The sequence below is a fragment of the Protopterus annectens genome, chromosome 9.part0 (genome assembly GCF_019279795.1).
Source record: "Protopterus annectens isolate FY-2018-M chromosome 9.part0, PAN1.0, whole genome shotgun sequence".
NCBI lineage: Eukaryota > Metazoa > Chordata > Ceratodontiformes > Protopteridae > Protopterus > Protopterus annectens.
In genome coordinates this window covers 935,345,519-935,489,697 of record NC_056743.1, presented here as the reverse complement: position 1 = coordinate 935,489,697, position 144,179 = coordinate 935,345,519, and the positions used below count along the sequence as shown (strand labels likewise).

Sequence of the window (144,179 nt, the reverse complement as noted above, 5' to 3'; positions counted from 1 at the left end):
GATGCAGGGTAGACAGTGGCCCTGAGAGCTGGAATGTTTGTTGTTACAGTATCACCACTTTGCCAGAGCATGCAAAGGTCTAACAGCAGATTGTACAATGAACCATTGTGAGGAATGTCACATGCCTCTATGCTTAACATCCTCACAGGCTCCCACCTCACACAGATATCACAGTGATCTCCAATCTGTACATGAGATTCTACCAGGATAAAAACTCTAAACATATGTACTCCATCCCTTCTCCCCTGAAAATAGTGAGCAGACAAAATTTGTAAATTCTTGTCTCACCCTTGCCTGCTCCTCCAGTACCTACTCTGTTAATCAGCTCAAGATGCCAGTGTTAAAAGGCTTTCCAAGATGACTGTACTTTGATCAACAGCTTACCTTTAGCTGCCCCAGTGTGAAAAAAGAAACTGATAGATAAGGGTTGGTAATTCTGCCTGTTTAAGAAAAAATTAGTTACTAGCTAGAAAGAACACTGCCTGGATGCCAGCAAAGAAGAAACATAGATATCCTGAAGGAAAATCAGCTAGAAAAGGTGAAGAGAAAACACTGACTGGGAAGAATCCTGCAGCTGTTCAGCAAAAAGCAGTTTAAGCTCCAGCTTTAGTATAAGAGATGGCTTCCAGGAAGAATAAGTCAAATGTGATCATAGTTGATTAAAATAAATGAAACAGTGAAGGAGTACATCAACTCAAATATCAAAAGTCTATAAAAAATGGAAGAAACTTTACACAGCTATTTAGATGAAATGATAAAACTGCAAAAATCAGAGGCTGAAATTAAAAAAAAAGGCTGGTTGGGTATGAAACTGCTCAAGGAGAGCTTTTTTCAAAAAAACAGTGGAGTTAGAGGACAGAGCACACAGAGAAAACATGAGCTTTTCTGGTGTATCAGACACTGGAACGACCAGAATACATTCATTTTATGAACAAATGAGAAACTGGACTGGTACTCCACAGCAGGATTTGTTAATTGAAAGGGACATTGTATGTATGCTTCAAACATGGGCATGAGAAAGCAGCCAAGACCTCTATTAGTAAATGTGAAATCATACCAGCAGAAAGAGTTGATTCTGACAAAACTGTGGAAGAAAGGCAAACTATTAAAAAAATGGAGATAGTGGTAGAGTGTTTGTGGCAAACAATTCACTGTACACCAGGCAGAAGAGAAACACATTTATCCCAGCAATCAGGGAATATCAAGAGTAAGGTGTGAGAGTCAAGTTGCTGTATCCATCTGTCTTCAGAATATTTTTTCCAGGAGGATCAAAATTATACTTTGATACAGCACAGGGTAAGGGGGAAATACAAAAGTTTTTCAAACAAGGGGTGAGCCATCAAACAGAAGGGCTCTCTGCTTCTCATTCTTTTGATGTTAAGGCTCATAGAAAGACTTTGCAAGTGAAACATTTTCCAATGTTCCAAAGAAAAATACTTAAGAGAAAAAATACAGGAGTTGATTAGAAGAATTAGGTGTATCTTGGACTTGAATTGGAGTCTAGGGTTTGGAGATGGAGATGAACAGGAAGAAGACCAGCTACACTGAAATTAGTGAATAAATGTGAGACTATAAAACATGAATCATATTTGTGAAATATGGCTTTACAAGAAAAGTGGCTGAGAAAGACTGGATTTTGGTTTACTTTGTTAAACTTGTTGAGAGACTGACAGGCATATGCTCCACTTTCATGTCAATAACGTTTGGAAGGACACTAAAAGGAAAAAAAGAGTGAGGAAAAAGGCAAAAAGTAACTAAGTAAAACACTTTTTGATCTTAACAGTATTTGTATAAAACATTTTATGATACAAATTGCATATTGCACAGTAAAGTATTTTCAGCGATTGTTGTATGTAATAAAGATACTAAACAGGTGCTTTTTTCTCTCTCTCTCGGTTTTAAGAAATGTAGGTATTACAATGCAAAAAGTTAAGTCAATAGGTTGTAATCTTGGACTGTTTGGGTGGGTGAAGGGGTGTACAAGTTTGAAATTATTGGAAGTGAATAAGAGATAACAGCTTTTTTGGTAACTACATACTTAAATGCATTTACTAGAACTGTATATAATTTAGTTTTATATAAAGATAGCTAGTGCACTTTTTAAGGCTAAAAATTAATTTTCCGAAACATACCAGTTGATTTTCACATCTGTGAGGGAAATAAAGTAAAGACAAGAACAGACAGCAATTCATGTAAGTAGGAGCACAGACTGCAACATGGGTCTTGGCATGGATAACCTTAATGTTAGGTAAATTGATGCCTGTGAATGCAGCTGTCAATTTGGGACAATTATTCCTATCAGTAATATTAAACTTCATAGTTTTGTGTGTTTGCTTTAAGTTAAAAGATTATGGGAGCAAGTCTGTTTTTTTATATGAGGCTTTTCATTAAAACAAGAAGTCTTGTAAAAAGTGACAGTCTCAAATGGAGATGACAAGAAACAACCATACAAAGGATCAACCTAATAAACATCAGTTGTTGCATGTGACACAAAAGCTAGAAACAGATATTTAAAAAAGCTGTCACATATAATAGCGGATTGGCATAATGGTTAGTGTTTACCTCACAGAAACAAGGTACAAGGTTCGATTCTTATCTTTGGTCACTGTCTGGATATTGGCTATGCATGTAATAGTCTGCAGACTGATTACCTAGTATGAACTATGAATTCTTTGTTCTATGTGTTTGGAGTGGGAGGTTGTCATATTGATTAGGGTGTTTATCTTACAGACACAAGGTGCAATGTTTGATTCTCACATGGGGTAATTGGCTAGGCTTAAAATGAATCACAAGGGAAGTTAGCCTAGATGTAATTATGAATTTATGAATAGTTGGGAATAATAACTTATGATAATGGCTATATTAAGCATATTATTTTGGAACATGAATGGCCTTACAGGTACAGACAAAAAGGTACGCTTATTAAATTATATTAAAAAGTGCAAAATAGAAATAGCAATGCTCCAGCAGACATATTTGGAAAGAAGTGAGCATGTGAATTTGATAAAGAAAGGATTTCAAGATGGATATTCAACAGAATATCAGGGATAAAGGAAAAGGGGAGTACTTATACTAATTGCAAGAGGAGCTCCAATAGTGATAGAAGAGGAAAAAGAGATAGTAATGGTAGATTTGTGGTGGTAAGGGGCTACTGATAAGGAAGGAGGATTACACTGACATATTATTTATATTCCACCTAAAACTTCTATTATGGAACTTAAGAACATTTTGGAAGAAGTAATCAGCTTTCAGCAAGGAATATTACTTATAGATGGGGTCTGGAACTTGATTTGCAGCTGTGAGAATATATATGGGGTTCCTAGAAGGGAAAATATAATAAAAGAGGGTAGATTTTTGAAGACATTTATGAAAATATTTGATATAGAAGACATGAATCCAGTAGCAGGAACTCAGAGAGATAATTTATATATTATTACCCAAGGTAAAACAATTGGGCTAAACTAGACAGAAATTATGTTTCACATGAACATGTGCATTCAATTGAAAGCTTCAACACACATCCAATAACTATTTCAGATCCAATAATTATTGTGATGACAAATTAACCGCTCCATAACACAGATGAATAAAACCTTGACAAGTTTGAGTAGTGGCTCAGGTGCCTGCAAGAGTTGGCAGGGGAGGATAGGAATGAGCAGCAGGGTAATATAGTACAAATGAAACACTGGCACTTCCCCACCTACCTGTTAAAAAGGAGAAATTCAAGAAATGGATAGTGGAAATTATTTTAGAGTTATTATGGATGATAGAAACTTCCTCAGAAAAAGCCACAAGACATTCTTTAGTTGTCTGAAACCTCAAAGAAATACACAATTGTGTGCAGAGCTCATTGTAAATGGAACCACCTATACTGAGCCAGAAGATATAGCAAACCTACTGGGCAACAAATTCAGCTCCCACTTTATCCATCTTTCCTCCCTCAACCTTCCCTCAGGAAATACCATCAAATATAACTCCCCTTGCTATCACTAATGAACAGGTCCTTAATGCTCTAAGGCCAAGAATACTGCATCAATGGGCCCAGACAATATCCCAGGATGCCTTCTAAATAGCATGAAACATAACCTATCAGGCCCTCTGGAGCTGTTAATTAATTGTAGCCTCCAAACAGGCTTCCTGCCTCATGAATGGAGAACAGCAACAGTCATCCCTCTGCACAAACGTAGGCCATCTACAGATACTGGAAACTATAGACCCATACGTCTCACAACTCTCATATACACAGCCATGGAAATAATTATCTTGGAAATGATCAGTAATGACATAGTAAACCTCCAGACACTGGACCCAACCTAATTTGGTTTCATCAAGAGCAGGTCATGCTTACTCAACCTGGTGGACTTCTTTGAGAAGGTCATCAAAACAATGGATGAGGGCAAAATGGTTCATTATGCCTAGTTTGACCTGGCCAAGGCATCTGACACAATACCCTACTTAGGCACTGTTGACAAACTTAGGAGGATAGGTACAAACCCTTATGCAATCCAGTGGATAGCCAACTGGCTCAGAGACAGGACCCAGGAAATTAGAACTAGGGAGGCCACCTCTACAAAGAGGCCATTCACAAGTTGTATCCCTCAGAGATCAGTCCTGGGACCACTCCTGTTTGGCATTTACTTATCTGAAGTCAAGGCCAATACCAATGGCCTCTAGCTGACTGAATTTGCAGATGATTGCAAATTAGGGGCTGTCACTGAATCCCACACCAACTAAAATGTTCTCCAGGAAGGGCTGACACAAACAACTGGTGTCAGAACCATGGACTAAAACTAAATTCCAAGAAATGCATAATATTATCTTTCGGGAAGTTATCCACTCCTGGTAGCTATCATACTGACAACACACTCCTTAGGACTGACCCAGTAGTCAGGTACTTAGGGATACACATAGATAGTAATCTAGCCTTTGATCATCACATCTACAGTAGTGAGGAAACCATTTTATGCTGTGCAACTTATAAACAAAGGTATTGCATCTAGGTCCAAAGAAGTCATTGTTCCACTGTATTCGGCATTCATCAGACCTATCATTGAATACAATGCCCTCTCTGGTATGTACCTAACCAGGCATATTCAACAATTGGAAAGTCCACAGAGGTTCCTCACTAAAAGACTACAGGGTGTAAGTAACATGTCCTATCCAGACTACCTCAAGGCCCTATCCCTTTATTCCATTTCCTACAGGCTGTTGGGGAGATCTATGCCTAGCATACAGGACACTGTCGCACCCCACTTTGATGGATCTCCTGCATATCTGCAAAACAAACACCAGAATTACCTGTTCAAAACTTAAACCTTGCCTGTGATATAAATAGGACCTGCTGGACAGACAGGTATGTATCCCAGAGACTACCCCATCTCTGGAACAGGCTCCCCATCCATGTGAAGCAGAATTCCTCCCTAACCCAATTCAAATGTAACTTGGACAATTGGACGGGGAACAGGAAATTCATTCCTGGTTTGGCACCTATGTCTCTAATTGATACAGGCAGCCTGTAAATGGTTCATCTCCCAGGCCCCTGCTTGTAAATGCTTCATCTATCAAGCCTCTGCTTACAATTATCAAGGGTACAAGAACGTGTCAATTTGGGAAGCATGGCTAGGCTTAAAAAGGCCCTTGTGGTTGTTAGCCTAGTAAACACCTGTAAACCTATGAACCTATAAAAAAGTTACAGCTTGTGAGAGGAATAAAATGAAAATGGAGTTTAAAAATAAGGTAGAAATAAAAGAAAAGAGATATAGTTAGGAAGTACCAAGGACTGTTTAGAGGGGCTGATAAAGTTTAATGTATTGCGAATAAGGGGGGGGGGGTCTCACAGAACAAGAAGAGGTGTAAATGCAGATTGCTAAAGAGAAAATAAGGGATTATCTGGGTAATATGTTTGATTTTAGAAAGACTACTGCTTGGCAACTGTTTCTTGATAATTCCAGAGCACAAAAATGTTTAGCACAACAACTTAAGCAACAGAAAGGGTTGATGCTAAACTTAGGGATCCTATAAAAGAAAATAACCAGAGATCTCGTAGAGGTACACTATTAAATTATATTTTGGAAATTTTATGAAAATTTGTATAAAACAGAGGAATGTGAAAATCAAGAAAAAGCACAAATAGCAATATTTATGGAAGACTGAGATATGCCAAGGTTTGAGGTAGATGAGGCTCAACAATTAACAGTTTAGATAGGAGGAGATGAGAGTAAAACAGTGATATATAATCAATCTGCTGCAAAGTTTCCAGAAATATATGGTATTCCTATGGAAGTTTGGAAGCTAGTATTGAAGAAAAAAGTGATAAAGATCTGGAAGGTTTTGTTTAACAGTATTTAAAAAGAAGGGGGAAGTACCAATATCATAGAAGAAAGCTGTGGTGGCTGCAAAAGCTAAAGACAGTAAAGACCCATCACACCAGCTTCATATAGGCTCGTTTCAATTTTGAATCATAATTATAAAGTGTTTATATCTATAATAGCTAAAAGAATGGCAAAGGTGTTGTAAAAATTGAGAGATATGGATCAGTGTGGTTTTGTGGAAGGAAGGCAAACATTTGATAATATTAAGAGAACAATGATGAACTAGAGGGAATCAGAATGGAAAAAATACCACTGTTTGTGGGTCTTGATGAAAAAAAAAAGCATTTGACAGAGTAAGCTGGGATTTTATGAGTAGGACAATGGAATCATTTACATTATTTAATACAATAATAAGGTTAATTAGGAAGACATATAAGGAATTAGAAGCAAAAAATAAAGTTGGAGGGCTCCTCACTGATAAGTTGGGTCTTAACAGAGGAACCAAGCAGGGGTGTACTCTCCTCTTTGTTATTTGCATTATATTTAAAGCCACTGGCAAACAAAATCAGGGACCCAGAAATTCAAAGCTATAATTGCTATGGTATAATTCAAAGTCGGAAGGGCTGATGATGAAACAGGGGAGAGCTCAATAAACAAGGAGAGACTGGGATTTTGGATGCAGATCTTTAAAGAGAATAACAACAATCACACAGAATACTACATTCATAAAATATCAGAAAGTATTCTAAGAACTAAGCCAACAAGAGAATAGAGAAAGGAGATAATCATTGCAATTAAGGGTATAGAGAACTGGCAAGAAAGGACAGGAATTTATTGTAGAAAACCAGCAAAGGAACCAAGCTATTGGGAACACATAAGTAGGGATTGAGAGGTAATACAGTGGGAAGAGGCCAAGACATCTGAACTGCAGGCTTGAGACTGCATTCCCTATCAGTGACTGTTATTATCAGAGTATAAGCAAAGAGAAAGGGATCTGTGAATCCTAAGTCAACGACCTACTCTAGTAGAGTTTTTAGTTGAATCTAAAAAGATGCTGCTGATAAAAAAAAGGGATAATTATTACAGCATATAAAATAGCGCATGATAACTATAGGAATCAATCAGAGGAGGTTAGATAAGATTTGGAAGCAATTCACAAGGAAACAATGGCAGTAAATACATATGGCTCCTAAACATGGAAGTTTGAATGATTTAGGATCTTTGCTTGGAAGTATTTGCATAGGTATGTTTATATCCCAAGTAGACTCCAAAGAATTTTTCCTCGGGTAGACGGCAAATGTTGGAGGTGTGATGGGGAAGAAAGAGGTAACTGGGATCATATATTTTGGAGTGTAATACTTTGGCAGACCTTAAAATTCCCTACTGAGTACTCTGTCAGAAATATTGGGTGAGCAGCTGGGTGTAACTAAGAAAATTATTTTTTTTGAGCTGGGATATAGAATCTGAATTCCCTAGATATGGTAAGGCACTGTCAAGGTTAATGCTGGTGGTTGCCAAAAACAGCTATTACTAGTAAATGGAAATCCAAGTCTAAACCAACTGCATTTGAAGCATTGAATAATGTAACAGAGATAAAACAACTAAAATTGGGATCTTTAGAAAAGAGTATAAGCAAAGTATGTAGAACAAAAAGAAACCGTGGGAACAATATATACAGAATAATGTTTTGGAGAAGCCTAATATTTAGGGGAAGGCAGGAACAGATCTATATATATATATATATATATATATAAAATGTTGGATTGCTGATAACTGTATAAAAGAATATGTGATGTGAAATGTTTGTAACTGTGAATATGTTAACATGGTTTGTTTTTTATTATAAAATAGTATGTTTGCTTACGTCTTAAGTGATAATTCAATAAAGGTATTAAAAATGATGGCTGGGTCAGGGTTTTATCCCTCTATACCATATAGCTGGCATATAAACAAGGTAAACTGTTGCACACTTAAGGCAATAATAGGTTCATAGGCTCATAGGTAGGTACTAGGCTATCTGCACAAAGGCATTTATAAGCCTAGCCGGAATGTGTTGGCTTTAGCCACCCCCTTAGACTAGTTCCCTGTGCCTCTGTCCAGCAGAGTCATTGAAGTGATCCCTGGGGTAAACTTTCTGTTTCCCATCCACTCATCAAGGTTCCTCTTGAAGAGGGTTAGCGAGGAGCTCTGCCTAATGTAGATTGGAATCTTGTTCCTGAACATGGGAAGTCTCTGGGACAGGAATCTATCCCTCCAGCACGTCCTATTTATTGTTGTGTTGAGGTTTAGATCCCTAGAGCGTGTAGCTCAAGGGGATATGTTTTTCTTTAGGTGGAGCATGTCCATCAATTCTGGGTTGGACATGGCCTTATATGTCAGGCAGAGATCACCTCTGAGTAGGCGGTATGCAACCAAGTACAGCTGGAGTTTCTTCAGTCAAGCTGCATTGGGCATCTGCCTGAGGCCAGTGATCCTCTTGGTGAGGTACTTCTGTGGTCTTTCCAGTTGTTGCAGGTGTCTTGTAAGGTACATCCCAAATGGGGCATTGTACTCTATGATGGGTCTGATGAGTGATGTGTAGAGGGGCCCAATGACCTCTTTCGATCTGGATGCAAACCCTTTTGTGATTAGGTGGGCCACATAGAAGGATTTTCTAACCACTATGGCAATGTGATTATCAAAGGAGAGGTTACTATCCACTTGGGTTCCCAGATCCCTTATTACGTCTTCCGTATTTAGGGGGCTACCACCTACGTGATAGTTTGTGGGTACTTTGTTTTTTCCAAAGGGGATGACTATGTACTTTTTGGCATTTAGCTTGAGGCCATGGTTTTGACACCAGGTATCTGTCTCAGTGAGACCCTTTTGGAGGATGCCTTTGTCAGACGGAGAGTCAATTATAGCCCCTAGTTTGCAGTCATCTGCGAACTTGGTCAGCCATAGTCCTCCTGTGTTTGCCTGTACATCTGAGAAGTATATGCCGAACAGGAGGAATCCTAGGACTAAGCCCTGGGGAACGCCACTTGTAACCGGCTCCCACAACTCTTACCATGTGGGTTCTGTCCGTGAGCCAGTTGGCAACCCATCTCATGATGTAGGGGGTTTATGTTCAGGCTGGTGAGCTTGTCTATAATTCCTGAGTGGGGAATGGTGTCGAAGGCCTTTTGCGAGGTCTAGGTAGGCTGTGTGGACCACCTTTCCCTCGTCCATAGCCTTGGTAACTGTCTCAAAGAAGTCCACCAGGTTTAGGAAGCATGATCTGCCCTTAACAAAGCCAAAATGGGTAGGGTCCAATGTTTGGAGGTTCCCAATGTCTCTGTTAATGAGATCCATGATGATGCGCTCCATAGCTTTGCAGACCAAGCTAGTCAGGCTTATAGGGCAATAGTTCCCGTGGTCCATTGTGGCTACACCTTTGTGGAGTGGAATAACCATTGCTGTGCACCACTCTGTGGGCACATAGCCTGTGGAGAGGCTGAGTTTAAACAGTGTGTTTAGGTGAGAGGTTAGTTCATTTTTGAGCTCGTGTAGGATGCCGCCTGGGACACCGTCCGGTCCCATTGATGCTGTGTTTTTGGCTTTGGAGAGGGCTGTTTTAACCTGAGTGTCTGTGATTTCAGAGGCACTACATTCTTCTGGTATAGTTATGGGCTCTTTTGGGGATGAGAGGGGGGTGAAGTTTGCACTGAACCTGTCTGCCAGGATGTTGGCTATATCAGTCAGTTCAGTGTATTTTGTGCCATTCTGCACCAACTCTGAGCAAATCTGAGAATTGCCACTTAGATTCTTGACATAGCTAAAGAATGCCTTGTGGTTATCTTTGGAGTCCATGGCAATTTTTCTTTCGAAGCTAGCCTTGGATGCTTTTATGAGGGAACATAGTTTCTTGCTGATACTGATCAGGGATGTCTTCCCTTCTTGGGATTTTACTCTTTTCTGTACTAGTTTCCTCCTTCTATTGTATAGCTTGTTTATGACAGGGGTCTACCAGACTGGTTTCCTTTTCTTGGAGGAGTGAGTCTTGGTTTTGTTTGGGATAGCACAATCCATGCATTCTTGTAGGTTCCCATAGAGTGCATTAGTACAGGATTTTGCAGCTTGGACAGCGTTATCATTTAGCATGGGGGCTTTGAATCTTCCCACCTCGGTCTTAAGTAACGTGAAGTTTGCTTTTGAAAAGTTTTTCACTGTGGTTTCTTTGACCGGGGGTGGTGGCAGAATGTGGATATCCAGAGTGATTAGTTTACGGTCAGATCTAACCAACGAGGGGTTGACGTCTGGTGTGGAACACCGGTCGCCCATGTTGGTGATGACCAGGTCCAATATGTTGTCACCTCTGGTGGGGGTGATGACCAGTTGATCCAGGGCATTTGAGTTTATAAATTGTAGGAAATGTTGGGCAAGGGAGTTTGTACTCGAGTAGTTCTCCCAGTTAATGTTTGAGTAATTGAAATCACTCAATATTAGGGTGTTTGGTAGGACCTTTATGTTTCCCAGTGTATCAAGAAATGAGTGGGAATCCTGGGGCATGGTGGGGGATCTGTAGCAAGCTACAATTTGGATTGCGGTCTTGCCCAGAGTTAGTTGCACGTGGATGATCTCTGAAGTATCGTGCTGTACCACTAACCTGGAGGTGTGGGTATCCTTCATGAATATGGATACTCTCCCGCCTTTTGTATTTCGGTCCGGGTTTTGTGGGCAAAATGTGTGGTATGAGTTGTAGTCTGGTAGTGGTGGGGTGCTCTCTGAAGCCTTAAACCAGGTTTCTGTTACTGCACATATAGCGATTTTCCCCATACTGAGGAGTGCCTTGAGTGCATGCATTTTGAGGTTTAGACTTCTGGCATTGAGTAGCATTATCCTCAGTTTTTTGCTACTTGTGCTATTTACGGTGGTGGGTTTGTCTTTTGAGCCTTGCCTAAAAAAGGCACTATGAGAGTGGCAAGAGCCTTGGCCAGTATTGAAAAACCTAAGGGTGACAGGTGCAAGCCATCTCTAGCGAAGCAACATGGCTTGTCGAGCATGTCACCCCAGGCTGACAGACACTGGATCCCCTTTGAATGACACCAGAAGCTTAGCCAATTATTGAAATTGATAATTTTTCCTCTATACTGTGGTATCATTCTTGGTGAGGGCAGGATGATACTCAGGGTCAGGGTCATACCGGCCTGGGCTACATGGTCAGAGAGCTCCTCCATGTCTCTTTTCATGTAGTCCAGGGAGGTATGGCTCGGGTCATTCACACCAACATGGACAATGACAGAGTCATATTTGTACTTGTTCTGAAGTGACCTGAGTGCTTGTGTTATGTGACAGATCCTGGCACCCAACAGGCAGCTAGCAGTAACCTTCTCCTTGTTCAGCCTAGTGAGTGGGACGTCTGTGTGCCTGACTATAGAGTCACCTATTACTAGTGTGTTGAGTATGTTATTTTGCCTTAAGGGCTGTGATTACATGGCACCCTGGTTTTGTGAAGTATGTGTCATGGTTTGTGTTTGGGGGGTGGAGGTTGCTTGGATGTCTGCTTTGGAGGTCTCTGTTTCTTTTGCAGATTTTTATTTAGAGCCTCCGAGTATGCTTTTGTGTATTTATGTGTGTTTTTTGCCGGTGCTGGTTTCATAGGTCTATGTGAGACTGGTGGTATGATGCAAGTAATTCCCTTCTCCTCCTGAATGCCTGGTCCAGTCTTAGGTTGAGAGAGCTTAGCCTCCAGTTTGGCTGTAGAATTGCATCTCTCGCATGTATTAGTGTTTGGTGGAAGGAGGAGAGGGTTGTCTGTGTACATGAGGCAATTGTAACAGTGCCTCAAAATGCCCAGATTCACCAGTTGGATCAGAGTGTACACCTGAAACTGCCCTCTGGACATGCCTGGATAGGTATAGTGAACTGTTTTACTGACTGGCTGGTAAGGTCGAATAGAGAGCCTTGTCCTTCTCTAAAGTATAGGGGGGGGGGTCTAGTGCTAAGGTTTATTAGTGCTTGCTATGAGTTTTGAGCAAGTGCCGGGATGAGAAGTGAATGGTTTGAGTGCTTAAGTTGAAAGTTTGTCTAGTTCGAAGGGAAAAATTGAAGAGTAGAGTTGTGGAGCCGGGAATAGTTATACTCTAGATAACTGGCATTGCCCGGTGCGCAAAACCACGCAAATGCAGGTTTTATAGCAGGGAAATGAACGAGATAGAAATTAGCCCAAAATGGCCAATAAACTACTAATGTCTGGGCTGAATCCACTCCTCCAGGGACAGATATTCTGCTCAAAGCTCCCTCTCTCACAGTGAACAGAGAAACTTCCTTCTATCCAAGAAAGGTAAGGGCAAACACAGAAACTTGTAACACAGCCCTGAATTCAGCACTAACCTGAAAAGCAGACTATACTAGCTTAGAAAGGCAGGAAAACAAATATAAATATATATATATATATATCCCATTCCGGGCTCCGTTTTGGTTGTCCATCGTGTCGGTCTCGTCTTCTGCATTGTTCTTGTTCTGCAACCCAGCGAGCGGCGTCGGTCTCTCTCTTCTTCATCTTTCTGAGCTCTGATTCGTGTCGGTCTTCTCAGCTGTCCTGTCAAAGTCAGGTAGAACCATATATATATATATATATATATATATATATATATATATATATATTGTTTTTTTTTTCAGAAAATAAAGCAGATACAATCAAAAAACACTTTAAATGCACAGAAATGGCTACCACATGAGTGTGTACCCTACAACAGTTAAACAGGTAATTTAAACACAAAAACAACTTTGTTAAAGTACAGGCAGTAAAATAAGTACAATATGTAGCTGAAACAAGCTTTTTAAATCACAGAAACTCTAGAAAATCAGCATTTTAGGCGGAATTAGCTAAAGGCAGCAAGAAAATGCAGAAAAATGATACTTAATAGGTTCATAGGTTCATACTAGACTATCTGTCCTAGGGCATTTATAAGCCTAGCCAGAGTGTGTTTGGCTTTCGCCACCCATTTTAAATTAATTTTGCTATGCCCCTTTTCGAGGTTAGTATACTGTGCCTCTGTCTAACAGTGACACAGAAGTGATACCCGGGGTAAACCTACGATCTCCCATCCACTCATCAAGATTCCTCTTGAAGAGAGTCAATGAGGGACTCTGCCTAACCTGGACTGGGATTTTATTCCAGAGTGAAGGGAGCTTCTGGGTTATGAATCTGTCTCTCCAGCATGTCCTATTTATTTCAGTGCTGAGGTTCAAGTCTCTCGAGCGCGTAGCTCGATGGGATTTGGATTTTCTGAGGTGCAGCATGTCCATTAATTCCGGGTTGGACATGGCTTTATACGTCAGACACAGATCGCCTCTGAGCAGGCGTAAAGTCTCTCTTTTGTCTCTCTGCTACTGTGGAACTCTGCAGGGCAGCAGGCAGGAGCTTGCTGAGCTGTATACTAGCCCAAAAACCTTGCAAATGCGGGTTTTATAGCAGAGAAATGAAAGAGATAGGAAATTAGCCCAAAATGGCCAATAAACTACTAATTTCTGGGCTGAAACCACTCCTTCAGGGACAGATAGGCTGCTTAAAGCTCCCTCTCTCACAGTGAACAGAGAAACTTCCTTCTAACCAAGTAAGTTATGGGCAAACACAGAAACTTGTAACACAGCCCTGAATTCAGCGCTAACCTGAAAACTGGACTATACTAGCTTAGAAAGGCGGGAAAACAAGTATTTTTTTTGTTTTTTTTTCAGAAAATAAAGCAGATACAATCAAATAATTGTGTACATTTGTAAAATTATAGGAATTTGAACATACTACATCAAATCTAAGATATCTGCTAATCAGATCCTACCTGCAAGTGTAAAATGAATGCATGCCATAGAAAAATTCAGAAGGTCTGTGGATTATTTTATAATTGCCTGTATCAGCTGAAAAGCCAGAAAAGCTAAGAATCTGCACAAGATAGGACAGATAAATGCAATTGTTAGAAAATGTTGTCATGAATAGTTAGCCATATAATGTAGCCAGTATGTCTAGACTTTTGAATATACTTCTCATACAGCGATGAGCTTTTATGTGTACAAGGCTTAATTTCAAAGGTGATGAGACTATCATTCCTACTGAGTTCTGGGGTGCCACATTATCCAATATACATGAGTTACACTTATGTATAACAAAGTGCAAATAAAGAGCATGGGATGTTCTTTATTGGCCTAAGACAAAAAAAACACACTGAAGATTCACAGATGTGAAATCTATAACACTTTCTGAACTTAGAATCACATAGAGGAAATGCTGCAACATGAAAGACTAGGTCCTTCTTGAATAAAAGTGGGAATACATTTGATTCAGTATAAAGATTCTCATTACCTTCTCTGCGCTAATATTCAAAATACACAGAAACAATACAGTTGTGTGGCTCTATTGATCAAAATGTCAATATGGAATTGAAATCTTTGGTAGACGTGACACACCAGATGCTAAAATATTAGATAACGGTCAGCAATTGTAATTTATAAGCCAATAATTGTGTATGTTTGTAAAATGATAGGAATTTAAACATACTATGTCAAATCTAAGATATCTGCTATGCAATGGGCCAGTAGAAAGAACAGTTCATACTATAAAGAATCCCAGGAGAAAGTGTGTGGCACTTTTCAAAACTCAAATTGCTATCTTTCTGATTCATGGTTTAGAACTCCACTTTGCAGTCTGTGGAACTTTCTAAAACATAACTGCTGAAGGGAGGGTTTGTACAATTAAACTTCATGTCTCATATCCTTTGTTAATTTCTGAAAATCAAAGTTATACCATATATATTTGTTGAAAGAAATGAAGTACAATCAGAAATTTTATGATAGATTACCAAATAAATTTTCTGAACAGTAAAAAGAAGAAAGAGTGAGGATAAATATGGATTTTGGAATTAATGTGGAGTAAAGTAATGGAGACACCACAGTGATTTGTTAAGCAGAGTGACCAATCTCATACCATGTTCAAGATTCTGATCTTCAGAGATGCAAGAGGTGAAAAAAACAATGCATTAAACAGAATGGCATCAAACTACAGAGTCAGAGAAAAGTCTACCAACTTTTCAACATTAACGTGTTTCCTGGAGAGCCTCTGACACCCAATGGAAGATCTGGAAAGAAAGGAAGTTTTTCAAAATGATCCTGTCACTACCATGAATACACAACAACCTGCTACTCAGGACTGTATCAAGAGAACAGATCAATTTACTTTGAATGAGCACCCCAAGTTTGGAAGATTGAGCAAAACACCAGTCTGTTTCAGTGACTGTGCATTATGTAAATGGGTTCTACAACTATTAAAGTGACATTTTTATTGACAGTATCAAAAGCTGAATTTCACTATATTGTCATATAATATGCAACACAAACAATGTAGTGGTGATGTTAAATATGTGAGCACTTTGCTGTTAACACTGCAGCTGTATATTTAAATGGGAGTTACCTGTAACTGGGTCTATGTGCTATGTGACTTTTCTCTTAAGAGTGCAGTTCAGTAAAGTTGTTGCTCATACCAGTTATGTGTGTGCTTAACTGCATATATGTACTATAGAGAATGGATGAGTGATGATTTGAATGAACAGGCTTGGTAGGAAGAGTAAGAGATGGGCTATGTCTAGAGAACATCCTAAGAAAGTTGGCAAAATTAACTGCTTGAATGGGGTATTATTACATCTAATGTGATCTCAAATGTCAGTGATCAGAACAATAACCTTAACTTCACCATATTTTCTATCATGAAAGCTATTAGGAGATGGTTGTTTAAGTAAAGAAAATCCTTATGTCCAGAGTCCTCTGGTGTACGACTATAGCCACTATGTATCAGATGAACACTCTTGGGGTAGAAGAAAATCCAAAGTGGATTGTTCATTCCTGAAGTGACTGATTATATTTGCATGTGCAAGAACCTGATCTGCTTCATGATCTCTGTATGTAATGCAGGCATAGTTTGCAAAACATGAGCAAGCACATCTAAATTCCTAGCTGTAGAATGGGTATAATAGACTGAAGGGAAGTCATGTCAAACAACTTTTTTGCAACCAAGATAGTTATCTTCCTGAGATTAAAAAAAGTCTGTGTCACTGACTTTTTTAGTATTGAGACAGAGTAACTCCCCTCCCCATACACACACACCTTTTCTTATGTTCCCTGGAGGCAACTCATTAGTTCTTTATGCAGTGATATTGCATTTCCTATAAGAAACTAATGGAAAATCTAGGATGGGGGGTAGGGAGAACAGGAACCTCGAGGAGCTTCTGTATGTCAAAAATTCTCACAGCCATCATTTCAACGTAATAGCAAAATGAAAATGATGTGCTCACTATAGTGATAGATTTGTGTTGTCCTATTTTTGTCTGGTTCAATGAATGGGACTCTGATTTGGCCTCAGACCCGGGGCTCTGACTCCTTCCATTACCCATAGCTCCCTTACCACCCCCAAATTACCTCAGATTGAGTTTGCCTAATATAAGTATATATGTATCTTGTAATAAAGCTGCAGTTAAACAAGGCATGATCCACACAGGAAAAAGGGAGCTAGAAGGTTCTGTAAAACAACTGAGCAAAAGCTGAGGTTTGCTTTAGAAAGACTCCCCCAGATGTTGATCAAGATGAAAATAGAGCAACATGGATCTGCAGTTATGGTGAGTACATAACTTTCATATCAGATATTGTCCATTTTCATCTATTTCAATGAATGGGACAGATTCCATACCAACATAATTGCCCAGATGAAATTACGGAATAATTTTCCTGAGAACAGCAGAGCTGGAGGAGGAACGAGGTCTGGACTGCACATCCAGTTTACAGTGAGACACAAAAGTATGAATGGTAGATCAAGAAGCAGCTGCACAAATCTTATCAATTGGGAACGGATGTTAAAAAAACTGTGGAAGCTGCCATTGCCGTTGTCAAATGAGCTGTCTTTTTTCAGATAAGGATAACCCCAACTTGTCATAAACAAATGTAATACAGTATGATAGCTATCATGAGAGAGTGACCTTAGAGACACCCCATCCCAGTTTTGACTTAAGACAAAGGAGTAAGTAACTATTATGATTTCCTAAAGTCTTCGGTTCTATGCAAATAAAACTTAAGCTGTCTTTGAACATCAAGTGCAATGCATATTCTCATTTGCTGGAAACATTTGGAAAGAAAACAGGTAGGTTAATAATAATTAATGCTGGAGTCAGATGCCACCTTCAGAATAATGTAAGGGGGGGGGGTTGGTTTTAGGAAAAGTGCTGTCTTTGTGAAAAATCAAACACCGCTGAAATTCTCTTCACAGAAGTAACAGCTATCAAAAAGATTGCCTTTCATGTCAAGAAATTTAAATCTGCAGAAGCTGTGGGTTCGAAGGGAGGTTGTGTGACAGCTTAAAGCATCACTGTAATATCCATGGAGGAGCAGGTTCTGTTATAGGAGGATGAGCAAGGAAGGATGCATTAAGAAAGGCCTTGCATACCTTTAACGATGCTATGGGAGTCTAGTTATGGCCTATGTTAAAATCAGAAATGGCTATAAGTTGAACTTTGATCATGGAAAAACTAGAACCTATCTGGAACAATTCCGAAAGAAACTCTAGAATGGAAGGAAGAGGTGCAGAAAAGGGGTCTAAACCTCTCTCTATAGCCCAAAAAGAAAATATTTTCCATTCACTTCAGCATACTCTCCTGGTGCTATACTTTTGAGAGGCTGCAAGGATATGAACTACATTTTCTGAAAACCTGGCATCCCTGGCCATCTCTAAAACTGCAGTAACTGAGTGGTTAATTCCAGGGACTCTAGATCTGGGAGAGGATGCCTGGATGAATAGGAGAGGAGGTTTGGGCTGTAAACCAGTGCCCTGGGTGGATGTTGGAGGTGAGACCAGAGGTATGGAAACCAGACTCATCGAAGCCAATATGCAGCAATGAGGATCACGTTTGCCTTGAACCTTCTGGCTTTAGGAATGAACTTTCTGATTAAGCGAAAGGGGATAAAGGCATAAAGCAGACCTGGGGACCAAATGTAGACTAGAGCATCCCTCAGAGACTGAACCTGAGGAGGGATTAGGGAAAATAACTGCTGCATTTGTTGCTCAGGTAGGATGCAAACAGGTTGTAGTAATGGACTAAACCACGACCATCTGTAATTTTTTTCTGGTTCACATATTGGTTTAGATGACTTGGGTCCAGAATGGGCCTCTGGTCCCATCTTCTTTAGAACTAAAAAGAACCTAAGTAAATGCTGGATTATATCTGGTCTGGTGGGACCTGTTGGATGGCTCTTTTTTCCAATAGCTTTTTGACCTCTGATGCTGCAGATTCCAACTGATAGGGTGGTACTAAGGGAATCTTTTTTTTTTTTGTGTGAGGCAGGAAGAGAAATGGAATTCTGTATCCTCTGGATATTATCTTCAACATCCAGGAGACTAAAGTGATGGTCCACCGAGTTTGAGGGTGAGGGGACAAATGCCCCTCAACTCCATCCAGAGTGTGGCAGTTGGGCAACCCTTAAGGAGTGCTGAAATGATTTCTCGGAAAAGGGACTGCAAAATCCTAGGTTTTGCAGACCACCTCTGCCCCAAGGATGAAGCCCATCAACGTTACTCACTCCTCTGCCATGGAAGGGGAGGAGCCCAAAGAAGCATCCTGGTTAAAACCCTGCAATTATCTGAACCACATCTTCTTTCCTCCTTGCTGATTCCTAGAAAAAGTTTTCTGACGAATAGGAAAGCGGATTCCAATGGCAGAGAGTTTTACTGTCCTGTTCGCTTCTGAGAAGTGTTTCTTTAACCTTTGGTCCAAACAAGGTGGGACCATCAAAGGGGCTATTAATGAAGAACTTCTTAAAGCCTTCCACAAAATCACACAATCACATCCAGGCATGGCAGGGTACAGCTGCACCAGTACCTGCTACCCTAGCTGCTCCATCAGCTGTGATGGAAACCAGATATATGGAAACATTAGAGATGGAAGATAAGGTGGATAAGCTGGGATTACATGTTTTTTTTGGATATCCATTGGTAAATTAGCTGAAAGAGAATTGCTGATCTACTTCGTCAATCCTCTTTGGAAACAGGTAATATGGGCAAAATAGTTCAATGCTCTCAGGGAAAAAGATGATGAAACAGAAGTCTATTTAACAAATCTGTCCAGAGCCCTAAATTCCCTGTTAGGGTGATGGACAAATGAGCTCTCTTCCTCTATGACCATGGCATCTATGGGGGGGGGGGGGGGGGCTTTACTCCAATGAATTCTATTCTTTGATGCACCCAAAATCTTGTCTGATTTTTTGGGTATTGGTTTTGCTATATCATGCTCCTTTGAAACCCACTGCCCCACCAAATCTAGAAGGCCATCATTGGGTTGGGATCCACCCAGGATGTAGAACAGACAGCTCTAAAAGCTTCCAGCAACATGGATTCTTCTAGGGAAGATGTATCGGTGGACCATCCCTCTTTCTATTTCATCAATTCTAAAATTTCACCAAAAGAGATATCTCTGAAGGGGATCTGGGGAACCTGCCTCTTCATCCAAATCCTTTTCTTCAGTGACCAATTTTGGGGCTGAATCCAAATGCTTCTGTTTTGTTTTCTATGGATCTGTAGTTGAGGAACCTCTAACAATGGGTCTGAATTAGACTGGGAGCTCAATGACAGAACTTCCCCCAAGGCTTTTGGAAGCAGACTGTCTCGTCAATGAGAAGGGGTAGAATCTGGACTAGAATAAATAGGAGGCTGAGTCAGATCCAAATAAGATGGAGACACTTCTTCTCTCAGTCTGGAGAAAACCTAGTGGAAGGCCTCAAAAACCACAGTGGTAATCAAAACTGAGGAAGTCTCTCTAATGGGGGAACAGGGAGATATCCTGACATCCTGACCTGCCCCCAGCTCTGAGGCCAACAAAGGAGCCAAGCTATTGACAGTCAATACCCTGAGCGGAAGGAAGAGCTCTGATAGTTTTGCAGTCCATCTATCCCCCCTGAGCACCATCTCCAAAGCTTCAGCTCAGCTTTTGTCTCAATCCGATAAGGTTGGAGTTGAGAGATACTGGATAAAAGTAAGGTACAAAGTAGAAGGTACTACTGGAGTCGATGTAGGTGCTCCAGTGATATTTGGATCTAAGGGCTTCAGTTCTAAAGGTCAGACCTGCGACAGAGTCATCAGTGGGAGAGTCAATGGCATTGTTCCTGACTCGTCCAAAGGGGATGGAGCTGACAGTTCCCCCAACTGTATCTGTATCCAAAGTTTTAAAACTGTGAATCTCCACAGCATTCTGTCAATGTCAGCTTTGCTGAGACTCCTCGAAGAACAGGCAGATCTGCAAGAAGCAGTAATCAAGGATGCCCAGGATCGATGCTGTACTATCAGCAAGTGGAGCAGAGGACTAACTGGCTCAGAGAAAAATGTTTCTGTGGATAAGGTGAACAGATCCAAGGCTTCAGATATGAAGACTTTGGAACCTTTGGTGCTGGACCCGTGCAGACTGTAGGGGAACATTTCCTGGGTCTCTCAAGATCCTTCTCAAGAGTTTTACTTTCTGAAGTAGAATTCTCTAATTTTGAAGCTTCTTTGTCTTTCACTCATCTATTTCTTTACAAGCAGGAGGAGAAGAGACAGATTTGCTTGACTGAACAGGAAAAAGACAAGAGGCCAAAAGAAGCACAAACTTCACAGTCTATAACCAATCAGTACACACACAGGGAGTGGAGGTCTTGCATGGGGTATTTTATTTGATACATATTTTAAAACTTTTGTCAGCCATGTTATCTGGAATGAAAAAAAAATTATTAAACACATTAGAAGATACTAAATATTTGGAAAAATACTTCTACAACTACAGACTAGTGCAATATTACAAAAACATAAACTAGCTACTAACCCTAATAAAGCCTACAAGAATGATCCTATCTATGATTTTTTTTGGAGCAACACAAAGTAGGATAGGGGAGGAAGAAGTATATAACAGCACAAGCTGAGCAGGAAAAAAATATATATAAATAGATCTATTTATATAAAAGTAGTCAAAACACTTATCGTAGATGTGGAGATCAGAGCCTCTGCAACTGTTTGGTTTAGGCAGGAAATGAGATCAGAGGTAATTTGAGGATGGTAAGGGAATTACGGGTAGGGAAGGAGTCAGCCCTGGATCCAAAGGTTTGAATGTGCTGAGGCCGGATCCAAGTCCCATTCATTGCATAAGACAAAAATGGACATCAGATCCACTAGTAAATATGCACTGCCTCTATGGCAGCACATAACACCCTGAGGGTCAAGAAGGGAGTCAGTATATGGGAGTCCTGAAAGGAATATCCTGTGCTATATGGATGGTAGCAGGGACTTCTGCATCTAGGCTTTATTATTTGTACACATCACAATATTTTATGCACTTTTTATGCACACATTTAACTCACTTTTACATATTTATAAAAAATCTTTCTGGATCATGGTGCATTAACTACACTTCTACATATATTGTTATATACACTTTCACATTTTTATATATCATACAAATATTATTTTTATATTGGTTCCTTCTTGGCTTGAAAAAGGCAACTGTTTAAGAAAGAGTCTTCAATTATTACATGTCTTACCAATGTTACAAATAGTCAAAACAACGAACAAGGCAGGACCACCAGGCTCATAAAATCCAACTTGATTTATTAAACATAAAACGGGATGAGCACTTTCACGTGTATAACACGCTTCTTCAGATCTCAGAAAACAAACCATCCATCCAAATTTAAATAGCAGTATATGTCCCACCCTTTTAATTAAATCCAATGAAGTAGATATGCATCATGAAGTAAAGCAATTAAGATGCAATAATAAAGCAAACCAAGAGCTTAAAGCTACAAACACTTGTACAAATAAAAACTGAAAATACCTAAGATACAAAATGTCAAAGGCAACAGTTGATGTAAAAATCAAACAACATCACAAAAAACACATAAAAATCATAAATAATGCAATGAAACTATATATCCAATGACACAGTCTAGTATAATATAATATAAAAAAAAAAAATATCACACTCAACATTCCAAAGCACCATCACATAGAAATGTAGATGGAGAATGTATTTAAAGCGTATCATCATAAGATTATAAAAATATGTTATAATTCTATGTAGATTATAAGTTTAAAAGTATATACATGTTTATTTCAAAGGTTGGGCCTCCAGTGCTGGTTTTAAACTTAGGTAATTATTCAGTCTAGGAAAAATGTACGCATGTAACCTAAGGATCCATTTCAGTTCCACCATCTCAAGCTGGTTATTCAAATTCCCCCCTCTCTCATTCAGCGCTACTATCTGTAAAACCATAAAGTTGAAAGTATGTGTAACTAAACTGTGCTACATGTTTGGCTAAGGCATTCTGCTGGTTCAAATTTCTAATATCATAGAGGTGATTATATACCCTATCCATTAGCCTCCTAGAGGTCTTGCTAACATAGAAACATTCGCAGCAATCACAGTATGCAAGATATACTAGATTAGCACTGTTACAAGTGGCAGTAAACCTAGGAGTAAACTTGTAGTCTAAACGGGGATGTTGAAATGACTGGATAGTTGTAATAGCTGGACACATACTACAGTGTCCACATGAAAAGGTCCCAAAATTCAAACCTCTAGGCATAGTATTTAGATTATTATGAACACCTCGAACTGTATTTTTACATAGAAGCCATTTCAGGTTCAAGCTGTTCCTAAAAACAAAAAGGGGTATCTTCCCAACCAACTCAACAGTGGCAGATCTATCGTGAGTATGTGCCAATTTTGTTTCATGATTTCCCTTATGCAAGCAAAATCATTTGCATATGTTGTCATAAAACAAACCTTATCACCCTTATTATAAAATCCTTTTCCTTTCCTCAAGGCTGTATCTTAGCCCAACACATCATTTCTAACCTCAGTTAGTATGGATTCATTATATCACCTATCCAGGAACAGCGGATCTAAGTTATCAAACTGTGCCAACAAATCACTTGGTCTCTTACAAATCCTTCTTAACCTACAGTATTTTCCTTTCACTATATTAGGAAAAATACCTCTAGGATGCATGTTGCCAAAATCCAACAGGGCATTTTTCTAACAAGGTTTACGATATAAGCCCATGATTAAAGCACCATAAGGATCCTGGTGAATCGTAATATTGAGAAAATCAACACTAAAGTTAGACAAAGTCATAGTAAACTCCAAAAAAAACTTGTAATGGAATTTAGGTAGGTAATAAAACCTTGCAAGTCAGGAAGGGTGCCAGTCCATATAAATAAAATGTCGTCCGCAAAACACCTATAAAGGCAAACATGTGGAAAATCAATGCAATTAAATAGATGCTTCTTCTCCCAATAATACACGACAAGGTTAGCATACGAATTTGCACATGGGGTGCCCGTGGCGACACCCCATTGCTGTAAATACAAATGGCCATCAAACAGAAAGATGTTGTTAGTAAGCACTATATCTAGAAGTATAGTAACCAACATGACATTGTCATTCACCAATACCTTTAACTCATTTAGGATCTCCCTGATGGCTTCTAGCCCAAATTCATTCAGTATTGAAGTGAAAAAAATTTTCACATCAAGCGTCACTAAAATGCAGCCAGGGAGTAATGATTCTGTATTATAAGCATCAATATCATTCAACAATTGAATAGTATCCTTCAGTACTGTAGGTATACCTTTCACTATAGGACCTAGCGTACGTTCAATAAATGTAGATATGGTTTCAGTTACCCATCCCCCTCCAGACACAATAGGCCTCATTGGAGGTATAGATTTGTGCACTTTAGGTAAACCTTTTATGGACGGGACAAAGGGTGTTCAACACACAGGTAGCAATACAAATCATGATTAATCTGTCTACACATTAAGGGATCATGCAGGTTGTCCCAGACGCCTCTAATGGTTCTCGTTAAATACAAAGTATCAACCACTCTAAAAGTATCGGCATCTTGCAACATGTCAGACATAGCATTCACATACTCTGCACGATTCAAAAGAACAATATCCCCACCCTTATCCGCGGGTCAATGTTACAAATAGATGAGGGCTTGGTTACTTTTTCTTTGGTTCTGATGGAGTCCGTCTATTATGTACATGGACAAAAATGCTTGACCACAGTTTTGACTATTATAAAATAAAATGTTATTTCTTTTTACTATCCACTGCTTATGCAAGTTTATCTTTTGTGAGTGTACCTTTTCGTATGGGGCAGCAGTGTGTTCTGCCTTGTGAACTGAAAACTTCAGCTGGATAGCTGTTACTGATGCTAATGTTGAATGATCTGCTGCTTCATCCTTTGATAGGACTGCTGGGATGGCTGAAAGAGCAGCCTCTAACTAACAGGTTTTGTCCCATCTGTGTCTACCTCATAATGCTGTCAGAGGTATGCTGACCAGACAACAGAGGTTCTATAATATATACATCAATGAAAAATGACAATGTTGCTCTGTGAAAGAGGTCAGGTAAAGCCAGGAGTGCTGGCAAATAACAATGCCAGCCCTTTGTGTCCCATGTGCCACATCAATAAAGCCATAGATAACTGAGATGAGGTGGAAAGCTAGGTTGGCATTTCCTATAGTTACCACTTGTCTGCTGAGTGCTTTTGTCTATTCACTAACAGGCAACTGCCCCAGATACTCTAGCAGCTTGTTCAGCATGGATTTTTACTAACCTTCTTGCAAGCTCAGAGGAAGTGAATGCCCACTTCCCAAATTAGACCACAATTCTAAATCTAAACATTTATCATTAGTAATGGAAAATGTCCTCTAAAACACAGAGGAGGGATGGGAACTGACTTTGGATTTTCTATACCTCTTCAGGGATCAAAATGCAACAACATTTTTTTTATCTGGGACTGGAGAAGAAAAGGCAGGCTTTTGACCAAGAGATTGATTGTTTAAATGGTCCATGAACAAGTTCTACATATCCAAGTCTTGTTATTAGGGACTTAGTTTGATCCTGGTACTATAGTCCTTATTCAACCATGGCTGTCACTATGTCCACAAAAAGAATGGACATCTGGGATGGATGATACATTTCCATATTTCCCTCCATCATCAATACCCATGAAATCATTCCACTGTGGGGAAATCACCCACAGTACTTGTCAGACTCAGGAGAGGGGGGGGCGGGGGGAGTCAACTATACAATGAAAATAAATACTTTTTTTTCCATTTCAGGAATCTACTAAGAGGAAAAAGAAGGCTGATCCAGATGGAGGTCTCCTTGGCCAGGTAGTTGATGTTCAAATTTATCTTGAGTTGAATAGAAGGGGATAGATATGAAAAGAACCAGCACAAGCAAGATTAACACTTTTGAAGCTGGTGTTAATGAAAGCCCAAGCAAATGGACAAAACCTAGCAAGACCACTAATGTCAAACAGCATGTAAAATGAAAAAGGCTTGAAAAAAGAGTAAGAAGAATGAGAAGGGCATTCACCTACTGTAAGGTCACTGCCAGGAGACCATGGTTAGTAGACTAATAGATACACCCAAAACAGAGGGTGGGAAGCAGTACTCTTTAATGAAGAGGGATATTCTGTAGTTGGCAACAGGATATACAATGGATAATCCAGCAATGTCCTTACAGATGCTGTGTAAACAAAAAGAGCAGGAGAACACAGTTCTACCACGGTAATTACTTGTCCTAGATCAATAACTAAAGTCATGCTACAAGTCTTGTTGAGCTTAGGTTTAGCTGAGTTTGGCCCTGTTGAACACCGGAGGCACTAAAGAACAAGCCCCCATTTTGTACTGGGTTCCCTATAATGCATTTGTCAATGATCTGATGACAAGGTACTCTGTGCTTTCTTATGTGAGTTTGATAACTTGATCAAAAATGCTGATGGTTTTAGTCTTGTTATGGAAGGTTATTAGGTCCAATGTTTATTCTTCACAAAATGCATATTAACTTGTATTTTTCCCAAATGAGTCAAATAAAATGTTTATAATAGGTTTATGTTAAAAGCAAAATGAGAAATAGATGCATGATTACCAAGATATAGTTTCATATAAGTAGTAGCTTTATATTTCAAGTGTCTTACAATTGTATCCACTCTCTACTGACAGATAGTTAAAGGCAAAGTTAGTGCTAAAGGACTTAAGGGATATTTTGTTTAAAAGCGTCAGATATCCATGGAAACCAGATCAATCAACAGTATGCTCTGGCCTTCTCAGGCTGGGGAATGAATCTTTGCAAGGATGTCTGTGATAGAGTATGTACTGGTACCAAACGTTAAAAAGGTGCAAGCCAATAAATCTTAAGCACAGGCGGTTTATGGTTTAAAAGGCATATTTGTCAAGTGTTCAAGTGAAGCTTTAACCGAGGATCACAAGCACATAAAATATTTAATAAGATGTTTAATATCATAGCTTATCAGGTCAGTTACTACATGTAATGATTTATGTTTAACATTTACTTTTGTTCATTTAAAGCATCTACAATGAATTCCACCTTTCTGATATATTTGACTTTTTAAAACTGTGACATTTCTAAGATTTCTTTTATCTGCTTACATTAAAGAACCATAATTACCACTGTTTCATTTACACATGAGTATTACAAGCCACTGAGAAATGCACAGCACATTATTTCATACTGGAACATTCTCTTTTTATAAGTTCCCCCAAATGCTTAGGGTTTATAACACTGACATAAATGAGCCCCATTCCTTTGTCAGGATATAGTTAAAGTTCATGAAATCAGTATTGCTTCAGTCTCTGTCTGCTGTTTCTCAGCACCCACAGTGTACACAAAACTGTCTTTTATATTTCATACGAAGTTACTGTACTGTTAGCATATTTAAGCATGACTGGAGAAACCTTTTTAATAGCCCAGTTGCTTCGCTTAGACTGGATCTAGCTGGGTGTCCTTTATAACTTTATGAGCCCCTTTTTTCTAACTTCTTCAAATGTTTTTTAGGTCTCTGATGTTTGAGTGTGTCCAGGTGTCTCTTGAAATCTGAAGCTGATGGACTACAGGTTCCTCCACAGGAAGTTTGTTTCACAGTCTTGGCAGAAATTAAGTGGATAAATGATCCTTCCATATATAATATGTAGGACAGTTATAATTCTGTGTTCCTACCGCTAATGGTTCACTTAACAGATGCTATGTTATGTACGATAACTGGAAGTTAAGCATAGGAATAAGACTATGACCTGTTAATAAGCTTCATAGATTCACAAATTAGCACTAGGCAAGCTGCCCTTGTGGGCCATTTTAAGCCAAGCCAATTATCTCATGTGAGAATCAAACTCTGCACTTTGTCGGTAAGTACCAAAAACCAACAGCGTACTTTGTAACCCTTTACATCGTGTTGTAACTTGTTGCTTTACTTTATGTCTGTACGGTAAACACCTTAACCATTATACCAGCCTCCCAACCTGATAACTTTGGTTTGATTCTTTCAACCCCTATTTTTTGTGACTCAGAGCAAGCCATTTTACCAGACAGTGAGCTGGACTGTTCTGTAAACAGGCAGCTGTGCCTAGTGGATTTACCTAATTAAAAAAAAAGTAAGGCTAGCATCTGCCTCACTAAGTGGAGGGATAAAGTCCTGACTATGGCCTAGGCTACCTGTGTTCAGTTAATGCTTGGATATCTGAGGCACTGGCATGGGGGGGGGGTGAGTTTGTCTACCCTGGGGTAAGGTTGTAAACGTGGGGCTCCCCTTGTGACAAATCCCCAGCAGAGGTTAGGGATTCATGTGGGGGGGGGGCATTGCCTAATAGAGGCACGGGAAATGGCTGAGTCACCATAGAGGTGGAAGAATATGCCAGCATATCCCACTGCATGTCCGTTCCAAGGATGTATGGGTGCACATGAGGATTAGGGCAAATTATGACATAAAAAAAAAAAAAAATCTGCTAGCAGCAGTATGATATTGCACCAGGAACCTTGATCTCCACACTGGCCTCAGACGTAGGGGTCAAGGTTAGCTCAGGGGAGGCTAAAGTGGATTCAGTAGAGGACCTTGAGGCAAGCCAATGTCAGCTGTGTGAGCAAACAAGAGACAAGAATAAAATAAATAATACTAAGTCCTTCAACATTTTTTAATATGGTATGACTACTCTTATATACCCACAGCTTACTTAAAATCTTATATAACTTTTCAGGTAATTCTAGAGGAAAATCAGAGAAACAATCAAAATCGGTGTCTGGACAGAAGAACTGCAGAATCTGACAGACCCTGCATTGATATGAAAGGCTGGAATGTCTGTACCCATCTGTGGTAATGCCAGAGTGACCATGAGATGGGGCCTACTAATCAGAAAATGATGGCAGCTACAGATCTTCAACTGCAAGACCAGGAAGATGATGGTGAGAATAAAAACATTATATTTATTTTCTGCCCATTTACCTGTTTTTGCATTTATGATGATGATGATGATGACTATGATTTTCTGAATGATAGCTTTGAGTCTCATTCAGGATTTGCCTTGAGAAGAACAAATGCCTGATATGGAAGTCTCCCTGCCTTATGTGTCTTGGTGGACTCCAAATAAGCTAATATTTAGCATATTACAGCTCTGAACAGCCTTCTTACACCTCAGGCATGTAACCTCATTAGAAATCTGACTGTAGGAGTGCCAGGTGAAGTTGCACTTTGATCCTAAGCACAACAGACAGAGGAAATGTCCATCTAACTTTAAGATCTACTTTCCACAAAGATGCTTAGAAGATTTTGCAGGTTGAAGAAAAATCTAAAAAGGCAGACTTTTTAAAGCTAACAAAAGAACATGTGTATTTTAGCTTGGGTAAACAGTCTGTGAGAAAGAACTGAAATGGAAATAATTGGACTGCCTATTTACACAGATACATGGCACTGGTATCAGTATCCAATGATTCCAATATTGCTCTGTTGGGATACATTTGCAGAGATAGTCTATTTAATAATCAACTACTGCATGAGAATCTCAAAATAAGAAGTGAGTAGTCAGAAAGAAACAGAATATGGTGGCCAGTGGGACATATTTGATGAGTTATTAGTAATTAGTTGGGTCCTGTAATGAACAATGAATAGCAGTGTGTTCCTTAAAGGGAAACTAGTGCTACAAACAAAAGTAGCTTCAGATACAGAATCACACTCCACAAATTTATCAGAAAGAAATGTAAATCATTTTGTAGGTACTACATCAGAGAACGTCAGTTTCTAAAGACTGTTCAAGTACCTTAGAAAATGGAGAAACACAGTAAAGGAACATGTCTGTCTGCCTGGGATGACATGCTGGACAAGCCACGCTGCTTCGCAAGGGACGGCTTGCACCTGTCACCCCTAGGCTTCCGGATATTGGCAAAGGCTCTTGCCACCCCCATAGTGCCTTTTTTAGGCATGGCTCAAATTCTAAACCTACCACCCTAGAACACAAAAAAGTAAAAAAACTAAAGGTAATGCTGCTCAATGCCAGAAGTCTCAATCTCAAGATGCACGCACTCGAGGCCCTTCTCAGTATGGAGAACATCGATGTCTGTGCTGTGACAGAAACCTGGTTCAAGGCTCCTGAGAGCACCCCAGCACTAGCAGGTTTCACCTTATATCATGCGTTCTGGCCCCAAAATCCGGACAACACCAAGAAAGGAGGGGGGGTGTCCATATTCATAAAGGACACCCACACCTCAAGGTTGGTGGCAACGCACGATGCATCGGAGACCATCCAGGTGCAATTAACCATAGGCAAGACTGCTCTGCAATTTGTAGCATGTTACAGGCCACCCTCTCAAACTCAGGAACCTCACATGGCCTTCCTGAAAACAATGGAGGGATAAATGTATCTCCAAACACCATCATACTAGGTGACTTCAACTACCCTAATATAGACTGGGAACACTACTCAAGCCCAAACACTCTAGCCCAAAGGTTCCTGGAGTTCATAAACTCAAATGCCATGGAACAACTAGTCACCATCCCCACAAGAGGAGAAAACATACTTGATCTCATCATCACGAACATGGGATCACAATGTTCAACACCGAAGTATACCCCTCACTGGTGAGAACAGATCATAAACTAATCTCGCTGGAGGTCCACAGCCCGCCCCCACCTGAAATAAAAAGACCACAGTGAAAAACTTCTCAAAAGCCGACTTCACACTTCTAAAAACTAGTGTGGTCTCCTTTAAGGCCCCTGAGCCAGTGGTAAACATTACTCAAACCGCTGTATCACTTACAAATGCCTTCTACCAGCACCTACAGGACTGCATGGATCAGGCAATCCCAAACAAAACTAAGACTCTTTGTACCAAAGGCAAGCGTCCAGTCTGGTGGACCCCAGCCATAAACAAGCTCTACAACAAAAGGAGGAAGCTACTACAAGATAGAGCAAAATCCTTGAAAGGTAAGACACCTTTGATCATTATAAGTAAAAACTAAGAGCTCTCATAAAATCATCCAAGGCAAATTTTGAGAGAAAAATCGCCAAGGACTCAAAAGACAATCATAAGGCCTTCTTTAGCTATGTTAGAAACCTAGGAGGAAACTCCCAGATATGCTCAGAATTAGTTCAAAATGATGTGAAGATTACTGAACCTACACACATTGCCAACATACTGGCTGACAGGTTCAGTGCAAACTTCTCCCCTCCCCCAAAAGGAGAGATATCTATACCAGAGGATTGTAGCCCCCAAACATCTCCAACGCCCAGGTGAGAACTGCTCTCTCCAAAGCAAAAACACAGCATCCATGGGACCGGATGGTGTCCCCGGCTGTGTGCTCCACGAACTCAATGAGGAATTAAACCCGCAGTTAGGACAGCTGTTTAATCTTAGCCTCACCTCAGGATACGTACCCAAGGAGTGGCGCACGGCGACTGTGGTCCCACTTCACAAGGGCGGTGCCTCCACCGACCCTGGAAATTACCGTCCCATTAGCTTGACAAGCCTTATCTGCAAAGCCATGGAGAGGATCATAATGGAACTCATAAATAAAGACATAGGGAACTTGCAGACTTTGGATCCAACCCAGTTTGGCTTTGTCAAAGGCAGATCATGCCTTTTAAACTTGGTTGACTTTTTCGAGACAGTCACCAAGGCCATTGATGAGGGAAAGGCAGTCCATACAGCTTACCTTGACCTGGCAAAGGCCTTCGACACAATACCCCACTCAGGTATCATCGAAAAACTCATCAGCTTGAATGTAAACCCATACATCACAAGATGGGTTGCAAACTGGCTTAGTGACAGAACCCACAGGGTCAGAGTTGCTGGAGCTATGTCAGACTCAAAGCCTGTCACAAGTGGTGTCCCACAGGGCTCAGTCCTGGGTCCACTCTTGTTCGGCATCTACTTTTCTGAAGTACAAGCAAACACAGGAGGGTTATGGCTGACAAAGTTTGCAGAGGAATGCAAACTGGGCGCCATAGTCGAAAACACATCTGACACAGATATCCTTCAGAAGGGCCTCACAGAAACGGATAACTGGTGCCAGAGCCATGGCCTAAAGTTAAATGCCAAGAAATGCATAGTCATACCCTTCGGGAAAAACAAGGTTACCCATAGCTACCATATAGGTGGCAATCCACTGAGCACAGAAGAAGTCATCAGGGATCTGGGGACCCAGGTTGACAGTAGCCTTTCGTTTGACACTCATGTTGCTAAAGTGGTTAGGAAAACCTTCTACATTGCCCACCTGATCATGAAGGGATTCACATCTAGATCAAGGGAGGTCATCGTCCCCCTGTACTCATCACTCATTAGACCTATGATTGAGTACAATGCCCCATTCGAATGTATCTGACCCGACACCTGCAGCAGCTGGAAAGGCCCCAAAAGTTCCTCACCAAAAGGATAAAGGGTCTCAAAAATATGTCTTATGCTGCCCGACTGAAAGAACTCCAGCTCTATTCAGTCTCATACCGCTTGCTCAGAGGTGACCTGTGCCTGACATATAAGGCCATGTCAAACCCTGATTTGATGAATATGCTTCACCTCAAAAATCTAGATCCCTCAGAACCACAAGGGCGGAGACTTAAACCTTGACACGGTTATTAATAGAACGTGCTGGAGGGACAGATTCATCACCCAGAGACTCCCTATGCTGTGGAACAAAATCCCGGTACATGTGAGGCAGAGCACCTCGCTGGCCTTGTTCAAGAGGAATCTTGACCAATGGATGGGGGATCGCAGATATACCCCAGGGATTACTTCAGTGTCACTGCTTGACAGAGGCACAGCAAAATAATAGGCATAGTTTTATTCAAACTAAAGGGGTGGCGAAAGCCAAATAACTATGGGCTAGGCTTATAAATGCCCTTGGGCAGATAGCCTAGTATGAACCTATGAACCTATGAACCTAGAGAGCAAACGTAGAGTCATACTATGGAGCTGGATTTTGTTATTTAGCATTTTCAAAAATGGAGGCAGTTTTGCTTTTAGCTTTGGACTTTGATTTCACAGTGCTAGAAGGCTTGGTTGCTTTCCCATGGGCTCAGTCTTTTTATTAACGTAGATTTTTAAAACATTTGATGTCCACACATTTGTTTCTAGTATTTGTCCATTTTCTAATTAAGCAGTAAATGTCACTAGTGTGTGTGTGTGTGTGTGTGTGTGTGTGTGTGTGTGTGTGTGTGTGTGTGTGTGTGTGGGGGGGGGCATAATTTATGTCAGTCATGCTAGTGTGACTTGTCCACAAGTATGAAGTTAAAGGGGCTAGCCCATGCTAGCACATGTAAAATATAGGACAACCACTAGTCAGAAATACTGACTGCTGTAATACAACTCATTTATCTGAAAAGTTTAAAATAATTTTCAAAATAAATTGCATGGAGCTCATTTTTTTGTTGGTGGTGTTTTATGCTGGATGATCTTAAATCAATGTCAGCATATCAATGCAGTTGTGATATCCATGTACTTAGGACAAAGTACACTTGGTGTCGGTTATACCTTGGAGAGTTTAGCTGACTTTTTAATTCATGCTTTCCGTTATCTGCTATGCTGGGTACGAGAGTCAACAGATCAAGAACACTCATTAGTCTCTGGATCCATTTTAAAACTGGTGATTTCTTTTTAATTTCATGCTGTTTTTTCATTCTGCTGTAGAAGGTGTAACAGCACTAGATTTGGAGAGTATAAAAAACCACAACATCCTTTAATTAACAGCATTTTAACTAATGTACTTGGCACATGTGGTTACAGACTTGGCTCAAGATGACTCAAGCTGGGGGGGAGGGATGAGACTGAGTGGCTAACATTAGTTCACCCAGCTAATGAGGAGGATGTTGGTTTCCTCCTGCTGCAGGAGTACCTTCTGCTAGAAGGCCCATAAGTGCACTCTATGTCAACAGAATCTGCTAAAAGTACAAGCACTCTGGCTGAGCACTGGTCGGGGGGGTTCAAAGCATGCACCTACAATGGGCTTGGCATAGTCAGCACTGAGCTGCACTTAGCAATCACTGAGTTGGCAGCTAAAAAACTCCTACCCCCTGCAGGATAATGGCAGCATTCCATAATCTTGCCTCTTCCTCATCAATATCCTCTAGGCTGGAGACCGGAAGAGCGAGAACGAGCCTGTCAGTGAAGCAAGACCTGATGGCCAGCAAGGATGATGGGGCTAAACCAGAGAAAAGTCAAACAAAAAGTACTAATGTGTGTGTGTGTGTGTTTGGCGCAATTCTCTTGATGTTGCATTCTGGAGAATCTTTGGTGCTGCTAAAGGTAGGTAAATTATATACCTTGTACCTCTTAAGAAGCACATAACAGTCAATCATACTGCAGGACTGAGATAATTCTTAACTCATTGTATAATCATTGCTTTACTCCCCTCAAATTCAGATTAATATGTACTGTATTATAGTGCTTGTAATCAGGCATCATACAGTATTCAATTAAGCACACAGCACTCAAAGCAAAATGACAGTTTTATAAGTTGTAAAAGCAAGAAGAAATACAAGATATGGTGAATGGGTACTCTGGTCTAAAATACTAAATTCGATGGAAGTCTGTATTTTTTCAGTACTCAGACATATCAAATTACACAAATTTCTAGAATTTTCTCATAAAATAGGGGCTAAGATTAATGTTCCTGCAGACAGCATTTTTGCACCGTGCAGTCTACCTACTATTGAGGCCATGGAATATATTAAACTCACTTCCACCCAGAGCTACAACAATTTATTTCAATTTAGTTTTAATCACAGTTCTATTTTTCATACATCTACATTTTCCTTAAAACTAATAACAAAATAACGTCAGAATATCATTAGACTTTTCTGACAAAGAAGAACAAGGAGTATTAGTACAGAGCCCTTATAATTCTGCTGATTTCTTCAGCTTCTTTAGCATTTTGTAGGCTGTTTGGATTTCAATGAATCGCTTCTCTGCCTCCTCTGAATGGTCTGGGTTATGATCTGGATGCCACAATTTCACCAGTTCCTTGTACATTTTGCTGATTTCCTCCATTGTTGCACCATCTTCTAACCCAAGGGTCTACAAATGAGAATAATTGGTTTATTTAGTTGCTGTACTATAGATTCAAAATACAGTTTTCATTATCTGCCAATTATACTGTATAGTTTTCAACTGACAAACAATCAAAAGAAGAGTAAGCATATAAGACAGATGCATTCATCCATGGGTAATCACTGATGAATAAAAATGCATCCATAGGTAATCACAGATTAATAAATGTGACTGGATCAAGGAGTAAGATGCAGTTATGAAAGAGTGGAGTTACAGAGATGAAACTATCACTATGGGATCAGCCTTATTAAGTATTATCCTACAGCTCAAATCAATAACAGAAGAAAGCAACTCCATAAGGTAATAAGTGAGGGTGAGCAGGTGTCTGCCATGGAGGAAACAGGATGTGAAATGAAAAAAAGAAGGTTGTATAGGAAAAGCAAAATGTGACAGGGACAGCGCAGCCATTCCTGAATTCTTATAGTAAGGTGAAACACTAATCAAGGTTTCCAGTGTCAGTGCAGGACAAAGCAACAATGCAGAGAAATGTGATAGGTCTTAAAGAAACTGCCAAGGTAAAATAATACAAGGCATACAAAATGCCCAAACACATTAGTGTGTGTGTGTGTGTGTGTGTGTTATATACTATACTATATTAATATTATATATATACCAGCACAGTGATGTTCAATTTTCACTGTTAAGGATACCCAAGAGTTTGTGCCACAAGGGCATACCTTATACAAGCCATTCCCAAACCAACTATAAAAATGATCCTTAAATTTAGGCAATGTTGACTTGTCTTACTGTTAGCAGGAGTCAGTTTCAAATCTTACATGACCTACATTTGAAACTTTTACTGTTACATCAGAGACTTGGCAACAGGTACACCAACAAAGAGGTTGTTGTTCCTTGTGTTTTTCACATATGATGAAAAATAAATAACAGCACTATTTGCCAATATCTCATTTTTATGACATTTATTAATCAAGATGACACCACCCCTTAATAACCTACACCAAATACAGTACAACTGTAAAGCTTTTAACTTTTCTCAGTACTGTAATATATCTTGGATATCTGACAGGTGTTAATTGCATTTTTTCTAAACTTTTTCAGACAATTTGAATTACAACTGCAGACTTGACCACAGTTCTCAATGTATATTCTAATCAGTGCTTTGTACAAGGGGATCGAAACCTTTTCCTCTGTGCTACTAACGGAATGAAGATTGTCCCTCCGGATTAACTGCATAGAGATGACAGTTATTACCATAAACAAAATGAAGCACTATATATTTGGTCATGTACTGAGCTGTCATTAGACCAACAGTGGAGTCTATCCAATGATGGGACAGTAGCTGTTTTTGTCACTGTGTGCCCACAGCACTTTGCTGCCTGCTGAACATAAGGTTCTATGCACCGCTGGGTGCAGGCTGATTCTAGAAACTATGACCATGGCAGTCATCAGAATCTTTCTGATTATGTCCCAAACCTCCCCGCACATGCTCATTTATGTGGCCACACAAAGGGCATCAGTCCTAGGCTATCCATTATTTTTGTAAATGATGTACGCTAAAGCCAGAATGACAAGCACAGCCCATCTACTGGGAAGCACCACAAGCAGTTTGTCTGCTCTTCACCACAGAAACTGTGCCTTGTACATATTCCTCTGAGCATGCGACTCTCACCCCCTGCCCCCTGAGAGAAACATGACTGAACACCACCCCTTCATTCCTCTCTCACCATGTCTGGAGTGTTGGGGCTACTATTTGAACCCTGGTCACCTGTATCATAGTCAGGGCTCCACCCCTGCTATGCCATGGTGCTGTACACCCACAACATTGTTGGGGAGAGAGGATCAATGATAGAGATGTCTGTAAATATTAGGAGCCTATCACAAAACTGAGTCTGTTGGAACGAGTACAAAATTTGCCAGTAACTTGCTGCTCCAGTTTACCAGAAATGGTGAAAGTGGGAACAAGACAAAGTAGACACCCACTGTAACGGTAAATACAAGGCATATTCATGATTTTCTTGCTTAAACGACCCAAGCAGCACACAGCACTGACTGATATTTAATCTTTCATGTAGGATTCCTGTTATCTTGAAGCATCTAATTGATTTCTTAATAGTTATACATTGACTCAGCCAACATTTCCTTGTTGGTCTCAAAGTTTTTGACACAAATGATGACTGAATAGATCAAGTTTGATACTGCAAGCCTGTGAGTTCACCTTGCTGGCTTACACATTATGTATGGATTGGAGTTTACAATACAGAGAACTCGGTGTTATGATTGCCTTCATTATATACTATGAAGCTATAATATCAAGAAAATGTTAGTCAGGAAATCTGACAGTAAAACAAACAAAAAGGAATTGAAGTATTTGACCAGAGGTTTTTTTAGGCAGATATTGCTGTGTGGTTGAGTTTTGTAATGGCCAGTATTGGAGAATGCTTAGAAGTCCCTGTTAAAGTGGTAGATGAGTGGCTTCAAAGGGGTCGGTACCAGAATGCAGTAAGATCTCTGCATCTGAATGAACCACAGTGAGTACAACTTGCCAAAACTGGATCTGGCAACAGCATAGCACTGTATGCAGTATGGCTATAATTAATCCATTTTAGAAGTTGAAAATAGAAGGGATTCTAACATTGGTCCATGGAGAACTTTGTGTATGGAAAGAATAGGAGCTTTCATCAGTGCAATCATGGAATACTTTGGAACTTTCCATAACCATACATGATAATTCCATCCAAAGACAGCCCCATACCTTACAGTTTCTCCACTAAGTAAGATAATCTTCAGCCATGCTGACTGCAATGGTAATGCTGAAAATCCTCCTGTCAGCTTTAGCATAATATAATTTATAAACCTAAAATAGGAGACAATTACTAGTGTGATGTTCTGAAGCTGAGTTATTGAAGATGAAGAATGGATTATCATGTAAAATGCATTATAAAAGGGCCAGATGGTTGCAAAGATTACTTAGGAAAACATAAGAAATGTGGTTACAGTAGCTGCAAAAGACAGACAGAGGTGTTACAGTATTTGGGATACTGACTGTTAAAAGCAGAATCTCAAAAACAACTTTTGTATTCACTGTGGAAATTCTACCTTCTGATCACAGACTGATCATACATTGAACACGTCAAAACACCATTAAAAAGTGTACTTTTAATACAACAGAACTTGCATGCTGTCAGGATATCAGATTGCTCAGTTATCACCCAGGAATGTGTACACCTGCAGATGAGTAATTTAAAATGTTAGAATACCTATTGGGTATATCCCTCTGCCAAACATATACAGCCCTTACATTACTTCCATCTAATTTGCTCAATAAAGTACTTTAAATGTAGGCTGTATAAAAGGTGCTTAAAACATTGTATGCCACTTTAAAAGTTACAGAAATGGGAACACTCACTGGATCAGCTTTCTGCTATGCTTAGATCAATGGCTTATTATTCATACACACGCCGCTGCCCTTTGCCCACCCTTCTCGATATATTTGTTAGCTGGAATATTGAAAATCTAATTTGCCCCACCAACTCACACCTGTTATGAGTGACAGATTAATTTTTCAGTCACACTTGGGCAATTTGTTAACATGTCTAGGGATGACTCATTTTGTTTAAATGAAGAGGTTCTCCAGGCAATTGCAGTGAAGTGGTTTACCTGTCAGAAATCTATGAACGTAAAGTAATGAAATCTGCAGTTTTTTTTTTTTTTTTTTTTTAAAGAGAAGGCAAAAATATGCAGGTTAACAACAGAGATTTCAGAAAATGCTGTGCCCTAATTTTCAAGGTAAGTTGCATTACTGCAAGCTGTGAGCCAATTCATGTAATCACAGGCAAAAGTGTCCTTAATCATAATTATTTTTAAACGTTTCTTAACTGTCCCTTTCGCACAGTAGAAAGGATATCACAGGAATGTGGAAAGTCAGTTAGTGAACAAACTACTCAGTTTTTGAGCACTAGTTATGAACAATACGTGAAACAAATCAGTGAGGACAACAAATAAATGGTGAAAAAAAAAGGAAACTAAGCAATATACAGCCCTGCTATATAGTAGCACAAATTTATTATCTAGCATTGTTGTAGTGAAGTAGAGGAAGAAACAATTTGGTGAACCCTGCTTCTTCTACAGGGTTATAAGATGTTATATCTTGTAGTGACATTACACTGAGCAAGGCAAAAGTCAAAATTCCAAAACAAAGAACAATGCATGATCCCAACACTAGACACATTCTTACTAAGTGAGCTGCTGACACAGAGAACAAGCAGAGACCTTTACTTCTAGCAGTACCAAGTCAGAAAGCCATAAAAATTATCAGAGCACTGGTTATGGAGAACAGTGTAGCTAAACAAGTTACATGTCTGAAAATAGGGTTGCCACCTTTTCAAATACCCAAAGCAGGACATTTTCTGTAAATAGATGAGATTTTGCAGGACAAAACATACCCACGGCTAGTGCAAAGGACAGAACTTTACTTTTTTGTCAAAATAAAAGCTTATTCTTGTAGTATTTGAATTGCTTATGCTATTTCATATAACACTTGGGTGTTTCAGGTACAAAATAAATATTTTATGCAGATAATAAAGATAAGTTATGAAATATTTCTGTCCTAAAAATCTCACGACAATTGGCATTTTTTAGTTTTTCTTGCAGGACACAACTATCCAAAGAGGGATTTGTCCCTTGCAAAGATGGACAGGTGGTAACCCTATCTGAAAAGTGTGGAAAAACAGTTCTGCTCCCTGATCAGAAAAAAGCCAAACAAAGAATTTAAAAAAGAGAAGAAAATAGATTATTACCTTATAAGCAATTTCTGCTGTTTCACCTTGTAAGCTGTTGAACAATTTAATTATCTTCTCCCATTCTTGAAAAAAGCCATAGCCTGATGTAAATGTTTTCCAAACAGTGTAGGGAAAGAAAAGAAATGATGTAAATAGGTCTAAAATAACAGAAGCAATGTCCTTTATATAAGCAGCTGTGAGTACTGTGTTATGTATTGCCAGGTAGGCAAGAGGCATATAGAATGCCAGATAAGCCAGCCCTAACCTGTAGGCTCTGACACTGAAGTTATCATGGACACTTGGTGTTTTGATCCGCCGATTTTTCTGCGATATTATACTGGCAACAATACTGACTGGCAATATAGCTATGGGCCGCTCATAGAATATAAGTGATGTTATACCAGCTGCAGTCAAAGTCTTCCTTAAATCAGAGGTCTCTTCACTGATGCTTGCCACAAGATGGATTCCAAGACCAACAGCCAAAGGCAACATGATGAAGTAAAAGGTGTTCAATGATGACAGTCCAATGATAGCTACTATTCCAAAATAAATGCCAACAATAATTTGTGCAAAAAAGCTTATTATGCTCATTGATGGTTTCTGACGGTGGCTTTGGCTCAAATCTTCTTGTTTCCTGTTGGCTTTCATCACATAGCTTGGAATTTTCCAGAATTCTAAAACCCAGCCCATCCCAAATCCACCTAGTGTTACCATCCAGAGAAGGGCATGACTGTCACGGCCCAGATAGATGTGATGAAATCCAAAGAGTCCTCCAAAACCCCAGAGGACATATGTTACTACATAGCTTTTGCCCATTATATCCAATATTTACTCTGTGATAGCTAGCTTTTTCTGGAATGCTTTTAAGCCACAGGCTTACAGCACTCAGACTGGAACTAAAAGCAATATACAAGTAATGTTGTAAAGAAAACTTGTTCTTGAGACCTTCAAATAGCCATGCTCCATCATCTGGAAAGACATAAGAAAACAGTGATGTCACTACACATTTTATTACGTTCTTGTAGTTGTGTTTAATGCTAGCAAGGTAAGCAGTGTAGTTCTCCAATAGACACATACATGAATAACATTAGCAAGGTACACTAGGAGCTACCAGATGTGTACTACATTCATAAGGTGTGCACTACCTAATGAAAAGGAGTTCTTGGCAACAACATAGTTGCCAGAAAACTGAGTGTTAGCAAAGCTTAAGTTCATCTTCCAGATGTAAGTGATACCAGCTAACAAGGTGTGTTGGCTGAATGCAGTGTGTGTGTGCGCATGTCTAAGTGTGGAAAACAGCGAGGTGTACACATACATACAGTTTTCACGTGTATTTCACATGCATATCACTAAACCATATGGTGCAGTTACATGATACCACGTAAAATGATGTAAACAATAATACACTGTGCAGGAGCCTAGTTGTCATATATGTAATATTAACAAGGTGCACAATGCCACCTGTTTGTGTGGTAAAGATATGTAACAATTATAAGGAAAAACTGTTAGCAAGGCCGCAGTATAGTTGAGAAGTACGCATGATGCTAGGTAGGAAGATATAACTGTTACATTTGCAAGTTAGTAATATATGCAACAACCCATATATGACTATTTTAACAAGTCTGCAGTATAACAGCTACTGGTATACAATGGTGGAAGGGGTATTCATCTGATTTATTATGTATGGTTTGCAGACAGCTGCTGTCATTCTCACATACCAAATGACAGTCACTTCACCACTGGTGCATCTGAGAACTCACTTGCATTTACTCAAATTATCTGTGACCTGAAGTTAATAATATAATTAGAAATATGAAACAGACAAGATGTAGGAGCAAAGTCTGCCACAAGATCCTGTATCTCATATTACTTTGTGTTGGCAAACTTGCTGTTTTGTGCATGTTAAAAAAATGTGTAGCAGCCAGATATGACCACCGTTAGTTTGGCAGCAACCCAGATGTTACACATGGATGCAGTGAGTGCAGGGCAGTTGCTGACTCATTTTGTATGAAGACGGGCTGCAGTATTTAATGGCTTGCTCATGCTTTACTCTTGTTGCACCTTACTCCTCAAGGACACTACAAGACTATTACCTGCTGGACTTCATCACAACATCTAAGCCACAGTTTTCAGTGTCTTTTGCTTCTAACTGATCCCAGCTAAGAAATTTCCCTATTAGCTGTTACCAAGATGTGCAATAATCTAGTGAGCTCGGGTTATTTGTAAAAGGTGAATGTATTATTAACATGCAGATATGTAACATTTTTCTTTGTGGTTTCATCTCTTCCTACCCGTGTCCTTCTGGACATTTAATCTGGGTCTTGGGTGCATGAATAAATGCAACAGTCTGCACTCTTGAAAGCATTCCACTACCTAGCCAACATCAAAAATGTTAAATTCCTAATTTACATTAGAAACTGCATAAAGGTAGTGTAGCCTTCATTTCCCAGTCATTCATCCTTCATGCCATCTTAAGACTAGTGCTGTAAATCCTGCTGAACAGGACGAGAAACTGACAGGTGTTCAGTGCTACATCTTACAGCTATGGGGTAGTGTGTGTTTCCTTTTAAGGAAATAAATAACGTCTGTGTATTTGTTAACCGGGAATAAAACCACTAGGCACAAATATTTATTTTTAGGGGGCAATCTGAGCCTCCTGGCTGGTTTCAGAATCACAAGGTAAGCAAATGGAGGTTTAGAGAATCAAACTGAGGACTACAAGATAAAGCACATAAGAAAGTCACAGTGTTAACCCACTGTACTAAATTGCCAGTCACACTTTTAATTATATTTTGAAGTGAGCCTTTCAATGAATTTATTTAGACAATAACTTCTTTCACACACAGAGACAGTTTTGACCTCCCTAATGATTCTGTAAAGTATAAGTCTGTGGAAGCATTCATATTCATCTGAACTGCAGTCAGGGCATGTTATGTTAAATACATACCAGAGGGAAAATCCCACAGTAAGTGGTGAGGTTGAATATAACAAATGGTACAGACAGAATTTGGAGAGAATGGTACAAGAAGGCTGAATGAAGCAGCAAACAGAATGTAAAAGAAAATAATTCTTCCCCTGCTTCATCTCATGGAAAACTGAATCAGCAGTCAATAGCTTCAAACTCCGGCTAGTAAAAGGTGTCATTTCATAGCAGGCTTGGGCGGGGGCAGAGGGATAAAGCTCTGGCAATGGATCAGAGTGTAATTTGCAGCTTGGGTGCTGCAGAAGCTGGTTAGGGAGGCAGGAGTGAATGGCCTTTCTTGGGAAGAGGGATTATGAAAGCCCACTTTGGAATTTTCACCTAGCAATGTTTTGGAGTTAATTCTCAAGCCAAGAGTTCTGGTAGCAATATGTGAAGGAGTCCTGTTTTAATGGTGTGAAAGGAGGTGTGCATACCTGAACCATACATCTTTGGGATGGATTCTGCACACCTACACATTGTATGCTACAGGACAGGAAGAAAACAAGCCTACATCCTACATGAATCCCTGGCAGGGAGAGCAAACACCTACCACCTATATGGCTCATTGGTGGAAATGTGCACACCTATATGCTGTATCCATAGGACAGATTGCATACACCTATGTCCTGCCTGACTCCATGAGAACACAGGAAGAAATGCATGCACCTACAACCTGTACGACTTCACAGGACGGAATGCATACATCTACACACTGTACAGCTCCACAAGATGGACTGCATACATCTACACACACTGCATGGTCCACTGGTAGGGACAGTGTACACTTATATTCTGTACAACTCTGTATCAGAGACTGTGCACAGCTACATCCTGTATGGTTTCACTGCAGACACTGTTTACACCTATATTCTCTATCCACACCAGCAAGGAGAATATAACTGTTAGTCTTATCTGAAGCCAGGATCTGTCAAATCATTACGTCACAGGTACCAGTATGACTCCATCATAGTCCATGTAAGTGTAAATGACTTCAGATGTACTTCCACGGACTATATGAAAAGAAACATTATGTATTTCAGGCTGTTATGAGCCTAGCATTCAGCAGCATATTACCATCACAGAGGATGATGACACAAAATGAGCAAAAAATGATTGATTTCAACAACTGGCTGCCTCTCGTGTCACTAAGAGGATCCAATATTTGTCAGCTTGGAAGAACATGGTTAACAGACCACATTGCTTTGTACTTTTTCCCTCTAGGCTTTCAAATACTGGCTAAAACTTTATCCACCCCCCCTTTGAGCCTTTTTTAGGTAATGACAAATTGACAAACTTACTGACATAAAAATCAACTCAACTGAACCTCAAGGTGTTACTGCTCAATGTCAGAAGCCTAAATTAAAAACTATACTTCCTCCAAGCCCTTCTCAGTCAGGAATACAGACATCTGTGCAGTTAATGAGACATGGTTTAAAGTGCAGAAAGTTTCCTGGCAGTGCAAGGTTTCAGTGTCTTCCACACTTTTAGACCAGTAGCTACACAGAAGAGCTAAAAGCAGAAGTCTCTCAAAATACACCAGTAACAAGCATACCTCTAGGATGGTCAAACATGATGATGTGCTGGAGTTCATCTACTTACAGATCACCATAGACAAAATCTTGTACCACATCCTAGCCGGCTACAGATCACCCTGCATGTCCCAAGAAGCTCATAAAAGATACTTGGCCCTGCTGGAGACACCTACCATCCAACCTAACACCCTTCTCATGGGAGACTTTAATTACCCCTCTATAGACTGGGAATCCTACACAGCCTAAAATCTACAGGTGCTTAGACTCCTAGACTATGTTGTTTGTCTTTTCGGCTTTTCCCAGTTAGGGGTCGCCACAGCGGAACTCCGGTCTGCTAATGATTGGCAGTAGATTTTTATGGTGCCGAGTTGCCAGCCCGACGCCCAACCTTTAGAGAAGGCACACCCATTCACGCATGCCTTTCAGAGGCCACTCGACCATGAGAAGGACATGCAGACTCCACACAGAAGGCACTCCAACCGAGAATCAAACAGGAGAACCTCTTGCTGTGAGGCAACAATGCTACCGCTGTACCACCGTGGTTTACTACTAAATATATATTCACAGTAACGGATCAAAACCAAAGAAAATATTTAAAACATTACAGGACAGCCACAAATAAATAAAAATATCTAAACTAAGCATCACTATATTCCTGACTGAATCTAAGAATTATACTGCAACCTAAGAGCTTACTAATAGAGCAAGGCAGATATGTGGTGAATGGGTCTTCTTCTGGACTACGTAAATACAACAATCCTTGACCAAATAGTGAATACACCCACTAGAAGTTACAACATACTGGACCTCATGCTCACAAACATGGGAGAAAACTGTACCTCCCCCTCAGTGTCTCGTCCTTCTCTGGTAAGGTTCAATCATAAATATCTCCTTCAAAATCAGCTCCTAAATACCATTAAAACCAGTAACAGGAACTATTCCAAAACAAATTACCTTTTATTATATGATAGTTTGTCAAAATTCAATCCCTCACCAAACACTGAGAATATAGCAGCCTATGTTGAATTGCTCTCAGAAACACTGTACAACCATGTCAATGGCTGCATACAGGCTGCTGTAACCTGTCAAAAGTAAGCTCAGTACTAGCTCCAGAAACTAACTGCCCTGGTGGCATCCCAAATTAAACAGGATACACAACAAAAGGAAAAAAAAATTAAGGCAATAATCAGGAAGGGTAATTCCCATAAAGATAAAAACTTTCTCATCAGATTAAATAGGCAGCTAAGAGGGCTAATTACATCAAGCAAAGCTAACTTTGAGGTTAAGATAGACCCTGTTTTGATCAACCTTTTGCACATCCACAAAACAAACAGCATCAGAACTACCAGATTAAAAGAACTAAATTTTGCTTGCAACATAAATAAGACACTTTGGAAAGACAGATATATTTCTCAGAGACTTCCCACTGGAATAGACTCCCCATCCATGTGAAGCAGAGTTCCTCCCTATCCCTATTTAAAAACAACTTGGACCAATGGATATATTTTTGTATTTACGAAGTCCAGGAATCAATGTGCCTGTAGATTTTACACTGTGTAATTGGAAATTCAACCCTGCTCTAGCACCTATGTCTCGGATGGACAGTAGTAGTCAGTTAAATCATTCCCCCCATATAAATCAAATTTGTGGGTTACATTTGGGTTGCACGGCTAGGCTTATAACAGCCCTAGTAGTCATTAACACAGTATATGCCTATGAACCTATGAATGTGCACATCTATACCTTGCATGACTACATATGAAGGAATAAACACACCTCCATACTGCATGGCTCCAAAGGATGGACATCTACACCCTATATAGATAGCTCCATGGGAGGGAGAGCATATACCTATAACCTGTATTGTTCCATGGGAGGAAATTCATACATTTGTAGCCTATATGGCTTCACTGGAGGAAGTGCACACATCAACATCATGTACAGCTCCTTGGGAGGAAGTGCCCAGACCTATACCTTGTAGAGTTGCACAAGAGGAAGTGAGCATACCTACACCTTGTACAGCTCTACTGCACACACCTACACCCACCCAATATGGCTCAATGGGACACAGTATGCATCCCTACACCACATATGGCTCAGTGGGAGGGAGTGCACACACCTTCCTCCACCCTATATAGCTGCACAAGACACAGGTCACACACCTACACCAACTATGACTCCATGTGAGGGACTGCACACATCTAAACCCAACCTGGCTTCATGGGATGGAGTGAGCACACCTACACACAGTAAGGGAGTGCGCACAAGGATAAGCAGTACACACATGTACACCTCCTATGGCTCCATGGGAGGGAAAAATCACACCTACAGTCAATATGTTTCCATGTGAGTATGCAGACTTACACCTTGTATGGCTCCAAGGGAGGCAGTGCAAATACCTATAACCTTTATGGCGTCATGAGAAAGTGTGTGCTTACTTAACATCTATATATATATATATATATATATATATATATATATATATATATATAAAATGAGAGAGGGGGGGAGAGAGTAGATACCTACACCCTCTATGGCTTCATTAGAAGAAGTGTACTCACCTACAACATGTATGGCTCCATGGACATGAATGTGCTCACCTAAATCCTGTATTACTTTATGAGAAGGCATACACACACTTACATTCTATCTATGAGAGGCAGTGTGCACATCTACATGCAGTAGAACTGCATGGGAGGAAATGCAAGCATCTATACCCCGTATGTCTCCATTTGAGGCATTGTGCACATCTGCACACACACACACACACACACACACACACACACACACACACACACACACACACACACACACACACACACACACACACAAGGGAGGGAGTGTCTTCATGTGCACCTACGCCCTGTATGGCACTATGGCAGCAGGTGCTCACACTCTCACCTTGTTTGGCACTAATGAAGACAGTGCACCCCTGCACCCTGTATGGCTCCATCGGCAGGAGTGTGCATAGTGACAGACTATATGCTTCCATGTCAGGCAGTGAGACTCCTACAGCCTGTATGGCTCCAGTGGCAGGAGTGTGTACAGTGGCAGACTATGGTTTCATGACAGGGAGTATGCACAACTACACCCTGTATGGTTAAACGATTCATAGTGCATATTTCAGGATTACTGTATAATGGCCAAAAAGCCAATTAAAATGCAGACTCAACAGTTTCTAAATAGACTAAACAACTAATCCAATTATCAAGAGTGTTTTTACAATAAATGACAGACTCTCTTTTATGTACATCTAAATGGAGCCTGTTCCATAAGCTAACCACTGACTGGGAATCCTACTTTTTTCATTAATGTTGTTTTGTACATATGATTTTAAAAATATAATCTCCACCCCCTGAGGCCCATTTTAACAATTCAACGGCCAAAAGTAAATGAAATTCTTCATCAAGGAAAGCCCTATATGCCAAAAGTACAGTTGTGTAAGTAAACTTACCATAACAGTAGATGTTTGAATGATCACTGCTACAATAGCCTTAGCTATATGGGTTATATCCCGACATGAATGTAACAGCTAGCCAGCTTCCAAAGCTTCAGGGCACCTTCCATACACACCCAAACCATTAGACAACTCAAGCTGAGCTGCCTAAAAAGACTGGTTTGGGCGCCAAGCCCTTCAGAGCTTTCATTCTAGCTGAGAGACAGAGGCTGAGCCCTGACAGGACACAGCTAGCAGTGAAAAAAAATATGTATATATATATATATATATATATATATATATATATATATATATATATATATATATATATATATATATATATATATATATATATATATATATATATATATATATATATATATATATATATATATATATATATATATATATATATATATATATATATATATATATATATATATATATATGTATATGTATATGTATATGTATATATATATATATATATGTATATATATATATATATATATATATATATATATATATATATATATATATATATATATATATATATATATATATATATATACATATACATATATATATGTCTATATATATATATATATATATATATATATATATATGTATATATATATATATATGTATATGTATATATATATATATATATATATATATATATATACTTATGTATATATATATGTATATATATACATATATATATATATATATATATATATATATATATACATATATATATATATATATATATATATATATATATATATATATATATATATATATATATATATATATATATATATATATATATATATATATATATATATATATATATATATATATATATATATATATATATATATATATATATATATATATACATATATATATATATATATATATATATATATATATATATATATATATATATATATATATATATCTATACACATACATACATACACATATACATATACACACACACACACACACACACACACACACACACACACACACACACACACACACACACACACACACACACACACACACACACACACACACGAAAAACAACATACTCAAAAAAACTAAGGGGGGATGGAGGGAAGAAGCTGCTACTGCAGCAGTGATCATGTGAACATCAACTGTTATCGTAAATTTACTTACAGAGCTGTACTATGTTCATCATATTGATCACTGCTGCAGTAACCTTAACTATATGGGTAGATTACCCTAGCTTACAACATCTGGGGGTTGGAAGGGCCCAGGAGCCCATGAAGAATAGTCCTAACAAACCCTGATCTAGACCTAGAGAAGGAATCAAACTTAAAATGCTTTCTAAAGGTATGTACAGAGGACAAAGTTGTTGCTGCTTTTAGAATACTTCTAGAATCCAACCCTTTCCAAAAAGCCATAGAAGAAGATAAGACCCTTGCAGAGTAAGCCTTGACCTGCCTGGAATAGTTTTGTTGTAGTAAAAATAGCAAAAGATGAGACAACTATTTAGAGATAGTCTGTTTAGACCCAGGTTGTCCCTTCTTCATATCCTTCACAAGAAATGAACTAATCCAAAGTTCTGAAAGATTTTGCTCTGTCAAGATACCCAAGTTGTCTGTGGACATCCAAGGTATGGAGCATATTTTCTCCCTCATTTTTGTGTTTAGGAAAGAAAACAGGGAGATGGATTGTTGAGACAGGGTTGACTCACCATAAGAGCGTGCAACTCAGATACTCTTCTTGCAGAGGCCAGAGTAATCAGTAAAACAGTTTTCCATGTTAAGAACTTCAAGTCAGCCTGATGAGCTGCATCAAATGGAGCATTAGCTTCTCCAACAGATGAAGGCAAGGTGGTTCATGCAACCTACCTTGATCTGGCCAAGGCCTTTGATACCATTTCCCCACTCAGGAATCATAGAAAAACTCACTAAGCTAGGCATTAACCCCTATATCACTAGGTGGGTTGCAAACTGGCTAACAGATAGAACCCACAGTGTGAAAGTAGCTGACTCCAACTCAGACTGCCATCCAGTCATGAGTGGAGACCCACAGAGTTTGGTCCTGGGTCCTCTCCTGTTTGGGGTGTACTTCTCTGAAGTCCAGGCCAACACGAAGGGACTCTGGCTGACAAAGTTCTTAGACAATTGCAAGTTGGGATCTATTATTAACTCCCCAAGTGATTTTGACATCCTACAGAAATGTCTCACTGAGACCAACGACTGGTGTCAGAACCATGACCTTAAGCTCAATGCCAAAAAATGTGTAGTCATCCCCTTTGGGAAAAACATGGCTCCCATGAATTACCACATTGATGGTAGTCCACTGAACACAGAAGGCATTATAACAGATCTGGGAACACAGGTTGACAGCAACCTCTCTTTTGACCACCACATTGCCACTGTGGTCAGAAAGTCCTTCTATGTGGCACATCACATTACTAAGGGTTTTGCATCCAGGAAGAAAGAGGTCATTGTCTCCTTCTACTCTTCCCTCATTAGGCCAATCGAGTACAATGCCCCATTTGGCATGTATCTCACTAGACACCTGCAACAACTGGAGAGGCCAGAAAAGTACCTCACAAAAAGGATCCTAGGCCTTAAACACTTGTCCTATATGGACAGACTCAGAAAACTATTCTGTCTCATATCACCTACTTAGAGGCAATCTCTGCTTAACTTACAAAGCAATGTCTGACCCAGCTCTGTTAGAAATGCTACATCTAAAGAAATCCCAATCCCTCCACACCACATGCTCCAGAGACCTCAGCCTCATTACCACAATCAACAGAACGTGCTGGAGGGACAGGTTCATAACCCAGAGACTGCCCATGCTATGGAACAGACTTCCCATACATGTCAAACAGAGCACCTCACTGGCCCTCTTCAAGAGAAATCTTGATGAGAGGATGGGAAATAGAAAATTCACCCCAGGGATCACTCCAGTAGCTGTACTCAACAGAGGCACTGGGAACTAAGGTTGGGTGGCACGATGCCAGTGTAATCCTATGGGCTAGGCTTGTAAAGGCTCCAGGGCCATTAGCCTAGTACACACCTATGAACCTAAGATAATTAAGATCCCAAGGAGAAGCCACCAGTTTTCTTGGAGGTCTCTTACACAAACCCCCTTTCAAAAACATTTTCACATGAGAATGTATTGAAAGAGGGGTTCCAGGGGCAGACAAGCTGAAATGGCTGACAAATTAACTTTGATCGAGGAGAAAGAAAGATCATAGGATACAGTGGCGGCTTAAAATCAAAGTTGGGGGGGGGCTGCAGAAGACACCTGAATGGGGTGGTGCCAACTAGAAAGGGGTGGAGTTAACTTCATAGGGTGGAGCTATGATACAGTGGGATTAACACTGATTGTGCTTACTATTTTACATAAACTAACTGCTTATTCACTGTTGCACATGCTGAATAGTCTAACAAACACTAGACTAAATTGCATTTCAAAGCTAATGAGGTGTTAAGGTTATGCTATAACAACATAAAACCTACAAATCTCTAAACAGTAAAAAAGTAGGTGTTCTTGACTGCATGAAACTATTATGAGTACACATGATGTAGTAAACATACACTGTACTGGATCAGGTAATCTGCATTTTGTACAATGCCAAGTGAAAAGTAAGGAGATTTGGAAATGCCATTGTACTATCTTAATTTATTATTCACAATGCAAGGTCACTCCAATGTCTAATGTGCCAGTGGTTCTGAGAGACACTGACATAGGCTTGTATGACAGTTGACTTTGCCAAAATACAAATTAATCTTGCAAAGCCAGAACAACAGTAAAAAGCAGGGCCAGTCAACTCATTTCATTCACAAAACAACCCCCCTTCCCTATTACTGAACAAAAGTGTCTGCTTTGACCCTGCCAGGATTAAAGTAGAAGTAACAGTAACAGGTGAGTTACATACTTGATGTGTGGGATTCCTATTACGTAGTTGAACTTTTACAAGTTCGAACCTCATATGGTAGAGACCATAAGTTCGAATTTGTAAAGGTTTGAGCGTTTCAATGGAAACCTCCATAAGTGGAGGTTTCCATTTTGTTCAATGGGGTGCGATCTCGGAGTGGTATATTTAAGTAGCGTGGGTTGTGGGGGTGGAGGGGGGCTTGCCCCCCTGCTTAAAACAGTTTGCTTTCCATTGTTTTTTGTTTTTTTTTATCCATAGTCGAAGTTTTGCAACTTTGATCATAATGGTTTGAACATTACGTGTGCAAAGTTATAAGACTTTGACTATGTGATATAGATCCGATGTGTGCATTGTTTGTCTCGGAATAAAGTGGCCTGAAGAGGTGTTTTATTGACTACTTCCAGGGTTCTGTGGCATTTTCTTCTATTGCCAAGTGTAGAAGTTATTTGTGGTTTATTTTGGATGTGTGCATTGTTTGTCTTGGAATAAAGTGGCATAAAGAGGTGCTTTATTGACTACTTCTAAATCTCTGTGGCTTTTACTTCTTTTGCCAATTGTACAAGTTAATTATGGGTTATATACTTTCATTTAGTTGACAGAAACATTAATCACAACTTGTATGTCAGCTTGCCTTACTCAAATACACATTTAATTTTATTTATTTTATTTTTGTTTCCCCAGGTTTATCCAAATGTCTTTTGTCAAAAAACCCTCATCAGCATATCTCCAGGGAGAAAAGCTCTTAACATATTACAAACATTTTTAAACAGGCATTCAGTATATACATGAACAGATATGAAATAAAAAGAAGTTATGTCCTTACCATAACGTTCCATGTAGAGTGTTCATCTCGCCTTTGTTCTTACACACGGGTTCGGAGCCGATCCTTGGCTCCGAGTCGGCCGAATTGCAAAGCTCTGAATCTCAGAGAAGCTCGAGACCAACCCATACCCCACAATCCTCCCTGCCATTACTCAGATCTAGTTTGCAAACAAACCAGACCAAAGGATCCAACACCTGCGGTGCTAGAAGCATACACTCTCTTCAGCCATTCAGATACTCTCTCTCACCATAGCAATAACTAATGGTCTAAGCATATATCCCATGACACACGGGACCATATACCTCGCAAAGGGTTGAGACACGTCGATCAGACTCTAATCCTACCAGTTCTTCCAAACACACGGGGGGGAAAGGGAAGGAATGTAAGAACAAAGGCGAGATGAACACTCTACATGGAACGTTATGGTAAGGACATAACTTCTTTATGTAAGAGTGTTTAATCTCGCCGTTTGTTCTTACACACGGGTAGCGTCCCTAGCTCCGTGACCCCGAGTGACTCATGGAAGAACGTTCCTAAGCACAGTGGAACCAAATGATGTCCTATCCTTGGAGACCTTGTCCACTCTATAATGAGTGATGAAAGTATGTGGTTTAGACCACGTGGCTGCTGCACAAATAGTGTCCAAAGGCAAGCGAGCCGAATGAGCTAAGGAAGTGGAAACGGACCTGGTAGAATGGGCCTTAGGTTTGTTTGGTAAGGATTGGTTTGATTTAGAGTAAACAAATGTTATACAGTCAGCAAGCCATTTAGATAGTGTACGTTTAGTAATTGCCATGCCCTTTTTATTGTCTGCAAAAGCGACGAACAGTTGATCCGTTTTTCTGAAAGCTTTGGTCCTGTCTAAATAAAATCTTAACTGCCTGTGAACATCCAACTTGTGCAACATATACTCCAGTTTGTTAGTGAGGTTTTTGAAAAAGGTAGGGAGTTCTATAGACTGGTTAATATTCGTAACTGAACATACTTTTGGAAGGAAAGATGGATTTGTATGCAAAGAGACCCTGTCTGGATGGAATATCACGTAAGGTGGTCTGACCGATAATGCCTGCAGCTCTGAGACTTTACGAGCTGAGGTCACGGCGACGAGAAACAGCGTCTTCCACGACAAGAACTTTAGGAGGCATGACAAAGCAGGTTCAAAAGGTGGCAACATGAGTTGCGACAGCAGCAAATTCAGGCTCCATGGAAAGAAAGGTTTTCTGACAGGCGGTCTAAGATGGAAGGTTCCTTTCAAAAAGGCTTTACAAAGTCTGTGAGACATAATGGGAGTACCTCCCTCACCAATATGGAAGTCTGATATGGCCACCAACTGTACTCTTAGAGTGGAAGTAGAAGCTCCTTCGTGAAAAAGGATGGATAAGAATTCTAAAATTCTATGTAGAGGAGCTACCAAGGGATCTAAGTTTTGACTAGATGCCCAATATACAAAGCGTTTCCACTTACTCATATAGAGCTTAGTAGTAGAAGCTTTATGAGAAGCAACTAGGATGTGTTGAACTGTCGGAAGGAGTAGATGAGACCTGGCTAGGCAGGGAAGTGGAGCAGCCAAGCTGCTAGTTTGAGGGACTGTAGAGATGGGTGAGGAACTCCCGACGAATGTGTCAGCAGATCTGGCACTGGGTCCAGAATCCACGGTTCCTCTATTTGATGATCTCGAAGAAAAGGAAAACCATATTTGATGAGGCCAGAATGGGGCTATGAGTATTATAGTCCTTTCCAGGCTCCTGGCTTTCTGTAGAAATCTGGGAATCAATGGAGTCGGTGGGAATGCATATAGGAGTCTCGGGGGCCAATCGTGTATCAGTGCGTCCCTGGGGTCATCCCCCGGAGGGGGTAGAAGGGCAAAGTAGCTTCTGCATTTTGCATTCAATGGGGAAGCAAACAGATCACAGCAAGGCTGGCCCCATTTGCGGAAGATCTTTTCCGCCATCTGTGAATTGAGGGATCACTCGTGACGTAACAGGATGGCTCTGCTCAACCTGTCCGCAATGACATTGGATGACCCCGGGATGTGCGTTGCTATCAGAAAGCGACCCATGGACTCTGCCCATTGCCAAATTCTCATGGCCTTTCTGCATAACGGGTAAGACCTGGTTCCCCCTTGCTTGTTTATGTACCAGACTACAGACATGTTGTCTGTCTGAAGTGCTACTGTTCCTAGAGGTAAGAGGGCTTGGAAGTGTTGCAACACCAGGAACACCGCCCTCAACTCCAGAACATTTATATGTAGAGTGTACTCCATGCTGGACCATTCTCCTTGGACTGTTCTTCCCTGAGAAAGGCCCCCCCACCCTATCAGGGAAGCGTCCGTGGTTATTGTGGCTGTTGGAATGGGTAGAACGAATGGACGACCCACAGTGAGGTTCTGATCGCGCACCCACTATGAGAGGTCCCGTCTGCAAGATTCTGTTATCCTGATCTCGTGCGCTAGGGGTAGGTGTTGGAATGACCACTGCGCAAAGAGCAGCCATTGAAGAATCGTCATGTGTAACCTTCCCATAGGGACTGCAATTAGTGCGGCTGCCATCAGTCCCAACACTTTTAACACCAGTTTGGCTGGGGCTTTCTTGCTGACTAGAAGAAGTAGGACCTGCTGTTTGAGCATTGAAGCTCTTACTGGGGGGAGTTTCAGTAGTGTCGATCGTGTATTTAGATCTGCTCCGATGAAGGAAATACACTGTGAGGGCGATAAGCAAGACTTTTCGAAGTTTATGGATATCCCTAAGTGGGAACAAAGGCCGATTGTATAGTCTCTGGCTTGCAATAGTCGATGCTCGGTGGTGGCGGTGAGGAGCCAGTCATCCAGATAGGGAAACACCCGGAATCCTTGTCATCTCAAGTGAGCCGCAACTACTGCCATGCATTTGGTGAATACCCTGGGGGCTGAGGTGAGTCCAAAGGGCAGAGCTCGAAACTGAAAGTGACTGGCCCCCAGCCGGAAGCGCAGGTGATCTCTGGATGGTCTGGCCATTTTGATGTGGTAGTATGCGTCTTTGAGATCTATAGAGCACATCCAATCGTCCTTCTGTAAGAATGGAAGGATCGATTGAAGCGTGACCATCCGGAACTTTTCCTTCTTCACAAAGTTGTTGAGATCTAAGATCGGTCTCCAGTCCCCTGTCTTTTTTGGAACTAAAAAGAACCTTGAGTAAGTTCCGAATTCTCTTTGGTCCGCCGGGACTGGTTGGATGACTCTGTTTTCGAGCAGCTTTGAAATTTCTACAGCTGCTAGCTTTCGCAGACGGGGTGGCACGTCTGGAAATTTTCTTTGTAGAGGTGGTGTTGAAATGAAGGGGATTTTGTATCCTCTGGTTATAATGCTTTTTACCCAAGAATCTAAAGTAATGTTTAGCCAGGCCAGTGGGTATAAAGCTAAGTGACCCCCGACTGCCTGCAGAGCAGGACAGCCGGGTCTCCGTTCAGGAGTGCTGGAAAGGCTTCCCAAGGACGGAATCCCTGTCGCCTTGGTTATGCGGACCCCCTCTGCCGCCGGGGCGGCGTCTTCCATTTCTACCCCCTCCTCTGTCTCTGGAGGGGGTATCACTCTGTGTGGTCTGGAAAGATCCCTGATTCTTACGGAACCACATTTTTCCACCTCATTGCCCTTTGGGGTACGGTCTAGTAGGAGCAGAAAAACGGACCCCGACAGCAGACAGGGTCTTTCCCTCTTGCTTGCACCGAGGGAGAGTCTCCTTAACCTCGGGTCCAAAAAGTGTGGCACCATCAAAAGGGGCATTGGCAAAGGAAGACTTGAAGGCTTCCGCAAAGGAGCACAGCCGCATCCATGATGGTCTTTGAAGAGCAATCGCTGAAGCTGCAGCTCTACTCGATCCCTCGGCTGCATACGAGATGAGCCTCATGGATGAGTTTACTATGGAGGTAAGGGTGTTAAGTTGTGCTGTTACCTTTTCTGAAACAGCAGCATCTGTGTTACCCTGGAGGGTATCTGTCAGCTCCTTGATGAGATCCCTCTGCAAACGTGTGAAATGGGTTAGGTAGTTTAGCGAACTCATGGAAAAAGTCGCTGAACTAAAAATGCGCTTCCCATATTGTCCATAGTCCTAGAATCCTTATTAGGAGGATGAACAGATGAGGAAGACTCAGACATCTCCTTTTTTGTGGCTGCCGCCACCACCATAGCGTCAACAGGGACTCCCTTGGTGAGATGAGATTTATCTTGGGGGGCAGTGATGAACTTGTTTGGTTTCCTAGGTACTGGTTCCACTGTGTCAGGTGTCTCCCACACCCTTCGAGCAATCAAATCCATTAATTCATCGAAGGGTGGGGTCACCCAGGAGGTAGAAGGTTGAGCCCCAAAAGCTTTCAGCAGCACCGACTCGTCCTCAGAGGGGGCTAGGGACTGCCAATCACCCCTCTGTTTCAAGATCTCCAGGATGTCTGCAAATGACACATCCTCCGAGGGTGATTTGGGGGACCCCTCTGCCTCATCCAAGTCGGTGTCAGACGTTAGAGATTCCTGTGGGGAATCTATGTGCCTCCTCTTGCACAACCATTTCCTTGGGACCTCATCAGAGGGGGCTTCTGGTGAGGCCTCCAAGGAACAGGGGGAACCCTCTGGGGGTGGCTGAGGCAATTGGGCTCGACGCTTGGGATGGATCATGGGAGCAGAAAAAGAAAGTGGCCCTTTTGGGGAAGGAGAAGATTCCCCTGATGATGTGGTTGTCTGTGCAGACAATACCTTTCTCATAAGGTCAAAGGCCCCCGAACCCCTGGCCGAGGGCTCCCCCGGTTCCGAAGAACATGGAAGCATCCCAGAACCAGGTGCCGTGGGCTCCGACCCCGAGGACGGAGCCGAACCAGTCTGTGCTGAGGCCCCGAGAGGGACAGTCGGCACCGACAGGTCGGTACGACTCTCGGTCCCAGAACCGAGCAAAGACCGTCAGCTCCGCAACTCCCCTAACAGTTCCGAAGGAGTCGAAGTCAAAGGTGTCGATCGTGCAATGGACGGTTTCGGCACCGAGGGCTCCACTATCATCAGGTCATCTTCTCCCGGCTCCGAGATCTGGATGGGTCTCGAAGGAGGACCCGTTGGAGATATGGGGAGGCCTTCTAGTTTCGACACCAACTGGGAGGAAACTGTAATTAACTTGGAAAGGGCTGTGTTCTCCATGAGTTTCTGCACGACACGATCCACATCTGTGTCAGACAAGGGTCTGGAAGAACTGGTCGAAGGAGCCGAAGATGGCACCGACCGAAGAATGGATGGTGGTGGCAGTTCCGACACCGGTTCCAAGATCTGGGGCACAGGAAAAGATAAATGTTCGACGCTCGGCCCCGAGATCTGTGGAACCGGCGAACGAACCCGAGAAGATGAACTCGGAGCCGATGACATGGGCTCCAACATCTTCGACCCCTTCGAGGATTTAGAAGCCTGATCCAACTTGTCCAAAGCCTCTTGAAAGGCCGGCTTCAACAATCCTCTGTCAATAAGCTTCCTGCGTCTATCTGTCATGACCCTCCCGCTAAAGGAATGGCAAATAGAGCAATCCTCTTGGAGATGGAGAGGGCCAAGACAGTAGACACAGGAAGCATGATTGTCAGTAATGGACATTTTCTGCCCACACTGACATCTTTTAAAGCCAGATTTGGCTTTTTTCTGACATAGTATAGTAATAATGACAATAACTATGATAATAGAAAAAAATGACTAATCCTATAGCAATATATGTATATGAAACAGGTTATATACAGAAAACACTCCACACCCAAGAAAAAGGGTTAGGCCACAAGGGTGCCTGAAGACGAAAAATGGGTGCACTTCTACAATAACTACTAACTATAAGGAAGTATCAGCAAGAAAAAATTAGAATTCTTATCTGAAAATATTAACAGCAACTCAAGTTTCTATCTGGTCCGAGCTCTCCTCGATCCGATCTGTTGCAGCGCCAAACTAGATCTGAGTAATGGCAAGGAGGATTGTGGGATATGGGCTGGTCTCGAGCTTCTCTGAGATTCAGAGCTTTGCAATTTGGCCGACTCGGAGCCGAGGATCGGCTCTGAACCCATGTGTAAGAACAAACGGCAAGATTGAACACTCTTACATCATACATTAAGAATGACCCATACATTTGATAATTAGATTACAATCATGTGAAAGTACAACTATTACAGTCTTGCAAAGCTGGAATTACAACAACAGTAAACAGCAGGGACAGTTGCTTCATTCATACATAAACCAAATCCCTATTGCCCAACCCACCCACAGTATCAGATTTGATCTCGAGAGGTTAAAAGACAAAAAAGAATAAAAGACAACACTATTTAATATATTTATTTTTCACATACAAAATAGTCACAGTTCAGAGATTGTGATCGATCTTACTTCACTAAAATGGATGTTATTTTTGCAAAGTAAGTCAAAAGTACAACAGTAAGGCCAGTCATTTCATTCACACATACTAGGCATAGCTCCCAGCCCGATTGCCTACCCACAATATCTGCTTTGAGCCTGACTTTCGGCTTTTCCCAGTTAGGGGTTGCCACAGCGGAACTCTGGTCCGCTCATGATTGGCAGTGGATTTTTTACGGTGCCGAGTTGCCAGCCCAACGTTCAACCTTCAACCAAGGCACACCCATTCACACTCGCACCTACCTGCATGTCTTTAACGTCACTGGACCGCGGGGAGGACATGCAGACTCCACACAGAAGGCGCTCCAGACGAGAATCGAACGGAAGAACCTCTTGCTGTGAGTTGACAATGCTAACCGCTGCACCACCGTGATAACATATACAAGGTTTAAAATAATGAAGAGAGAGAACAATGGTTACATTACTGCATTTCTTTCACATCACATAGTCAAGAGCTTGCAGGTGATTTTACTTCAGTTCACTCATACACACTTTAGTCATTGTTTTACTTTTCCTTTTTTACTCTCCAAAAGTGTGTGTGTGTTTGGGGGAGGTGCTGCAACCCAGCAGTCCAATACCACTAGCCGCTCCTGATTGGTTTTAGAATATTTGTGTGAGTTATTATCCTAACACATCCACACACCATCCTACTCTATCTTGACTGACACTGCGAAAAGATTAAGTTAAAAAGCCAAACATTTCATCCAGTAGCCACCCCCAAAACACACTGCATACCTAGTATCTGTTTGATCCCTTTCAGGATATTTTATTAGGAAAAAGACATCCACAATCAAGGAACTTACAAAGTACACTGCCTCCTTGGTATGTGGTTAACCCTGCCAAGATATCATATAAAAAAAAAATCAACAGCTCCTAAAACACATTGCTTCCTAGTCCCTAGTATCTAGTTAACCCTGCCAGGATAGTATATTAAAAAAATATCCACAAACAGTCTCCAAACCACACTGCCTCCTTAGTATCTGATTCACCCTGCCAGTATATTATATTAAAAAATCAACAGCCACCAAAAAACACTGCCTCCTTAGCATCTGATTAACCTCGCCAGAATATTATATTAAAAAAAGTAACCATCAACAGCCCCCGAAACACTGCCAACCTACTAGTGTCTGGTTGACCCTGCCAGGAAAAAAATGCATAAAGTCAAGTGTATCTGGTTGACCCTGCCAAGAAAAAAAAAATAAGTTTCAACTGACTGACTGATAATTATCATCAAGTCAATCAGTTCACAATTAAGTGGAAGCATTTTTTCACTCACCTTATCCAAAAAGTAAATTTCCCTCTCGGTCCAATTATGACTCAATTCTAACTGCACAGTGCACTTAAAGCACAGGAAGGGAACTTCAACGGTTTCCCTTCTTTTTGCACTTACGTCAGCAGCCGTGTCACGTATGCAGATTACATGACAAGCTGCTGAGCTTAGTAGTCCATTTTCCAGCAATATTCCTGGGGTTAAAACCACAATGACTTTGGGGCACCTTCTTTGATGCCCACCTACAGTCCAGCCTGGCCATAAGACTTTACTTTTCATCTTTTTTTTTTTTAATCTGAACTCAGGCAAGCATGCTCACAGCTCCGTGTTCTGCATGTGGTTGCACTCACAGTTTCACACTAGGGATCTATTGCTAGTGCTATATACAAGTAAAATCTTTTTTTTTTTTTACTCTCCAAAAGTGTGTGTATGTTTTGGGGGCATGCTGCAACCCAGCAGTCCAATACCAGTAGCGCGCCTGATTGGTTTTAGAATATTTATGTGAGTTATTATCCTAATACTAGCCCTGAAAGTATCCTAGTTATGTTGCTGGTACCAACTAGAAAACCGTTTTCATTTGTTAACATATGATTTTCTAGCATCAGGCTTTCTTGCCTCCATTAGTACCCACTGCCCATTCTCAGTAAACAGGTGCTTAAAGGGAATTAAGACCCGCTCATTCAGGCAATCAGTTGAAGATGACTGAGGTCTGGATGTATCCAACACAACTGTTCTTGTTTGAGTAGATCCATTCTGTGTGGAAGCCTGTGGTAATTGCCCCTTGCCATTTCTAAAAGAACTGAGAATCACTGGTGCTTGGGTGAGACGGGAGTTATCACAATGATCTTGGCAGATTCCTTTTGAATCTTCAGAAGTATAGTGGAAACTGTAGAAGAGCATACAGGAACATTCCTGTCCAAGGAAAAGAAAGGCATCTGTCTACCAAGCCTTCTTGCATGGAGTCCTAAAGCAGAATTTTGCCAGATGATTGTTCAGAAAGCAGGCAAAGAGGTCTACTTGAGGAACTTCCCAAACATGGATCAAATCTTGGAAGACCCCATGATCTAGTTTCTATTTGGGAGGGTCTGCCTTGGTCCTGCTCAGCTTGTCTGCCACACAGTTTTGCTCTGACTGGATGTAGGATGTCTGTAGACTTATACTGTACTGTAAAGCTATATTCCAAGCTAGCATGGCTAGTCTGCAAAGGGGGTAAGACCCAGTTCCCCACAACGTGTTGCTGTATGACATGACTATGGTATTGTCTGTAATGACTTAAAGAGATCCAGGGGATCAAAGATGATTCAGAGAGAGCCTTGATTAGAGCAAGCATAAACATAAATATAAAATATATATGTTTGCATCTGTCCTTGGTGTCCAAACAATTTGTATTTTCATTTCTCCTGATACTGCTCCCCAAGAAAAGTCTAAAATGTCTGTGATGACTGACTACTCTGGAGCAGAGAAGAGAAAAGGAGACATGGATTTGACAATATTTGCTGTCTCCACCAGATGATTTCTCTTCTGACAAATCCCAGAACTTGGATTTTAAAAGGTAATGGGTGTTTGTGCTTGGACCAGTGAAACTTCTGATACCATTGTATCTTTCTCATGTGGAGTCTTGCTAGGGGTACCATAAAAATTACAGATGCTATGAGACCCAAAATCCTGATACTTTCCCTTGCATAGTCTGAAGTCTGAGTGAAATAGATCTAGACAGATCTAATTTTTTTTCCTCTGAAAGATAAGCTATTTGAACTGAGGTGTCTAGCAGAAACCCCAGGTAAACAATCATGTGTAAGGGACTCAAAAAAAAAAAAGACTTTTGAATGTTCTTTTGGAGTCCCAGATTATGTAAGAGATCTCTCACCTAACAAAAAGACCCCTGACACTTTGAAAAAAAGACTCTGCAAAGATAAGCAAATTATCTAAATGTGGAAAAATGTGGATATGCTGTATCCTATAATGAGCTATAACTGGAGCTAGACACTTTGTGAACACTCATGCTGCAGTGGACAGTCCAAAGGGTAAGTCAGAGAACTGATAATGTAATCCAGACACACAAAACCTTAAGAAACGCCTGAAATCTATATGAATATGGATGTGATGATAAGCATCTTTTAAATCTAGTATTACTAGAATACTTTAATGAGGAAGAAGAGGTAGCAGGTTATGAAGTGACAGCATTTGGAACTTGGGCACTATCACAATTTAAGACAGACAGATCCAGAACTGGTCTCCAGACCACTTCTTTCTTTGCCACCAAAAACTTCCTTGAATGAAAGAATTTTCCAAACTGGAAAGAAGACATTGGCTCTATTACTCACTGAAAAAAACATATGTTGAAGGACAGGTGGAAATAGAGGAGTCCAATCTGGTGGATGAGAAATTACTCCCTAAAAGGGAGGAATTTCATCCTACTGCCATCTCTAACCTTGATGAAAAACCCATTATGTGAAATACTCAATCTCCGCAACTCTGTAAGACAACACTTTTATTCTGTATATCTTTTACTATGTATAACTTCAATATTATGTATGTAATTGCTTATGAGTTTTCTACAATAATTTTAAAATCATCAGTATAAAGGTCATTTAATTATATCTGTAAGAAATTATGCAGTGGCACCCAGATCATGGCTGAAGAGTCCATGAACAAAATCAACTACCAGGTCAACAAAGAAAGAATAAATAAATAAAAAATAAATACCAACATCCCATATGGCTTCAAGAGTGGGGACTGCACTCACTTACATCCTGTATGGTTCAATAGGATGGACGGCGCACACACCTATGCCCTGTATGTATGGGTGAAAGTGTGCACACCCATATCTTGCATGGCTTCATGGGATGGAATATACACCCTTGACCCAGTATGGCTCCTTGGAAGTCAGTACAGACCCCTAATTCATGTATTCAGGAAGTTTGTACTCCTACACCCTGCAGGTCTCCACTGGAGAGAGTGCACACACCTATGTCTTATACAACTACATGGGAAAAAATGTGCACACTTGTGTCATGTATTAGTCTAAGGAGGGAAGGAGAGAGTATGCACACCTACACCCTTTATGACTCTCTGCACACAATCCTTGTATGTTTCATGGGAGGTGGTGCTTACATCTAAACCCTGTACCCATGGGAGGCAAAGGGCACATCTTGCATATCTAATTGGAAAGGAGTGCATACACCTACTCCTTGTATGATTCCAAGAGAGGGAGTGTGCACACCTATACCCTGTACACCTTTAATGCATGCCGTGCACATTCTCCTCAATAAAACAAGTGAGAGTAGCAGAAAAAAATACAGTAAAAAGCCAAACCACCTATGGTGATGGGGCAGTATTACTTGATTTCTGGCATAGACTACAACTAACCAGGATGGGGGAATGAACGAGTCAGTCGGGAAATGAGAGGAAATGGGTGGTCAGGTGGAAAGTTCCCAACAAAGATGCAGAAAAATATACATTGTTTCTTACTTTTTTCTCTTCCCAAAATTTACCACTGTCTTACCTTGCCTTGAACAAACAGGCTAACTCTTCCAACTGTCTGTCGTCTTGTTTACTAACTGACTAATCTTTAAACTCCTTAATTATATCTGCTTTGCCTCTCTTGCTCATGTCTTCAATATGGAAAACAGATGAGAACAGCAAGAAGCTTACATTCCCATGCTCTCTTCCCAAAAATCTCTTGCTGCACTTTTCTGCTGATCACTTCAAAGTTTTTACCTTTCTGGGGCTTATCAGTGCCATTGCCGACCTCCTTATATTGGTGCCTGTCCTGAATTTTCTCTCTTCCTTTTCTTTCCAAAATTAAAGAACATACCTTATAAAGACCTAGCCTTCTTTTTTCACATCTACTTAAACAAAATCCACATTACTGAACTTGTGGTATTCAGCAAAATAGAGTCATGCCTTTACTGGTGTTTGATCATATTCTGAACTTATGTTGCTACTATTTTTTGTGCCTGTATTTTCAGCTTCTCTGTTTCTGTAGTCCTGGCTGAAAGGGTCTATTCTAGACCAGTTCACTTAACTGGTAAATGAATAAAAAAAGGAAATAAAGATAAATGAAAACAATATATTTTGAGTTAGTTCCAGAAGGCTAGTAACCTCTTTTCAAGGGAGACCCGAGGTGCTATTTATACCAGTAAGGGAAAGGGCACCAGGAAGCATTCCCTCTACTCTTTGATAGGTACCATACGATTTTTTACATCCACCAGAGCTACCAACAATTCAACAACTCAAGCAGATGGAACCTTGGCTTAATGTATCATATGAAGGATGACACACACAGGAGTGCAGCACTCCCCATATGCTGCATTGCAATGTCAGCAATCCATCTACCTGGTGTGGAAATAGAACCCACAGCTTTTTGCACCAAACCCGAGTGTGCTAAATGTTGCACCAGTGACACTGCACACTGCATTAGAGTCATGTTAATGTATTTCGGGATAAAAAAGAATTAAAAAAATAATTATTTAATATAGGAGATGTATTCTAAAAGTGTCAATAAAGGCATTAAAAACTGGTAGCCTCTCATCTACTGGGTTGATAAATCATTCTAAACTTCTGAAGAATGAAAGAAGCTTACTTCCAGTTAAGGTAATGTAGAAGGAAAACCACCGATACCCAACCGAGTCACATTAGTGAGGTGTCACTGTCTACTACACAGACAGATTCAGAAGTAAGCCAAGATATAAAGGTACCTGAAGGCAAGAAGGACAAAAAGGCTCAACACTTCTTCCCTATTTCTGGAAAGCTATAGTCAAATCACTCTCTGTCATCCCTCATTATACCACGTCTATAAACAGTATAAAAACTGGGAAGGTAAACGAATGACATAGTTCTTGATGTGCAGTGTTATGCATAATTAACATCGTCAAACTGCACCATCCATAAAGGTGACTGCCTCAGTCAGGTATCCCTTCTCCCTCATGTTTCATAGGGTTTATATTTAATTTTTTACGGTTTTTAATCACAATAGTCATACCAGTCTCTGTATCATGCTCATTACTTTTCTCTCTACTACTCCATACCTGCTTCTAAGATGCAGGGTCCATAACATATACTTCTCTCCAGCTCTGGACAAAACAGGTATTTTATGGTAATAGCACCTTCTCTCTGTCAAGTCTCATGAGACAGATTTTACAGTACAACACACTAAATCACTGTTAAAAACATACACCTTTCTTCTATCACACACACAGTCACCACGTACACAATGAAATCCTTGTGTCATTCCTTACTGAGCTTTTGATGCAGACCATAAAGAAGAAGCTCCTTTGAAAAGTTTTCAGTGTATGCCCATTATGATCCATGATGGGGTCTATATCACCACATCGAATGGTGATAAGTTCAAACGGCCTTTGTTCGAACCGAAAAGTCCGAAAGCCTTAAACTGTGAAGTTACAGAACATCGATTTTTTTTTCCCAGGGAAAAGAATCGGTGGGACATCTTTGGGGCTTTGCTATTTCCTCCATTGTAGTGTGATCTCGGAGTTGGTATATTTAAGTGGGGGGGAGGGGGAGGTACATTCCCCCACTTCAGTGTGTTTTAAAGTTATGATTTTTTTTTTTCACGGAGCAGGTATTTTTTTTTCCCTGGGGAAAAAAAATCACTGTTTCGTGAGTTTGCTGTTTAGGGGTTTTGGACTTTTAGGTTCGAACAAAGGGTGTTTGAACTTATCACCATTCAATGTGGTGATATAGTCCCTCTATGATGTTCTGAATTGGCGCAACACATAAACAGAGATTTATTGATTATATACACAACCTTTTCCTTCTACTCTACTTCTTTACATATACAATTACATTCTTCTAGTCTTTCTGTTTGTCACACTACCTTGTTATTATAAGAATTAATACCTCTATGTCCTACTTCAGCTTTGTCACATCACTTTACTAATGTTTCACCTTGCTTCTAGCTCTCTATGGTTTCAAGTGTATCAGCTTGAACTACATACATGAAAACCAAAGGGCTATACCTTTAATACTCCCTTCCCAGTTGTTCTCATACTTAGCTCATTTCTCTTGAGTACATGGACTGTCAACTGTGTTGCAAAGTCTGGTGTCATTTAAACCCAAATCTGTCTTATGTCTTCAATATAGTTCTTACAAAAGTACTGCCAGAGTCTGAAACAGTAAACCTCAATCTTCTTCAACAAAATGTTTATTAAAAACACTATATCACATTGCAATTGCATGAGATTGGTTTGATCAGTGATGCATGAGGTGTGCCCTATTTTCCCTTTCTCTGCTAAGATTTTATTTAAAAGCATCATCTAGCCAATGTTTCTTACCTAGAGTTCTGCCTTTCATACCATTACTCCTCAACCTGCATATTAGTTTTCACTGTGGAATGGTTATTAGCCACCTTGATACGATGCAGATAAGTCATGCTTATTCTCTTGATACATCTCCTTGGTTACCCATTTAAAATTCAATTTGCTATATTAGTTTGTTATGACCTCTCCCACACAAAGCTATGCTGCTTCACTTAGCATAATTTTCTGAATAGGCAAATATGAAAAATATATTCTGGTTCCATTTTTCAGACAACTGTCATACTGACAGCTTTGTACTACTTGCTTCTTTCTATATGTTGTGGTGTAAGACTACCCTTACTTATAAATCACTGTCTAGGACCACCCTAGTCTTAGGTTGTTAAAAAGACATGTGAGACTCGGGTACCATCTTGACAGAACTAACTTTTTCCGATCTTTGGATATATTGTTTATTTCTCATAAAGGTAAGAAGAAAGAACAGCCAGTGTCAAAACAGACCATTTCTCAATGGTTGTCTAAGGCTTTTGTAATACTCACCATAACAAATCTATTTTAGGCAGGGTCAAGGCCCTTCTCTCTACCAGGGCCTTGGCTTCATCTATGGCCTTTTGGAAAGGGTTGGATTCCAAAAATATTCTAGAAGCTGCTACTTGGTCCTTTGTACATGCTTGTACAAAGCACTATAAGCTTCAATCCTTCTCTAGTTCCAGATGAAGCTTCGCTAGGACCATTCTCCAGGGATTCCTGGACTCTTCTCCTTCCACCTCCCAAATGTAGTTAGCTATGGTGCTCTACCCATATAGTTAAGGCTACTGCAACAGTGATCAATATGATGAACTTAGTACAGTTGTGTACGTTGAACATACCATAACAGTAGATGTTTGAATGATCACTGCTGCAGTAGCCACTCCCTCCCTCTACCCCCCCCTTTTTGGTGCTTTTTTATGTCAGGGTGTGGACATTTATTTATTTGTTGTTCCTAGCATTGTCCTTAAAGGGCTCAGCCTTACACTCTCTGTTGGCAAGAAAGCTCTGGAGGACTTTGTGCTCAGATTTGGTTTTTAGTCAGCTCAGATGGAGTTGCTTGACAGTTTGGGTGTGTGGAAGGTGCCCTGAAGCTTTGGAAGCTGGATGGCTGTTATACCCTTGGCAGTGCTCTGAGCTGTTTGGAAACACACTAAGGCTGGAGTTATAGTTAACCTACTGACCGATAAATTCTGTTCTAACTTTACCCCTCTCTCATCTCTGTCCATCCCTCACAATACACCTGAAACTGGCTCACCTCTAGCTATCACACAAGACCAAGTCCTAACAGTGCTTTGAAATGCTAAAAATACTACACTGATGGGTTCTGACAATATCTCCGGATGAATCTTAAATAGCATGAAACACAATTTAGCCACACCCCTAACACTGTTCAATCTCAGTTTGCATACAGGTTTTGTACCAAGCAAATGGAGAAAAGCTACAGTCATTCCCAAGCATAAGGGAGGACCTTCAAAGATCCAGGAAATTACAGACCTATAAGTCTGACCAGCTTCATATGCAAATCCATGGATAGACTTATGAAATCAGTCAGGACATAGGGAACCTTCAAAGCCTGGACCCATCTCAGTTTGGCTCATCAATAGCAGGTTATGCTTGCACATCCTGATGATTTATTTTAAAAAAGGTAATCAGAGCAATGGGTGAAGGCAGAGTGGTACACACCTCATACGTCAACCTGGACAGAGCTTTTGACACAATTCCCCACTCAGGCATAGTAAAAAAAAGCTATATGAACTGATAATAACCCCCCCCATGTCACCCACTGGATCATCTACTGTCTCAGATAGGACGCAGATAATCAAAATAGGGGAAGTTACTTCCACAAAGAAACCAGTCACCAGTGCAGTCACCCAGGGTTCTGAGCTGGGACCTCTCATGTTTGGCATCTTCTTTTCTGAAGTAAAAGCCAATACCAAAGAGCTCTGGCTGACTAAATTTGCAGATGACAGCAAGCTAGAAGCAGTCCTGGAATACCCAATTGAGTTGGTCATCTTGCAGGAAGGCTTGTCTTAAGTAAATAACTGGTGCAAAATCATGAACTGAAAGTAAATGCTAAAAAAAATGTATTATTGTATCCTTTGGGATGTTATGTATCCCAGGGAACTACCAAACTGGCAATACACCCATAAGAGTTGATCCAGTTTGTTTGGGATTTGGAAAGTTATGTGGACAGTGACCTAACTTTTGACCATTAGCAAGTCAAATGGCATCAAAAATTCTTGGTGTAAGGATCTAAACCTCTTCTAGAACACCAACAGGATGGTTTGGAGGGTCAGGTACATTTCACAGAGGATACTGCTGCTATTGAACAGAATCCACAACAACATCAAAAAGGTTCATCCCTGTTCATTTTCAAGTGCAACATAGATCTATGTACAGGAAACAGAAAATTTACCCCAGGACTGCCCACTGTACTACTAATGGACAGCTGCAGTTCCTAAACTCTTTATCCCATGCATGGGTCTCCTCAAAGTATCTGTGGTATGATCACAGCTGTTCTCATTAGGAGGAATATATAATTATCAACCATGGGATGGGTAAGGCCAATCTATAACCAAACGGGATAGGTTATTTTGAGAACATGAAGGGAAATTGGGTAGTCTTAAAATGACCTACAATGGCAGCTAGCCTAGTACTTACCTATGAACTTATGAACCAGTTAATGCTTGCAGTAAAACAATAACATCCCAGGGAACTGGATCTCTAAAGCAGGGGATGTAAAAGAAAAGTTCCTCTAAGGAAAGCCTTGGATAATTTAAGCGATGCTGTGGGTGTGTGATTTTCATCACCATTGAAAGAAGATGCAACAGATAACTGTACTTTGACGGTAGAGTACCTTGCTCCACATTGAAAAAGATTGGTGACAAAAGTCCATAATTGCTGGGAGAGTAGCCAAGAAGGCATTAATATTATTTGTATCACCCAAATAGACATCCTTTTCCATTTAGTTTTGTAGATCTTCCTAGAAGAAGGTTTTTGGGAGGAGGACAAAGTGTGATCAACTTAAGATGAAAACCTGGACTGTCAAACCGTCATTTGAATTGGAGAAAACATGTAGTCAACGTGAGGGACTGAATATTTTGGTGAGGTGACCCTGATGGGTGAGAAAATAGATCTGGGTCTGAGCCAGCATCCAGGGAGGGTGGACTAGATGAGAACAGAGGAGGTGAAGCACACTTGTTGAAGCCAGTAAGGGGTTATGAGGATGACTGTGACCTTCATTAAAGATGCTTTCTGTAGAAACGTTGGAATCAGGGGTGTTGGAGGAAAGACATAAAGGAGTTCCAGGTGCCAACAGTGCATTAGAGCATTCCTGGGCAACTCCCCCCAGGGAATTAGTGCAAAGAACTTGCTGCATTTGGTGTCATGGGTAAAGATGAAGAGATCATAGCAAGGTTAGCCCGATTGTCTGAAAATCCACTCTGTTACTAATGGATTGAGGGACCACTTGTAAGGGAGTGGAATCGACCTGCTCAACCTGTCCACAAGGATACTGGATTTCCCCAGGATGTGTTGCAATTAGAAAGTGTGCCCATTGCCTCAGTCTTATGGCCTCTCAACACAGCGGGTAAGATCTAGCTCTTCCATGTTTGTTGATGTACCAAACAACTGCCATGTTGTCTGTCTGGATAGGGGTTCCCTTCATATGATCAAACTTTCAAAAGTTCAACTTTCATATGGCAGAGACCATATGATCAAATTTTTAAAAGTTTGAATGTTTTTAACGGAGATCTCCATACAGCATGGAACGGGAAGACTTCCCTTTTCTGCACTGTAGTGCAAGCTCAGAGTTGGTATATTTAAATAGCAGGGGGTATGGGGGGCTTGCCTCCTACTAAAAGCAGTGAGTTAAAAAAAATTAAAACAAACAAAAAAATTAAGATGTTCAAACTTTTAAATGTTTGATCATATGGTCTTGGCAATATGAAAGCTCGATCGTCTGAAGTAGACCCCTGGATATATATCACACCCAAGGGAGAGTTTTCTAAAAAAGCCTGGAGTGCTAGAACTGCTCTCACCTTCATTACATTAGATGTCTACACTGGCCTCTATTTGGGACCATGTGCTTTGGACTGTCTTTCCCAGATAATGCCCCACTCCCACATCAGCTGGGAAGCATCTGTGATCACCATGGTTTGAGGAGGAAAAAGAAAGAATGAAAGGACACCCTTGTAGAAGATGTGGAGATTCCAGCCACCACTGTATGGTGTTCTGCACACCTTCATTAGTAACACTTGAAAAGACACGGATTGTTTTCTGATTGACCAGCAAACTGCCACAATCCACATGAAGTACCCACGTATAGAATCTGGCTAAGGGAACTAATGTGATGAAGGCTGCAACAGAACCCAGAAGGTTAAGAATTATTTTTGTTTGGGGCTTCTGGTGGGATAAAACATCCTAAGCTGGTTGGTGAAGTGATGTAATACTTGTCAAGGTGAGCCTTGCTATCTGAAGTTTTGTGTCTAAGTATTCCAATAAACTCTAGTGACTGAACGGGTTGTGGCTTGGATTTTGTCAAGTCAACTTTGTCAAGTTGTAATTCCCAAGTTTGTGCACAATTGGAGCAAAGAGTCGCTGGATTGAATGAAAAGATTCCTGGTAGGGGTCGTGATGAGCCAGTCATCCAAATATGAGAATACCCAGAAAACCTGCAATCATAGATGAGCTGCCATCACTGCCTTACTCTTGATAAACACCCAGGGGGGCTTAGGTGAGACCAAAAGGCAGAGGTCTGAATTGGGAATGACTGGCTCCCAGCAGGAAGCTAAGATACTTCCTGGAATATCTGTCCATTTTTATGTGGTAGTACGCATTCTGAATATCTATCAAGGACATCCAGTCATTCTTCCTCAGTAGGGGAAGAATAGTCTGAACTGTGACCATCTGGATTTTCTTGCTTCACAAACCTGTTCAAGTGTCTTAGGTCCAGAACTGACCCTAGGTCCTCATTTTTCTTTGGCACTAAAAAGAACTTTGAGTAAATTCCATATCCTCTATGCTCTGGGGGGGACCTTTTGGATGACTCAATTTCATAAAAGCTTCCTTATTTCTGAAGCAGCTTCTTTCATTTGTAAGGGTGGAACATTGGGAATTCTTTTGGGGAATTAAATAGCATTTGGTTACGATACTTGGCACCCATTGCGCTTGCATGATGGATGTACAGGACTTTGGGTGCAGGGATAAAGCACCCCTAACTGCCTCCAGAGTTTCACAGTTGGGCAACCATTCAAGAGTGCTGGAAAGGCTGCTCTGAGAAAGGATCTCTAAAGCCTTGATTTTGCAGGCCACCTCAGCCCCTTGGGTGATGTCCATTATAACAGTTTCCCACTTTTGCATCGGGAGACTCCTTCTCTGGAAATATCAGGTATAAATCTCTGAGACTTATGAAACCAAATTCTCTTGCCTCCCTTCTTGTTTTTTTTTGAGAATGCCCTTCAAGGGGTAGAGAATTTTTATCCCTACGTCAGATAGAGATTTAAAATCTTTCTCACTCTTGAGATAGTCTCTTTAACTTTGTGCCCAAAAAGGGGTGATCTATTGTAGGGGGCACAGATGATGGATGTCTTGAAATTTCTGCAAAGTCGCATAGCAGCATCCAGGCATACCTGCATATGGAAATGCCTGCATATGGAAATGCCTTTGCCAGCTAATCTAGACACACCCTCAGTGGCATTGGAGATAAGGTGCATACAGGCACTGAATAAGGACTGTAGAGCAGCAGACTCTGAATCAATAGATTTTTTTTTTATCCACACACAAGATCCATGGGAGAGATTTGGCAATCTCCTTTGTGAAATCTCGCTGGATTTGTATGACATTTGCCAAGTAATTAAACACTTTCACAGACAAAGTAGATGAGGCATAAACACGCTTCCCAAATTTGTACAGTGCATGCAATTCCCTGTTTTGTGGATGAACGGAGGAGCTCTCTTTTGCAAGTTCTTTCTTAGTGGCTACAGTCACTACCGTGGAATCTACCACAGGCCCCTTACTCCAATGGGGGTGATTTGGAAGCAATAAAGTATTTGTCATTTTTTGGGGGGAATGGGATTGGCTGTGCCTGGCATGTACAGATCAGGTGTATCATTTCATCAGCCGGGGGGACTACCCAAGTAGTAGCTGGGTCAGAACCAAAAGCCTCAAGGCAAACAGACTCTTCTGGAAAAGGCACTTGAGAAGACCAATCCCCTTTCTGCCTGAGAACTTCGAGTATCTCTCTGAATGAGACATCCTCACAGGGAAATCTGGAAGAACCCTCTCCTTAATCAAAGTCATTATCAGGTGTAGGGGATTCCTCAAGGGAATCCAAATGTCTGTGCAACTCTTTTGTGGGTTTTCAGGGGAGGACTTAGGCACTGACATTATCTCTCCTAGGACGACCGGCTTAAGGCTTCTGGAAACTATCCCAACACGACAAGAAGAGTATGCTGCAGATCCAGGGAAATTATATGGGGAGATGGTTGGACCCGATTCTGAAAGGGGTAATTTTCTGTCTGGGTTGAGAAGCAATCTCTTAAAAGCCTCAAACTCTGAGCTCAGCAAGGATCTGGGGAGCTTTGCTATACTAGTTGAAACTCCTGAAGGTGGCTCAGTCCTAGATGCTGATCGGCTGGGCTCTGAGGCTGATGCTGGAGTCAACCTATCAAGCTCCAAGACTCCGAGAGGGAGGAAGGTGATGGTTTGGCTCCAAGATTCAGATGATTCTGATTTCAGAAAATTCAGAGTCAATGATGTATGGACCTTTCATTTCTGACAGATCTGCACTGGGTGAAAATCATATCCAAGGGCTCTGATCCAAGAGGCCAAATTGGAGAAGGAACCACTAAAGACTGAGGGGAAGAAGTAATTCCTCTGGTTCTGATGGTGGCCAGAGACAGGAGGACCCCCAATTGGATTGGAGTCTGAAGAAATCTCATTATCATTCAGTCCATGTGAGCTTCAGTAAGGCCTAAGAGAAGAGGTAGAGGTGGGAGGCCTGAAATGGCAATGTGGTCTGTCATGCAAAATTAGAGATTGAAGCTTGGATGAGATAGGCTCCAGACAGAACCTCAGAGTTGTAGGGGTCCTATGATTATAGGATCTGAAGAGAAAGAGTTGGCTTCAAAGGTATGGATATTTTAAGTGCTGGAGGTGACAAGGATGTCTGGTCCTGGTACCTTTTCTTTAAATTTTTAGATTTTCCTTTGTTAGAATCTTATTTCTCTTTAGATTTGTCAGAAATCTTTTTTTTTTTTTGCTGAAGAAAGACAAGAGGAAGAAGCAGTAGACTTCCCTCGACCCAGAAGGAGGTTTGAATCCCATTGAAGGTTGAAGGAGTCCCTTCAAAATAAGTTTATTTCTCCTTTCAGTAAAGGCCCACTAGCTAAAAGCTTCACAAGCAGAGCAGGTGTCATCCAGGTGTGATGGGCCTAAACAATACATGCTCTTATTGCGTGCATCTGAGTTTGGGAGCTCGTGACAGCAAGTTACGCATTTTTAAAATCTTAAGGCTTTTATGCCATCGTTCTGAAGACAAAGGAAAACTAAAATCATAGGTAAAATACTTTTTAAAACTAAACTATGAAGGTATCTTTATTAAAAAAAAGGTAAAGGAAAAAAGGGGAGGAGAGCAATATGCACAAAGTGCTAAAAAAGGGTAGGATTGATGATAAAACTTATTTGTATAATTTTATTCTGAGCACCTAAAGATCCATTATTTATGGCACCAAAGGAGATGTAAGGTAGCTCGCTCTTTACACAGGGATTATGGGTAAGTGGAGAAGCCTGAGCACTAGATCCAAAGCTTAGAAGTGGCTGAAGTCAGATCTGAAACCCATATGTTGAGGAATTGGTGGAAAAGACAGCATCAGGATCCTTAGATCTCATAATGATTTAGGGTCTCTCTTGCAACGATCTAAAACCAGATTTCAGTGATCTAAACACTTGCTTTCCATCCTTGGACTTAAGCTCTGTAGAGATTTTCCCTCAAACCTTAAAGACCTCTCTAACTGTTTGCCCTTTCAAGCACCACTTAAGGAACATCTTACAGCACAATTTGCTTGTAAATGCTCTGCTTCAGGTCACATAACTTATTCTCCCTAATCTCTGACTCGTACTGCCAATCGTTTTCACTATAGTATCTTGTCTCTAATTCCAAATATGTCACTACTTCAAATGATGTAAATATGGTACATAGTGTTTTTTGCTACCTTCTTAAATATTTTTTCCATTGTATATTGACTATTCCTTTGTTTTTATTGAGCTCTTATATTGTAGAAATCATTTTTATTTTTTCCACTTCATGTGTGTTTACATTTTGAGTTGAGACTGAAATTTGTCCAAAGGAATCAGTGCTCTATCCTGGTTAACAAATTGTATAAATAAATAATACCCTTTTGGTAGCCATCTTGCAGTTGTTTGCAGAAGTTGAAGCTAAATCCCATGGGCATTTTTAATTAAGTACATTCACTTCCAGATAACAGTACTCCTCCTTGCCTACACACATACAAACTTAGTATTTGTGTTTTATCTTGGAATACCACTGAGATGCTCTGCGGTATTATGGTGTCGCTAGATACAGTCTTATTCAAAATATGTCTTTTTAATGCTTTTTGCAAAATAGGTTCTCAAAGTTAAACACAGAAATAATGGCTGTTACTAATCTAGTATCCAGTTCATATCAAACTGTTCTTCAGTTGCCACTGAAGTAACTCACGTCTCTGGGATGTTTTGCTGTGGAGTTACTTGTTTCCAGTAGTGGCGAATGACATTAAGGCAGTGGTGGTGAGGCGCTGTAGAAAGCAAATGAATGGGTTGGGCTAACTAAAACGGTGGTGGTGGTGGGACTATAAGAAGGCAGGCCTGTGATCAAGCAACATATGGAACTAATCGCTATCATCCACAGACTGACTCAGTGCCCCCTCATTCTAACAATTTTGTTGACTATATATACCTCAGAAGTCTAACTGTGATCAAATTAAAAATAATAGTCATAGAAATGCACTTTAGTCCTCCCAAGCCAGATCAATGACCATTTAACTATGATGAAATGTCAGCAGGGACAGTGAGTTTCATCCACAGACTGCCTCTTTATGCACCATTGCATACACTTATGTGTGCACCTCAGATATCTGATTGTGATCAAATGAATGCATAAATACACCAATGGCAATCATAATTCATTTTAGCTCACTTGTTGTCAGACACATGCAGAGCAAACCACTGCAATGCCTGCAACAAATGTACCCAGCAATTATAGTCACTTTATTGACCATGTATACCTCAGATTTCAAACCATGATTAGCATAATGAATACATTCATAAATAATGGCCACAGTAATGTATTTTAGCACACTGCTGTCATAAACACACAATAAAAACACTTCTTCCCCCTATATAGACACACAGATGAGCCAAGCAACTGCCGCCTCTTTACTGACTGCTTGTACAGCATACCAAACAAATGAATAAATATATAAATAATGGCCACAGAAAAGAATTTCAGCTCATTGCTGTCAGATGCATAGTGCAACCTACTGCTATCTCCTGTGTACACATACACACACACACACACACACACACACACACACACACACACACACACACACACACACACACACACAGGCATACCTACACATGTGAACACACTTACATACACACACTGCAGATCATCATCTTCTTTTGGCTGTTCCCGTTAGGGGCCGCCACAGCGGATCACCTGTTTCCATTTCTTCCTGTCCTCTGCATCTTGCTCTGTCACACCAACCACCTGCATGTCCTCTCTCACCACATCCATAAACCTTATCTTAGGCCTTCCTCTTTTCCTGTTACCTGGTAGCTTCATCCTTAGCATCTTTTCCCAATATACTCAGCATCCCTCCTCAGCACATGTCCAAACCAACGTAATCTTGCCTCTCTGGCTTTGTCTCCAAACTTTCCAGCCTGGGCTGACCCTCTAATATACTTATTCCTAATCCTGTCCACCCTCGTCACACCCAGTGCAAATCTTAACATCTTTAACTCTGCCACATCCAGCTGAAACTCCTGCCTTCTTGTCAATGCCACTGTCTCCAACCAATATAACATAGCTGGTCTCACTACCGTCTTGTAGACCTTCCCTTTCACTCTTACAGGTACTCGTCTCTCACAAATCACTCCTGACACTCTTCTCCGCCCACTTCATCCTGCCTGTACTCTCTTCTTCGCCTCTCTTCCACACTCACCGTTACTCTGAACTATTGACCCCAAGTATTTAAACTCATCCACCTTCGCCACCTCTACTCCTTGCATCCTCACCATTCTTCTATCTTCCCTCTCATTCACACACATATATTCTGTCTTAGTTCTGCTGACCTTCATTCCTCATCTCTCCAGAGTCTCCTCCACCTGTTCCCTAATCTCACTACAGATCACAATGTCATCTGCAAACATCATAGTCCATGGGAACTCCTGTCTGATCTCATCTGTCAACCTGTCCATCACCATTGCAAATAAGAACGGGCTCAGAGCTGATTCTTGATGTAACCCCACCTCCACCTTAAACACATCTGTCACTCCCACCGCAGACCTCACAGCTGTCACACTACCCTTGTATATATCCTGTACCACTCTTACATACTTCTCCGACACTCCTGACTTCCTCATACAATACCACAACTCCTCTCTAGGCACCCTGTCATATGCTTTCTCTAAGTCCACAAAAACACAATGCAACTCCTTCTGACATTCTCTGTACTTCTCCATCAACACTCTTAGAGCAAACATCGCATCTGCAGTGCTCTTTCCCAGCATGAAACCATACTGCTGTTCACTAATCATCGCATCCCTTCTTAACCTAGCTTCCACTACTCTTTTCCATAACTTCATGCTGTGACTGATCAATTTAATCCCTCTATTAGAAAAATGTGTAATAGTAATATGCATGCTTAGTGCATTCGAAGTTTATAAGGGTTAATACATTTATTCTGTTCACACTGCATGAATCTGCACAGCTATTAGAAACTTAACAAGAAGCATTTCATTTCTGCTAATGTCATGAAAATAATAAGAAGCATTTCATTTCTGCTAATGCCATGAAAATAAGAGACATTTCATTTCTGCTAATGTCATGAAACTTAAAGGGGTATTCATTTCTGCTTATGTCATGAGAAAACATGCAGCTGCTAGAAGCTATTGATAAAGAAAACAATAGATGCTTGAAAGTTTAAACCGTAGTCAGCATTACTTGTACTAAAGCTAGAAATGTACCTTGAATCTAGACAAAATGCAACACATGTATTAGAACAGTACAATTGAAGAATTGAAAAGTTGAAATGGACTAAAATATGCCCAAAGGCCAGGTTGTTTTTCTCAAAATGATTTGCAGAACAGCAGATAATTTAACTTGGTCAGCAATAAGTCTAGCAACATTTTCTGTAGAACATACAGAAAGCTGTGTCTAACTACGTCAGCAATAGAATAGTAACATTTGCTGTGTGACAGGAAGAGAACTGTATAAGAATAACATACTAATCACCAATAATTCAGACAAACCTTGTGCCTACACGCTTTGTCTCCTTGCTGCAAGTAATAAAGGGTGCCTTGCTTGAACCTAATGTGAATTGGTCTTTGAAGTTTTTTTCTTTGACAGATTGGTCCTTCGGACCAGAACCCTCTCTTCACCTCGAATCAGACAGGCCAGGTGGTTGAAACCGTACGGGGAAGAAACCAAATCGGTTCTTCTTATCTGAAAAGCCCTCAGACTGAATTGCCGTTCAAAAGAGGCCAGACACTTTCTGATCTGCGACTGAAGGACGGGTCTCCGCGAATTGGTGATCAATTGCGTGGGCTCAGGTAAGGTGAATTTACTTTTTTCTGTTTTCTGTTTTAGATCAGGGACTAGATATGTATTGTTTTTGTTAGACTGTATTTTTCTTACAAGTCAGGGACAAAAAAGGATTACTGTCTTGTCATAGATCAGGAGAAACAGAATAAGTAGGCAGTCATTCTGAAGAGACTATAACAAAATCCGTGGTACCACGTTAAAAAATTAAGAAAATTTACATAACGATCAAAGGGTAGAACAAAATGGGTAATAATTGCACAAAAAGATCCCAAAATCCGCCGTTAACAGAAGATGCAAAATACATGCAGTCGCAGTGCACCGACAATATTAAATATTATTCAAAATGGGTTAATAAGTACGAATTCCACGGAAAATTAGAAAAACCCTCGCTTATCAAACAGCTCAAAACCGATTCCAAAGGTCGGGTAAAAAAGCAATGTAAATTAGGAATTCCTCAGGCACACAGGTGGATTGAGGAAGTAAACCGTAGGGAACAAAAGAACAAAAATTCAAAAGCAATGTTTTTAGATAAGGAAGATAATAACTTAGTAATAGCATCAGCACCTCCGCCTCCCTTACCAGAATATGAAGCAAGTGAACAGGTTAGTCCACCCCCACGATATCCTGTGGTCACTGAAGACAGAGATATTATGAAAATAAAACTGACTAAAATTAGAGATCCCATCGGGACCAGGTCCCGAACAAAGGTAGGTAACTCAGATGAAGGCATCGAGTTATGGCAAATGGTTAAGAATTCACGATCTATAAGTGAAGAAGAAGAAATATGCCCACTTATAGAAGTACCCAACCCTCAGGTAGGTCAGGACAATCAGGACCCAACTATTTTAGTGTACAGACCTTGGACTCTGGAAGACATCCGGAAAGCCACTGAGGGAATTCCCTATCCAAAGGTTAATTTTAGAAAATTCTCAGAAGATTTACAAGGAATGAGGCTGAGTTATAATTTAAATGGAGAAGAGGTAGAAAAGGTAGTTAGACAAATTGTAGGGCCAGATTGGTACATGATTAGTGGGAACTGGAATCCCCGTGATGCTGCACTAAGACCCCTCCCACATAGCAGCACAGAATTAGACACCAGAGTAAAAGGTCTTACAGACCGCATCTCTGAAAAATGGAAACCTAAGGCAGACTGGACTTGCATTAATCAATGCATTCAATAAGAAGGTGAAACTATTGACCGGTATTATGCCAGACTATTAGAGTGTTTTAATAACCACTGTGGAATGCAGGTTCCTGAAGATCAAACACAAGATTCCCCATATGAACAGCAGTTAAAAAATGCATTTTTAAAGGGCAGTATTGCACCTATAAGCAGCTTCATTACAAAACACCTGGTAGATCATCGTACAAGCAGGTTACAATCATTACTTGAATATGCTAGGCATGCCGAAAGGCATTTTAATAGCAAAAAGAAAAAGAAAGCTCAAGTATTTTCTGTAGAAGATGGAGCAGAAGTTTATGTAGTACAGTCCGGAAAAAAGGGCAAGAAAAATGCACAGGGAAACAAACAATCTGATCAACGATCAGAGGACTTTGAAGGGCGAAAGAAAAGGGGAGAATGTTTTAAATGCGGTAAAAAGGGACATTTGGCAAGGGATTGCAAGAAAAACTAGAAGGCAACAACAGAAGACAAGGAGGGTGAGGACTGACTATATGATATAGTCAGGAATCACTAGAAGGGGCTAGCGAAGAAGGGACAAATCAGAATGGGATAGAGGGAGTAGAGGAAGTGCAGGAAGTTAGTGACAATGAAGAAAATGAAATATTAGACTTGGAGCTTTATTTAGCAGACACGAAACCAGAAGTTACACTCTTGGTGGAAGGGAGGGAAGTCAAATTCTTGTGTGACTCAGGGGGATCACAAACCCTGATACATCCCTCCAAACTGCCAGAAAACACAGAGTCACCTGATTACATACTAGTCAAAGCAGCTAATGGACAGCTGTATCGGGAGCCTCTCTCCCGTAACATTGCAATAACTGATCCAGTTTCAGGATTGACACAAAAAAGCAAAATTGTTGTTTCTGCAAAATGCCTGGTAAATCTCTTGGGCAGAGACCTCATGCAGCTATTTGGTATAGCAGTAGTCCCAACCATGCAGGGCATGGAAGTACAGTGGCAAATTGATACCTTTGCAGTGCAATCGGAGGGTGAAATGTTTTATTGGTACAGCCAGGACTTGGTTACGACTGGTCCAGGGACTGTAACCGAAGAGCTAAGGAATGTAGCCATCAGCAAGTTCCCCTCCCTTGACATTGATAAGCAACACCTGTTGCACTGTACCCTGTATTATTGTAATACACCAGGACCTGATAAGGAATACGAGCAAGAATTGTTTAAGAATCATGCAAATAGATTGATATTGCGTAACCTGTACTGGGACACAGAAGGGAACAATGTAGCCAGCTGTTCATTGCCCCAGGAGTTCTTTGCACTTTATAAATCTAATCAATTATCACATGTTAGCTTAACCAAAAACAGAAATATAGAATGGGCAGACCTAGGAGAAAAAGTCACAAGATGGGAGAAACAGACAGAACTAGAACTGTCAGAACAGGGAATACAAATACAAAAGTTAAATTGGATAACTCAGACCAACCCAGCTGTGCACTTGCAGTTTGGTGAAGACAGCTGATTGACACTCCTGTTAAAGGAGGAAGAAAAGGCCTTACGAAATATACCAGAGACCCTCTGGTCAACAGGAAAATCAGATGTAGGACTCATTCGTACAGCAGGACCAGTTACTATCACGCCAAAGTCAGCATTCAGACCACAAAAAAGACAGTATCCCTTAAGAAAAGATGCAGAGGCAGGGATAAAGCCTATTATAGCAGCTTTACTTAAAGGAGGGATACTAGTAGAATCTCCTGATTCACCATGTAACACACCCTTATTTCCAGTCAAAAAGGCAAATGGAGAATGGCGTATGGTCCAAGACTTACATGCAGTAAATGATGCAGTAATACCAAGGGCACCCACGGTGCCAAACCCACACACCCTGTTGAATGATTTAAAACCTCAACAGAAGTATTTTTCTGTGGTAGACATCAGCAATGCGTTCTTTTCAATACCAATACACCCTGATAGCCAGTATTGGTTTGCATTCACATTTCAGGGGAAAAGGTATACATATACTCGACTACCACAGGGATATTGTGAAAGTTCAACAATATTCTCACAAGAAATGGCAAGCAACTTAGCGGGATTCACCCCACCGAGAGGCAGTCAGATTTTACTTTATGTTGATGACATCTTGCTGGCAGCCCCCACTCAGCAGGATTGTAGAGAAGATAACATAGCACTTCAGCGGCTAAAAATCATAGAAGGACATAAGGTAAATAAAAGTAAACTGCAGCTTTGGAAAAAACAAGTCAAATACCTGGGATATGTAATATCCAACAAAGGTAGAACATTAGATGAGGACAGAAAAATAGCAGTTTTGCAAGCACCAAAACCCACTACCAAGAAGGAAATGATGTCCTTCCTGGGTATAACTAATTTTTGCCGGAGCTGGATTCCAAACTATGCTTTGGAATCTGCACCTCTGACTGACCTTATATATAAGAAGCCTATGGCAGTGCAGGATTTGTTACAATGGACACCAGAGGCAGAATCTGCTTTCTGCAAACTGAAGCAGTTAATAGCGTCCTCATTAGTTCTGGGATTGCCAAACTACCATAAACGTTTTTTCCAAACTGTAGATTGTAAGCAGGGTTACATGACATCAGTACTAATACAACAGCATGGGGATAAGAAACGCCCCATCACTTACTATTCATCACAACTAGACCCAGTGGCACGATCCTTACCCCACTGTGTACAAGCAGTAGTTGCAGCTGCAATGGCAGTACAGGCTTCAGCCTCAGTAGTCTTATTCCACCCTCTCACTTTGAGAGTACCTCATGCAGTCGCGATTATTTTACTACAAGAAAAGATGGAATATCTTTCCCCTGCAAGGCATCTTTCCTGTATGACTATATTGTTGAGCCAACCTCATATGACAATTGAGCGATGCACGACTTTAAACCTTTCTACTCTGCTCCCGACCCCTGCAGACGGCACACTGCACTGCTGCCTGCAGGTTATTGAGCAAAAGACACTACCTAGAAAAGATCTCACGGATGTCCCCTTGGATGATGCCGAGGTGACATACTACTTGGATGGCTCATGCAAAAGGGGTCCTGCAGGACAGAACCTAGTAGGATATGCAGTAGCTTCTGATACTGGGATTATAGAAGCAAAACCTTTACCACACAACATATCTGCACAGGCAGCAGAATTGATTGCCCTGACATGGGCATGTACCTTAACAAAGGGTAAATGTGTAAACATTTTTACCGACAGCCAGTACGCTTTTTCTACTGTACATGTTTTTGCGCAACAGTGGAAAAACCGGGGAATGATAACATCTACTGGCAAACCTATAAATCATGCACAGTTTATTTTAGATCTTTTAGAATCTATTCAGTTACCTCAGAAAGTAGCCATTTGTAAATGCACAGCTCACACCAAGCAACAAGATAGGATTTCAAAAGGTAATGCAAGAGCTGATACAGCTGCAAAACAAGCAGCTACAGAAGTATTTCTTTTAAATGAGGAATTACAACCCTCTGAGATTTTAGACTTAGAAATGTTAAAAACAATGCAGACACTCACTACACAAGCTGAAAAACAATGATGGATAAAACGAGGAGCAATTCTCGAAAAGGGGCTGTACATCTCTAGAGAAGGGAAACCAATACTACTCTCTAACTTGTTTCGATATGCAGCTTTGTTGAGCCATGGGCAGTGCCATGTCTCAACAGGGGGGATGGTACAGCTGGTGAACCAGGTGTTCACAACGTACAGATTTACAAACTACTCTAAAGAATTTTGTTTGACGTGTCAGATTTGTAACAAACATCATGCACAGGGGGTGATAAAGCCCAAGCAAGGGAGTTTCCCTACACCATCATATCCATTTCACACTATCTGTATGGATTTCATAGAATTGAACAAATGTGAAAATAAGAAGTATTGTCTTGTCATTGTAGATATGTTTTCCAGGTGGGTGGAAGCCTTTCCAACCAAAAATTCAGATGCAGCTACAGTGGCAAAAGTACTCGTCAAGGAAATCATTCCTAGATTTGGTATTCCGGAAAGGATCTACAGTGACAATGGTACACACTTTGTAAATCAAACCATACAGCAGTTGAGTAAGCATTTTGGTATTTTTTTAAAAAATCATTGTGCATACTATCCACAATCTGCAGGGCTAGTTGAAAGGCATAATGGTATATTAAAAAACAAATTGAGAAAATTAATAGCGGAGACAGGAAAAAAATGGTTATACTGTTTGCCCCTGGCACTGATGAGCACGAGAACTGTCCCTACAGCAAAAGGATTGACTCCTTTTGAAAAATTATTTGGAAGGGCTCATTATATACCCCAGTGGAAACTTATCATGTAATCAGACCAGGAAGCTCATTTCACACTAGCTGAATATATGAAAAAAATGTTGAATTCTAAACATCTGTTGCAGTCAAATTCTGTTTCAGATAGAAAACAAACTGAGACATCAGAAGTGGCAATGACGCCTGGAGAGTGGGTGTGGATCAAAAATATCAAGAAGAAGAATTGGTTGTCGTCAAGGTGGGAAGGTCCCTACCAGGTGCTTCTTTCGACACCCACTGCAGTCAAGATAGCAAAGTGAGCTTCGTGGATACATCTGACGCACTGCAAACTAGTTAAGAACTTTGAACTGGACAAAAATCTTACCTCTCCATCGGGGCCCTCAGCACAAAGTCTGGCTACAAAGGGGGGTCAGATCAATAGGACTGATCCGTCTCAACCCCAGTGAAGAAACCATCGGTGCTGGAGGTCCTATTAGGGCAGAGAGTAAGAACACGTGTCTGAAATAAAGATGACAGAATCCAGTAAGATCTAAATGCACCTATTCGGAAGAGTCGGAGAAAACAGAAATGCAGAACAACTGTTTCCTCAGAAGTATTGTATAACCATCCTGTTGACTGTACTAGTCACAATAATCTTTTTGTTGTGGTCTTTCCTTTTCCCAGCCACACAAACTGGACTGAACAAGCATGCAGAGTGGCACCCAAACTTTAACACTTACCAGGCAATCAAATATGTGTATGCTGAGACCTTCAATGTTTCAAATTGCTGGATTTGCACAGCTTGGCCAACAGCATATTGGGGGTTACTGTTAACTTCAGTTCCCCTAGGAGCCAACAAGACCTGGGAAAACTTAGTCTATGATACATCAGATGTCACATCACAAGATAAAGTAGAATTGTACTTGTCTGTACGACAGAAGGGGACTGTGTGTTTTTACAAAAATGATACAGTTCAGGTGGGTTGGAACAATTGCAATGTGACTGTTCCCTATAGATGCTACAATAAACCTGATAACATAGGATCCTATTGCAACACAAGCTATGATTCATTTGTTGAACTGATGCATAGGACAACTGGTGAAGTAAAACATAATGCTGACCTTTATAGACAACTGTCTATAATAGACAAAAAAATGTTTCATCCTGAGCCAGGACATAGTAAAGTTACTACCAAAGTAGAAGATTGTTACTTTGTATGTGGTAGGAAAGCATATAAGTGGTTACCTGAGAATTGGTCCGGCAGTTGCTATTTGGGGTACCTGGTTCCGGCCATATGACACACAGCAGTTTTACCTCAAGGGAAAATTCGGAATGTTCGACGAGAAATCAAGAAACCTGTCAATCCAGTGGGGCAAATCAATGCGGGCTGGAAAAACCATCATGCTGTGGGCTTAGGGAAAAATGGACTGTCACATATGGACTTGAGTGATACTGTTATCTCGTGGGCAGGTGTACTGCCAGCATATGGAGCAACAAAATCAATCTGGGAACTGAGAAAATTGTCTAAACTTCTCGACATAATGAGCAATGCAACCTTTTCTGCCCTAGAATTGGTGACGGATGAACTGACTGCCATGAGAACAGTAGTGCTTCAAAACCTCATGGCTCTTGACTTCACCCTAGCGGCAAGAGGAGGTACATGTGCTTTAATCCAGGAGAAGTGCTGTTCGTATATTCCTGACCACAAACACGAGATAGACAACCATCTTGAGGTAATTCAGCAGGTGTCAGCCATGACCAAACCAGGACCAAATCCACTGATGGACTTTTTCCAGAAATTGTTTGGGCGGGTGGGGCAGTATCCTGATGAACATCCTGATTGCCATCTGCGTAGGAATGATCCTACTGGTGGGTATGTGTTTGCTGCTGCATCCCCTGCATGAAAAGACTGATTAAAGACTTTATAGACATGTCAGTTTTAGAAACCTTATACCAAGGTGCTGAACTCGAAGAATTGCTAAAAAATTGAAAATGCTTTCATAAGTTTAAACTGAATGACTCTCTTAACTGCAAATCCTCAGTAGGAAGAGGTTACTGGAAGAAAAAATTGTTTATGCTTATCTTGAAAGTAGAATAAAAGTATTAAAAGGGGGGAAATATTAGAAAAATGTGTAATAGTAATATGCATGCTTAGTGCATTCGAAGTTTAAAAGGGTTAATACATTTATTCTGTTCACACTGCATGAATCTGCACAGCTATTAGAAACTTAACAAGAAGCATTTCATTTCCGCTAATGTCATGAAAATAATAAGAAGCATTTCATTTCTGCTAATGTCATGAAAATAACAAGAGACATTTCATTTCTGCTAATGTCATGAAACTTAAAGGGATGCCATGAGAAAACATGCAGCTGCTAGAAGCTATTGATAAAGAAAACAATAGATGCTTGAAAGTTTAAACCGTAGTCAGCATTACTTGTACTAAAGCTAGAAATGTACCTTGAATCTAGACAAAATGTAACACATGTGTTAGAACAGTACAATTGAAGAATTGAAAAGTTGAAATGGAATAAAATATGCCCAAGGCCAGGTTGTTTTTCTCAAAATGTTTTGCAGAACAGCAGATAATTTAACTTGGTCAGCGATAAGTCTAGCAACATTTTCTGTAGAACATACAGAAAGCTGTGTCTAACTACGTCAGCAATAGAATAGTAACATTTGCTGTGTGACAGGAAGAGAACTGTATAAGAATAACATACTAATCACCAATAATTCAGACAAACCTTGCGCCTATACGCTTTGTCTCCTTGCTGCAAGTAATAAAGGGTGCCTTGCTTAAACCTAACGTGAATTGGTCTTTGAAGTTTTTTCCTTTGACACCCTCTTTAGTTACTACAGCTCTGCACATCACCCTTATTCTTAAAAATTGGTACCAAAACACTTTTTCTCTATTCCTGAGGCATCCTCTCACTTTCTACGATTTCATTAAACAATCTGGTTAAAAACTCCACTGCCATTTCACCTAAACACCTCCACGCTTCCACAGGTATGTCATCTGGGCCAACAGCCTTTCTATTCTTCATTCTCTTCATAGCTATCCTTACTTCCTCCTAGCTAATCCATTGTACGTTATGATTCACTATCCCTACATCATCCAACCTTCTCTTCCTCTCATTCTCTTCATTCATCAACCCCTCAAAGTTCTCTTTCCATCTTCTCAACACACTCTTCTCGCTTGTGAGTATGTTTCCCTCATTATCCTTGATCACCTTTACCTGCTGCACATCTTTCCTAGCTCGGTTCCTCTGTCTAGCCAGTTGGTACAGGCCCTTTTCTCCCTCCTTAGTGTCCAACCTTTTCATACAACTCTTTATATGCCTTATCCTTAGCCTTCGCCACCTCTCTCTTTGCCATGCACCTCATCTCCTTATACTCCTGTCTACTTTCTTCATCTCTGACAATCCCACTTCTTCTTTGCCAACATCTTTGCCTGTATACTCTTCTGTACTTCCTCATTCCACCACCATGTCTCCCTGTCGTCCTTCCTCTGTCCCGATGTGATACCAAGCACCTTTCTAGCCGTCTCCATTACTAGCTCTGCTGTAGTTACCCAGCTATTTGTAACTCTTCACTGCCATCAGTGCCTGTCTTAACTCATCCCTGAACTTCACCTCACAATTACCCTTTTTCAATTTCCACCATTTGACCCTTGGTGCTGCCCTCACACTACTCCTCCTCTTCTTGATCATCAACATCATCCTACAAACCACCATCCTTTGCTGTCTAACTACACTTTCTCCGGTCACCACTTTACAGTCTCCAATCTCCTTCAAACTGGCCCTTCTACATAAGATATAATCCACCTGTCAAACTAAAACTGCCAAACAAACTAGTGAAACCGAAAACCCCGGAGGAAGCAGTCTGCAGATTGTAGTCCAATAATCCAATAAGTGAATGTAGTCACTGTAGTAAATATGTTGTAAGCACTTTTATTTCACAAGAACTTTCGGAAGGCTTAATATCCGACCTTCTTCAGACAAAACAGTAAATGACAAGGAAAAGTTCATTTAAATACTTATTAACCTTGTTAATGACCTCATAATTGAGGACCCACCTTCAATTAAAAACTTTCTATGCTTTTAAATACATTTCAAAACATTCAAAATGTTCCTAAAAAAACGAATAAAAACATGTTTTTTTAAAAATATATTATATGATAATATAAACACTTGATTGTCTAATAATATCCCATTAAAAACCAACATTTAAACCACTACTGTTGCACATGGTACTGGTTATGTGCACAAATGTGCCAATCTTAAAATAGTATAAATCCTCAGTCCTTGTGGAAAGTGCAAGGTTACCTACCATGAATCATGTAAAGCAACCTTCCCACCCTGGGGCTAAGCAAAGGTCTAATGTGATCCCGTGGTGTAACAGCCTACCCCAAAAAATATGTCCTCCATCTATCTAAAAAAGCGGAAAACAAATGTCATGGAACCCTAAAACCCGAGAGCTGGCAAGATGTCATAAACCTATACTCTATTGGATGAGGTCCAATAATCCTGAAATAAACCAGGCTATAACATGAGCCTGTGTGTGCATGTGTAGATGTATATGTCCCCCCCACCCCCCCCACCCCACAAAAAATGTGAAAATATGAAAATTCCAAACTGTGTGGATACTTTTCAAAAGATGCCTAAAAATTATATAATCCACCTGTGTGCATCTTCCTCCACTCTTGTATGTCACCCTATGCTCCTCCCTCTTGTTAAAGTACACTGCAGATATGCTCACCAATTACTACCACTTTATTGACTGTATATATCTCAGTCATCTGACTGTGATCAAATTATTGAATAAATTATGGCCACATTAACTTTTTCAGCTCATTACTATCAGACACATACAGTGCATGCAACCCATGGCAGCTCATTACACACACTAGGTATTAACCACTAAAACACCATCCTTCATACTGGCTAGCAGTGGAGATTGCAGATTTTAACTAAAAAATTAATTAAAAAGAAAAAATAAATTTTTCTCTGTACTTGCAGTCACATCCGCAAGTAATTCTGAATTCTTTCAGTTATGATTCAAGCAACACCAGGAACCGGGCACCTAAGGCAACCTGAGCCAGTGAGAAAAGCTGTTTACAGCTTTACCCAGCAACCCAATAGCTCCTACTGAAGCAATGCTTGTATGCCCCCCAAATGGCAGATGAACATGTAATAAGCCATGACTGCTTTATTCTCTATGCAGCGTATACATAAATACTGGGCTGATTTTAAAAACAGCCCAGCTGAAACAGCTGACTTTTTTAAGCACAAAGTAGAAATCCACACATGAGCAGCAGCCCTGAAATGGGAAAGTTGAGTGTTTAAAAAACACATGCAGATGTAACATCCTAGTTGTCTAGGACCACAAGCTGTCCTTGCTTATTTTTAGATTTTGAATTCCTTGCATGCTTTAATTGCCATAAGTTACAGGTTATAACACAGACATGTTGTCCAAGCTGTCTGTGTATTGTTTAACATTTTATAGTTGTCAACCTGCCATTAACACAGTCTGCTAATGCAGCCCTTCTTGGACTTTGTTCAGAAGTTTTATCTGAGCCAACAGCTATTAACATGGTGTGAAACTTTTTAACAGTAAAATATGATGGCCTTTGAACCAGCTTAGTCATTAGTTTGTTAATAATACATTCAATCTTCTTGTGTGGCAGCTCCGTGGAACAGATACTACATCTATGGTTAAATCTCATGGAGGCTGTGATTCCTTACAGCTGTACTGTTTCTGAGTGAGCAGTCTAAATCTTACGTTTTTCTATGCACACATGATCATGCTTGCATTCTAATTTTTACCAAGATAATCAGAACTTTTTCCACCTAGCTATGTTACTTCATAGCGGCCTAGTCCCAAAATACTGTCATCAGTTAACAAATGTACAGGGGTATTAATTTTCCCATATTGTCCAGATGTATACATCAGCTTTATTTTTTTGAAGTAGTCCCTTATTTCCATGTATGATACCTTTCAGGAAGATCATTGTTAATGTTTTCAGGTAGGCTTTCTTTTACTCACTGCACTCTACTCTGTGCCACATAATCTTAGCAGTAGTAGTAATCTGTGTTGTCATTATCAGCAGGTCTTATGGGGCAGCCTACCCTCTCCTCTAGTGCTGCACCCCTCTTCCACATTGGTGGATCTCCAAGCTCTAGTGTGTGCATCAAAGTTCTTTAATTATGCCTTTTATTCTCCCTCTTTCTTAATACTTAATGTTAGATCATCTTAGTATTCCTGTAAACTATATGCTGATGATTTAACCCAACTCTGATGCAGTAGTGACCTCTTTGATATTTCACTTTATTTAGACTTTAATCAAACAGTAAACTTTTCACCGTTTGCAGAAGACTCAAAAATGCTGTAAAGCAGAATTTTTTTTACACAAATGCTAGATGAAAGTTTTCCCTGTAACATTATGGCTGGTCCTTTAGTTTCATTGCATAGCTCTATATGAAATTCCGTAAAAAACAAACAGGAATACTGCACATGTTAACTATACATGAGTGACTGAAAAAAAACGTAGAAAGCAAATTAGAAAAAAACTATCTTAATAAAAATAAGCGATTCTTTAAATACAAACAGAATTTCTTCAGATCATTTATTATTTGTATTTTTTTTAAATAGAAGCAGAACTTTTTCAGATCATATTAGTTTTTTTCAAGTGGTTTTCCTACTTTGGTTCTGTGTTTTTTTTCATGGCTCCAGATAAACAAAGTCGGTCTTGATCCTACTGTAAATGGGGTTCATAAAGACTCCAGCATAATCCATGCCATGCAGTGCATCCTCCATAGATTTTTCTAAGGATCAGCACAATCTACAATGACCATAAAGTTTAGCAGTGGCTGTGCTGTGTAAATGTCTTTAGTGGGATAGCAGTGACCACTGCTACCCACAAGTGTTCCAGATCTCCTGGATCACAGTTAAAGCACCATCCCTCTGTACCACAAAGCTATCTATTTATTCCTTCTTTCTAGCATCTTTTGAAGTAACTGCATCATAACTAGTGGTTCCCCCATGTAAATATAGACTTGGTTCAATCCACCTGGCCCCCAACTGCCCTCCCTTAGTTTGTATTAATGCGTACACATACGTGCACACATCACAGAATCATCTTTGATGGCCATTCTGCATAGTGACAGCCTCATTGTGTAGTACACTGTACAAACCAGCTGTCTCTATCAGTTCATGTAACACACACACACACACACACACACACACACACACACACACACACACCCACATTGACCTTTCAGTGCAGCAGTAACCTCACTATACAGTGAGGTTACTGCTGCACTGAAAGGTCAATGCGTGTGTGTCACTATATAGTAAGCCGCGGTGGTGCAGCGGTAGCATTGTTGACTCACAGCAAGAGGTTCTCCCATTTGATTCTCGGCTGGATCACCTTCTGTGTGGAGTCTGCATGTCCTCCCCGCAGTTGAGTGGCGTTCGAAAGACATGCATAGAAGGGGCGTGCTTTCGTTGAAGGTTGGGTGTCGAGCTGGCACCTCGGCACCGTAAAAAATCTACTGGCAATCATTAGCGGACTGGAGTTCCGCTGTGGCGACCCCTAACTGGGAAAAGCCGAAAGAAGAAGAACAAAAAGTAACTTCACTATACAGTACACTTACACACTGACGACCTCCTCAGTTTATATAAGCACACTAAACACACACACACACACACACACACACACACACACACACACACACACACACACACACACACACACACACACACACACACACATACTTGTTCACACAGATTCGCTTTTTTTAATTTCTCCAAGACTTTCGGGTTTCTAATTCCATGATGGGAATAGACCCCATTCCTAAGTCAAAGTATGATTAAAGTTCATTAAATCAGTATTGTTTCAGTCTTTGATATTAGCCACAAGGTCTCTTCACAGCACCCACAATTACCCAGAAATGACTCCTCATGCAATTCATATGGAGCTACATGCATCAGTAATGTATCTAAACTTGACTGTAAATTCTTTTTTGAGACCCATTGCTCATCTTGCATCTATTTTTTGAACTGTTGGTAATGGGTGATCCCATGTGATATAAACTTCATTTTTTATAATGCTTTGTGGCTCATGTTTCCAATTCTTCCCTGTGCTGACAATTCCATGTACTGACAGCTTTCATTTTACAGTATACTTTACTACCCTGTCACCCTCAGTTTGTATTAAAGCACACATACCAGTTCTGCAAAAGTACAGTTGTGTACCTACCATAAATGTAGATGTTCGAGTGCATTCACTGTTGCAGTCATTACACTTGGGTTATCCTGCTGGCAGGCGACCCGCAGTCGGCCTGAGTTCCAAAGTCTTGGTCTGGTGTTGGTTGCTGTCGCCTCTTCCCTGAAGTCAGTACGCCAGAGGTATAAAAGTTGCAATCGACGCCATTTTCTTCAGTTTTTCTTGCCCCAGATGTCAAGTGCCCCCAGATAGGAAGGCTGGAAAGATAAAATTATGCCAAAAAACATGCATATATTACTATAAACATTTCCTTCATCTACAAGCAAATACACCACATAGGTAGTATAGAGATGAGAAGTACAGAAAAGTCCCAGCAATGAAAAAAGGGGGATGGTGGGTGGGTAACCTGGACTGCAACAGTGAATACACTCGAACATCTACATTTATGGTAGGTACACAAATGTACTATGTTCATCGTGTTTCACTGTTGCAGTCATTACACTTGGTTAGAATCCCAAAGCTGAGGTTGGGTGGCTGGGTCTAAATTGGATTTGGAGAGGCTACCAAGCCCTGCAGAACTGCAGTGGCAAAGCCTGCTCTGGATTTAGAGTAGAGAGGTAAGTGGTAGTGCTTGGTGAAAGTGTACACTGAGCTCCAGGTTGCAGCTTCTAAAATGTCTTTGGTTGGTACTCCTCTGAGGAAAGCTGCTGAAGTGGCTGCTGCTCTGGTAGAATGAGGCCTAATGCCCTTAGGCACTGATTTTCCATGTTGTGCATAACAGAAGCGGATGCAGTGTCCTATCCATTTCGAGACTGTCCGCTTTGTAATAGGCTTTCCTTGTGATCCTGCAGTATATGCTACAAACAGTTGCTCAGTTTTTCTGAAAGCTTTTGTTTTGTCCAAGTAAAATCGTAGCTGTCTGTGTATATCCAAAGCGTGCAGAAGTCTCTCCCCTTTATTTTGGGGATTTGGGTAAAAAGTAGGTAAATGAATGGTTTGGTTTAAGGCCACATTGGAGACCACTTTTGGCATGAATGTCGGGTTTGTCCTAAGAGAAACCCTGTCCTGATGAAAAATGAGGAAAGGTTCCACAGCCATTAATGCCTGTAACTCTGAGACTCTTCTTGCTGAAGTTATTGCTAGGAGCAGAGCAGTTTTCCATGACAAGAACTTTAGATCAGCTGTGCTGGCTGGTTCAAAAGGAGGCAGTGTGAGTTTTTGTAAAACAAAATTGAGGTCCCAAGTAGGTACTGGTGCTCTCCTTGGGGGTCTTATATTTTTTTGCCCCTCTGAGGTACTGTCGTAGTAGCGGATGTGAAAAAATAGGAGGTTCCGTATTGTAGTGAGCTGAAATGGCAGAGGCATGGATTTTAATTGATGAGAAAGATAAGCTTTTGTCCAGCATCTCAGTTAGGTATTGTAAAATCTGAGGTATATTAGGGACAAGTGGTTCGAGCCCTTGTGCCTGGTTCCAAGCACAGAATCTCTTCCATTTTTCTGCATAAGATTTCCTAGTGCTGGGCCTCCTGGCTTCTAAAATGACATCCATAACAGCTTTAGAGAGAGGTGCAGTCTGAGTGGCTACATTATCTGCCATGCTGCCAGGTTTTAGGTTCTGAGTTGACTGTGCAGAATCTGATTGTTTTGTTGTGTCAGAAGATGAGGAATTTGAGGTAGAACCCAAGCTGGGCCTTGAGACAAACTCTTTAGGATTGGGTACCAGTGCTGGCGTGGCCAGTCTGGGGCAATCAGGATAATTTTTGGCCTTTCTTGTCTGACTTTTAGTAGCACCTTGGTGAGAAGAGGCATTGGAGGGAAGGCATAGACTGTCAGGCATTTCCAGCTGAATGATAGAGCATCCACTTTCCATGCTTGGGAGTGATAAATTCTTGTGCAAAATTTCTGTATTTGGTAATTGTGAGGGGAGGCAAAAAGATCCATGTCTGGGCGTCCCCATTTCCTCGTTATCATGCTGAACACTTGTGGATTTAGCTTCCATTCATGAGGATCCATGAGATTTCTGCTTAGTTCGTCTGCCAGTGTATTTTTTGTTCCTGGCAGGAATTGTGCCTGCAGATGTACTTGATAGGTCAATGCTGTGTTCCTCAAAGTCATGGCTTGTCTGCATAAGGGGTAGGAATGTGTGCCCCCTTGCTGGTTTATGTACTACAAAACTGTGGTATTGTCTGTCTTTATTAATAGTTGTCCTAGATGTATTAGGTCCTTGAAAGCAGTCAGGGCATTCTGTACAGCTAGTATCTCTTTTTGATTGATGTGAAGATGCATTTGTTCCTTGGGCCACGTGCCCTGAATACATTTTCCTGCCATATGTGCCCCCCAGGCATAATCTGATGCATCCATTGTTATTGTCTGCCTGGCTGTGGGTAAGGTGAAAGGCTGTCCCTTGTTGTGGTGACAGGCCTGGGACCACCATCGAAACTCCTGTTGTAGGCAGGGAATTAAAGTTATGATTGTCTCCAGGCTGTGACAATGCTGAGTCCAAACACTTTTTAGATACCATTGTAGTTTCCTCATATGCAGTTTTGCATATGGAATTAGTAGAATGCAGGATGCCATGAAGCCCAGGGCCTGCAGAATTATTCTTGCTGGGAGCTGGGTTTTTGTTGCCATCATTTGAAAGTAATGAGTCAGTTGCCTTTGTTTGTCTGGCGTTAGATAAGCCATCTGGGCAGTTGTATTTAAGCTTGCACCCAGGAATATTATCTCTTGAGAGGGCACTAGTTTTGATTTCTTTTTGTTTACTGTGTGCCCTAGGCAAATTAGCAATTTTTTTACAAACACCAGATGCTTTAGAAGAATGTCCTTGCTCTCTGCTTGAATAAGGCAGGCGTCCAAGTAGGGATATATTTGAATTCCTTTTTGTCTGCAAAATGCAATTACTGGTGCCAGGCATTTTGTGAAGACCCTGGGTGCAGTAGATAAGCCAAAGGGCAGTGCAGAGAATTGGTAATGCATTGAGCCTGCTATGAATCTGAGGTATCTTCTGCAAGATTGTCCGATTGGGACATGCAGGTATGCCTCCTTGAGGTCCAAAGTAACTAGCCAAGCCTTCTTGCCCAGCATGGGCAGAAGTTGCTGTAGTGTTAACATTTTGAATTTTGGAACATCCAGGAAAGTATTTAGGATTGACAGGTCCAGTATTGGTCTCCAGGCTTTGTCCTTTCTGGGTACTAAGAAAAGTCTTGAGTAAAATCCTTGTACCTGTTCTTGTTGTGGAACTTTTTGAATAGCTCCCATGTCCATAAGAGCAGCAATCTGTTTTTGTGCCTCTGCCCATTGGTTTTGTGGCAGGTCTGGCATACCTTTTGGTTTTGGAAGCGTGTGGAAGTGGAACCTGTAACCCTGAGAAACAATATTCAGCACCCACTGGTCCTGGGTGATCATGTGCCAATTTTTTGAGAAAAGTGCTAGCTTTCCCCCTAGGGCTGTTGTCAAAAGGTACGTGCTTGGTATTTGCAGACGGAAGTCATTGGGACTGTTTCCTATAAGGTTGTGATTTGTCTTCCCCTCCTTTGGGGGCTGAAGCACCCCATTGTTTAGGTCTGTAGGAGCCTTGGTGCTGAGATCTGCCTCTTGGGTGTCTGTATCTGCCTTTTTGTGGCCTGTCTGACACTGGAAAGGACCAATTTTTTGAAGGCCAGTTTCTGCTAAATCTAGGTGGTTGAACCTGTAAGAAATCTTTCACTGTCTGCATTGACTTTGCTTTATCCTCCATTTTCTTTAACACCTATTCTGCCTTAACACCAAATAAAGTATCATGCTGTAATGGAGCATCCAATAATTTTACTTTAACATGGTCAGGTAAACTTTGTTCTTTCAACCAAGCACACCTTTGAATAACAAAGCCTGTAATTGCGGCTCTACAAGAAGCCTCTAATGAATCAAAACCACATTGCAAAGTATGCTTTCCCATTTGTTCAACTGCATGCAATAAATCCTGCATTTCCTTTCTGTCAGGACTTTCTGTATTTGAAACCATTTTCTGTTTTAACAATGACATGAGGTACTGTTGATATTTAAGCATGTGAAACTGGCAGTTTAAAGCTGTTACAGCTAAAGTAGCAGAAGTGTAAACATTTTCCCCCATCTGTCCAGAGCTCTGGAATCCCTATCTGAGGGGACAGGATTTTTAGCAGTGGAAGCCTTAACCCCTTTAGGACCCTGAGAAATTGTTTCTGGGTCTGTAGCGGGGTTTTTGTAAAGAAATTTATGAGAGTCAGGGACCCTGTAGTACCTGTCTGGCTTGACTGGTGCAGGGGGTAAAGAATCAGGAGACAGACTGGATTCAGAAAAAACATAGTCAACAATAACAAGCACAGGGGGGATAGCCAGGGGCCTGTGCCGAGGCAATAAAAGGAAGTCTCTTAGCCTTTTCTTGGATTCTAAATAATCCTGGCTCTCCCAATGAAATGCTCCCTCATGGTGTGCAGGGTTTCCTCAAAAGAATAATCCTTAGGCGGAGAGGCTGAAGGTATGGACTCTTCTGCATCAGAGTTCTCATAGGGAGGGAGAGAATATCCCTGATCAGAAGAGGAATCAGAGGAAATGGAAACCTGGTCAGAGGAATCATAATCAGTGTCTTGCCTAGGCCTTTTGTCAGGAGGGGGTCGGGAACCCCTGATTAAAGTAATTAGGTCTTCGGCCATTTTAAGCATCTGTTTCTTTGGCATGGATGACTGTTCTGGAGAATGCTGTACTTGTTTCCTTGTCTTTAATGGTGTTTTTGACTTTGCCTTTGCTGCTGTAGTGGACTTAATTGTAAGCTGTGAAGGTCTGAAAACACTCTCAGAAGCCGATGCCTGCTCAGCAGCTCCAGACCCATCTGAGGGCATGGTTTCCGTAGGCCCAATACCTTGAGTTTCCACAGGCCTCGGTGCCTCCACGTGGCTGTTGGTTACGGCCTGTGGCTCTGAGGTAGCAGTTGTCAAGGGCTGCGAAAGCGCCTCACTGATAACCTGTGAACAGGCGACTGGCCTAGAAGAGGCTTTGTCGTCGGTTTTGGACCTCGGATGCCTGTCCTTTTCTTTGTCTTTGCATTTTTTATAAATTCCAGTCACCGGTTGTTTCGACGGCATTATGTAATTAAACCTTCGGCCAAAATAATGTAAAGCAAAATCAAACCGACGTTTAATAGTGCATTTATTGAATCTAGCACAAAACCGACAACTAGTAACGCCGTGGTCAGGGCCTAGGCAAGGAATACAGTAAGAGTGAAAGTCCTTATGAGGTATTTGCTTCCCACAAGAAATACAATTATTAACTTTTACTGACATCGGTCTGGAGTAAGAAAAAGTTTCCCTAATGGGGTACTTAGCTTTATTGAAGACTTCGGTTCTGAAACTCAATTTTGAAAATCTCAGGAGTCTGCCGATCGGCACTTGCGAACTTGCTTTTGCTTCGGGCACCGCGCAGCAAGAAAGACTGAAGAAAATGGCATTGGTTGCAACTTTTATACCCCTGGCGCACTGACGTCAGGGAAGAGGCGACAGCAACAGACGCTGGACCAAGTCTTTGGAACTCGGGCCGACTGCGGGTCACCTGCCAGCAGGATAACCCAAGTGTAATGACTGCAACAGTGAAACACGATGAACATCTAGCAATGACTGATGGAATTATGAACTCTCTCTCCTCTCCCTAACAGGCACTCATCATCAGCAATACTCATTTATTTATTTTTTGAATAAATACAACATCTCCACTATACATCTGTGGCCTGTAGACCCTGGCCCCTACTTATTATACACCCATCAACAGTAGTGTCCATTTTCATTCAAGAAATAAAGACCTCTTTTCCTGAGATGCACATATGCGCGTGCACGCACACACACACCCTCAGCACTGTTCCTTTCATAGCAGATAAATCCCACCCTACAATAGAATATTTGACATTTATATGAAGGTGGCTTGAAATAGTGTGAGTGCACTATCTCTAATCCTGTGAGGCAACAAATCCAGTAAAGCAATACAAACTACAACACAATTCCCAAAGGTTATAGAGCCTCCTGCATCTCCTCATATAAAGGGCTGTGTCTTCTGTGCCTATGCTATACAACAAACTCTGTGACTTTAAGCTCTTAATGAAAAAACATTTGTTTTATGTAAAAAACATTTTAATAGCTTGGATGACATGGAAATGCACTTGGTGAAATCATGTTTTATCGTCTGTTGTACTACAACTGCACACATTTCAGTAAGCATTCAATTTATGTTGCCTCCTGCTCACAGCCATCCTGTTCAGTGTCCATTTTCTTACGAAAGAACTCTATCTGCCCCCACATATCCATCAGTGCCTATTTTAATAAAATAAAACTATTCTTCTTATCATATACCATCCCTGTTAGTGTCCATTCTATGTTTAATAACCAGAACCGCCCTCCCTCATCCAGCAAAAATTGCTTGGTTGCACAGCACAACACCTTCTGTGAACAAATGATTCAAAGACTTAAATGCTTATGTTCCTAACTGGCACACTATTAGGTTAGTATAAGGGGAACTAAACTGACTAGAAATATTTACTTTGATTTATATTGTTCTTTTACCTTCAATTCTCACTGTTGGTTGTTAGAAAAGGAGAGGTTTTAGACAGGCAAACTCTAGCCATCCCAACGGGCCTAGTCAGCTTTTTTGTCACTGTTTGTAGGGAGAAAGGGATAGCTTATAGACTAGACAAGAAGATTTACTTTGATTTATAATTTGTTGTTTTACCTTTAAGTTTCAACGTTGGTTGTTAGAAAGGGATAGGTTTTAGACAGACAAGCTCTAGCCATCTCAAGGGGCCCAGTCAGCTATAAATTCACAGAGACTGCAGAAAGGACAATCCAGAGCTTATCTAAACCATCTTATCTTGGTTTGTGATTTACTGTGGAGTTGACTAGTAATAGAAGTTTTGTTTCAATTTATATTTTATTTTTGCCACTGTTTTTCACTGTTTGTAGGGAGGAAGGGATAGCTTATAGACAAGAAGATTTACTTTGATTTATATTGTTGTTTTACCTTTAATTTTCAATGTTGGTTATTAGAAAGGTGTAGGTTTTAGACAGGCACAATCTAGCCATCCCAAGGAGACTAGTCAGCTATAAATTCACACAGACTGCAGAGAGAACAATCCAGAGGTTATCTAAACAATCCTATCTTGGTTTGTGATTTACTGATCTTTACTGTTAAAACTGCACACATTCATGTGTGATGTAAAGAATTACAGTTTTTGTCCGATTTTCGAAACTTGTAGTCAGAACAACAACTTTGCTGCACTTACTTTAGTAATTACTTGTATATTGCTTCCGTGATCTTTCTCAGAAGTTAATTTAAGTTTTCTTTGAATTCTGTGGTTACTGGATTTTGACTATTCTTTTCTTTTATAATTTTTTATTCGTTTGAAGCTGAATATGGATTCCTTACATGCGTATGCTATTAATGATTTGCTAAAGCACAAATATCTTGTACAGTGTAATAAATGCTATGCATATTTAAAGGTAACATTTGATAGCACTAGTGATCTGTGTTCCTCATGTCAAACGTTGGATGATTTGCTTACCAGACTGCGGTGGTGGTGCTGCGGTAGCGTTGTCACCTCACAGTTAGACGTTGCATGTTTGATTCTCAGTTAGAGAGTCTTCTGTGTGTCGACATGCGTGAATGGGCATTCCTTCACTGCAGGTTGTGCGTTAGGCCCGGCAAGCCAGCACGTAAAAATCTACTGCCAATCATTAGCGGACAGGAGTTTCACTGTGGCAACCCCTAACCGGGAAAAGCCGAAAGACAGTATTAGAAGTAAATCTAGACATACTGATGAGGACTGCACTTGTGCAACTGGCATGGCTTGGAAAACTGTTGTTACATATATTAAAGACTGGACTGGAGAGATGAGCAAATGGAACACATTTAGGATTATGTGTCTATTGTCTGTAAAGATCATTCAACCCCTATGAAACAAGACGATGCCCCTGGCAACTTTGGAATTCTGGATGCAAGTATTCAGCAATCTGAGGATTCAGAGTGCTTAGAAGGAAACAAAAAAGGACAAAAGGAAGAATTTCACAGGAAATAACAAGGAAGAAAAAGAAACTGATAAATATCTGTAAAGTAAAGAGAATCTGTACTAAAAAGGATACTGCTTTGTTATGTAACAGATTACAAGGAGTAACATGTTTCTATCAGAAAACCTTCAGTCTACAGAAAAAGGCATCATTTTCCTAAAAGAGAAGGTAGAAAAAAAGAGGCAAGGGGCAGGTGAAAAGGAAGAAATCAAAACTGAATGTGGAAGGACTGAAGAACATTACTGTAAGAAAACAGAAGAGAAAGACAGGTGTTGACTATATGGCTCAAGCTGTGGATGTACAAAACCAGTTGGATGAGAAATGCATACTTGCAAATTTAATACGCAATGAAAACAGTGGGATTAATAAAACTAATGGTGATGAAGATCATTCCTTTGTAACAACTGACAGAGCAAATATTACTGTATTAGAAGTTGAAGATTCTTCAGATCTGGTCAGAAAAGGTATTCTTGTAATTGGAGATTCAGTTAGAGAAACTGACACATATTTGCAGAGAAGATAATGAACATCTTATAGTGTTATGTTTGTCAGGAGCAAAAATAGAAGATGTGAGACAAGCCTTGGAACGCCTTAATGTAAGGAAACACGGATCTGTTTTTATTCATGTCGGTACAAATGATCTCATCCACAAGGATTCTCTGACTGTTAGTAGGGAACTTACAGCCCTCTTAGATAGTATAGCTTGTACTGGTGTGAGGAAGCATTTTTCACAAATCACACATAGAAAGGACAGTCAGGTCACCATGAATGAAAAGATTCTTTGGGTAAAAATTTGCATGGAAAAAATGTCCCATTTAAAAAAAAAATATGGAAATGTGTACAGCATGCAAACCTAGTTTTGGACACACGTGTGTAAAGACAGGATGGTATGCATTTGTCAAGATCAGGGAAGAATTTTCTTTCTGCAGACATTTTGCAATATTTGACTAATACTAGGCAGAATTTTTGCCAGGTCAAAAATTTAACAGTTCAGAGATAGCAACACCTGATGTACCTGTGATGGCTGTTAATGCTAGGGACGTTAATAATAAAGTTTTTTACTGGAAAATTTGCTATGTTTGCCAAGATTGACGCTGTTATTGTTTGTAAAACATCGTTAAAGAACAATGACTGGAAACCAGTTCTATTTGGGTATAAATGTTTTTACTGTAACATACATTCTTACAAAAAATCACGTGGAGGTGTTATGATAGGGATTAAAGATAGTTATGAGACCTGTGATTATTACACGTTCAATGATAACACCAATATTACGGACGGTGTAATTCTGACAATAAAAAGACAACCCTGGAGCACATAATTATTGGAGTGTATAGACCACCAAAGTCAAGTGCTGATGACCTACAGGAATTCATGCATTTCTTGCATGAAACACAGGAGGGAAGAGTAATATTAGCTGGGGACCTAAATTTACCAGAAGCAGATTGGAATAATATTGATCCAACAATGTTAGTAAGGGAATTATTCCCAATGTATGCTCTGGAACAACAGCTGCTTCAGATTGTAAAAAACCTACCAGGGAACAGAACATACTACACATTGTTTGTGTTCCTAAAAAAAAATTACTGTTACTTCAAGTCAAGTTTTACCACCACTGACGTGCAGTGATCATGGGGTTATATAGGTTAATTTGTTGCTAGATGATTCTACCAAACTGAAATTTAAACCAATGCACAGAAGATTAATTAAAGATTATATGGAAGCAAAACAATCACAATGTAAAACTAAATAGATTGATATGTTCAGTGGAAAAACTGCAGAAGGAATATGGAAAGTTTTGAAAGAGGAATTGTTTGTGTGCAAGAAATCAAAAACAGTGTTTAACATCAGGATCTAGGCATACAATGTCAGGGGGATATATTTCCATAAGAACAAGATACCCGATTAAGGTGAGAGACAAGAAATATAAGAAATGGAAGAGAGGTTGAAAGACGACTTTAAAAACTGAAATAAACAAGTTGGACAAACAAATTTAGCATAGTGTGAGATGATCAAGAAAAAAATTGAAGAAAATTTATATAAAGATATTGAGCATAATAAGAAACTTTTTATAGATACACAAGATATGGAAGGAGTAAAAAAACATACAAATTGATAAACTGTGTATAGTTTCTAAAATGTATTCCTAGACACAACAGATTAAAGATTTATTTAAAAAATCTTATGCAAAACTGTTTCACTCCACAAAGGTGGTGGTACGTTGTCTTAGTGATATCCAGGTGACCTCAGATACTGGATTCAAATTAGATTATATTGAAAAAGAACTGTGTCAACTGGATCCAAACAAAGCATGAGGAGGAGATGGAATTAGTAATAATGACCTTAGAACACTTAAGGAAAAACTGACATTATATCTATTATTTACCAGGTCATAAAAATATGGGGAGATTCCTCAAGATTGGAGACATGTGCTTATTAAAGTTGTCTTTAAGGGAAAGGGAAATAGAACAAACCCAGAGTCATACAGATGGCTGGTTGATGACTTCATTAGCTGATACCTGAACAATGTTAAGAGCTCAAATTATGATATTGGTGAGCAAGATCTTAAAAAGTGAAAGAATAAATGACAATGATCTCTATGCCCAACCTAATTATCTCTCTAACCATCAGCTGAAATTATATTGCACACTGCTTGCAAGGAAACTGGGTCAAGGACATGAAGTATGCTTATCTGAATACTGTGTTCAGATGCTAACAACATTTTTACTTGTAGAATCATGATAGAATTACTTATTGACCATACCTGCAGTGCATGTTTGCCATATGGAAATGCTGAAAGATTTACAAAGGTCAAGGTTCCATCTCTGTGCATTACATTAAGGGCCGGATTCACAAAATCTCCGTGTAAGAGCTAATATGTCTTACACGGAGGCTGCAGTCTAACGGTATGACATCAGCATGCCATGCATATTCATGAGGGCATGCTGAATCATACCCTAGGCTAACACGGTCCGTGTAGGAATGTAGGGGGCGTGTCCGAATGCCGAGTTCTGCAAAGGGACACGCCCCCAGAAGAGTCAGAGTCCTGAAAGTAAACACCCACGAGTGAGTCCGCGGAAATGTCAAGGAACACAACACCACATGCCCTCACAGACTATAAACCCAACTGTAATGTAAAACGTAAAAATATTAGTTTAATTCTTTTTTTATAATGTCCAAAATGTTTGCCCATAGTTGCGCTCGTTTGCACGGGTATGCCCTCCGCTCAGCCACAGTTAGCAGACATTGAAAAGCATATAATATCTAAATATGTAAATTACGCCAAGTAGCAATAGTGTAGTGGTAGAGACGTTGGCCAAAGAGGAGGTAGTCACGGTTCAAGCCCCCACAACATCATATTCCATTTTTATTTAAATAAGCATGAAACAATCCCCTGACACACACACACATATATATATATATATATATATATATATATATATATATATATATAAACTATAATTTAAGTAAAATGCAATGAAATTGGCCATGCATTTTTGAAGAAATCTGACATAATAAAATATAAAAAAAGGATCAGAATTGCCCATAGCTTAGCAAGGCTTCAGCAAGCTGAATATGAGTGCCCGTAGGTGAGCAGCACTTTAACAAGCGTAATATGAGTGCCCGCAGGTGAACAGCGCTTTAACAGGTATAATATGAGTGCCCGGAGTTGAGCAGCACTTTACCATGCTTAAAATGAGTGTTCGTAGTTCAGCAGCGCTGCATCCAGCGTAATATGAGTGCTCATAGCTAAATAACGCGTTACCCAGCGTAAGCCATTTGCGCGAAGCTGCGCAGCGCGCCAACCTGCTTACCATCGGGCAACATTGGGCAAGCTGTATCAAAACAGCCTTTACACAGACACACCTCCTAGCCTGTCTAGACAGTAGTAAAATAAAAAAAGCAATGCCCAGGGTCGAACCTGGGATACTGTGCACCATAGTCAAAGTACTTTACCACTAAGCCACGACAGTTGTACTGAGAAATGCAGTATTAGCATATATAAAGGAATGAATGGAAATAGAAGCATGACGAAGCAGATTTTTTCAAGTTGATAAATATCCAAAACGGCCAATCACAGATATGTGCGGGAAAACCGGCACATATAAGCCCCATAGGCGGGAATTCACAGCATAACTGATTGTGGTACCCATTTTCAGTCAGGATGGCAGGTGCAGGAGAGGGAAGTCACTTTAGAGCACAAAGGTGGGGTGTTGAGGAGTCAAAATATATGGTTTGGCTCCTAGTCTATGATCATGAAGCACAACTCATGCAGGGCCAGGTTCACTGGGGTGCGTACAAGGCAGAGGCGTGGAACCGGTTGGCACATGATCTCACCAGTGCCATAGGCATTCCAAGGACCGGTGAACAGGTCCGTCACCACCATGTGGACCTGAAGCGACGGAAGGAGGATCAAATGAACAGTTGGATCCAGGAGGCCCGCCAAATGCCCAACGCCCCACTACTGAGTAAGTATCCATGTAATTAAGTATGTAAGAAATGCTATCCTAGCCTATAGTATGGAGACGTATGTTCCAATATTACTTTCTTTATATTACAGCTGCAGGTGTTCGTTCCGCGAATCAGCGAGCCTATCCTGATAGGCTGCTGAGGTTGTGCCACCAGGCAGGTTAGTAATTATTTAGCTGGTATTGTCATAGAATATAAGTGAGACAGATTGTAAAAGAGTTCAGTGTTGTAACCCACTAATAAAGGTCAAATAAGCCTAGAAGAAAGATTCTGCTAGTATTGTAAGATTAGATAAGTGATGCAGCCTGGAAAATAGTGTCATGCAATCCAGTAATAAAGATTAAACAAGTCCCAAATAGAAGTGTCCACCTGTACTGTAATATCAGATAACTGTTGCAGCCAGAAAATGAGTGGTAATCAATCAACAAAGGATAGACAAGTGTCAAATACGTCCTTGTAAATTCTGCCATATGACACAAGTGAATCAGCTGGAAAGGATTGTTGTAAACCAGTAATAAATGTTAATAAAGCCTAGAATTAAGTACCAGTCTGAAATGTAAATATAAAATAATTGAGAGAGTGTGAGAAAGACAGTTTGAAGCCACCAAGAAAGCTGTAATAAGTCTGGAATAAAGGTATACTGCAGTCACTACATTATGAAATGAATGAGACAGCCACAACCAAAGAGTGTAATGTGTTAAATAAAATACAGAAGATGGACTGTGTCCGTCCCACAAATTGGATATGTTGCTGTACCCTTGCATTATGGAAATAGTATGGTTGTATGAAATGCTGAACATCCACAGTTGTCTAGACCCATATAAATCAAATGTAGCAGGATGCTGTACCTGAACACAGCCAGATATGAACATATATGAATAAAAATGGAATGTATGTAGCAGTAACATCCCCAACACCACATTCCTAAGGTTACATACAGGAAACTGTACTAATACATGTAGGGGATATACATCTCCATCTACTAGGAATGTACAGTATATGTATAGGTAGTTTAAGTTGTTAATGTAATATTTCTCCACCCTACCCTATTTTCACAAATTATGCCATTCCACACCAAACTGGGTATGTGTATTCACAATTAATTCCCATGGACATTTGTCCTGTTGGTTTATACATATCTGCATGTACGTTGATGCATGTGCCCTGATCACATATCCAAACCTGATGGCCTGTTGCCACCAATCAACCCTGCATGCTGTTGGAATGTGCACTGTTGTTCTAAATATGCATGTATTATGCTTGCTGCTCAATGTTCGTAATTCATGGGTGTTTGGTTAATGGGAGTACTGATGCATGCTGTTAAAACTAATTTTGAATGGTGTTGTTTGTTACTAACCCAAAATGCCATAAAATACTGCTAAACATAGGACAACGGGGAAGGCGGGTTCCAGCGAACCTACCTCTCCCACCTCAGCTGGCGAGTGCACCTGGCACCAGTGCCCAGGCCGGGACCTCTGGTAGCCCTGTGCCACCTTTGGGTGGAAGCACTGCAGGGGATGGGGGTCATCCCCCCTCTGCAAGCGTGGCCGGAGGAGAGCCTCCACTCACCCTCCATACGGTCTGGTCTGTGGTGCGTAGTGAGATCAGGCATTCTGTGACTGATCCCCTACGCCAGCTTGAGGCGAGGGTGGCGCAACTCACGGGTGTGCCTGCCCATCCTATCCAGCCCCCAGCACAGCCCCGGCCTGGGCTGTGAAGGCGCAGTGGTAACTGCCTATGGGTGGGGATTTCAGTTCCACTGTTGCCATCTGCGGGCTCATGGGCTTACGATATCCAAACATCCGTCCCAGTCATTTGTGTTTACCCCCCCATGTCATACTCCGCCCCTGTATGCATCTTGTTTGTCTTGTCTGTTAACCTCCCCAACCTACCTCCCCAAATATACCTACTTCCTGTACCTCACATTCCACTCTCACCTAAAAAAAAAATAAAAAAGGGCACTCTGTTCCCACAAAAAAATTATGCCCCATACATAGCTGCCCAATTCGCACACATGTCCACTGGACATGTAAACTGATAATTCTAATTGGCAGTACAACATATTTTGTTGTCCTCACCCCTCTCTCAGAGGTGGAAGGTTTCAAATTTCACACCAAATTTCACACATATGCACAGCTGTTGCTAATAAAGAAATGGGCAGCTATGGGCCTTCCCTACATCCATCCTGCACATCCTGCGCTTGTTTTCCTACTGTCCTACCCTCTTTGTGCCCCCTTTTTCACCACTTTCCTATCTCCCCATTTTCTTTTCTTTAAAAGAAATTAGCGCGGGTGTTAGCGGGAGTAAGCACTTTTAAGCATGAGGCAGCGGGTGTGCGCTTGTGTGCACTTAGCTAAGCGAGTGTGCGCTCAGCTAAGCAAGTGTGCGCATGTGTAAGCACCGCGCAAACCAGCGCAAACCCGCTTACAACTGCTTAAAAGTACCATAGTCACTCTGTAGGACAAGGCCTGTAGTCTGCTTATCAGCAAAATAAAATACCCCTGTCAGTCTCAAACCCCAGACCTTGGAAACACTAGTCTGCATGAATTACCACTGAGCCACGGCAGATATACAAGAACTTGGTGCTGAAAGAAATATATCATGAAATACAAGGAGTGAATGTAAAGGGAATATAGGAAGGCCATTACACAAAGCTTGTTCCCTGAATCCTTACTGGCAATTCTTGTGGAATTGCATTACATTAGTGTGATAAGAGAAACAGCCATGCTAGGAGGTAATAATGTTACAGTAGCACCTTACAAACCCCACACAGTATCAGAGCAGGATAAACACTGCCATATTTGAATAGGTATGAGGCCAGACTTCCCAACTGTGACTGATTTACAGGGATGTCCCTGATTTGCAAAAAATGTTGCCTGTGCCCCACTGACTCCCTGTGAAATGTACTAACAGTAGGCAGAAAGGTGGGGTATCCCACATAATGGAGACTGTCAATAAGTTAAAGTAGACACTACTTGCATGTCAGAAATGGTGTAGTAATACATATGCTCAAAATACCCCACAGTCACAACTGCAGAATATCTGAAATATATCACGGGTGTATCCCACTGATATGTACCTTTCCCTGAGGCTGGTCAAATATATACCTGAGAGTATCTGAGGCCTGCAAGTGTCAGAAATACACAGGCATATCAGCCTGTCTGCTGTTACACACACTGCGAATAGCTGTAGAATTATTCCCCCAAGCACACCCTCATGTAGGAGTACAACACAAAAATATCAAAGGATGTGGCCATCTAACAAAGTAACGACAGTATAGCAGTTTACAAGCACTGCATGTGCCTGATATTCATAATTGTTAGTACAAAATACAAGGCCCTAGTACTGCTCAGCAGCAAAATAAAATACCCTTGTAAGTGTCAAACCCCAGACCTTGGGCTCACCAGACTGCATGCAGTGCCACCATGCCACAGCAAACATACAAGAACTTACTGCTGAAAGAAATATATCATGCATTACAAGGAGTGAATGTAAATGGAAAATAGGAAAGCCATAGCAGCACATACCAGTAAAGACAAATATCAGGCCTTCAAGGAGTGAATGTAAAGGAAAAATAGTGAAGCCATAGCAACACATTGCAAGAACTACTGTTGTATACCAGTTAATCCACAACTCCCACAGGAAAGTACATACTCCCATGTAAACAGTGTTAGCATTAGCAAGTGTGAGCTAACATACACACTTAAAAGAATGAAATGGAAAAAGCAACAGTCAGGTTTCAATACAACATGCATTTCAGTGGCTACAACACAGCCTTAGATATGAGAGATATACCAACCTTCTGACTGACACAACAGTTTCCACAGCAAACCAGCATGCAAAAACACCTTGCAAAACTGAAAGGTCTACGCCTACCAAACCTAACATTTTATAGCAGTGTCCTGAAATCACAGTGAGAACTGCAATTACCACACAGCAGGCTGCATGCAATTAGTAAATGCTGGCCAGCAATTGGTGCAAAGGCCATCACATGCACATGTGCAGATTCCTACAAAAGCAACCTGTACTGCCAGTCCACACATGCAATAATATCATTGCAGCAACTGGAGAGAGAGAGAGAGAGAGAGAGAGAGAGACACATACAGACAGAGAGTCAGACCAAAATAAAATAAAATAAAAAAAAAAAACAAGCCAGCTAGCATCCAGGGAGCCAGCCACCCAGGCAGGCAGCCAGCAAGCCAGCAATCCAAAAAAAAAAATCTGTCAGAGGCAAAGGTAATGTAAACTAAATAATCTAATAATCTACATACTGTGAACCATTCATATGTGTTAGCAGTCTGTATCTATATGTATATGAAGATGTGCATAGGGCAAGGGACATGCTGCAACAGTTAGTGAAGGCTGGACATACATATGTAGTTGAAGATTGCTATGTGCACATATCAATGTAGGTTGTAGTGTGTGGCATTGAAAACAGCATGCAGTGCAAGTATATGTCATGTGGTGGTGAACTTCTGTGGGACTGAGCCAGTGAGGCCTGCTACAGCTATATGGCTTGAGGACAGCATAATGCATTATGCACAACAGTGTGCAATATCATTACAGAATGGTATGTCTCACGACTGCTGCAGAAGTGATATTCCCACCATGAAAGGTGGGCAGTCCATGTACCTACATGTGCATGTATATGTACAGCAATGGATGTTAAGAAGTGTGTGTGTGTGTATATATATATATATATATATATATATATATATATATATATATACATACATACATATATCGATATACATATATATATATATATATATATATATACATACATAGACAGAGAGGTCTGTATAGATACATAGAGATATATGGACAGATAGAGAATATGTATATACATATAGATATAATAGACAAATACATATATAGATATAAATTTAGATACATACATGTATACAGATAGATATGAATGTCTATAGATATGTATATAGTTCAGTTACAGATTTGCTGTTCTGAACTGTTTGGAAGTTTCTAGAAGGCCAATGCTTGCTTGGGCTAAAGGGAAGTCTCTGTGTTCACCAGTGGGAGTGGTTAACACTGAACAGCCTGCCTGTCCCTGGAGGGGTGGTTACTACCTAGAAGCTGTAGTTTTATTGGCTATTTTGGGTCAATTCTAAACTCCTTGATCTCTCTCTCTTAAAACCCTACAACTCTCTTTTCTTGGTTTTGCACTGAGCAGCGTCGGGCAGCCTAAACAGGTTTAAATTATTCCAGGCTCCACAAAGTCTGCTCTTCACTTTTTCCCTTAGAACTGTTCAAACTCTGAAAGTAATCACTCTATTCTCTTTCTAAAGCCCTGCACTTGCTCAGCTCTTATAAGAAAACACTAACTAAAGCACTACGCCCTCCTTGACTTCTCATAAGTATTAGACTCCCGACTGGTCCTTCCTGATCAAGTGAAAAATCAGTTCCCTTCCCTAATCTGATCAGTAAAAAAAAAAAAAAACAGTTCCCTATACTAATCTGGTATGTCCAAGGGTCAGTTTCAAGGTTACAGTCCAGTCCAGCTGGTGAATCTGGGAATTTTGAGGCAATGTTACAATTGCCTTATGTACACAGACAACTCTCTCCTCCTTCCAACAAACTCTAATACATGTGAGAGATGCAGTTACACAGCCAAACTGGAGGCAGAGCTCTCTCAACCCAAGACTGGCACAGTCAGTCAGGAGGAAAAGGTAACCACCCACACCACAAATCCAGTCTCACACAGACCTATTGCATCTGCATACCCAACACATAAACACACAAAAACATACTCGGAGGCTCTAAATAAAAATCTGCCTAAACAGCAAAGACCTCCTAAGCAGATATCCAAGCAACAGCTACCCCTCAACGATACCCACAAATCACATATCTCACAAAATCAGTGTGCCTCACAGTCACAGCCCATAAGGCCAAACAACACACCAAATACACTTGTTATAGGGGACTCTATTGTCCGGCACACTGACGTCCCACTCACCAGACTGAACAAGGAAAAGGTCACTGTAAGCTGCCTGTCAGGTGCCAGGACCCGCCACATAATGCAAGCACTCAGGTCACTCCAAAGCAAGTACAAGTATGACTCCGTCATTGTCCATGCTGGTGTGAATGACCTGAGACGTACCTCCCTGGACTACATGAAAAGAGACAGAGGAGCTCTCTGATCTTGCCCTCACCAACAATGATGCCACAGTATAAAGACAAAATTATCAGTTTCAACAACTGGCTAAAGTATTGGTGTCATTCAAAGGGGATCCAGTGTCTGTCAGCCTGGGATGACATGCTCGACAAGCCACGTTGCTTCGCTAGGGACAGCATGCACCTGTCACCCTTAGGCTTTCGTATACTGGCCAAGGCACTTGCCACCCCCATAGTGCCTTTTTTAGGCAAGGCTCAAAGGACAAACCCACCTCCATAGACAACCCAAAGATAAAAAAACTAAAGGTATTGCTACTCAATGCCAGAAGTTTAAACCTCAAGATGCACGCACTCGAGACTCTCCTCAGTATGGAGAAAATCGATGTCTGTGCAGTAACAGAAACCTGGTTCAAGGCTCCTGAGAGCACCCCAGCACTACCAGGTTACAACTCATACCATGCGTTTTGGCCCCAAAACTCAGACCGAAGCACAAAAGGAGGGGGAGTATCTATATTCATCAAAGATACCTACACCTCCAGGTTAGTGGCACTGCATGAAGCATCGGAAACCATCCATGTGCAACTAACAGCGGGCAAAACTGCCTTTCCGTTTGTAGCCTGCTACAGAACACCCTCCCTATTACAGGAACCCCACTTGGCATTCCTTAGAACACTGGAGAATATGAAGGTCCCTCCAAACACTATGTTATTGGGTGACTTCAACTACCCAAACATTGACTGGGAAAACTACTCAAACCCAAACACCCTCGCCCAATGGTTCCTTGAATTTATAAACTCTAATGCGATGGAACAACTGGTCACCACTCCAACAAGAGGGAACAACATACTGGACCTGGTCATCACCAACATGGGGACTCTATGTTCCACACCAGAGGTAAACCCCTCATTGGTAAGATCAGACCATAAACAAATTTCCCTGGACATCCATATCCCGTCCCCACCCCCAGCCAAGGAAATCACTGTAAAAAATTTCTCAAAAGCCAACTTTGCACTTCTCAAGACTGAGGTGGAATCCGTCAAAGCTCCCAGGCCAGAGGATAATACAGCCCAATCTGCAGAATCCTTTACAAATGCATTCTATGAGCACCTGTAGGAATGCATGGATCATGCTATCCCAAATAAAACCAAGACTCACTCCTCCAAAAACAGGAGACTGGTCTGGTGGACCCCGGCCATAAATAAGCTATACAACAGAAGGAGGAAGCTACTACATGACAGAGCAAAATCCCAAAAAGGGAAGGCATCTCTGATCAGTATTAGCAAGAAACTTCGATCCCTCATAAAATCATCAAAGGCCAGTTTGAAGAAAATTGCCCTAGACACTAAAGATAATCACAAGGCCTTCTTTAGTTATGTCAGAAACATGGGCGGAAACTCCCAGATATGCTCTGAATTGTTGCATAACGGTACAAAATATACCAAACCTACAGACATAGCCAACATCCTGGCAGACAGATTCAGCGCAAACTTCTCTCCCCCTTCCCCCCAAAGGAGCAAACGCCTATCCCAACTGAATGTAACCTCCCTGACATCACAGATGCACAGGTGAAAGCTGCCCTCTCCAAAGCAAAAAACACAGCATCTATGGGACCAGACGGTGTCCCAGGCTGTGTCTTACATGAGCTCCAAGAAGAACTGAACCCTCACATTAAGTCATTGTTCAAACTTAACCTTACTACAGGATATGTACCCAAAGAATGGCGTACAGCTACAGTGGTCCCACTCCACAAAGGTGGTGCCACAACGGACCCTGGAAACTATCGCCCCATAAGCCTGACTAGTCTGGTCTGTAAAGCTATGGAGTGTATTATCATGGAACTCATAAACAAAGACATTGGGAGCCTCCAGACATAAACAAAGACATTGGCAGCCTCCAGACACTGGACCCTACCCAATTCGGCTTTAAGGGCAGATCTTGCCTCTTAAACCTACTTGATTTCTTTGAAACAGTTACCAAAGAAATAGATGAGGGCAAGGTAGTCCACACAGCCTACCTGGACCTCGCAAAAGCCTTCGACACAATACCCCACTCGGGCATCATAAATAAGCTTACCAGCTTAAATATCAACCCCTATATCACAAGATGGGTTGCAAACTGGCTCAGAGATAGAACCCACATGGTCAGAATTGCAGGTGCCATGTCCGAATTTAAACCAGTTACAAGTGGCGTCCCACAGGGCTCAGTTTTGGGACCTCTCTTGTTCGGTATATACTTCTCTGAGGTTCAGGCTAACATGGGGGGATTATGGCTGTCAAAGTTCGCAGATGACTGCAAACTGGGGGCCATAATTGAATCGCCAGCTGACACAAGCATCCTCCAAAAGGGTCTCACAGAGACGGATGCTTGGTGCCAGAGCCAGGGCCTGAAGCTAAATGCTAAAAAGTGCATAGTCATCCCCTTTGGGAAAAATAAGGTGCCCACAAATTACCACATAGGTGGTAATCCATTAAGTACGGAAAAAGTAATTAGAGATTTGGGGACCAACGTAGATAGTAATCTCTCCTTTGATAACCACATTGCCAAAGTGGTTAGAAAGACCTTCTATATAGCCCACCTTATCACGAAAGGGTTCGCATCTAGATCAAGAGAGGTCATTGTGCCCCTCTACTCGTCACTCATCAGGCCCATAATTGAATACAATGCCCCTTTTGGGATGTACCTTACCCGACACCTGCAGCAACTGGAGAGACCACAAAAGTACCTCACCAAGAGGATCATGGGCTACAAATAGATGTCCTATGCAGCTCGACTAAAGAAACTCCAGCTCTACTCAGTTGCTTACCGCCTACTCAGAGGCGATCTATGCCTGACGTACAAAGCCATGTCAAACCCAGAATTAATGGACATGCTCCACCTCATAAAATCCAAGTCCCTTAGAGCTACACGCTCCAGGGACCTAAACCTCAGCACAAAAATAAATAGGACATGCTGGAGGGACAGATTCATTTCCCAGAGGCTCCCCTCACTCTGGAATAGAATCCCATTTCATGTTAGACATAGCCCCTCGCTGACCCTCTTCAAGCGAAATTTGGACGCGTGGCTAGGAAATCGCAAATTCACCCCTGGGATCTCTCCTGTGTCCCTGCTAGACATAGGAACAGTAAACTAATCTTAAAAGGTACCTTCTGTGACCTACTTTACAGAGGCACAGTAGGCTAATCTAATAGGGAGATGGAAGCCAAATACACTCTGGCTAGGCTTATAAATGCCCTAGGGAAGATAGCCTAGTATCTACCTATGAACCTATAGATATATATATATATATATATATATATAGTTATATATAGCGGTGTGTATATAGATATATATATACATATATGTAGATATGTATATATATTTACATATATATATATATATATATATATATATATTGATATATACACACATATATATATATATATATATATATATATATATATATATATATATATATATATATATTGATATATATACACACACACACACATATATATATATATATATATATATATATATATATATATATATATATATATATATATATATAAAGAGAGAGTGAAAGAGGGGGCCATGGGGGCAGATGTACTGCAACAGGTGACCTGGTGACCAAGGCATGGACAAAACACCAGTGCTGATACTGCAGTACCATACCCCATTCCAAAACATGTTACCCACTTACTACCACATAGGTGGCTGCCTGCCTACTACTGGAGGTGTCAGAAGGGAACATGGGACACAGGTCTACAATAGCCTCCCCTTTGATATCCACAGTGGCACACTAGTCTTGTAATCCCTGTACATGGTATGTGTCATCACAAAAGGTGTGCCAGCTTGGGAAATGTAAGTCAGTGTACCCCTGTACACCTCACAATGTCCTATGCAGTATGTACCTCCCATGAGAACTACAGCAAATGAAAAGACCACAGACATACCCAACAAAGACTGATAATGGCCACAAACACATTCCCTATGCAGATTGACTCACAAAACCACAGCTAGAGTGCCTTGCATACTGCCTACACAGAGGTTACCAGTGCTGGACATACAGAGTTATGTCACACCCATACCAGTTGGCCAACCACCATGGCAACACCTCACAATCCATCCAACCTACATGACCTAGGGCCCTAATCCCTGTCACCACACTAAACAGCACATGCTGGAGGTACAGGTTTCTGTACACAAATATGCCATACCCTGGACTAAACCACCCAGCATTAACAAACAAGGCTCCTCATTAGTAGATGTCATGCATACCCCTGATGAATGCCATGGAGATAGTTAATATGCCCTTTGAGTCACCTGTGTGTAACCGTTTCACAGGAGCAAGTAAAATTACAGTACATGTGTACCAAAGGGCAGGGTAGCATATGGCTAGGCTGCCCTAGGCCCAGGGCCAATAGCATAGTACCTACCTATGACACAATGCACACACACATGTACTCAGTGCAATACCAGTTATGTCACATTGAATGAGTGTGACACTGACTGTGTGCAAGGTCTGTAAAGGTGTGATAGCTTAGCGTGAGTTTGTGTCCTTGGTGTGAGACCAGAGAAAGACGTGTCAGTTATTGGGATGCAAACATAGTAGATTGGCATATGTTGTGCCGTAGTTCCCTGTGTATGACTGAGGTGTCCCATCATAGGCAGAAGCAATACATGAATGCTTAGTAAGTAGTACTGCTGTTGAATCCAGGTCACATATGAACTGTTGTACTACCTGATGTTGTAGGCATAAACACTACAGTATGGTGTATGTTCACATTCTGTGGTAACACTGTTTGGTGCGTTACCTGTAGTCTGCACAGATTACATACCTCATGCATAGGTATCTATAAGTAGGGGCACACAGTACTATAAGGTACACAGTTAATGCTCATCTGTTTCGTCATACATTTGTGTGTTGTATGTATGTGTAATGTGTGCATAATGATGCCTGTACCATGGCCGCAATGACATGTGTGCTACAGGGTATGTGTGTGTACCTGGCAGCATGTATACTCTGTGACAGCAGTATGCTGGCTTTAGTAACAACTGTGCACGTATGTCAGGTAGGGGTATGGCATCAAAGACTAGAGTGGATTACCATTAAACTGTACATGTGTATTGCATTCATTGCATGGGACGACAATATTCTTCATCCATTAGCTTGATACATACCCCAGTGTGAGGTTGTGCATTGTATCCCAAACAGTGTGCCAAGTGCTGGTGTATACTAGTTTGTTGTATGGAGTGTGGCAGGCACTGTCAGACAGTTGTGGGCTGAGCACTGATATGTGGTATCGAACATGTGTATCCCCTGATAGACAGACAGATGCTATATATGGCAGTGAAGTGATATCAGTACATTTGAATATTAAGTGTGCCACATGACTTGCTCACATATTTTTCTTTTCCTTCCTTCCAGGGTGATGGTACATCAGTGAAACCCACCGTATACAGCAGTAGAGGATCAGGAGATCCACCAGAGCCTGGTGCATAATTACTCTGTGCTGTTTTCCAGGACCAGCCAGAACCAGCATGAGAGGGCTGCACTGCGGCAAGAACTTGTCCATCGGGTAAATGACATAGGCATGCATAACCGGACATATGAGCAGGTACGCCATCACTGCAATGATTTAATTAGACATGTCTGGCAGCGAGCATCTGATATCCACAGATAACAGCTTGCCACAGGTGGTGGGGTACCTATCCACCCCCCCCCTCACCAGTGTGGAGGAGCACCTCCTAAGTGTTGTGGCTCCAGGCCAACAACAAGAACATCCAGAAACATGTGTCATCATGGAGGCCGGAGCCACCCAGCATGTTGAAATGGAGTGTGCAGGTAACATCCCATATCTGTAGTTGACTGTTCTCTGTACTGGTAGTCTATGCATGTGTGAGATGTGTACTGTTTGTGTAGCTGTTAACCTGCCCAGTCTTCTGCAAGATTGATATTCTGAGCATAATCTGTACACCTGTGAAAGCCACCTGTTGTACTACTGTACTTTATTATACTCACAGTATCAAAGGCACAGTTGTGGCCACTAGCAATCACTCTCATATGTTTGCAGGTCCCTCTGGAGTGACAGCAAGGCAGCCAATTCATGCTGGTGATTGTGTAATAACAATACTATTGCTAATGACATGTGCATGTCATATGGAGGTGTAGTGTATGCACATGTAACACACCTACACATAATGCACGCTGTGCATGTTTGCTGTGAGACTATGCATATCCCATTATTCTCAGTAGCTGCCTCACTCACATGCAATACACAGAGCATGACACACGTGTGGCAACACAGTACTGGACATTGTATAGGCACACCAGATACACATGTACACAACACACACATGTTTGGCATACACACTACACCTTAGCCTGCTACACATGTCCAATTATGACATCTGCTGTATGGCCAGCCTTCAGCATCCCACTTATCTACGCAGTACACATAATATACCTGATGGGTAGAGGCCTATCATGTCTTTGTGCAACAGTCTGGAACAAATAATACATTCATGTTAGGCAATGCTCACTATTGGCCACCTTACACACCCATGTAACAAGTGGCTGTGTAATTGTGGATGTAGTCATGTTACTGCACTTCAGGTACAGCATGCTAGCTGCCTGTCTGGCACACATTATTATTGTTGACTGACCACAAGAAGCATGTTGATCATGGCTCACGTTACTACACTACATCCAGTTCCACTGACCACAAAAGTACACATAGCTGTTATTGTGTAGCACCGTCATGTGTTTTGTGTGTGTGTGTGTGTGTGTGTGTGTGTGTGTGTGTGTGTGTGTGTGTGTGTGCAAATCTATGCACCCACAGCTTGTAACACTTGCACAACATTGTAATGTCCTTGTACACATTGTGTCCCAGGGTGGAGACAACTACACACAAGCATCAAGTACACATATACTGTTATTAACAAGGGCTGTCTACACTTGCACTGCATGTTCATGTGCAACACATAACCTGCATGCTGACACGTGTGCAGTGATGTTTTTCCTTGTGAAGCGGTCACCCATCCTAAAACAGTATTGTGTATGTGTTGGATTGCAGGTGTGTCTGTGTTTGTATCTGCTGTACTGAGGAGTGTGCCTGTGTGCATGTGCGCCTGTATGCATGTGCACCTGTGTGCATGTGTGCCTGTGTGCTAATATCATGTACACATTTGTAAACTGTGTTTCCTATCTTCCTCTCACAGGTTCTGATGTTGCTCTGTTGGAGTGCAGCAGGGAACCTGAAGCCACTGCTGGGGATAGTGCTAATGATGATACATGTGTAATGGCACAGGGAGGTGTGACAGGGTCTGTCGTTGGTCATCCAATTGACATTACACAGCAGTCAACCCCATCAATGTGCACAGTCATCCTGCCGATACATCCATTGTCACCAATGTCCTTAGCTGAGGGACAGCATACAGTGGGCATTGACCAGGGTAGTGTGGTATCATTGGCACATGCATCCCCTCATAGCAGCCATGGCTAGATTCCTGACATGGTACCACACAGGCAGATGTCCAGGGGTTCTCGTGGGAGCATCCGTGGTCATACTGCCCCTGTCAGACATGCCCACAGAGGTCTATCAACCTCAACTATGTTCCGGGCTGTAATGCAGGCACAGGCACGTATGGAATGGTACACCAGACAGGGTCTGAGGGAGCTTAGAGCACATCGCACCGATATGAATGACACTATGCGTGATGTTGCATCTGCCATCCGTAACATCAGCGAGGTCATTGATAGACGTTGGGGGGACACATTAGATCTGTTCCACAACTACATGTCCAGGAGCCAGGACAGTGCAGGACGGTTGAGGTGTCGACGTGGACGTCTGCCAGCAACATTATCAGCTGCCAGTCGTCGCAGATGACAACAAACCTGCAGCTACTATCATAGTGCCAGTACCAGTCCCAGCAATGCTGGGTCTGTGCTGTCAGTAGGCCGTCCTAGAAGACCACGTGCACGTGGCTCTGGACAGTCCCAGCAGGGACATATGTCCAGTCAACAACCCACTGCTTCTGATGACAGTACCCAGTCTGGCTTAGTACCTAATACTGTCCGTATCACCCCTGCCAGGCACAGGTACCATGTCCGTGGCCAGAGACAGTGACCTGTATGACCTGGCAGGTACAGTCTGTGGCTGTCCACAAACACCCGTATATGGCAGCCACATGGTGGAACTGTGTGCATGCATACACACACACATAATGCTAACACCTAGGGCTACACATACACACACACACCGCAGCAACGTTGCCCCATCTTGTACTGTTGTCCCTCACTAACACACACACACACATACATGTCGATTGGATGTGTCATTGGCAGACTCTGGCAAACCAAGTACACACCCTGTGCATATGATGAAACTGTGCCACCTCCTGCCATCTGTAACATTGATGCTGGAACAGGATAGCATGGTACTGATGCACAGGGTGACTACATAGCACTGTAGTATTATTATCATGTTGTTAACAGTACAGTGTAATGATATTGTTGTGGGTAGATTCGAGCATGCATGATGCATTAACTATGTTTGTCATTGCAGTTTTGTATACACCAGTGTTAATTCCCAAAGTGTACTGTCTGCACATGTGCCACATGGCTGTTGTGTGTACCTGTGCCTGCATGTGTTGGGGTGTGGACAGTACATGTGTGATGTTTGCATCACCGATTTGCAGGTGAACATTTGTGAACATGGTCAGCATGGAACATGACATGGTTTGACAGTATGCTGTGGGTGATATGGTTTCCACATGTCATTGGTCTGCATTCTGGTAGTATACACAGCTTACATAGCCTGACATTCAGTGGTCATTACATGGTGTCTCCTCAACTGATACACAGAGGTAGGAACCTGGTGTCAGTGATATCCCTGCAGTACTAAACTATACCAGTAGCCATTGTTACGGAGCCCCACACATCCCTGGGAACAATACCCTTCGTCATATAGCAGTCTCATGTACATGCCAACATACTATGGATATGTCCATCCATGACTACAAATACATACAGTGGCCTACAATGCATTCTACACATGACACACCTAACCACCATAAGGGTATCATACGGACAGATACCTGTTGTCCAAGCCATGGTATATTGCTGTAACGCTACTGTGGCATTGTCATTGGCATGTAGTTAACATAGTATTCCAACAGTACCATGTAGGTGGTAGCACCCATCATATTGAACGGGTAATGGTGTGTACATGTGGACAGGTGTTATCTCGTCTATCCTGTGATATTCACATTTCCAAAGGTATTCTGCAGTCCCTCTGTGTATCACCTAAGCAAGAAGGTGTCAGTATGCATACTGGCAACAGTTGCCATACACCTACACTGGATGGCCATCACTCACAGACTTTGCTGTGTTTTAACATGTCTGACATATACTGCAGACATGAACCGTCACCCACATTAATCTATCAAAGCTTTCATGGGTGTGTGTCACATAGTTGGCCTAGGACACAGATCACTGCAGTAGCTTGCATTGTTACCAACATACATGTATGGCCTAATGTCTGGTAAGCTGTGGCAAAGGTAACAACTGTGTTCATATGGGGCAGGCTTCACACATAGGAACTATTATAGGTCACAGGTACATATCTGTATGTGGCAAACACATACCTGATGTGTGCATGGCAATTACTGTTATAATAATATGTCATACAAGAATGAAAGCAAAACACACAACACATTCACAAACTGTGTGACAAACTCACACATGGCATTTGTAGGATTCAAACCCCTACCTAACTAGGTTATGGCACTTGAGAGAGATGCATTAGCACAGCACGCTATTCACATTACTGGATGATTTCCCTTCTCTTGCTGTATTTATAGGGTGCTGACATCATCAGTGTTTCCAAAGAAGAATGTACATCTTTTAGTGTGTTATTCCAGTCTTCAAAATGGCTATTCCTTTCACAAAGAATTGCAGACATACACACACACCCCTGCCCCCCCCACACACACACAGCGTTTGCAGGATTCAAACCCCTACCTAACTATGTTATGATACTTGAGACAGACGCATTAGCACAGTGTGCTATTCGCATTACTGGATGATTTCCCTTCTCCTGCTGTATATATAGGGTGCTGACATCATCAGTGTTTCCAAAGAAGAATGTACATCTTTTAGTGTGCTATCCCAGTCTTCAAAATGGCCATTCCTTTCACAAAGAATTGCAGACATACACACACCCCTGCACCCCCGACACACACACACAGAGCTTGCAGGATTCAAACCCCTACCTATGTTATGATACTTGAGACAGACGCATTAGCACAGCACACTATTCGCATTACTGGATTATTTCCCTTCTCCTGCTGTATTTATAGGGTGCTGACATCATCAGTCTTTCCAAAGAAGAATGTACATCTTTAACTATCCCTCAGTATGGGGGATAACAATATCTGTGCATTCGCAGAAACCTAGTTCAGGGTCACATATGCACACTGGCACTGCCAGGTTATGTTCTATACCATGCTTCGTGACCACAGGACTTGTGACACAGAACACAAGTAGGGGGTGTATCCATATACATCACAGATACATACACCTCTGGGTTGGTCCCACTGCACTAAGCATGACAGGCCATACATATACACCTACCATTGTGCAAAACTGCCTTTTGGTTTGGTGTGTAGTTCAGACCACCCACCCATTCCCAGTAACCACACTTGGCTTTCCTGGGTACATTGTCGAATATGAAGGTCTTCACACACACCATTATAGTGGTTGACTTCAGGTACACAAATATTGACTGGGGATACTAAAGCCCTCAACATCACCCTACAGCCACTACAATTTGTGAATCCATGTGCTATGGCACAACCAGTCACCACACCCACTAGGAGGAATACATATTGGACCTGATCATCACCAACATGAGGACTCTATGTTCCACACCAGAGGTAGAACTGTCATTGTTAAGATCAGACAATGTTCAACTTTCCCTGGACATCCATATCCCGTCCCCACACCCAGCCAAGGAAAGCACTGTAAAGAATTTCTCGAAAAAAGAATTTGCACTTGTGAAAACTGGGGTGGAATACTTCAGAGGCCCCGTGCTGGAGGTTAATACAGACCCATCTGCAGAATTCTTTACAAACGCATTGTATGAGCAGCTGCAGGTATGCATTGATCATGCTATCCCACATAAAACCATGACTACTCCAAAACAGGAGACCTGACTGGTTGACCCCAGCCATATATAAGCTGTACAACAGAAGGAGGAAGCTACTACATAACAGAGCAATATCCCACAGACCCAGATAGATCATAACCTCTCCTTTGCTAATCACATTGACAGAGAGTCATTGCTAAGAACTTTGTATAGCCCTCCTTCTCACATGGGTGTTTGCATGTAGATCATGTGAGGTCATTGTGGCCCTCTACTACTCACTCATCAGGACCATGTTTGACTACAATGCCCCTTTTGGGGTGTACCTTACCCAACACCTGTGGCAACTACAGTGAACACAACAGTACCTCCCGAAGAGAATCATGGGCTACACATAGATGTCCTATGCAGCTCAGCTAACGGATCTCCAGCTCTACTCAGTTGCTTAATGCCTAACTCAGAGGTAATGTATGCCTGACATACACAGCCATTTCAAACCGAGAAGTTATGGACATGCTCCATCTCATAACATCCAAGACCCTTACAGCTACACACTCCAGGGACGTAAACCTCAGCACAAACATAAATAGGACATGCTGCAGGGACAGATTCATTACTCACTCTGGAATTGAATCCCAATTAAATTTAGACATAGCCCCTCACCAACCCTCTTCCAGTAAAATACAGCCGCATGGATGGGAAATTGCATATTCACCCCTGGAATCTCCTCTGTGTCCCTGCTTGAGAGAGGCACAGCAAAGTAGCCTTAAAGGTTGCCCTGTGTGACCTACTTTACAGAGGCACAGTAGGCTACTCTACTGGGGAGGCAGATGCCAAATACACGCTGCCTAGGCTTATGAATTCCCCAGGGCAGGCAGCCTAGTATTCACCTCTGCACCTATGTTTATGTTTGGGATGCACAACATTTGTTGCTGCCACTGTTTGCAGGTCTTTATTGCCATAGCTTTCACAGTTTCTGTGAACAACGTGTGGTAACATGTTTGATCATGACAGGGTTCCGGTATATTAATATATGTGTCTGTTGTCATTTAACTGTGTGCACAGGGTGGATTGCTGGATTGTGGGAGGTTCCTGGCTTAACACATACAACTGCCAGATATGTGTGACTGACTGCTATACTCAGACATGGCCTAAGTGTGTGAGCATGCCCAGTTCAGGCTTTCCATGGTTTGTTGCCCGACATGTGTCTCATTTATCCAAGTTTGTGAGCATGCCCAGTGTGACCTTTCCATATGTTGTGATCTGAAGTCCACTACATTTGTGGTTGTGTGTGAACATGACCAATATTGACATTAATATTGTGTGTGTTGGAAGTCATGTTGTGTTCGTACTGCCAGACTCCTTTTGTGTCATAACTCAACAGGGATTATGCTGTGCTTGCAGGGTTTCCATGGGATAGTTTGCAAAGACTTGGCAGCATTCTCTCATACTGGCTGAACACTGCAATACTGTCATGGTGTAGTGGCTCAGTACTTTCATTATTGGTGCACAGTATCATGGGTTTGAGTCCCATCACTGCTGTAAATGCTCATACTGAGCAGACCAGACTAATTAAGGGCCAGTTGGACAACTATGAGCATGTTGCATTTTGTTCAGCTATGGCATACTTAAACCAGGCTTGTCCAACATTGCTGTGTATTCACCAACTTGGGTGGACATTGGCAAACATTACTCCACAGTGACCACAGTTCTACTACTTGATGTGTATGATTCTGTTCATAGGTTCATACTAGGCTATCTGCCCTAGGGCATTTATAATCCTAGCCAGAGTGTGTTTGGCTTTCAACACACATTGTAAGTGGAGTTTGCCATTACATTTTTCATGGTTAGTATACTGTGCCTCTGGCTAACAGTCACATAGAAGTGATACCCAGGGCAAACCTACAATCTCCCATCCACTCATCAGGATTCCTCTTGAAGAGAGTCAATGAGGGACTCTGGCTAACCTGGAGTGGGAGTTTACTCAAGAGTGGGGGAGCCTCTGGGTTATGGATCTGTCACTCCAGCATGTCCTATTTATTTCAGTCCTGAGGTTCAGGTCTCTTGAGCGCATAGCTTGATGGGATTCTGATTTTCCAAGGTGCAGCATGTCCATTGATTCCAGGTTGGTCATGGCTTTATACATCTGGCACAGATCGCCTCTGGACAGGCAGTATGCCACTGAGTGGAGCTGCAGTTTCTTTAACCGGGCAGTGACTGGCATCTGTTTGAGTCCTTTGATCCTCTTGGTGAGGTACTTTTGTGGTCTTTCCAGCTGCTGCAGGTGTCTGAAAAGGTACATCCCACAAGGGGCATTGTACTCAATTATGGGCCTGATGAGGGATGAGTTAAGAGGCACAATGACCTCCACTGATGTACATGTGATTACCTTCATGATTAGGTGGGCTATATGAAATGTTTCTGTGAACACTTTGGCCACATGGTTGTCGAATGTGAGACTGCTATTGACTTGGGTCCCCAGGTCCCTTATCACTTCTTCCATACTTAATGGGTTACCATATATGTAGTAATTTGTGGGCACTTAGTTTTTGACACAGGGGAGGATTACACACTGTTTTGTGTTTAGCTTGAGGACATGGCTCTGGCACCATTTATCTGTTTCTATGAGGCCCTTTTGTAGGATGCTTGTGTCAGCTGGAGGGTCGATTATGGCGCCCAGTTTGCAGTTATCTACAAACTTGTTCACCAACTGTCCTTCTGTGTTGGCCTGTACCTCTGAGAAATATATACCAAACAAGGGAGGTCCCAGGACTGAATCTTGTGGGATGCCACTTGTAGCTGGTTTGTGGTCTCACATGGCTCCAGCATTTCAGACCATGTGGGTTCTGTCCTTGAGCCAGTTTGCAACCCATCTAGTGACATAGGGGTTTCTATTGAAGCTGGTGATCTTATCTAGGATGACCAAGTTGTGTACTGTATGGAAGGCTTTTGCTAGGTCCAGGTAGGCTGTGTGGACCACCATCCCCTCGTCAATGGCCTTGGTGACTGTTTCAAATGACTCAACCAGGTTTAAGAGGCAGGATCTGCCCTTAAAGCCAAAATGGGTAGGATCCAGTGTCTGTGTGTCCCCAATATGTTTATTTCTGAGGTCCATGATGATCCTTTCCATAGCTTTGCAGACCAACCTAGTCAGGCTTCTGGGGCGATTGTTTGCAGTATCCATTGAGGCACCACCTTTGTGGAGAGGGTCCACTGTTGCTGTACACTGCTCTTTGGGTACATATCATGTGTTAAGGCTGACATTGAACAGTGATTTTATGTGTGTGCTCAATTCTGCTTGGGGTTCATGTTGGACACAGCCCAGGCCACCGTCTGGTCCCATTGATGCTGTGTGTTTTACTTTGGAGAGGCTGGCTGTTACCTGCGCATCTGCGATATCAGGGGGCCAGCACTCTGCTGGGATAGATATTTGCCCTTTTGGTTGGGGGGGGGGAGTTTGCACTGAACCTGTCAGCTTGGATGTTGGCAATGTCTGTGGGTTTGTTGTATTGTTTGTCATTTTGGACCAATTCTGAACATACCTGGGGATTCACACACAGGTTCCTACAATAAGTAAAGAATGCCTTGTGATTATCCTTGGTGTCCTGTACGATTTTTATCTCACAGATGGCCTTAGACAATTTTATGTGTGGACATTGTTTTTCAATAATACTGGTCTGAGATGGCTTCCCTTTTTGTAATTTGGATCCATCATATAGTAGCTTCCTCCTTGTATTGTATGGTTTGTTTATGGCTGGGGTCCACCAAACAGGATGCCTGCCTTTGGAGGATTGGGTCTTGGTTTTATTTGGGATTGCATGATCCATGCATTCCTGATGGTGTTCATAGAATGTGTTTAGAAAGGGTTATGAGGTCTGGGCCATATTTTCCACAGACACAGGGGCTGTGAAGGATTTCACCTCAGTTTTGAGGTGTGTGACATATGCTTTAGTGAACATTTTTCACTGTGGTTTTCTAGCCATGGGCTGGGGTGGGGATGTGAATATCCAGTGAGATTACTATCTGGTGTGATCGTACCAGTGAGGGATACACTTCTGGTCCTGGGCATAGAGTCCCCATGTTGGTGATGATTAGGTCCAGTATGTTTTCCCCTCTTGTGGGAGTGGTAGCAAGTTGTTCCATAGCAGTTTGGTTTATAAATTCTGGGAACCTTTGGCCTAGGGTGTTGGAGCTAGGGTAATGCTCCCAGTGTATGTTTGGGTAGTTGAATCCGCCCAATATAATGGTGTTTGGGGACATCTTCATATTTTCATGTGTTCTCCAGTCGGCCAAGTGTGTTTCCTGGGTTTAGGAGGGTGGTCTGTAGCAGGCTATGAACTGGAAGGCAGTTTTACCCACTGTTGGTTACACATGGGTAGTCTCTGATGCTTCATGCTGTGCCACCAACCTGGGGGTGTGGGTATTTTTGACAAATATTGATAGTCACCCTCCTTTTGTAGTTTGTTCTATGTTTTGCAGCTGTAAAGCATGGTATGAGGTGTAGCTGTGAATGCTAGGGTGCTCTTGGGAGCCTTGAACCAGGTTTGAGTGTTTGGAGTGCGTGCATCTTGCAGTTTAGACTTCTGGCATTGAGTAGCATTACTTATACTTTTTTATCCCTTATGATACCTATGGAGGTGGGTTTGTGTTTTGAGCCTTATCTAGAAAAGGCACTATGGGGGTGACAAGAGCCTTTGGCAATATCCAATAGGCCACAGGTGATAGGTGAAATCCATCCCTAGCAAAGCATCATGTCTTGTCCAGCATCTCATCCCAGGCTGATAGGCATTGAATTCCCTTTCACTGACACCAATACTTAAGCCAATTGTTGTAATTGATCATCTTGTCTTCATATTGTGGCCTCATGTTTGGTGAGGGTAGGATGCTACTGAAGGTCATCAAGTTTGCATATACAACATGGTGGTAAATGCCGTTTAGCACTACCTTACATTGCTTAACACATGGCAATCATGCCTCAGGTGTTGCTGCAGGGCTGCCTATATCAGATGCATATACTACACTCCCTATACATGTTTGGCAACAGGTAGTGTCAAGTTAGGCATCCCTTTTACTATATGTTCGAGTCAGAGAGAGGTATCATTTCCAGGGTTCCTACTGAGCCAGTGTATGTGCTATGCGTTGCCTCTTTGCCAAGGCCAGGGCATACTGGGCACGCCTCCATCTGCCTACTGAGGCAGGCTCAGGTTGTTCCTCCTCTGAGTCACGCTCTGCCTGTGATGGCCTTGGCACTGGTGGGGGGCTGTTTGGCCCAGGCCTATGCTGGTCCTGTTGCAGCTGTTTTCACAGGATCATATTATGTAGCATAGCACATACCATGACAATTTGGGTACATGTAGTTGGTGAGTATTGCAAGGCTCCACCAGATGTGTCCAGGCACCGGAACCATGACTTCAGCAACCCAAACACACTCTTGATTACATTTCGTGTTTGTGCGTGTGCCTCATTATGGCGTTCTTGTTTAGGTGTGTGTGCATTTCTGATGGGTGTCATCAGCCATGGCTCCAGTGCATAGCCAGAATCCCCCACTAAGTGACCATGTGGGATGTCCCCATTGGCAAATGTCTGGTACAGCTGCATCAGATGCCAGATATGGGAATCATGGTAGCTTCCAGGGCAGCCAGCACACACATTCATTATTATGCCCTGGGCATAGGTTCATAGGTTCATACTAGGCTATCTGCCCTAGGGCATTTATAAGCCTAGCCAGAATGTGTTTGGCTTTCGTCACCCATTTTAAATTTATTTTGCTATGCCCTTTTTCGAGGTTAGTATACTGTGCCTCTGTCTAACAGTGACACAGAAGTGATACCTGGGGTAAACCTACGATCTCCCATCCACTCATCAAGATTCCTCTTGAAGAGAGTCAATGAGGGACTCTGCCTAACCTGGACTGGGATTTTATTCCAGAGTGAAGGGAGCCTCTGGGTTATGAATCTGTCCCTCCAGCATGTCCTATTTATTTCAGTGCTGAGGTTCAAGTCTCTCGAGTGCGTAGCTCGATGGGATTTGGATTTTCTGAGGTACAGCATGTCCATTAATTCCGGGTTGGACATGGCTTTATCGTCAGGCACAGATCGCCTCTGAACAGGCGGTATGCCACTGAGTAGAGCTGGAGTTTCTTTAACCGGGCAGCATATGGCATCTGTTTGAGCCCTTTGATCCTCTTGGTGAGGTACTTTGGGGTCTTTCCAGTTGCTGCAGGTGTCTAGTAAGGTACATCCCAAAAGGGCATTGTACTCAATTATGGGCCTGATGAGGGATGAGTAAAGAGGCACGATGACCTCCCCTGATCTAGATGTGAATCCCTTCATGATTAGGTGGGCTATATAAAATGTTTTTCTAACCACTTTGGCCACATGGTTGTCAAATGAGAGAGTGCTATCAACTTGGGTCCCCAGGTCCCTAATTACTTCTTCTGTACTTAATGGATTACCACTTATGTGGTAATTTGTGGGCACTTTGTTTTTGCCAGAGGGGATGACTATACACTTTTTGGCATTTAGCTTGAGGCCATGGCTCTGGCACCATTTGTCAGTTTCTATGAGGCCCTTTTGGAGGATGCTTGTGTCGGCTGGAGAGTCGATTATGGCACCCAGTTTGCAGTCATCTGCGAACTTGGTCAGCCACAGTCCTTCCATGTTGACCTGTACCTCCAAGAAATATATACCGAACAAGAGAGAGGTCCCAGGACTGAGCCTTGTGGGACACCACTTGTAACTGGTTTGGAGTCTGACATGGCTCCAGCAATTCTAACCATGTGGGTTCTGTCCTTGAGCCAGTTTGCAATCCATAGGGGTTTATATTTAAGCTGGTGAGCTTATCTATAATGCCCGAGTGGGGTATTGTATCGAAGGCTTTTGCGAGGTCCAGGTAGGCTGTGTGGACCACCTTCCCCTCGTCAATGGCCTTGGTGACTGTTTCAAAGAAATCAACCAAGTTTAATAGGCAGAATCTGCCCTTAACAAAGCTGAACTGGGTAGGATCCAGTGTCTGTAGGTCCCCAATAACTTTATTTAGGAGGTCCATGATGATCCTTTCCATAGCTTTCCTGGATGCCATGTCAGCACATGTCGGTGATCATGTATATTTCCCCAATTCCCGTGAGGTATTGGCCAGCAATATGCGTCTCTTCCAGCATCACACATGACCTGGCAGTTGATGGAGGGGAAGCCCTTGCGGTTAATGTAGGCCCTACCCCGCTCACCGGCTGGTGCTTTGATGCATATATGTGTGCAGTCTATTGCACCCACTACCTCAGGGTATTCTGCTATTTGCTGGAAGAGACGCATATTGCTGGCCAATACCTCATGGGAATTGGGGAAATATACATGATCACCGACATGTGCTGACATGGCATCCAGGAACTGGTGCAGTACCCTGGATGCTGATGCCTGTGATATCCCCATCATATTACCAGTTGGTCTCTGAAAGGTACCTGTTGCTAGTATTCTTAGGCCAACACATACCTTGGTTTCCACTGGGATGGGTACCCCTCTGTTGGTTCTGTGTGTGAGGCATGGTCTGCACAGCTCCACAAGTTGCTGCAGGAGGTCTCTGTCCACTCTATAGCGCTCCACTATCTCCAGCTCATGTAACCCCTGGTAGGTGACCCTGGGCCTGTACTCTCTTCTCCGTCTCCTCACTGTGGGTTGTCCGGCAGCATTTGCATTGTCACCACCCTCAGCATGTTACATATGTCGTCTTATAACAGCAATGGCAGCCCCTAGCATTTTGTGAAGCTTTTTCAGTTTTCACTTCTAGTAGCATACTCCAGTGTTTCAGTGTCTCTTGTGAAAAACAAACTGCACTGTTGTGGGCTGGGCTAGACTAGTGCTCTGCCTGTGTTATTGCCTGATTTGGATTGTTTTCACCTGGTAGCTCTACTAGTATCACATGGTAGCTTCCTGCTATTTGTTGTGCTTCCTTTTTCCTTTCTGTTTCCTCAGGGGGAGCGACGCGCATACAAGTGCAAACACGCTCACAGAAGCTCACACACGCGCACACGTGCTTAGATGGACTAAAACTTGCTTATTCGGGTTAAAACGCGCGCGCACCAGCACAAATGCGCTTACAGGTCTTTAAACAGCCTTATACATGCTTATTCTGGCTTAAATGCGTGCACTCATGCTTCCACGCGTGCACTCTGTCTTACTCAAGTTTACAGGTGCGCATACCCGCTCAGCAAGAAACTTTAGTGTTATCCCCAGTATACACCTTCCATTTCTTGGCTTTCCCTGGCCTAACTGTTGACACACCTCTTTCCATGATGTCTAACTGACACCTAATAGATGCCACTGTCCTCCAATGAGCTGCACTACTTTCATACATACCTCCCCTTGTGATGTCAACTATCTCCTACTCTGTTCCTCCCCATATCCTACTCCTACACTCCACTGACTGTGCTCATTTGCTATGTAAAAGTGCGATTCACTATCCTAACACTCATTTACATAGGATTGCCTACTAATGCTTGGTTGCATGTCTTAGACTGGGCTTCTCCCCTTAGCAACCCCTACTCGGTGGCCATGTTGTCTTCAGCCTGCTATTCCCTTACATTGAAATTTGACAATTTTCATAAATTCCATGTTTGTGGCTTTTATTGCCTTATTTTATGATTTTTATAGTGCACCCCGTTTGCGCGGCGCTGCGCTACGCTTAAACATCGGAAATCGCCGGAAAAAAATATTTTTATTTTAATTTTGCATCAGGGAAACTTTCCAATGGCCATATATTTGGCCATTGGCATGCTTCCTCAACCATATGCAACCTTTATTTGGAGCTGACAAGGCTCCATTGTGCTATTTGCAGAACGGTACTCAGTTGTCAACTGAGTACATTTCTGCAGCTAACACGTCTCCTACTCGGACAGGTTTCTGCTTCCTGGATCACAAACTTACCTCTTTTGCATGCCTTTCGGCAGCAAGTGAGGTAATTTGCATATCACAGCCCTCTCCATTTAGGAGATGTGTTAGGCGCTCTCTTACATGCCCCTACAGGCTATTCGTGGATCGCTCGGACATGATGGCTGCATGGAGTCTTACTCTACTCGTAGACTCCGTGCAAGCCATTGTGAATCCGACCCTAAATCTTTCATCAATATACATATATTAACAAACTATGCTGAATGGTCCCACATAGAGACAGTGGCACTGCTTGATCATGGTTTATGTTATAATAGGAATTATCAATAGAATTGGGCCCCTAAAGATGTCAAAAATAAAATACACAACCCTGCAATGGATGACCCAAGAAATTCAGCTCTTCAGGTGGGAAAGGTTTTGAAAGCATTATTAATTAGAAAGGACTTTGGCTGAACCTCACAATAAATGCTAAAGACTAACAAGAAGCACCAAGAAATAACATTCTTGTGGAAAGCAACCAATGTTTGGAAATAAGGGATTAGTATACTGCTTCAGAAATGTAAAAAATGCGATGCCATTTTTGACCACTACCTCCTTTCAAGTAGCTTAAATGTTCTTTGAACATTTCCACAAACATGGTTCAGTGCAACAGAAGATTGGCATACATAACCAGAGTCCTTTTTGTAGCAATTTCATAAAGAGAACCTCACAGTGGCTGTCTTAGTTTCACTGCATTTAATACTTAAAAAGCTTCTCTCAGAGGTGAACAGCCACCATATCCCTGACCTAAATGAGATTCCCCAAACTTTATAAGAAATGAGTCCCCTCCCCTAACTAGGCCATCTACATAATCATAGTCTCACTGAAAATTACACATCTTCATTATGATAGAAATAAAAGTTATTATTACCTACCTAGTTTATTAAGTACACAAGACTGCTGTACTAATTTTTGTTGGTTTGACTTGCATGTTAAAAATATCATGACAACATAACTTTGCTGTAGTTGGAGCCGCAGTGACTGTGGGGTTTGCTGGTACCTAAAGCCAGCTATGCTTTCAACTGCCAGTTTTGTGACACCTAACAAAGATTCTGGCCTGGGTGTTGAGTTTACCCTGTTCAAAAATACTGAAAGATGGGAAATGAGGTAGTTGGTGTGTTTCTCAATCTCACAAAATCTTTTCACTCACTTGATCATAAATTATCACCTGACAGACTCCATGTCTCAGGTGGGCATTAGTCCATATTTCCAGTTGTGGTTCTATAGCTACCTCCCAAATCACCAGCAGTAAGTCCTGTAGAATGGCCCATCTTCTAACTATAAACATTGACAGCTGGTCTCCATAATAAACTAACAAATAAAAAAAAAATGCAGAAAGCCAGCTGTCGGTGGTTTTCAGATGTTATGGTATACATTGCTGCATTTGATGAGCCGGGGGCAGAGATGCATTTTTACAGTTGTCTATAGTTATGTATTTGGAACATTTTTATATAAAAAGCTTTGTAAACTTTTTAGTAAATGACAGCCTGAATAAATTAGCCTGAATAAATTTAGTTTCACTACTGTGACGTTACCTTGGGATAACATGTTACATCCATAAACTTTAATGGGGCACCTTCTCCCGTGAGCAGTGGCACTCCCATTAAGGTCTATGGATGCAATACAACTTTTTCCTACATTGAAGCCACTAAAGTTAGAGCTTACTGTTTTTCCTCAGTGATGTCAGTGTATGGAAACTGTACTTTTAGAAGTGTTTTTCTTGTTAAAATATAACAAGAAAACGCTCACTAACAGGTAAAAGTAATGTTCGGCAAATTTTTGCAACACATGCTGTGGTGCAAAGGTGAGCTTGTAAAACATTGGAAAATCACTTTAACTGCAGTCAGAGTACCCCAAAGGTCAGTACTTAGCTCCCTGCTGTTGCAAGTCCTCAAACAACATGTGACAGCACTACACAAGTACTTAATTCAGAACACAAGCCACTGCAAAATACTGTACTGGGCCAAAACCAATTTCAGAGCAGAGAGCACGAAGGGCTACAGTTTAGCTTAAGTAAAATAAAACAAATGCTGAGGTCATTCTAAATCATGCCAACACCAAAAACATCTTTTCTATCCATTTCAGTCTATTCATACTTTTTCTAACAAAAACTTACAGTAACAGGTGGCATGAACATAGAGAAAGTTACAAACAGTAAACTGCACCTAGGTACTCAAATTCATTAACTGAGACTAGAGCTGAAAATCAAATCTGCTATAAAAAAAATCATTGTAGGAAATTTCTGACTCCAGCTGCCTTTTTTTTTTAGATGATGCTAATGGCAATATCCTGTTAAAATTACTTTATGGGCAGCTCCTGTAAATCAACACGCCTTCTCATCTGCAAAACAAACCTGAAATGACCTACCACCAGGTAGCCAGGTGTGGCACAGAAGACATGTATCATACTAACCTCTGCTTGATGCATTTTAAGCTGAAATGACCTGAATTAGCTGGAAGAATTAAAACTGCTCAACTGCTTCTGGCTCACAAACTACTATGCAACTCACATTTTCTCTTAGCTGTAGTGTCATAAAACAGGACACTCTTGATATGAAACCTAGAGGAGAACATTTAGCAATAATCATGAATGTCAGAAAGAGTACGTAATCAGGTTTGCTGCCTCACATCTGATTGGTATGCTTTGCTTTCCTGACTCACTGAAAAGTGAAGCTTTTACCCCTGAAAATGGGCTGAACTGTAATTGTAGCCAACAAAACATTCATGTATATGTCCATACTTAAAAAATACACAAATATGACCGCTACAAAGTCAGCATCTGTAATCAAAGATACGTTTTCTTATAGATGGTCTTCAAAATAAACTGACAACGGACTTTCTGCATTTTGTTTTATTTTTTTGCTAACCAGGTATATGAGCTAGTCCTGGGACTCTTTTCAGTTGTAATTGAAACAAAAGGCATACAAAACACAAACGGCAGCAACGGGAAGCTAGCATTTGATTAACATGTGTTAACAGCCATACAGCTTCACCATGCACTGTTTCATAAAAGTAGCAAGGTGAGACAGAATGAAAAAAACTTAAGTCAGCAAGGATAGCCTACAACTTCTGACTTTCATCTTCATTGCCAGCTGACAAACCAGGAGAACAAGAGAGTCAATAGGAATACGGGTGGTGGAGGCTGGACTGCTGCATCTAGGAAGGCTTTAAACAGTTATACATATATGTATATCTTCCTACTGCAGCAGCAGCAGTCTTTATCACTGATACCTGAGACTTCTCCTTCAACCCTACAAACAGGAACAACTCTTTCTTCACTTGCCTTATGTCCCTACCTTACCTAGGATTATCCCAGCCCTACGTCCATTGCATTAGGATGCCATTTCATCACATTGTGTTCTTTGAGACAGATGGTATCCTCAAGAGGTTTGACTGCTACATTTAATGTATCAGGTCGGATCCCTTTCAGCAAAGAGCTAACATGATGACATTCCCCTGGTTTCCAACACATATTGGGTATATGCAGCTTCAGACCAAAGTCTCTCTCCCAGTATGAATGTTTGATCCAACCTTCCCCAGTGAACCTTCTAGTGATACAGGAATTCTTCGAAATCTAGACTACTGATGGTGAAAACAATATCCTGTATCTGCATGGTAGGGTGGTCTGGCTGACAGAGTAGAAACCTATAACAGGTGAACGATAATCTACAACCTTTTGAGGTTTCCAGCTCTTATAATGATCAAGTGTTGATTTTTTAAAATTTATATTATTTATTTATTGATTGATTGTCCAACTTCCTCTACTGACTCTTAGTCCCTTCCATTCATGATTCTGTCTACCTCATAGCCAAGAAAAGGAAAGCCACATAGAACCTGTGGAGAACAGTTTTCTTTAAGCAAGAAAAAGACAACTTAACTTGGAAGGTAGGAAGACTACCTTACTTTTAGGAAAGTTAGCATGCAATAATGCTGCTTGGACACCCTATTAAGTGTTTGCCACATAGGTCAAAGACCATGGACCTGGCTTCCACTAGAGGTTGCCCTAATAACTCAATATAATCCACTCCACCCCCCCCCCCATTTAGTGGGACTGCTACTCAAACCCAGGTCTCTTGGATCACAGTTAAAGTTCCACCCCTCTGCAGCACACAGCAAGCCAGTTATTCCTTCTTTCTGTTCTGGCATCATGTAAAAAGGGTCACCCTCTTTCTAGAAAATGAAGCCCCCAAGCCCATTGGTGTACACCTGACTTACAACTACATATCAACCCAGACAGGCAAGCAATACTGGGGAAAATAACAGTGACTATAAAAGGTCTCTCTGAAATTTCTGCCATCAAATCACCTGGGTGCATCACTGTTAGTAAACAAATTCAGTGCAAATTTCACCCTACAGACTATTCAAAACCCACATATACGACAGGATCTCAAGTTCCCTATCATCGCAAAATGACACTTGTTAAAAGTACTCTACAAAACAAAAAAATACATCCTCTGTGGAACTTCATAATATACTAGGCTACTTACTGAACAGCACTAAACATGCACTGGTGGACCCATTCTTACAATCATTCATCCTGAGCTTATCCACTGGCTTAGTCCCCACGGTTTGGCCACAGCAATTGTGATGCCAGTTCACAAGGGTGGCCTCATCATTCACCCAGGGAATTACAGACTTATCAGCCTGATGAGCCTCATCTACAAGGCCACGGATAGAGAACTGATAAACTATGATGCAAAAAAATCTTATAAGACCTGACTCGCAGCAGTATGGCTTTATTAAGGGTAGATCCTGTCTAATGAATCTAGTGAATTTTTTTGAAATAGAAACACAAGCTGTGGACAGTGGTTACACTGTCCATACTACATGCCAACATAATCAACAAGCTAAATGAACTCCAAATTGATCCCTATGTAGTTAGGGCAGTTAACTGGCCTAGGGACAGAACCCACACTGTGAAAGTGGCAGGCATGTCCTCAGACAGCATGAAGATAACCTGCGGGTTACTACAAGGATTCATGGTAGGAAAGCTGCTGTTTGGCATATACTTCTCTGATCAACAAATCAGAAATGGTCAGCTCTGGTTAAGAAAGTTTACCAATGATTGCAAACTGAACACTATACTTAAATATCTTTCTGATGTGCAGAAGCAACAATGCAAACTTAACACATGGTAATAGCTGGTGCTCTGAAAGCAAGATAAAACCAAATGCTACAAAAATGCAGTATTGTTGCATTGGTAAACAAACCATCCTCCCAGCTTACTGTATAGAAATCACCACACTCCAAAGCAAAGATGTTGTGAGACACATTGGAACTTTGGTGGTAGAAAACTCCCTCTCTTTTGAGCAATATGTGGCAAAAATGGTCAGGAAATCCTTCCGTCTGCCAGAGCAAATTATAAAGAGTATTTTATCGAGGTCCACAGAGATCCATACCCCTCTATACTCTGCATCAGGCTTATTATAGAATACAATGCCCCCTTTGGGACATATCTTGCTAAATATGTCAAACAGTTAGACAGAGCCCAAAGCCTCCTAACAAAAAAAAAAAACACATCATGAGCCTAAAGGACCAAAGGTACCCAGAGAAGCTTGAGGCCTTAGGCATGTATTCAGTGTCCTACAAGATTCCTAAAGGGCGATCTGTGCCTTGTCTTCTGGGCCACTAGGGATCTGGCAAACCAAGACCTCTTACTTCTCCATATGTCAGTCATGCAAACACTAGAGCCAGAGATCTGAACCTGCTTCAGCAAGTAAACAAATCATGGTAGAGACACAGATGTATCAAGCAACAACTATCCCCTCTCTGGAACAGACTTCTCCAGATCAGGCAATGTAACACATTACCTTCCTCTAAGAAGAGATTAGACTACTGGATGGGTATTCATAAATTCACCCCCAGCATGACAGGGCTATGGTTCCTTGAAAAAAGGATGCCCAAGCCAAGGGTAGGGATTGGCAAGGTGTACATAGCCATGTGGATCGGTTGCCTTGTACATTCTATGATTCTATATTCCTCTCTTTCCTCTATACTTGTCTTTGAGACCAAAATTACCATACCCACACATAATGCAATACAATCACAGAACAATTTCTAAAAATAAAATGTAGTGCAGTTCAATTTTTTTTTTTCTGTGCTTAACAGCAGATGTACATTAAAAGGCAGTCCTGTTATCATGGCACAATTAATACCTCTTTTTATTAATAACCCTAGTAAGCTATCAGAGTAACAGAAGGGTCCTATAATCGCATGAAATATAAAACGAAGTAGTTAAAACTACAAGTCCAATAATATCAATAAATAAATAAATAAATATAAATATTATCAAGATGCGCCCACACCCTTCACACAATTATATCAGAAAGATTAACAGCAGACCTATACTACTACTGCAAGTAGTAAAAGGTACCTACCTTCTCTGAGAGTGGAACCATCAAGAAGTATAATTCCAGAGTCATCATTCGAGGCACTCCTCACATAATATAGTGATTCAGTGCTGCATGCAAAATATTCATCGTTTTATTTTAAATATATTCACTTCATGTTTTACCTCCTTTTTAGTTGCGTTTGGATTTATTCTTGAATAACCATTCGAATGACAGTTTACTGTGTTTTTGTATGTTTTTATGGCATTTTATTAAATGCATAGTTGCCAGTGACAGTTTCAGCACTATCTGAGCCATTGGTGTTTACAGTTTTTCCTTAATATTAAGTAATTTGGAGTCATAGAGTGATAAAATGAGATAAATTCCATACTATTGGATACTTGCATTGTTTCACCTAATATTAATGAAATCCTTCTACATATCTAGAGTTTAGCTCAGTGTATCAGCAATAATGAGAAGGTTTAATTACTTCATCTTTTCAACATTCATACAAATTCAAGGTTAGGCCTCTTAAAGGGGAAAGTACATATTCTGCAAGTATTCTAGTTTGCCTACAGCTGTTCTACCTGCGACTGTTACAATTAATGTTTAGTAAAACAATTATTAAAATACCATAATCTCCAAAAAGCAGTCTTACCTTAAAAGATATATATTTTAAGAATGTTTTAGTTGTTCTTCTCTATTCTCTGTAACAGTGGGCATGCTGCAGTCTGTGATTATCTCAAAGGACTTTGCCCCTTTGTGATTCAATAGTAACAAAGCTTGTTTGTGCAATGCTTCAGAACTGACAAGATGTCAGTAATACTAGTGATGCATTAATGTTAATTGCCTTGCTGTTGTATAAACTAAAGAATCAGGTAAGACTGATACACATGCCCACTCAAAAAAAACAATGATAGCTGTTCTGTTCGCATTAAAGCTAACTTCTGAAATGCTTTTTCTGGCTTCAGGGACAAAGAAGGGATTCAGGATCTCAAGGGCAGTGAGACTTTTCGCTAGACAGGGAATAGTGATGATGTATTTATGGTAGTTAAAAGTGTTGGCAGGATACAGCAGAGGATCAGGAGTACCTAGACAGAGGAAAGTGTTGGCATAAACCTGGTGTATGTGTTACTGCATTTCTACAACCAAAAGGGGGAAAACAAAATAAGCAGAGCTTTGTTCTCACATTAAAAATCTGTTTTTGTATGATCTATTACTTTATTGCAGTCTACCTTTGGAATTTGGTTAAAACGTAGACTTTGATTCATACTCGCTGTATGCTTTTTTCTTATTTCTTTCCATATATCTGAATTATGGGCTGCTATAACATCCAGAGAAGTAGTGTATATTATGCAGAAGTGTTGGTTGGGGAGGGTCCATGTAGCTATTCCTCTTAGTTAATAATAACCATTATTAATTAACAAAAGAATGAATGAAAAAGTAAATAAAAAAATAAAGATATACATTTCTATTATGCTGACACTCTGGTACGCAGTCACAATTTTTTTCTGGATGCTTTCTGCCCCCATGCCTGCTGGTCATTGAGCCACTCCCAATTAGACACAGCCTGTGCACCCCCCTTACTAAGGGCATGCCCTATATAGTTCTGGCTGTCATCCAGAAAGCCATAAGAGTTTCTGGTGCTGCTGTACACATCTAGGCCATTAGCTTTATATGCTGATGTTGAAACCTCCATCCCTGACCCAGGTAAATCTGGTTATTCGACCCAGAATGGAGCGCTATGACATCCTTTCTACATGTCCTTTAGCTGGGAACTGCAAGGCACATGTCCCTCTCAGCAGCTTCACTTTATTATGATATGAGTTTTGGCAGCATTTCTAATATATTCATAACTCCACCTCTGGTGTTGAAATACTGTAAGTACCTGCATCACTGCAAGGACTGCTTACAGCCTTTTATTTTATGAAGGCATGCTCCTTTGCATGCAGGAGCAAGATCTACCATCACCAGCTTGGGTAACCACAGCACACACTCTTCTCTGCATCAACTCCTTGCTTTCTATTCATGAGGTCTCTGGCTAGCACTGGAGTTGTAGGTGAGGTGAGCCATAGCTGCTCATTTCTCATGCTTCCCTCATTGGCTCTTCCAGCACTGAAGATGCTATTCAAACTCAGACCATGTGGGCCACAATCAGTGATTCATCCCTTTGTGCCTCACAAGCAAGGACACAGCCACGAATAATAGTAATAAAAATATATATGACAGATAATTCATTACAGTTAAGTAGAAACTAATACACAAAACTAATAGCAGAGGTCTTCTGGTGATTAATGGCAGTTAATGTACAGTTGTGTGAGAATTTACCATAACACTAGATCACTGTTGCAGTATTGATTACATATGGGAAGAATTCTGCCAAGCATTCTGTGCATCCGGCCAAAACTTGGGTGCCGTTTGACCGACATATGACCCTAGTACAAGAATGTAAAATGGTACATAAGATATGTATGGACATAACAATACTCTGGACTTTCTTGCTTCAGACTAGAAGAGGTGTGAAGCAAAACAAGAGAAAGTAAAATAAGATATAACAAGGAGAGGGGAAATGGCAGCCAGAAGGGAAGAATAAATATCAATATATATGAAAAAAATGGAGGAAAAGAGGGAGGGTAACAGTACTGTAACAGTCACCTGCTTAGACAGCTACTTTTATGGTGAGTTCTTAAACAACTGTACTATGTCATTCCCTGATCACTATTGCAGTATTGATTACATACGGGAAGATTCCCAAAGGATTTTAGAGCATGTGGGACATGGACTGAGTAAAGGAAATTGAGTCCAGAATTCCTTGGAGGATAGATCTAGCAAAACCAGTTCTGGTAGTGGAGAAGGTATTGATTTTCATAATTTTATAGTGTTTAATGAAGGTGTGAATGGAAGTCCAAGTGGCTGCTTCTAAAATGGATTTTGAGTCTAGACGAATAAGCTACAGCTCTGGTACAATGGGTTTTTACTTGACCTAGAAGGGATTTCCCAGGGGAGGAATAACAACAGGAAATAGCCAAGGAAATCCATCAGGATATGCTTTGTTTAGAAACATGGTAACCTAGCTTTTATACTGGAAGGAAGTAAATAGCTGACCAGATTTCCTAATAGTTTTTAGTTTTGTCAAGATAAAATCTGAGTTGCCTTTGAATGTGCAATTAATTCAAAATTCTTTCTCCCTTATTTTAAAGATTGGGAAGAAAGTAGGCAGGTTTATAGACTGTTAAATATATTTTATTGACAACCCTAGGCATAAAAGATTGTTTAGTCCTACGGGATACCCCATCCTTATGAAAAATGAGAAAAGGAGGAGAAGCCATAAGAAGTAAGGGATACCAACAAGACTGTTTTCCAGGGTCAACATTTTATGCAGGAAGATGAGGCAGGCTCAAAGGGAAGCACAGCTAACTTTTCAAGAACATAATTCAGATCCCAAGGAGGAAAACTACGTTTATTTGGTGGCCTGTCGCGAAGGACATCTTTCAAAAACTGTTTGACTTCAAAACACACAGAAAGTGGTGAATACAAAAGAAAGTAGGTGGAGATAATTGAAACATGTGCTTTAGTGGAAGAATATTCCAGCCCTGAACTCAGCAGCTCATACAAATATGAGGGAATAGTAGGATTACCCATGTAATAATGATTGTTTATTTATTTATCACATTTTGTTGACCGGAAATGTCTGACTGGGCGTTGAGGCCAGTTTTCAGCAGAGGCTCGGGGGGAAAAGTTCCACAGAAATATAAAATCAAGCAGTTTTTACATTCAAACATTGACAAAAAAACACAAATGCATGATTACAATACTGAGAGAAAAAAAACAATCACATTCAACAACATCAGCAGACAAAATACAATGCATGTTTACAATATTAATACATAAACATTACATACGCAAGTATAAATAATTACAAATGTCGTGGCTGTAGTAAAAAATACAGGATTGTAGGTACTGGAGCAGACCTGCAGACAGAAACAGTCCAGTCCACAATAACTCAGAAGCTGAGAGTAAAGTATAGTTGGGAGTTGAGTGAGCTACTGGGATGGTAAACAGAGAATGTGGTAGTAATAAACCAAAAAGCAGGTGGTGATGAGACTTAGTGGAGAGAAGGTAACAGGAAAGGAGACGGGGTTTAACCTGGCGAGTGACAGGAGCATCGCCAGTGATTGCTTAGGTGGTGTTTTAGTAGGGATTTAAATTGGTCATGTGAGGGTGTGTTCCTTATGGTTTCTGGTTGGGAATTCCAGAGTTTGGCTATATTGTGGGACTAGAGAGAGTCGCTGTGTTGTTTGTGGGAGGTGGATACTTTTAGTAGGAGTTTGCTGGAGGATCTCAGAGTGTGACAGTTGGGGTTAGGTTGAACGAAGGAGGATATTCCAGGGCAGTTATTGGATTGGTAGATTATTTTGTGGACTAAGGCTAGATGATTGTGAGTCAGAAGGTTTGGTAGCTCTAGCCCATTTAAAGCTGAAAGAGATGAGCAGTGGTGGGATGTGTGTGGGAGGTTGGTGGCAAATTTTGCAATTTTGTGGTAGCATGATTCCAGTTTACTGAGGTAAGATTTCTGGTGGTTAGTAAAGACAATGGAACCATAGATAAGGGTACTTAGGAGGTGTGTGCTTGCTGTGACAAGCCTGATATTGGGTGTTAGGAATTGTTTAGCTCTATAGAGGCTATCTAACTTGATGTATATGTTTTTGATGGTTTGGGCAATATGCATATCAAATTTAAGGTTTTCATCAAGGGTAATACCCAAGAGTTTTGTGTAGTTGCTGGGCATGAGGTGTCCCAAATAGTAGCTTGTTGACAGTAGGAAAGATAGCTGTGTTACCAGGTTAGTGAGTGTAAGCTGAGGCCTTAGGAAGATAATTTATTAAGAAGCAGCTGGTGGGACATGGTGTCAAAGGCATTTCAAATGTCAAGAAATATGGAAGCTACCTGATGTCCTTCATTCATATGATGATGGACAGAGTTAGAGAAGGCTAGAAGAGTTGTATTTGTACTGTGCTTTGGTTGGAAGCTGTGCTGAGAGGTGGAATGTAGGTTTTTGCTAATGAAGTAGCTTAAAAGTTGGTTATGGATGCATTTCTCTAGGATTTTTGCGAAGGGGAGAGAATTGCCATGGTGCGGTAGTTGGTCATTTCCTTGGACTGGCCACCTTTGTGGAGTGGGACAATATGTGATATTTTCCAAATTAGAGGGACATACTGTTCATTGATAGAGTGGTTGATAAGTACTGAGATAAGGTATGCAATCGAAGGAGCTGCCAGTTTTAGGAATTCATTAGGGAGTTTGTCAGCAGCTGTGTGACTTGGTTTAAATTTGGACAATAGAGTTTTTATGTAGTTAGTTTGTATGGGTGCGAAGGAGGGGTATATATTATAACATCGAAATCTACAAAGATCGAATGTTATAATATAGAACCCTAAATATCGAAATCCGCAAACATCGAACAGTCAGAATAGCGATTTTTTTCCCAGGGAAAAAAATCGCTATTCCGAGAAACATACACACAACACAAACACACACAAAAAACAGCAATCCATACACATACACTTAAAATCCTACACCTAAACTAAACTTTACATACACTACTAGCTATCCATTTACCTTAAACCGACACTAACCCTAAGGTCCGTCACTATCGCACACTCACCTCACCTGTGCCCTAACCCTAACTCACCTAACCCACCCCCTAACCTACAAACAACTGCACACTTACCTGACCCGCTCCCTAAACCTAACTCACATAACCCGCCCCCTAACCCTAACCTACACACAATTGCACACTTACCTGAACCCGACCAGTAACGCTCTAACATATTGAACGCTGAAAACAGCGAAGCCACAGCAACAACCCATCAAATTCTTTCCCTGGGAAAGAATTCGGTGTCCTGCACCTTCACTGTTTTCAGCGTTCGACAAAACTGGTTCGATATTATAACATTCGAACTTTATAAAATTTGATGTTATAATATAGACCCGTGAAGGAGAGGGGAGTGTGTTTGACTGGGTCTGTACTGAATTCTCGAAAGCCGACAATGTCAAATCTGACATTGTCAGCACGAGAATAGTGAAACTGCAGAATGTCGAAGAAGTAAACAGAAATCTCCATAAGGGGAGATTTCCATTTACTTCAATGTAGTACATCTCGGAGTTGGTATATTTAAGTAGCAGGAGGTGTGGGGGGTGCAGGGGGGCTTGCCCCCCCTGCTACACCATTTAGTTTTTTTTTGTTTTAATTTTTTTTTGGAACGTTCGATGTTTTAACAGTTCGATCAGTAAGGGTCGACCTTTAGTGATTCAAACTGTTAAATATTCAATCTTCCAATATAGACCCTGTTTGACTATGGTGAGGGTAGGGATTGTAAGTGGCTGAGCTGGTTGGTTGTCTAGAAGAGAGGTTACTGCACTGATGAAGTTTTTATTAAACTGAGTAGATATGGGGTCTGTGTTATTAGAGGTAGATGGGGGGGTGTGTGATCTGGGTTTAAAAGTTGGTGGATGCATTGCCAAAATTTTTTAGGGTAATTTTGCTGACAGGATAGGACGTAAACCTGTTTGTCAATTTTTATTTGTTTTTTTTTTGTTAGGTTTCTTAGCTGTTGATAGTTGGTGAGGTCCGCTTTTTCTTTAGATTTATGATTTTTTGACCAGGCTTTGTCTCTGCTTCTCATAAGTAATTTTGGCTTTTTGATAACCATGGAAGAGGCTTAGTCCTAATACATATTTTTCTGGTAGGGGCTAGGTTATGAAGAATAATAAGGAATGTTTCATTGAAGTACTGAACTGCATCGTCTAACTTTAGGTATTTAAGAGGGGACCAGTTAAATTGTTGTAGTAGGAGGTTGAAAGTAGTGGGGAAGAAATGTTTTTTAGTAGTAATGTGTTTGTAGATAATGTTGCTTTCGGAGTACACTCGTTTTTTGTAAAGAAAGGTTGGGTAGTGGTCACTGAGGGAGTTGGGTAGGCATCCTACAAAGAGTCCCAGGTTGGGTCTGTTAGTTAGGGTCCAGTTTAAACAGGAGAGATTGTTGGAGTGTTTATCTATATGAGTTGAGCAGTTTATGGTCTGTGTGAAGGAGAAGAGATTAATAAAGTTGGATGGGTTGTCAGAAGTACAGGTGAGCCAATCTGCATTGAAGTCACCCATAATAATGGTTTCTTGGGTGAATTCAGTGGAAGGCCAGGAGAGTAGGTGTTTGATACTGGGGAGGTTGTTGCCGGGGAGGAGGTAGGTGGCGATAATGACTATTCCTTTATTGGGGTTGATTTCAAGGTGGATGAATAATAATTTGGAGTTGGGAATAGTGGGAGGTATACAGTTCTGTTGGGTTACTTTCAGGGAATCTTTAAACATTATCGTACCATAAACGTTACCAAATAGAAACAAATGTTATATACTTTTCATAATGCTAGATCTGTGTTGTCTTACTTTCATCTGATTCAATCCAGTCTGATCCAACCTTGGCACCTTATACCAGAGTACTGGATCCAAGAGCTCTGACTCTTCTCTTACCCATAATCCCCCTCTGCTGTCTGAATTATCTCAGATCGAGTTTGCTGACTGACT

At 41.2% G+C, this 144,179-nt stretch overlaps 1 protein-coding gene across 2 annotated transcripts; it reads right to left on the bottom strand.

The window, feature by feature from the left end:
- Nucleotides 1–34,111: 34,111 nt before the first annotated feature.
- DNAJC22 (DnaJ heat shock protein family (Hsp40) member C22) lies at nt 34,112–137,446 on the bottom strand. 2 transcript variants are annotated; one of them, XM_044083677.1, is made up of 4 exons: nt 137,256–137,446; nt 136,646–136,728; nt 39,488–40,438; nt 34,112–34,697 (listed from the first exon to the last, which is right to left on the bottom strand). In XM_044083677.1, the coding sequence occupies exons 3-4, from the start codon at nt 40,283–40,285 to the stop codon at nt 34,518–34,520; spliced, it is 978 nt and encodes a 325-aa protein (XP_043939612.1). In that variant the 5' UTR covers nt 40,286–40,438; nt 136,646–136,728; nt 137,256–137,446; the 3' UTR covers nt 34,112–34,517. The 2 variants fall into 2 exon arrangements, with proteins under 2 accessions (XP_043939612.1, XP_043939613.1); XM_044083678.1 differs by lacking the exon at nt 136,646–136,728.
- Nucleotides 137,447–144,179: the final 6,733 nt, after the last annotated feature.

Bases quoted from the DNA above. Each gene is read 5' to 3' on its own strand.
- DNAJC22 (XM_044083677.1), bottom strand. From the start codon at position 40,285: ATGGGCAAAAGCTATGTAGTAACATATGTCCTCTGGGGTTTTGGAGGA. The intron at 34,698-39,487 runs GTAATAATCTAT...TCTCATTTGTAG, and splicing joins CAGCAGAAATTGCTTATAAG to ACCCTTGGGTTAGAAGATGG.